The sequence below is a fragment of the Bufo gargarizans genome, chromosome 2 (assembly GCF_014858855.1).
Source record: "Bufo gargarizans isolate SCDJY-AF-19 chromosome 2, ASM1485885v1, whole genome shotgun sequence".
In the NCBI taxonomy this organism is placed as follows: Eukaryota; Metazoa; Chordata; class Amphibia; order Anura; family Bufonidae; genus Bufo; species Bufo gargarizans.
Genome location: NC_058081.1, coordinates 195677674 through 195807034, shown reverse-complemented (window position 1 = coordinate 195807034; position 129361 = coordinate 195677674). Strand labels below are relative to the sequence as shown.

The window sequence follows — 129361 nt, the reverse complement described above, 5'->3', positions numbered from 1 at the left end:
ACTGCAGCATAATTGGTGCGTGGCTCCTTTAAGAGTCGCTGAAGCTGCTCAATTTCGGGAAGTATGGTGCTCTGGCAGACAGATTATAACCTTTAACAGTCTTTAGGAAGGTTATTTTCACAGTAGTCAGATCAACAGTTGATGTTTTTTCCAACATCCAAGGCAGAAAAGACTGTATTTTCCCTTTTTCAAGATGGCCGCCGCTGCACTTCCTGTATGGGCAAATGCAGCGTTTTCTTTGTCCTCCTGGGAACTTGTATTCAGCACTTTAGTTCCTGCTGCTATAAAACTGGTTTCTCTGTGGAGGGGGCTGTTTGGTTCCCTCCCCATTGCTGGGTGGATGTATCTAAGATGGACGATTAACCCCTGCTCTGCCACTGTCCTGCAGCTGATGCAGACCCACACTCTTCAGCAGTAAGTACATGCAATAAAAGTCTCTTTTTCTGGGGGTTTGATGATTACTATAGCCTGTAGTGTATAGGCACAAAGGTAAATCCTGTTCACTGATGCCACTTTATGCAGTGGCCAGGAACAGGTGGATAATATTCTGTATTTGTCATGATGCCAATTGCAGCGTGTGCAGGGTACTATCCCAGGGCCCTTTCAAGATGTTATAACGCACGTCCCAGATTAGGAATGCCAGAGTGGTGTAATGGCCTATAATGTCTCTGTAGGACAGTGATAATTGTGTCACGGTGTCTCCTACCTGGGTACGGCTAGACTCCTGGCTCCTGGCTCACTTGCAATAAATTTTAGTGCAGTGATAGTAGGAGTAATAGAGGAATTTTGCAGAGTAAATTATGTCCAGACCTTTAGATGAAGTTCAAACGTTTCTTTACTTGAAATAACTTGCATCCAAGCTTCATTAGGTAAGTTCCTGGTTTTTAGCAGTATGTTTTTACTGGCTTATTCCGTTTTTAACAGTTCTAGTGATTATCTGGTCACCTGCTATTGACTTAACCTTTTCTTTCCTTCCTCCTTTTCTTTATAGACTCCCTGTTGATTAAAGTATAACTGTCATCTTTTTTTTTTTTTTTTTTTTTTTTTTTGAGTATTGGATTGTGGTGATTAATATCTCCTTGGTGGCCCTATTTAAACTTTTCACTGTGTACTCAATTACCCCTTAATTCCACAGTTTAGTTCCCTCTACTGTCTATTTTTACCTGTGCTTAAAATAGGGTTGCTATGCAGGGTCCATCTATCTGTTGAAGGACGGAGGACACAGAAGCATGCAGCGTGCAAGGTCAGATTACTGACAGCCAGGGACTGTAAGTAAATGATTAAAGCCAGGTCCTCCCCAGCAACTGATAACAGTGCCTGGGCTGTGTGCACTTCTCCCTGTCCCTGCACTTGGCAGACGCTCCCTCTCTCAGCAGAGCTGGACAATGCAGAGTTGAAGCAGCGCAGACCAGAGAAGGGAGATCTGCCATCTGCTCAGTGTATAAATGAAAGCAACATGTGGTAAGAGGACCCCTTTGTGCTGCAGGAGATTAACCCTTTAGGGGGAGGGCTCTGGTTACTGACACTTTTGGGGGGCTATTGTTACTGGCTAGTGAGGGCAGGCGGGATTAGCCTCAGGGGGAGGGCAGTGGCGGCCATCTTAACTGAATAGTGAAATTGCAGTTTTATGCAGACTGGTTGCTAAGGGCTGAATCTTATTAAATATGGGGCAAGTCAGTCTAATAGTAACTGATTCTGGAATATCGTGTTATTAGTAACTACATATATGAAAATTGAAATTAGGGTCTAAGTGTGACAGGTAGTCTTCTTGATAGGAATTATATACAGCTGCGGTCCTCCAATGTGCTTTCTGATGCATCCTGGGACGTATTGATTTACATATGTCTTTGACATATTTTATTGGGACTAATAGGCGTATGAATTATATTGTTTATTTATTTATATGTATTTTTTTGAATATATTTTATATGTATTATGAACATATCTTATATTGTGTGTGTGTCTATAGCATTTATTTACTTATGTACACTCCTTTTCTTGCACCGGAGCACCTATGAGCACTTGCACTTTTAACTCACTTAATGGTTTTATTTATTTATTTTCGCTCTTTCACCATTCTTCACATTGCAATCCCTCACTTTCTTTTTCTATTTTCACTTTTATACAGTACAGACCAAAAGTTTGGACACACCTTCTCATTCAAAGAGTTTACTTTATTTTCATGACTATGAAAATTGTAGATTCACACTGAAGGCATCAAAACTATGAATTAACACATGTGGAATTATATACATAACAAAAAAGTGTGAAACAACTGAAAATATGTCATATTCTAGGTTCTTCAAAGTAGCCACCTTTTGCTTTGATTACTGCTTTGCACACTCTTGGCATTCTCTTGATGAGCTTCAAGAGGTAGTCATCTGAAATGGTTTTCACTTCACAGGTGTGCCCTGTCAGGTTTAATAAGTGGGATTTCTTGCCTTATAAATGGGGTTGGGACCATCAGTTGCGTTGTGGAGAAGTCAGGTGGATACACAGCCGATAGTCCTACTGAATAGACTGTTAGAATTTGTATTATGGCAAGAAAAAAGCAGCTAAGTAAAGAAAAACTAGTGGCCATCATTACTTTAAGAAATGAAGGTCAGTCAGTCCGAAAAATTGGGAAAACTTTGAAAGTGTCCCCAAGTGCAGTCACAAAAACCATCAAGCGCTACAAAGAAACTGGCTCACATGCGGACCGCCCCAGGAAAGGAAGACCAAGAGTCACCTCTGCTGCGGAGGATAAGTTCATCCGAGTCACCAGCCTCAGAAATCTCAGGTTAACAGCAGCTCAGATTAGAGACCAGGTCAATGCCACACAGATTTCTAGCAGCAGACACATCTCTAGAACAACTGTTAAGAGGAGACTGTGTGAATCAGGCCTTCATGGTAGAATATCTGCTAGGAAACCACTGCTAAGGACAGGCAACAAGCAGAAGAGACTTGTTTGGGCTAAAGAACACAAGGAATGGACATTAGACCAGTGGAAATCTGTGCTTTGGTCTGATGAGTCCAAATTTGAGATCTTTGGTTCCAACCACCGTGTCTTTGTACGACGCAGAAAAGGTGAACGGATGGACTCTACATGCCTGGTTCCCACCGTGAAGCATGGAGGAGGAGGTGTGATGGTGTGGGGGTGCTTTGCTGGTGACACTGTTAGGGATTTATTCAAAATTAAAGGCATACTGAACCAGCATGGCTACCACAGCATCTTGCAGCAGCATGCTATTCCATTCGGTTTGTGTTTAGCTGGACCATCATTTATTTTTCAACAAGACAATGAACCCAAACACACCTCCAGGCTGTGTAAGGTCTATTTGACAATGAAGGAGAGTGATGGGGTGCTGCGCCAGATGACCTGGCCTCCACAGTCACCAGACCTGAACCCAATCGAGATGGTTTGGGGTGAGCTGGACCGCAGAGTGAAGGCAAAAGGGCCAACAAGTGCTAAGCATCTCTGGGAACTCCTTCAAGACTGTTGGAAGACCATTTCAGGTAACTACCTCTTGAAGCTCATCAAGAGAATGCCAAGAGTGTGCAAAGCAGTAATCAAAGCAAAGGGTGTCTTCTTTGAAGAACCTAGAATATGACATATTTTCAGTTGTTTCACACTTTTTTGTTATGTATATAATTCCACATGTGTTAATTCATAGTTTTGATGCCTTCAGTGTGAATCTACAATTTGCATAGTCATGAAAATAAAGAAAACTCTTTGAATGAGAAGGTGTGTCCAAACTTTTGGTCTGTACTGTATATGTAACTTGTATTATTGCTTACTAATTCGTGATATGATGTATAGCTATGTAATGCACCGCACGGTTTATATCAAAATACTTTTTATTATGTCTTACTTGCTTATTAGGCCCCATTTCAGTTGTTTATATTGTCCCCTTAATGTGAAATCTTGGATCGCTTTCCGATCATGTGATTGGTGATGTCTGGAGGTGGCCCGATTGCAAATGTTTATTGCTGCTTGATCATGTGATCTATTCAACTTGTGCCTGCTACTTAATGTTATGCTTGGCTTGAGTTTGTACAATCTACTTGGCCTTGCGATGTATCACGTGTTCAGGTACTTCTATCATGTGCCCATTTCATGTGGGGCGTGCTCACTGTTGACGGGTTTCTCGCATCATGTGACGCGCTATCACGAGATGGTTGGCGCAGTCCTGATCACGTCATCATGTATGTCGGCTGCCCCTGATGAAAGAGGTGGGAGTGTCCCACAGGTGTAATGGGGCATAACTAATCTGGCATCGGCTCTGGGATAGGCTGTTTTAAGGAGTTTGGGAGTATATAGGGCTGGTTCAATAGTAAGGTGTATTGTGCCCTTTGAAAAAGCGCAACTGCGAAACGGACGTTGGGCCGCTCCTCCAGCCAGGTTTGTTGTGATACATGTTTATGTTGCTCACTGTTGTCTATGCTTTTGCTAGTATTATATTTGATATTGCTATCTCCAGTTAGGTGGCCCTCACCCTGCTAGATGATTCATTTTCATTCATATGCCACTTTTGTGGCGAACTGATATTCATGTGTGTAGGGCCATATGTGTTATACTTTTTGCTCTGGTGTTTTTCATACATAACAGTGGTATCTGCAATTATACTGATAACTATATCATCCTTGGGTCTGGGGGCTTTTATTCCCACTTTCCTGCATTCCTCGATTTTTATCATGTATGTCATTTTATTTGTTATAATAAAGATGGATTGATTTGTTATTTGCGTGTTGGTTTAATGTATATAGGAGTTGATAGTTGTACATCACGCAGTATGTACCAGCAATTGTTGGTATTAGCATTATACAGCTATGGTCTCTTGGTCCCAGCAGGTTTTGGCAATGATACAAACATAGTCTTTGCCAAGGAAGGAATGGTTTATACTAAAACTGCATAGCATGGCATCAGATAGAACAGGGAGCAGGGAGGGACAGATGGCATCAGAGCCAGACTACAGGGTGATAGCAGGGACAAACTTACGAATAAAATCCATAAATTGTGGGACATGACAGGATCTGATAGACTGGTCCTTCAATGCTGCTATGCTGGCCATCCATCTCTGCTACACTGGTCCTTCAGTCCTATTATACCAGTCATCCTGCTAAGTTAAATCTGTGAGTGCTGTGTTATAGAGGTAGAGCACCGCACACCGTTATTGCCAGTGCCAGCAAGGACTGGTAAGTCGTAGCCAAATAATAGAGAATTGCGGCACATAGCTTCTTTTGTCTGCAGTTTATGACATTGATTAGTGTTACATCACATGGGATTTATGATCCAGTTACATTTCAGAAGAAAAGTAGTCACATTCACTAGATTTAGTGACTGGTGACTACTTTTCTTCTGAAATGTAACTGGATCATAAATCCCATGTGATGTAACACTAATCAATGTCATAAACTGCAGACAAAAGAAGCTGTGTGCCGCAATTCCCTATTATATATCTGTGAGTGCAGTTCTGCAATATTCATGTCTACCTACCAAAAGAGGTTGGTTGGCACTGCTCTGCACTATAACACTTCAATCTGGCACTCTTAAATGGAAAATCCTGATCTTTTAGACAATTGGTAGTGCTCTACAATAGCAAACTGTAGTCCATTGAGCATACAAAGAAAGTAAAATGTGGCACTAACCATTAAAGACGCTGTGCATGAATGGGGGGACTTTAGGTAACCCCCTCCCCACTTGACCGGACCTGTAAAGGGAAGATTACTTACCTGCTGCCAGGTGCTGGCTCCCTACTCCTTCTCCTCCATGCTTTGTCCCTCACTGTAAACATCCGGTTTGACATTGCAGCAGCCAAACGCTGGCCGCAGTGGTGATTGGGTCCTCTTACGTCATGACAAATGGTCACAAGAAGCAAGGCGATCTGGTCTCTGCTGCTGCAATGTCATAACAGATGTTTACAATAAGGCAGCCCAGTGAAGCATTGAGGCCTGTAGAAGGAGCGGGGAGCCAGTGCCAACAAGAAGGTATGTAAGCTTTCCTTTACAGGTCCAGCCAAGTGGGTGGGTGGGGGTTCGGGTTGCCAGAACCTACTCCCTTTCTTGCACAACCCCTTTAAAATCAATGTCCTTTATTCAAACTTCAGAAAATCTAGAGATATTACAGCAAAGACGATACAGGCTTCTTCTGGGCCTCCATGTCTACTATTAATTTCTTTCATCAGCTCGTCTATATGGGGATCTATCTCCCTGCTCTGCTTCTGTCCATGCTGATACAAGATCCCCTCTACAAGATAAGCACCTGAGGAGATCTACATCACCAGTTGAGGACATAACTGTGGCTTTGCAATGAGATTACAGTTCCAAAATGATCCCCTGTATCATAATCCAGGAGAACATTTACAGTTTGCAGGTTCATACAGTAATTCAAGATAAGCAATAGTATGTATTGAAAACGTTTCTCAGCTTTCTCTGTGGAATTGTTTCTATGTAAACACTTTAAATTTGTCTCAGAGGAAAGTGCTCCTTGGGTCAGGTTCACAAGTGGAGTATTTATTGCAGATTTGTGGTGCAGAATCTGTAAAAAATAAAATCTGTAAAGCAGATTTTTAGACTGTTGGCAGTCATACTTCTGATTTTAAAACCTGTATTCCCTGTCCGTCATGGATTTTTGCAGCAGGTTTCACTGAAATGTTAATAGTGAAATTGTCATTTCTGCAGGTATCTAAAATTTGGCTTTGGCTTCAGTGTTTCACTTGACTTTTTATTGATTTATTGTATTTAGAAGAGAAACTGTCAGACTATAACAGTCAATAATCTGATCTCAAACCCCAAATGTCCAGACACTGGTAAGGTTTTGAGAAGCAAGACCTCCACTAAAGGTACCTGTTCACATGTCTATGTCATGTCAGAAAGGGGGATTCCTACAGTAAGGTGCCCATGACTGAGGCCACAACTATTGTCATGGCACGCTATACCAGGCACTACCTTTCACTCGCTCCTTGGCTAGGTCTATGCTTGCTTCCCCGTGGGTTGATACAGACCGCTATCCCTAGACTACCCAAGACTATACAATTACAGTAGTCAATTCTATTTTATTTTGCAGCTGAGCTAATACACTGCTTTACACACAGTACATTGCAATACTAAATATAGCCGGGTTCCATCAACAGGACATCACAGCAGCTATTAAACGTTAACGGTTTAATATGTTTTAACGGTAGCGTATACAAGTTGCAGAAAGGAACAATACAAAGGGGAATAAAGAAAAGGGGATTACATAAATACTAATTCCATAAAAGATGTGGTTCAGGTATTCCTGCCAGCGGAGCTTGGCTTTCAGTGCTTGTCCTTTATCTAGGGAGCTGTGATTCAACTTCTGATATTGTAGCAGGGCCCCACTCACAGACTCTCCCCCACACATATTCAGGTGTTTTTTTAAAACCTTCTCTGGGCAAACAAACCCCATATTTTGTTTGCCTAATCGGATGGTTAAAGGTGTTATCCAATTTCTGATATTGATGACCTATCCTCAGGAGAGATCATCAATATCAGATCAGTGGGGTCCAACTGTAACTGGCCAGCTAAGACCTGTCCTAGGTTGCTAATACAGCTTATATGTGTATACAGCTAGACCTGCCAATAACCTTAATACAGTTCCTATGTTAAAGACAAAAGCAGAGTTATTTACTGTGACTTCATGTTTTTGGATCTATAGTAAAGTGAGGAACCGCACTCAATCAAAGTGTCCCTGGTGCCAATCAAGGGCTGTTAAACCACCATCCAAATACTAAAGTATTGAGGCACTCAGGTTCAGGTTTTGCAATTAAAGCATAGCTTTATTTCACATAATCTGCATCATCCATTAGGCCAGTGGTATATAATCAATAACAGAATATTTCTGACAGGACGTTTCGGTCACGATAGACCTTCATCAGCAGTCACATTATCTGAAATAGTATAAAACATTTGTTTTGAGTGGGTCGTCGTCAGATGGCAGAACATGAAGGTAAGTATCAAAATAATTGTATAACAATAGAAAATCTACACGCAAAAGAGCATAATTCAATTGTATAAGTATAGCAGCAAAGTCAAATAGTGTCCAGAGTCTGGTAAATTCATATACGTAAATTCATATATGTAAAAATCACGGGATCCGTAAAACTTGATTGTATACGCATCATGGCAAAAAACATGATTATTCAGAAAACATGATTATTCAAATATAAGAGCACTGCATACAGTGAGGAACTGGGGTTAGCAAGGAGTATAGATCGCTGCGTGTGGAGCGCATGTGTGCGTTCCATAGATTGTCACATGGGCGGAAGAGGCTCCTGCTTGCGTTCCACTGGGCTTGCGTTCCACTTGTATATTATATTATCTATATAAGCCGGAGGCATGTAATATTGTATAAAATGGAAACCTATGGGGGTATGAATGATCTATTGGAAGGGGAGAATACAGTATAATATGGGAACATTTATAATGTATAATGAAAATTACAATAGGTCAATGATAAAAGGAGAAGGTTATTTGTAAAGGGGAATAAAAAAATATGGTGCTAGTCGGAGGGGGGGTGGGTTGGCCTGGTGGTTATGAAGCATAATTGTTGGAAGGGTCTGTAGGATATATATGAGGGATTGGTATCCTAAGGTGGAATAAAAGATATACTATAGTATATACAGTACAGACCAAAAGTTTGGACACACATTCTCATTCAAAGAGTTTTCTTTATTTTCATGACTATGAAAATTGTAGATTCACATTGAAGGCATCAAAACTATGAATTAACACATGTGGAATTATATACATAACAAAAAAGTGTGAAACAACTGAAAATATGTCATATTCTAGGTTCTTCAAAGTAGCCACCTTTTGCTTTGATTACTGCTTTGCACACTCTTGGCATTCTCTTGATGAGCTTCAAGAGGTAGTCACCTGAAATGGTTTTCACTTCACAGGTGTGCCCTGTCAGGTTTAATAAGTGGGATTTCTTGCCTTATAAATGGGGTTGGGACCATCAGTTGCGTTGTGGAGAAGTCAGGTGGATACACAACCGATAGTCCTACTGAATAGACTGTTAGAATTTGTATTATGGCAAGAAAAAAGCAGCTAAGTAAAGAAAAATGAGTGGCCATCATTACTTTAAGAAATGAAGGTCAGTCAGTCCGAAAAATTGGGAAAACTTTGAAAGTGTCGTCAAGTGCAGTCACAAAAACCATCAAGCGCTACAAAGAAACTGGCTCACATGCGGACCGCCCCAGGAAAGGAAGACCAAGAGTCACCTCTGCTGCGGAGGATAAGTTCATCCGAGTCACCAGCCTCAGAAATCGCAGGTTAACAGCAGCTCAGATTAGAGACCAGGTCAATGCCACACAGAGTTCTAGCAGCAGACACATCTCTAGAACAACTGTTAAGAGGAGACTGTGTGAATCAGGCCTTCATGGTAGAATATCTGCTAGGAAACCACTGCTAAGGACAGGCAACAAACATAAGAGACTTGTTTGGGCTAAAGAACACAAGGAATGGACATTAGACCAGTGGAAATCTGTACTTTGGTCTGATGAGTCCAAATTTGAGATATTTGGTTCCAACCACCGTGTCTTTGTGCGACGCAGAAAAGGTGAACGGATGGACTCTACATGCCTGGTTCCCACTGTGAAGCATGGAGGAGGAGGTGTGATGGTGTGGGGGTGCTTTGCTGGTGACACTGTTGTTTTTTTTTTTCAAAATTGAAGGCATACTGAACCAGCATGGCTACCACAGCATCTTGCAGCGGCATGCTATTCCATCCAGTTTGCGTTTAGTTGGACCATCATTTATTTTTCAACAGGACAATGACCCCAAACACACCTACAGACTGTGTAAGGGCTATTTGACCATGAAGGAGAGTGATGGGGTGCTGCGCCAGATGACCTGGCCTCCACAGTCACCGGACCTGAACCCAATCGAGATGGTTTGGGGTGAGCTGGACCGCAGAGTGAAGGCAAAAGGGCCAACAAGTGCTAAGCATCTCTGGGAACTCCTTCAAGACTGTTGGAAGACCATTTCAGGTGACTACCTCTTGAAGCTCATCAAGAGAATACCAAGAGTGTGCAAAGCAGTAATCAAAGCAAAAGGTGTCTTCTTTGAAGAACCTAGAATAGGACATATTTTCTGTTGTTTCACACTTTTTTGTTATGTATATCATTCCACATGTGTTAATTCATAGTTTTGATGCCTTCAGTGTGAATCTACAATTTTCATAGTCATGAAAATAAAGAAAACTCTTTGAATGAGAAGGTGTGTCCAAACTTTTGGTCTGTACTGTACATATATATATATATATATACACACTCACCTAAAGAATTATTAGGAACACCTGTTCTATTTCTCATTAATGCGATTATCTAGTCAACCAATCACATGGCAGTTGCTTCAATGCATGTAGGGTTGTGGTCCTGGTCAAGACAATCTCCTGAACTCCAAACTAAATGTCCTGTCAGAATGGGAAAGAAAGGTGATTTAAGCAATTTTGAGCGTGGCATGGTTGTTGATGCCAGACGGGCCGGTCTGAGTATTTCACAATCTGCTCAGTTACTGGGATTTTCACGCACAGCCATTTCTAGGGTTTACAAAGAATGGTGTGAAAAGGGAAAAACATCCAGTATGCGGCAGTCCTGTGGGCGAAAATGCCTTGTTGATGCTAGAGGTCAGAGGAAAATGGGCCGACTGATTCAAGCTGATAGAAGAGCAACGTTGACTGAAATAACCATTAGTTACAACCGAGGTATGCAGCAAAGCATTTGTGCCGCACAACCTTGAGGCGGATGGGCTACAACAGCAGAAGACCCCACCGGGTACCACTCATCTCCACTACAAATGGGAAAAAGAAGCTACAATTTGCACGAGCTCACCAAAATTGGACTGTTGAAGACTGGAAAAATGTTGCCTGGTCTGATGAGTCTCGATTTCTGTTGAGACATTCAAATGGTAGAGTCTGAATTTGGCGTAAACAGAATGAGAACATGTATCCATCATGCCTTGTTACCACTGTGCAGGCTGGTGGTGGTGGTGTAATGGTGTGGGGGATGTTTTCTGGGCACACTTTAGGCCCCTTAGTGCCAATTGTCCATCGTTTAAATGCCACGGGCTACCTGAGCATTGTTTCTGACCATGTCCATCCCTTCATGACCACCATGTACCCATCCTCAGATGGCTACTTCCAGCAGTATAATGCACCATGTCACAAAGCTCAAATCATTTCAAATTGGTTTCTTGAACATGACAATGAGTTCACTGTACTAAAATGGCCCCCACAGTCACCAGATGTCAACCCAATAGAGCATCTTTGGGATGTGGTGGAACAGGGAGCTTCGTGCCCTGGATGTGCATCCCTCAAATCTCCATCAACTGCAAGATGCTATTCTATCAATATGGGCCAACATTTCTAAAGAATGCTATCAGCACCTTGTTGAATCACTGCCACGTAGAATTAGGGCAGTTCTGAAGGGGTCCAACACCGTATTAGTATGGTGTTCCTAATAATTCTTTAGGTGAGTGTGTGTGTATATATATATATATATATATATATATATGTACACACTGTACAGACCAAAAGTTTGGACACACCTTCTCATTCAAAGAGTTTTCTTTATTTTCATAACTATGAAGGCATCAAAACTATGAATTAACACATGTGGAATTCTATACATAACAAAAAAGTGTGAAACAACTGAAAATATGCCATATTCTAGGTTCTTCAAATTAGCCACCTTTTGCTTTGATTACTGCTTTGCACACTCTTGGCATTCTCTTGATGAGCTTTAAGAGGTAGTCACCTGAAATGGTCTTCCAACAGTCTTGAAGGAGTTTCCAGAGATGCTTAGCACTTGTTGGCCCTTTTGCCTTCACTCTGCGGTCCAGCTCTCCCCAAACCATCTCGATTGGGTTCAGGTCCGGTGACTGTGGAGGCCAGGTCATCTGGCACAGCACCCCATCACTCTCCTTCCTGGTCAAATAGCCCTTACTTTCAAAGTTTTCCCAATTTTTCAGACTGACTGACCTTCATTTCTTAAAGTAATGATGGCCACTCGTTTTTCTTTACTTAGCTGCTTTTTTCTTGCCATAATACAAATTCTAACAGTCTATTCAGTAGGACTATAAGCTGTGTATCCACCTGACTTCTCCTTAATGCAACTGATGGTCCCAACCCCATTTATAAGGCAAGAAATCCCACTTATTAAACCTTACAGGGCACACCTGTGAAGTGAAAACCATTTCAGGTGGCTACCTCTTGAAGCTCATCAAGAGAATGCCAAGAGTGTGCAAAGCAGTAATCAAAGCAAAAGGTGGCTACTTTGAAGAACCTAGAATATGACATATTTTCAGTTGTTTCACACTTTTTTGTTATGTATATAGTTCCACATGTGTTAATTCATAGTTTTGATACCTTCAGTGTGAATCTACAATTTTCTTATTCATGAAAATAAAGAAAACTCTTTGAATGAGAAGGTGTGTCCAAACTTTTGGTCTATACTGTATATATATATATATATATATATATATATTTGTGTTTTATATGTGTATTGGAGGAAAACATATTGGAAAGATAAATACTCATATTGGATACATGTCTACAAGTATAAAGGAGTATATGCCTAATCATGAGGAGGGAGGGGAAAAGGGGAGGGAGGGGGAGGGGGAGGGGGGAGGGGGAAAGGGGGAGAAAGGGGGGAAGGGGGCGTTAGGGAAGGGAAAACAGAGGCCAATACATCACCCTCACCCGCTGTGGATAATTCAGTGGGTCTGTGGAAAAAAGAAAGGTACAAATTTCAATATACACCAACAGTATCACAAGTTCATAAAAAAGTCACATTCACAATTCAAGCCATGTGATGTTAGTGTCCCTAATTTATGGATCCAGAGGGCCTCCCTCTGTTTCAGGAGGAGCGTCTGGTTGCCCCCTCTCCTTGGTTGATCGATTTGTTCCAAAATTTGAAATCAAAGCTGGGAAATTTGATGTTTTTTCTCTGAAAAATGTTGAGGTATAGGTAAGAAAGTGTGGCCTAATCTAATTGTCTATTTGCGCTTACTTATCCGATCCCTAATGTGTTGTGTTGTCTTGCCGACGTATCCGAGGCCACAAGGACATTTTATCAAGTAGACGACAAAGCTCGAATAACCTGGGAGTACTATAAAGAGGAAATCAATGTGTAGTGCCACTTAAACTATTCCTCCTGTTACATTTTATGTGAAATAAAGCTATACTTTAATTGCAAAACCTTAACCTGAGTGCCTCAATACTTTATCATTTTCATGTTTTTGGATGTCATATAACAGTTATATATTGTGTTCACAGAAGCAGAAAAGATAACATCCCTTTAAGATTCATTATATAATGTAAGATAAGCTCAGTGACACAGCAGACACAACAGAAAGCATAGAGTTAAACTGTTGTTACTGAGCAGAAGTCTTGACCAAGCACAGCCAGCCTCACACACAGCCTGCGTAAGAAATTCTCCTAGCAGGAGCTGCTAGAATCATTATACACCAGAGGAGAGGAGCTGAACAGACATTCACTCCACTTAGGGCCCTTTCACACTTGCGTTGGCCGGATCCGGCATAGAGTTCCGTCGTCGGGGCTCTATGCCAAAACAATCCTGATCAGGATTATCCTAATGCATTCTGAATAGAGAGAAATCCGTTCAGGATGCATCAGGATGTCTTCCGTTCCGGAACGGAACGTTTTTTGGCCGGAGAAAATACCGCAGCATGCAGTACTTTTTGCTCCGGCCAAAAATCCTGAACACTTGCCGCAAAGCCGGATCCGGAATGAATGCCCATTGAAAGGCATTGATCCGGATCCGGCCTTAAGCTAAACGTCGTTTTGGCGCATTGCCGGATACGACGTTTAGCTTTTTCTCAATGGTTACCATGGCTGCCGGGACGCTAAAGTCCTGGCAGCCATGGTAAAGTGTAGCGGGGAGCGGGGGAGCAGCATACTTACCGTCCGTGCGGCTCCCAGGGCGCTCCAGAGTGACGTCAGGGCGCCCCAGGCGCATGGATGACGTGATCGCATGTACACGTCATCCATGCGCCTGGGGCTCTCTGACGTCACTCTGGAGCGCCCCGGGAGCCGCACGGACTGTAAGTATGCCGCTCCCCTGCTCCCCGCTCCTACTATGGCAACCAGGACTTTAATAGCGTCCTGGCTGCCATAGTAACACTGAAAGCATTTTGAAGACGGATCCGTCTTCAAATGCTTTCAGCTCACTTGCGTTTTTCCGGATCTGGCGTGTACCTCCGGCAAGTGGAGTACACTCCGGATCCGGACAACGCAAGTGTGAAAGGGCCCTAAGAGCTGTATTTTATGGACGCAAGAGGCCAAAATAGATATTTAGAACAGTTATATAATGTTCCTATTGCTAATGTAGTGATTACAACTGTATACCGAACTAGTTATGTGTTTACTTACAGTTCCACCAAATTACAAATTGCAACCATACAATCTGCAAATAGTTACTACTAATTGCATACTACAAACTGCAAACCAACTTGAGAAAGTAGAACTATTAGTTAGACCTCAGATATACCTCTCAGAGAGATCATAAAGTGCTTAAATAACTCAAAGTGAGAGTACAGATACTGAAGAGAGAAATATATCCACCATCTTATGATGAATGACAACATTGAACAGTTGAACCACCATCAGTTTTTTTTTTTACTGATGACCTATCCTCTGAATAGGTAATTAGTATCTGAACAGTTGGGGTCCAAGTCCTGTGACTACCCCCCCGATCAGGTGTTTGAAAAGGCAACAAACTTGCAGTAGCATTGCGGCCTTCTCTCTGCTTATCACCAATCAGATACCGATGACCTAGTCAGAGGAAAGATCAACAGTACAAAACACTTGGAAAAACTCACATATTTGGAGGTTTCATGGACACATCAGCCATTTTGTGCAATGTTTTGTAACATCCCGAAATATGTTACTAAAACTCTATTTCCCTGCTACAATATGTCAGGTGTATAGTTATTGTCATCTTGTGTAATCTAACATTGCATTTCCCCTGTATATGTATTTTCCAGGCCTGTTTGATATATTATGCTGTAATTTCCATGTGCAAGAGCAGGTGGCAGCAATGTATTCAGCAGACCTTAGCCAGTTTAGTATATCTAGGCTGGAATAGTTCATTCCAGTCTAGTCTCCCCTGTGTGAGCAGAAATGGACTGTTCCCATGTCCTGTCTCATGAGGAGGAAAAGGAAGTTAAGTTAGTGTACCAGCCACCCCTGCCAGGGGCAGGCTGCGTTAGTAGGAGATCCCAGTTACAGGGATCCCAACCTAGGATTATTCCTCGTAGGTTACAGGGATCCCAACCTGGGTTATTCCTCGTAGACACATCAATGCGTCATCTCACGAGATGCGAGATGACGCGCATAGCTGGCCCGCACATGCGCAGTGCGGGTCGGAAAAAGTCGCAGAAGGATTTGGTCACCAGCCTGCCAGCCAATGATCAGCGCTGGCAGGTTGGTGACTTTTAAAAAATTGAATCACAAGCCATTTAACACAGTATATTTATAAATATAATGTGTTAAATGGCTTCTGTGCGTCTCTGCTGGTCCTTTTTTCGTTGGTTGGTCCCAGCAGAGAGCACAGATCACAGTGAGTACACCAAGCACAACACATTTAGCCCCAGATCACCCCCCCATCACCCCAATTAACCCCTTGATGACCCCTGTCAATCACTAGTGAAAGGGGAAAAAATGATCAATGTAAACTGTCACTTTTTTCCCCCCACCAGTATTGACTGTTAGGTTTAGGTTAATTTAGGCCCCTTTGGTAGGTAGTTAGCTTCAGTTAGCGCCCAGCCCACCGCACCGCAGTCACTGATTCGCTGATTAGCGTATCACAGCGAATTGCCAATCAGCATTGGTACTTTATAGTATCTGTAAGTGATCAGAACTGATCAGATCACAGAATAGTATTAGTGTCACCTTAGCTCGCCCTCCACCCAAAACGCAGTGTTTGCCCGATCAGGCCTGATCGGTCGCCCACACGTGCGTTCACCCACGCCCGCCTCAGTGACAAAAAATATATATATTTTTTTTATCACTGCACAATCACTACACAAGCGCTGCAGCGATAAAAAAATCAGTTTTGATATTTTTTATCAATCGCAGTGGCTTCCTGTACTTCGCTAGCCTCCCATTTGTAAGACAGGCTTGCTTTTTTTCTTGGGTAGTCTCAGGGAATACCTCCTAAATTTAGTTGACCAAATGGCAAGGAAGGGGTATTCTTCTGAAAAGGCCTACAGGCTTCTGACCCAGTCGGATGAGAATACAAAACCTGTAGAAAGCAGTGGCAGTCTGACCCAAAGTTCGGACGATGAGGTTGAGGTCCCTGATACCACCAGGCGTACCCGGTCCCGTGTTGCTAGACCACAGGTTGCGCAGAATCCGCTTCAAGGGCAGCTGGCGCTGTCGGATTTTGTGGTGAGGCATACACCAGCAGCGCAGCCCATCCTGGACCTAGTACCAGCACTGCCGTAGAACATGGTGAAGTGGCGAGCACCAGAAGGGCAGTTGAAACTGGTACGGTGGCACGTGCAGTAGTTCCCCCGCCGCAGCCACCACACAGACAGGCCCGTAGAGCCCTTAGAGTCCCTGAGGTGCTGGCAAACCCTGATTGGCAGCCCCCATCTTCAGCCGCACCAGTAGTTCCCCCTTTCACCGCCCAATCTGAAGTTCAGGTTGAGACAGCTCAGATCGGATCGGCAGTGGGGTTTTTTGAGCTGTTCTTCACTGCGGAGCTCTTTGACTTAGTCATGGCAGAAACAAACCGGTATGCCACTCAATTTATAGCTGCCAACCCGGGAAGCTTTTATGCCCAGTCTTTCCGGTGGAAACCCGTCCAAGTTTCTGAACTTAAGACTTTTCTGGGCCTTCTCCTCAACATGGGCCTGACAAAAAAGCATGACTTGCGGTCATATTGGTCCACGAACCCAATTCATCACATGCCCATGTTCTCTGCTGCCATGTCCAGGACACGATTTGAGACCATCCTGCGTTTCCTGCACTTTAGTGATAACAGCACCTCTCGTCCCAGAGGCCATCCAGCTTTTGACCGACTCCACAAAATTCGTCCCCTCATAGACACTTTAACACCAAATTTGCAGATTTGTATACCCCTGAGCAAAACATCTGCATAGACGAGTCCCTGATACATTTTACCAGGCGCCTTGGCTTCAAACAATACATCCTAAGCAAGTGCGCCCGGTATGGGGTCAAATTGTATAAGCTCTGTGAAAGGGCCACAGGCTATATGCACAAATTTCGTGTCTATGAGGGTAAAGATCAGACCCTGGAGCCGGTCGGTTGCCCTGACTACCTGGGGAGCAGTGGGAAGACAGTCTGGGACTTGGTGTCACCCTTATTTGGCAAGGGGTACCACCTTTATGTGGACAATTTCTACACAAGTGTGCCCCTCTTCAGGCAATTGTTTCTAGAACAGATTGGCTGCTGTGGCACCGCGCGACCTAGTCGCCGGGGTTTCCCCCAATGGCTCGTTACCACCCTTCTTGCAAGGGGGGAGAGGGCTGCCTTGTGTAACAAAGAACTGCTCGCACTGAAATGGAGAGACAAGCGTGACGTTTACATGCTCTCCTCCATTCACGCAGACATAACAATCCAAATTGAACGGGCAACCAGTGTCATTGAAAAGCCCCTCTTGGTCCACGACTATAATTTGCTCATGGGAGGGGGGGACTTCAATGACCACATGTTGGCTCCTTATTTACTCTCCCGCAGGACCAGATGCTGGTATAAGAAGGTGTCTGTATGCCTAATTTAATTGGTTATGTACAATAGTTTTGTTCTCTACAGTAAGGCTGGGAGAACAGGATCCTTCCTCAAATTTCAGGAAGAGATCATCGAGAACCTCCTGTATCCAGGAGGTTCCGTGGCCCAAACCTACAGTGTAGTGAGTCATCTACACAAGCGACATTTCCCCAATGTCGTTGCTGGTACCTCAAACCAAGCGTCACCCCGAAAAAGATGTTGTGTCTGTAGCAGGAGTGGAATAAGGTGTGACACCCGCTATTTCTGTCCTGACTGCCCTGACCACCCTGCCCTATGCTTAGGGGAGTGTTTCCGGAAGTACCACACACAGGTACACTTAGTATAGGGATTGCGTGACACAGGACAGGCACACAGGGGTCTTAGGGCCCTTTCACACAGAGCTGCTGCAAACCTCTTCTTTCACCTGGGACAAAGTGCATAATGTACTTCACCACATCGCTGGGTGATTTGCGCTTTGCACATTGTCCCATGGGGAAGGAGAGGTTTGTCCTATAAAGGTAAAAAAAAAAAAATCACAGGTAAGCAAAAAAGTTAATGTTCCAAAAGTTCAATAAAGTTAATAAAAGTTAATGTTCTGTTTCAAATGTTATTTAAAGTTAATGTTAATAAATTTATTGCGTTGCGGCCTGTTTTTTGTTGTTGTTTTTTTACCTTCTAGGTGGACCAACCGATCAACCAGCTGCAGCACTGATGTGCCTTCTGACAGAAGCATTGCGCTGCTGTCAGATTACACAAAAGTCGGTGTATGCGGCGCTGCAAGACGAGATTTCTCCTCTGCAGTAAAAAAGATACGTTTGCCAAGGCTGAGGGGTGGTGTTCATATGCTTTGGCAAACACTTTGTATATAAAAAAAAATAAGAAAATTCCGGCAATGATTTATTCACCCACATCGATTGATGTGAATGGAGAAATCGGGTTTGCCAGGGCATACGGGCTGAGTGGGTTTGGATGTTGGGCGGAGCTCACATACCCATGCTGGGTGAGAGAAATCTCTCTCTAAAATGACAACTTTGTATAAAAAAAATGGGAAAAGTTGTCTTTTACAGAGATATTTATCTCACCCAGCATGGGTATATGTAAAAATACACCCCAAAACACATTGCCCTACTTCTTCTGAGTACGGCGATACCACATGTGTGACACTTTTTTGCAGCCTAGGTGCGCAAAGGGGCCCAAATTCCAATGAGTACTTTTAGGATTTTACAGGGCATTTTTACGCATTTGGATTCCAAACTACTTCTCACGCTTTAGGTCCTCTAAAATGCCAGGGCAGTATAAATACCCCACAAGTGACCCCATTTTGGAAAGAAGACACCCCAAGGTATTTCGTGAGGGGCATAGTGAGTTCATGTAAAATTTTATTTTTTGTCACAAGTTAGTGGAATATAAGACTTTGTAAGGGAATAATATATATCATTTTCCGCTAACTTGTGCCAAAAAAATGCCCTGTGAAATCTTAAAGATACTCATTGGAATTTGGGCCCCTTTGTGCACCTAGGCTGCAAAAAAGTGTCACACATGTGATATCGCCGTACTCAGGAGAAGTAGGGCAATGTGTTTGGGGTGTATTTTTACATGTACCCATGCTGGGTGAGAGAAATATCTCTGTAAAATGACAACTTTGTATAAAAAAATGGGAAAAGTTGTCTTTTACAGAGATATTTATCTCACACACAGTATGGGTATATGTAAAAATGCACCCCAAAACACATTGCCCTACTTCTTCTGAGTACGGCGATACCACATGCGTGACACATGTGGGCCCAAATTCCAATGTGTACTTTTAGGATTTCGCAGGGCATTTTTACGCATTTGGATTCTAAACTACTTCTCACGCTTTAGGGCCCCTAAAATGCAAGGGCAGTATAAATACGCCACATGTGACCCCATTTTGGAAAGAAAACACCCCAAGGTATTCCGTGAGGGGTATGGTGAGTTCATGTAAAATTTTATTTTTTGTCACAAGTTACTGGAATATGAGACTTTGTAAGAAAAAAAATAATAATAATAATTTTCCTCTAACTTGTGACAAAAAATAAAAACTTCCATGAACTCACTATGCCCATCAGCGAATACCTTAGGGTGTCTACTTTCCAAAATGGGGCCATTTGTGGGGTGTTTCTACTGTCTGGGCATTGAAGAACCTCAGGAAACATGACAGGTGCTCAGAAAGTCAAAGTGCGTAAATAAATTTTTTTGCACCATAGTTTGTAAACGCTATAACTTTTACCCAAACCAATAAATATACACTTATTGCATTTTTTTTAAAATCAAATACATGTAGAACAATACATTTAGAGAAACATTTATATAGAAATGTAGTTTTATTTGAAAAATTTTACAACAGAAAGTGAAAAATGACATTTTTTTGCAAAAATTTCGGTCAATTTCGATTAATATAAAAAAAAGTTAAAATGTCAGCAGCAATGAAATACCACCAAATGAAAGCTCTATTAGTGAGAAGAAAAGGAGGTAAAATTAATTTGGGTGGTAAGTTGTATGGCTGAGCAATAAACCGTGAAATTAGTGTAGTGCTGTATTGTAAAAAGTGGTCTGGTCATTAAGGGGGTTTAAGCTAGGGGAGCTGAGGTGGTTAAACCATGATAACGTACATAAAATATATACATATATATATATATATATATATATATATGTGTATATGGGTGGTTCACCTGCTTGAGATTGAGATTTTTTTCCAGTCTCTGTAAGCGGGCCGGAGGTCGGGGTGTCCCTTGAGAAGGGTCCAGCACCAAATCCTGGTTGGCCATGTACTGCTTGACCAGGCTGACCAACTAGTCGAGGTTGCCCGGGTTCCCTTGACTCACCCAACGCTGGATGGCCACTGGCAGAGTACGCACAAACCGTTCCACCAGCACCTGCTCTATTATCTGGGCCCAAAGTCTCAGGCTGGAGCCACTTCTTCACGAGGTGCAACAGATCATAAGCCTGTGTGGGCCGACATTATACAAACACCCACTGGTACACTCGCTGGGCCCCCATGCGGGCCAGGTCCTCACCTTTAGGCTTCCCATAGTTCTGGGCGTTCTCACGGATAAGGTCAAAGTAGGCCTTCTGTGCATCCCCCACTAGGAACGAAGCCACCACTTCAGCCAGTGGTCGGACTGCAGATTCTCCTGCTCTGCTGTTCTTTCAAAAATTGTGAGGAAATCCTCCACGTTGTCTTCCGGAGTCATTTTCCTCAATGCTGACCGGACTTTATCCTGGGCCATGGGCTGGAGCTGGGTCACCGCAGGTGGTGTCTCTCTCAGGACCGCAATCTGCTGGAGTAACAGCCTGTTGGTCTGTTGCTGTTGGGCATTGGAGAGGACCAGCTGCTTTAGTAGCTCCTCCAGGTCACTGTTTAAGGGGCTGGCACTGTGGAGGTCACTGTTAAACAGGCGGGCACTGTGGAGGTCACTGTTAAAGAGGCGTGCACTGTGGAGGTCACTGTTAAAGGGGAGGGCACCGTGGAGGTCACTGTTAAAGGGGCAGACACTGTGGAGGTCACTGTTAAAGGGGCGGACACTGTGGAGGTCACTGTTAAAAGGATGGGCTGCTGTGAAGGTCCCATTTTAAAGTGGAGGGGCACTGTAGGGGGTCAGTGTTAAGGGGTGGGGAACTGTGGAGTTCACTGTTATGTGGGATACTGTAGATATTTTTTAACGACACACAGAAACATTAAATGAAATTGATGAAATATACCCGTTCAAAGCCGGGTCCTTCTGCTAATATATATATATACTGTATATACTCATATCGTAAGCTTTCCTATCAACCAATTCCCAACATGGCATCTGGCCTATGCCCATATGATACAAAGAGGTAATTGTAGCAAAACACATATTACCCAGATGATGTCCTCATAGAGGCTAACCTCTTTGTTATATGCCTAGATGGTTTCTAGCTTCCGGGCCCCTCCTAGCCCCACCTAAGACCTCATGCACACGACCGTTGTGTGTTTTGCGGTCCGCAAACCGCGGATCCGCAAAACACTGATGCTGTCCTGTATGCGTTCTGCAATTTGCAGAACGGCACGGACAGCCCTTAATATAACTGCCTATTGGACATGTTATATTTTTTTGGCGGAGCACAGAACGGAGCATCTTTTGCGGCCCCATTGAAGTGAATGGGTCCACACCCAAGCCGCCAAAACTGGAGCTTGGATGCAGACCAAGACAACGGACGTGTGCATGAGGCCTAAAGGTCTTCAGTGTGCAGTGCGCATATTTGGGTCCTTCATACCTGGTACCACTAACCAGCTAAATTACAAGTAATTCAAGGGAATGAACCACTAAAATAAACCTTGCCACACAATTGTGTCTCAAAGTTAGCCAACCAATAGCTGATATAGTCAGACAAAAATGCCTATCCCTGCACCAGGTTTATTTTTTATTTATTTATTTTCTTATATTTTTTTCTCCTTTTATTGCAAGATCTACATAATACACATCAAAGCAATGTACAAAAAAAGAAAAAGAACTAGATCGCACATCCACATGCTATGCTTTGATCTCATACCATGCTACTTAGCAGAAGTCAGCGCTACTTGGAGTATGTGTACCGCCTCCTATGCTACATGCTGACTGATGTTTTAGTGTACATTTTGATCAAAAGAGATAAGCCCACTCACCACGTAAAGGTTGACTCTATGAGTGGGTCCTACTCTAAATTTGGCACTGAGTGGCGACCACTGACACTGCAGCGCCAACCTGGCAGGCGGTGGGACCCAGCAGCAAAACAGCACCCCTGCTCCTTGACAATGCCAAACCTAGCACTGGGCCCCCCCAACCTATTCTTGTCTGCAAAACGGACAAGAATAGGACATGTTAATTTTTTATATTTTTTTGTGAGAGGGAGCAAAACGGATAAGAATTGTCTATTTTCTATTATTTAAATTTTTTGTCAGGCCGTAGAACGGACATAAAGATGCGGACAGCACATATTGTGCTGTCCGCATCTTTTGTAGCCTCATTGAAATTATTAGGTCTGCATCTGATCCGCAAAAAATGTGGCTTGGATGCGGACCAAAAATACAGTCGTATGCATGAGGCCTTAAATACATATACAAACAAATAGGTGGAGATTTGTTAAAACTGGTGTAAAGGAAAACTGGCTTAGTTACCCATAGCAACCAATAAAATAACACAGAACAGCCAGCTTCTTTAGAAATTACCTTTTGTGGCTTACCCTCCTTAGAGAAGATGTCAATGATTGTCTTCTGGACAACTGTCAAGTCAGCAGTCTTCTCCATGATTGTGCAGCCTACTGAACCAGACTGAGAGCCATTTAAAGCCTTAGGAAACCTTTGCATGTTTTTTTTTTTTTTTTTGTTGATTAGCTGATTAGAGTGCGACATCTACAATATTGAACTTTTTCACAATATTCTAATTTTCTGAGATACAGATTTTTGTGTTTTCATTGGCTCTAAGCCATAATCAACATTAATTTGATTAATTTGAGTTGAATTACTGAAATAAATGAACTTTTCCATGATATACTAGATGTACCTCTATAGCTATTAAGTATCCGTTTGGAGAACCCCTTCTTTCCAGATACAGTCGTCCCTCAAGTTACAATATTAATTGGTTGTGGGAAGACCATTGAGTCTTTAGTCCTTAACTCTATGGAAAATTAGTAATTGGTTCCAAAGCTCCAGAAAGTCACCCAAGATAACAGAAAATGAAGACTTAAGAAAAATAAGCGGATAACTTAAGACGGATAAACAAGTCGTTACATATAAAGCTACTTTCACTCTGGCGTTTTGGCTTTCCGTTTGTCAGATCCCTTCAGGGCTCTCACAAGCGGTCCAAAACGGATCAGTTCTGCCCTAATGCATTCTGAATTGAAAAGGATCCGCTCCGAATGCATCAGTTTGTCTCAGATTAGTCACCATTCCTCTCTGGAGGCAGAGACCAAAACGCCTCCTTCAGCGTTTTGCTGTCTGCCTGACGAGCCAAACACAATGTAAGTCAATGGGGATGGATCCGTTTTCTCTGACACAATCTGGCACAATAGAAAACGGATCCATCCCCCATTGACTTTCAATGTTGTTCAAGACGAATCCGTCATGGCTTTAGAAGACATAATACAACCGGATCCGTTCATTACAGATGCATGAGGCTATATTATTGCAATGGAAGTGTTTTTGCAGATCCATGACGGATCCACGAAAAACGCTAGTGTGAAAATAGCCTAACAGGCAAGAATAGAAGCTGGAAGCTGAAAATCACTTGCTATGATGAGGACCGAGGCTTCTTCAGGGTCCCATTATAGCACACAGTGTACCAGAAAAATGTCATGGATGTCACTATCACCTGACATCCAAAGGATCAACTCATCCTGGTACAGACAGAGGACAGAACAGGACATGTAGTACCGCACTGTACTGTACTGTGAAGAGGAGCTACTAGACAGCCGATATATGTGTATTACCAGAGAAATGGCCATTTTGATTGATTGAATTTGAGTCTGAGGCATCGTATGTTGAATTATAGTTTCAGCTTATGCTGGCCCAAGAAAAACCATTATAAGTTGAAAATATTGTATCCCGAGGCCATTGTATCTTAAGGGACCACTGTATAAAAGTAACAGATGACAAGCTGTTCCTGCAAGCACAGTAAGATTATGCTTGTGACTGACAGCTCTCCTATACTGATAGCTCTAACCATTTATCCCCTTCAACCCTGAGATCAACTCTGAAGTACATATATAAATGACATCCCAAAGTTGTTTTACTACAATACGTTTCCATGGAAAAGACTTTCTAATCTCCCCTAGTTTTATTCAATTCCATGCTTGGCACTAGATATACTGTGTAATATGGCCATGTGAACAAGCCTTAAATGGTCACGAACCTTTCAACAAACTTTGCTTAAATCAATAGTATAGTTTAATATACGACACCTTGTAATATATCTTATGAAAGAAAATGCCTCATTGTCCCACTAGCAGCTCACTCCTCCTTCCCCTCCCCTGTCTATAGACTTCTTATGGCCAGCATGATACTTTAGTGATCTGACAGTTCATCTCGGTCTCTCAAGATAGATTAAGCAGACAATATTAGTTTAGAGGGGGAAGAAAAAGAACCTCATAAGTGTAGAAAGAGGCATTTTTATGATAACATATATTACAAAGTATCTTATATTAAGCTGTGCTAATGATTTATACTGAAAGCTTTATGTTGAATGGTTAGTGACCATTTCAATACAGTTTGCAATAGCCCATATGACATTAAAGGGGTTTTCCAGGCTACAGATATTGATGACCTATTCTCAGGGTAGACGTTATTTACTTGCATGCGGTGCAGTGTAATTACAGTTTCGTTTTCCAATCACAATAAACAGCACTGGAGCTGATTGGAGAGGTGTTGGAATTTTCTGTCCAGAGAAAAGGACATCAATATCTGTACCACGGACACCCCCTTTAACCCCTTAAGGACCCTGCCATATTTCACCTTAAGTACCCGGCCATTTTTTGCAAATCTGACATGTGTCACTTTATGTGGTGATAACTTTAAAACGCTTTTACTTAGCCAGGCCATTCTGAGATTGTTTTCTCGTCACGTATTGTAATTCATGACAGTGGTAAAATTAAGTCAAAAATATTAATTTTTATTTACCAATTTACAAAAAAAATTGAAAAATTAGCAAATTTCCAAATTTTAATTTCTTTACTTTTAGAATAGATAGGAATACCTCCAAAAATAGATATTACTTTACATTACCCATATGTCTACTTCATGTTTGGATCATTTTGTGAATGTCATTTTATTTTTTGGGGACGTTAGAAGGCTTAAAAGTTTAGAAGCAAATCTTGAACTTTTTCAGAAAATTCAGTTCAGGTCTGAAGTCACTTTGTGAGGCCTACATAATAGAAAGCACCCAAAAATGACCCCATTTTGCAAACTACACCCTCAAGATATTCAAAACTGATTTTACAAACTTTGCTAAGCTTTCAGGTGTTCCACAAGAATTAATGGAAAATAGAGATAACATTTCAAAATTTCACTTTTTTGGCAGAATTTCCATTTTAATCAATTTTTTTTCAGTTGCAAAGCAAGGGTTAACAGCCAAACAAAACTCAATATTTATGGCCCTGTGGTTTACAGAAACACCCCATATGTGGTCGTAAACTGCTGTACGGGCACAAGGCATTGCGCAGAAGGAAAGGAATGCCATATGGTTTTTAGAAAGCAGATTTCACTGGGATAATTTTAAGCTGCCATGTCACATTTGAAGAACCCCTGATGCACCCCTAGAGTAGAAACTCCAAAAAAGTGACCCCATTTTCGAAACTACACCGCTCAAGGTATATAAAACCGATTTTTCAAACTTTGTTAACCCTTTAGGTGTTCCACAAAAATTTATGGAAAATATAGATGAAATTTCAGAATTTCACTTTTTTGGCAGATTTTCCATTTTAATCAATTTTTTCCAGTTACAAAGCAAGGGTTAACAGCCAAATAAAACTCAATATTTATGGCCCTGACTCTGTGGTTTACAGAAACACCCCATATGTGGTCCTAAACTGCTGTACGGGCACACGGCAGGGCATAGAAGGAAAGGAATGTCATACGGTTTTTGGAAGGCAGATTTTGCTGGAAACTACAGGATAAGTTGGCAGTTTTGTTGGTACTATTTTAGGGTACATGCTTTTTGGTTGCTCTATATTAAATTTTTTGTGAGGCACGGTAACAAGAAATAGCTGTTTTGGCACCGTTTTTTTGTTTTTTATTTACAACATTCATCTGACAGGTTAGATCATGTGGTATTTTCATAGAGCAGGTTGTCATGGATGCGACGCGACAATACCAAATATGGGATTTTTTAGTGTCTCCACATTCTGAAAGCCGTAGTTTTATTAATTTTTTGGGCGACTGTCTTGTATAAAGGCTCATTTGTTTCGGGATGAGATGACGGTTTGATTGGTACTATTATAGGGGGCATATGACTTTTTGATCGCTTGCTATTACACTTTTTTTTGTGATGTAAGGTGACCCCAAAAAAATAATTTTTTATTTTTTACGGTATTAGGTGTTAGGTCTTGTGATATTTTTATAGAGCAGGTTATTACGGACGAGGTGATATCTAATATGTTAACTTTTTATTTATTTATGTAAGTTTTACACAATGATTTAATTTTTTAAACCAAAAAAATCATGTTTTAGTGTCTCCAAAGTCTGAGAGCCATAGTTTTTTCAGTTTTTGGGCGATTATCTTAGGTAGGGTACCATTTTTGCGGGATGAGATGACGGCTTGATTGGCACTATTTTAGGCTGCGTATGACTTTTCTGATCGCTTGCTATTACACTTTTTGTGATGGAAGGTGAAAAAATATGGCTTCTTTACACAGTTTTTATAAAATTTTTATGGTAGTCACCTGAGGGGTTAGATCATGTGATATTTTTAGAGAGCAGGTTATTAGGGACGTGGCGATACCTAGTATGTCTACTTTTTTATTTACGTAAGTTTTACAGCATTTTTAAAACAAAACAGTTTTAGTGTCTCCATATTCTGAGCCATAGTTTTTTTTTATTTTTTGGGCGATTGTCTTAGGTAGAGGCTTATTTTTTGCGGGATGAGGTGACGATTAGATTGGTACTATGTTGGCGGGCATACGCTTTTTTGATCGCTTGGTGTTGTACTTTTAGTGATGTAAGTTGACAAAAAAATTGTTTATTTAGCACAGTTTTTTATTTTTACGGTGTTCCTCCGAGGGGTTAGGTCATGTGATATGTTTATAGAGCCGGTCGATACTGATGCGGCGATACCTAATATGTCTACTTCTGTATTGGAATGCATTGGCTGTATGAGTAATACAGTGTGTATTACTCATACAGCTTTCTGCCTGTGAGATCCAGGGAGCTGGATCTCACAGGCTCTCCAACGGAAGGCAGCCCCTATGCCTAAGGAAGGCATCAGGCTGCCTTCAATGCCATCGGGTCCCTGTCACAGCAGTACGCAAGCCCGATGGCAGTGCCGATCCCCGCCTGACATCGCACGTGCTGCGATCAGCGTTGACCGCGGCATATGAGGGATTAATGCGCTGGCATCGGTGATTTCACTGATGCCGGCACATGCAGCAGGGGTCCGGCTATCAGTGATTGCCAGACCCCTGCCGCTGATCGGTCGGGCGCAGCTCCTGCACCCACCCGATCCCCATGAAGTAGATGTACGTCATGGGTCTTTAAGTCCCGCAAAGAAATGACATACGTGTTAATAAAGCTAATGTGTGTCGCTTTGCCCATGTTTCCCTTCTCTATTATTGGATAGGTCAACTTGTGAAAGTACCAGTGCTGATAATATTTATAAGTAGTGATGAGCAGAGTTCAAAGTTTGGTTCGGGTACTTGAACTTGACCCTGAACCCCATAGAAGTCAATGGGGACCCGAACTTTGGGGCTGAAAAATGGCTGTAAATAAAATCATAGAATTGGCTAGAGGACTGCAAAAGAAACCAAATGGGGGTAAGAGCAGGACAATTGCCCTGCAAACCAATGTGGATAGGGAAATTGCTTAAAATAACCTAGCATAGAAAAAAGAGCCAGCCAGGAGAAGGAGCAGGAGCAGCCTCAGATCTTTCATGTTTTTTCAGGTGTCTACTCCACTGCAGCTCATGCTTTGTATTTTGATGCCTTATCATGCAGGTGGTTCTCAGGTTTTGAATATTTTTGCCTTATATTCAGGCTCGGACTGTACAGCGTGCAAACCACCTGTGTCTTGTCATCAGCACATTGCCTGAACAACTGCCACGCCAGGAAACTCCTCTGAGCTGGCTTTGGTGTGCTCTGTTCCTTAGCGCGGTGGGCAGTAGCAGGTGTACTGGCTAGGGGCCGGCCACTGTGCTTTTGCACCCTGCTCTGTCTTTTGCTCTGCAGCTGGCACTGTGTGACCACCACCTCTTCTTCCGAACTGCACACATCACTCGGATGACCTTGATTCCATGTGGGGTCTAGGACCTCATCATCAAAGCAGTTGCACCTGTGTTTTGTCATAATCATCATCATCATCAGAGACATACTGCGCTGGTACTCCCAAGTCCTTATCCGCAAACATAAGTGGTTGGGCATCAGTGCACTCAATCTCTTCCACTTCTGGGGCAGGGCTAGGTGGATGTCCCACGGAACCATCACCAGCAGAGTCATCAAAAAGCATAAGTGACTGCTGCATGAGTTGGGGCTTAGACAATTTGGCTGATTTTCAAGGCGGTGAGGTAGAAGACAGATGCCCATGGGCCGCAGGTGCCAACTTTGCGCATTCAGTAGGAGACCGGGTGGAAGACAATGTGAAGGAACTGGAGGCACTGTTAGCAATCCAATCTACTAATGCCTGTGCTTGTTCTGGCCTCACCATTCATGGAATGGTATTTCGGCCTACAAAATGACACAAAGCCACCTGTTGCCTGCATGCACCAGATGAAGGTGTTTCATTTGGGCGCATAGCTGGCCCAGATCGGCAACGTCCTCTCCCTACAGCAGGAGCTCCATAACCACCAACACCAGTAGCACCACGGCCAAGTCCCTTAGTTGATGCTCCTCTCATTTTTTATGGTCACCCACCAAATTGGCTGACAGACGAACAATTGTATTTCTGTGTCACGGGTGCAAATGAAGTGTTTTGCACCCCAAGAAATGGGTTTATGTCACCAAGAAAATTAACAAAAAGATTAACTATTGTATTTCCATGTTGTAGATGCAAAGGAGGTGTATCTCACCCCCAAAAAATGGGTTTAAGTCACCCACAGAATTAACAGACAGATTAAGTATTGTATTTCCGTGTCACGGATGCAAAGGAGGTGTATCACGCCCCAAAAATGGAGTTATGTCACACACAGAATTAACAGACATTAACTATTGTATATCTGTGTCACAGATGCAAAGGAGATGTATCTTGCCCCCAAAAATTGGTTTATATCACACACAGAATTAACAGACATATTATGTATGGTATGTCTGTGTCATGGGGCAAAGGAGAGGTATTACACCAATAAAAATGGCTATAGGTTACCCACAGAATTAACAGACAGATTAAGTATTGTATTTCTGTGTCACAGGTACAAAGGAGGTGCATTGCACCCACCAAAAAATAGCTATAGGTCACCCACAGAATTAACATCCAGATTAAAAGTCTAACACTGTCCCTCACTGCAGCTGCTTCCTATCCCTACACTAGTTAGAGCAGAATGGCGGCGTCACACATGATCCGGCATTTATACATGGCTTTCAAGTGCCCACAGCTTAAAAGCTTGTTGATTGGCAGTGCTGCAGCCTTTCAACAAGCTTTATTCTGCATCAGAACACCGAACCTGAACAGACTTCCGCGGCAAAGGCTGTGTTCAGGTTCGGGTGCCCGAACCCGTGATGTTTAGTATGAACCCAAACTTTACAGATCAGGTTCACTCATCCCTACTTACAGGCTCTGACTGGCCTACAGGTGTACAGGGAAATCCCCCGGTGGGCCCCTGAGCAAGGTGGGCCCCTAGTCTCCCACCCCCTGCACAGGTGGCACATAGCACAGTAGACTTACTGCACTATATACATATATTCAATGTACAGTACCTCAACAAGCCTATGTTTATTTAGAAAACTTGTTGAATTATTTATTATATTCGAATGTATCTGTACGGTGGGCCCGCAAAATACATTTTACTGGTGGGCCCTAGGTACCCCAGTCCGACACTGCCATTATAATAGATAATTGCTATTCGTGCAATTCTATGTTATACAAGCATATGTTTGCTAAGTAGATCTATATTTTGTTCTTTACTTTTTCTTCTAACAAAATCTTCATGAAGCAGTTTGCATTTTTGCAGTGTACTAATGTATCTCTGTAAAAAGTGGTTTCCTGGTGGTAGGGTTCTATCAGTTTTACATTCCAAGTTCCTCATATATAATTCATTGGCTAAAAGGCTCTTATGCAAATCAATTGCCTAGAAGTAGCATGGTAAAGGCAGCTGCACATCATATATTAGTTAACTGCAGATTATGGGCATTTATTAGAGGTTTACAATGACAGTAACACTCAGAAGCACTCATAAGAGTACAGCTTTCTCTCAAGTTACTGCCCTCCGTAAAGTGTCACAGCTGACTCTACCCACTTTACATAGGATCAACAGCTGCCACCCACCACACACCACACACCACACACACAAACCTTCCAATGTCTTTGTTATTAACTCCTTTAGGCGATTTTCCAAAATTAAATTCCACCAATTTAATGTTTTTCTTAGTTTTCTTTTTCATGGCGCTTACTATACAGTTCTGCCAGCTTTATGTTTTGGGTGTTTTTTACGGTGCTTACTATGTGGTAAAACTGACTTGTGCGATTTATTCTCTGGGTCAGTACTATTACAGTGATACCATATTTGTATGGTTTTTCTTGTTCTTTAAGACCGAAAAAATATATAATTTTTTTATTACCATCTCCGTATTCTGACCCCCATAACTTTTTTGAGCTATGTCTACGAAACTGCGTGCGGGCTAATTTTTGGCGGGACAATCTGTAGTTTTTATTGATACAATTTTCGAGTGTGTATGACTTTTTGATCACTATTTATTGCGTTTTTGGGGAAGGTGAAGTGATGAATCGGCCATTTTGTGTAAAAGAGCAGGCACCCGTTAGTGGGGGCACTAATAGAGTATTCTACAGTGTGTGGGAGAAAGAGAGGCACAACTACAAAGAAAGGTGTGAGGGGAGAGTGGTATTCCAGGGTCAAACAATATCTCTTGCTCTGTGCACCTGCTCTTTCAAGTTGCAGGAGTTGAAAAACTGTGCTGAAAAGTCTACAGAAAAGTGTGGAGTTTGATGGGATGGATTTGGAGTATGTCCATTACTTCAGGATACTTAGGAAATGTGTCACCAAAATTTTTATCTACTAGTTAAAAGCAGATAGTAACATATCTCCTTCTTTTTATATGTTTTTATTTTCTGATTACAATTTTTTTTATTCTATTTTCTGAACATTATTATGGCGGCTGCCATCTTGCCTGAGCTGTTCTTAACAGCACTTAGACAGCATTACAGAATTAAGAAAATTGTTTTACAGCAGCTCCATGGTCCATAGACACAATGGTCAGGAGGGGATCTCATTGAATTCTATGGCAGTGGCAAGGGCGTAACGATTGCGGTCGCAGATGGTGCAACCGCGACCAGGACCGGCAATGGGGGAAGGCCCGCAAGTGCTTTTAGCCAGCGAAGTTCCCCTCCGCTTTGCTTTGCCTGTTTAAAAAGTAAGTGACTAGTGTGGCTACGCTGCGTACATCCCCCCCATACATGCACCCTTTCTGCTCAATGTCGACGAAACCCGGCGTTAGAGGTTACGGGTCTCGCGGGAAGACGTGATGATGCTGCCAGTGAGACAGGACGACCGAATGCGGAACAGAGCAGAGCATAGGTAAGTATTTATTTAGTTTTTTTAGGTATTGTTGGGATTCGCTCTGGTAGTTAGGACTAGCGGATGCAGTAGTGGGGAGGCAAAGTACACAGTTCTTGAATCAAACAGCGGTGTTTATTCACACATTGGTGTATAACAAATGCAGATAAGCTGTATCACAAGACGCAGGAGCCTAAGTGTTTGTTCACACACAATGAAAGTCCATAAACAATAAAAGTCACCTTTTCTCCTGGGTGTTAATTCAGCATCGTTCAGCATCATTAAGTCCGTAGACGGCCTGTTCGCCTTTGAGTCCTCCAGCCCAGCTCAAACCTCAAATCCCAGAACAGCCTTCAGTTCATAGCACACAGACTCCTGAGCTCCACTGTCAGCGGGAGGTAAATCCACACACCAGGCAATGCTGGCTGGTTTTTATGCTTGGCAAAACCCGACCTGGAACATGGGGGGGTAGTCACCCACCCAGCACTTTGAATACTCCCAGTAAGAGCTGTCCCGGATCAGCTATAACAGCCAAGTTAAATCTTTAGGTGTCAATTAGCAATAGCTGCTGCTGACACATAAAATACTGGCTCTTACTTCACCAAGGCCAAGCACCTCAGTGACACATACCTTCCATCCACGATGATTCCAGGTACCTTCTTACAGTATGCACACACTGTGTGTTATCCTGCTGCTACCCCTAATACTGTGCCTGCTGTGCTCCTGAATGTCTCCAAATACTAGACTGTATTACAGTACCATACAGATAGTCCCCCCCATAGTAATAGTGCTCTCCATAGTCCCACCAATAAAAATTCCCTTCTAGAGTGCTCTCATTAGTAATAGAGCCCCCTACAGTGCCCCCAACAGTGATAATGCTCCCCCAAAATGCCTCCATTAGTAGAACAACCCTCCAGTATTAATAATGTCCCCACACAGCCCCCAGTAGAAGTAAGCCCCCTTTATTGCACCCCCAGTGGTAATAAGGCCCCCTATAGTGCCCTCAGTAGAAATAAGACCGATCTATAAGGCACTCCTAGAGAGCCTTGTAATAAGGCCCCCTATAATGTCCCCTGTAGTTATAATAACCCCTACAGTGCCCCAGTATTTATAATGCTCTCTGTAGTAGCCCCAGTAATTATGCCCCCCCCGTAGTGTCCCCAGTATTTATATTGCCCCCTACTGTTATAATTCTCGCACTGAAGTGCCCCCAGTATTTATAGTACCCCCTGCTGTGCTTTCTGAAGTTATAATGCTCCCAGTAGTGCCCTCAGAATTTATAATGTCCCAGCCCTTCCAACATACAGGCCCATGTAAATAGCATCATTTCCCTCCCTCCACCATACAGTCCTATGTAAATAACATCACACCGTCTCTCCAACATACAGTCCCATGTAAATAACTTCACACCATCTCTCCTGCCCCCTCCAACATATAGTCCCATATACAAAACATCACCCCCTCCTTTCAGCCTCATCCAACATGCAATCTTATGTCTAATATCACTCCCTCCCTGAGCTGCCTCCACCATACAGTCCTATGTTAGGCTATATGCACAAGAATGTAAAAATAAAATAAAATAAATAAAATAGACTGTTAAAAATTGACTCACTGTCAGTTTTATATGGCCATTTTTTTTAACCCTTTGGGCATCCATTTTCTCACCATCTGGCTGTTTTTAATCTGTTTTCAACAGCTGTTAAAAACGGATGAATTTCATTAGCTTATCCCAACTCCCATAATAGCCCCCATTTTAACTAATGTTCCCATAGTGGACCAAGGCATAAATAATGCTCTTCATAGTGGCCCCCAGCATTAATAATGTCTCCCATAGTGGCCCCCAGCATTAATAATGTTCCACATAGTGGCCCCTAACATTAATAGTGTCCACCAGCATTAATAATATCCCCCATAGAGGCCCCATCAGAAACAGTGTCCCTCATAGTGGCCCCCAGCATTAATAATGTCCCCCATAGTGGCCCCCAGCATTAATAATGTCCCCCTTAGAGGCACCCAGCATTAATAATGTCCCCCTCAGAGGCCCCCAATGTTAATAGTGTCCCCATAGTGGCCGCCAGCATTAATAATGTCCCCCATAGTAGCCCCCAGAAGTAATAATGTCCCCCATAGTGTCCCCCAGCAATAATAATTTCCCTCATAATTGCCCCCAACATTAATAGTGTCCCTCATGGTGGCCCCCAGCATTAATAACATCCCCCATAGGGTCCCCAGCATTAATAATGTCCCCTATAGTGTCCTCCAGCATTAATAATGTCCCCTATAGTGGCCCCCAGCATGAATACTGTCCCCCATAGTGGCCCCCAGCATTAAAAATGTCCCCCTAGTAGCCCCCAGAATCAATTATGTCCCCCATAGTGGCCCCCAGCATCAATAATGTCCCTCATAGTGGCCCCCAGCATTAATAATGTCCCCTATAGTGGCCTCCAGCATTAATAATGGCCCTCATAGTGGCCCCAGAATAATCATGTCCCCTATAGTGGCCCCAGCATAAATACTGTCCCCCATAGTGGCCCCCAGAATCAATTTCCCCCATAGTGCCCCCCCCAGCATTAATAATGTCCCTCATTGTGGCCCCTAGCAGTAATAATGTCACCCATAGTGGCACCCAGCATCAATAATGTCCCCCATTGGGGCCCCCAGCATCAATAATGTCCCCCAGCATTAATAATGTCCCCATAGTGGCCCCCAGCATTTATATTGTCCCCCATAGTGGCCCCCAGCATTAATAATGTCCCCCAGCATTTTGTTTTGACTGGGAACAAAAAAAAAACATACCTTATCCATTAAATACACGGGGACACTCGCTCTTCACTGAAGGCAGCAGGACCTGACGCTCCCACCATGATCATGTAATGTCATCACGCTGAGAGCACAGGTCCTGCTGCATCCGATGAGGAGTGAGTGTTCCTTAGATGAGGTATTTTTTAAATTATTTTAACCCCTGAAATGCAATTTTTCCGCCAGTGTACATTTTTCATTGGCCGTACACAGGTGCTCTCCTGTCTAATCGGTCCCATTGATTTCATGGCCAACAATAGGACATGTCCTGTGTTCTGACAGCTGCTATTCACTGGCCGTTAAAAAAAACTGTCATGTGACGAGTCCCCTAATTGGTTGTAAAAATGGCCATGTGATGGCTGCTACTTAAACAACTGTCACATGGTCATTTTTCACGTTAGTGCGCATGTAGCCTAACCTTGCTTCAGCCCCTCCAACATGCAGTCCCATGTAAATAACATCACTCCCTTCAGCCCTAACATACAGTCCCAGGAAAATAACATAATTCCCTCAACCAAGCAGGAAAAGGGTGTAAGACGGAATAACTACAACTCTCAGCATTAGGGCTTGTTCACACAAACGTGCCGTGTTTTGCGGTCTGCAAATTGCAGATCCGCAAAACACGGATGCTGCCCGTGCGCCTTCTGCAATTTGTGAAATGGAAGAGAGGGCCCTTTATAGAAATGCCCATTTTTGTCTGCAAAACGGACAAGAATATGACATGACTTATAATTTTTGGGGGGCTACACAATGGAGCCCCATTGAAGTGAATGGGCCCGCACCGGAGCCTAAAAAAATGCAGCTCGGATGCAGAACGAAACCACAGTCGTGTAAATAAGCCCTTACTCTGGATCTCACTCTGAGAATCAACACCTTCACTTACCTCTCCTCATGTCACAGACATCATCACAGATTCTTCACCACTTCTTCTGCTCTTCATAGCTGATCTCCTTCCTCTCCTGCGCTGATCACATGACGGTGACATCATTGCAGGTCCTTCTCTACCACTGAGCTCTGCCTCTAGCACTGATCATACGACTATGATGTCATCACAGGTCCTTAAGCTCCTGAAGTGCGTCCTGATCCGTAGTCACTGCTGTTGTTTCAGTGGCTGTGAACCAGCTGAGCAGGGGGCCCTTTTACAGATGGGGACTTGGGCAATCCTACTGCAGTTATCCAACTGTACTGGTGTAGAACACTGTGCCTTGCAGTAACATGCATAGGGAGTCTGCTGTGGTAGTGAAACAATACTGTGAGTCAGTATGACACACAGATGACAGGCGTCACTGTTAGAATCACTGCAGACTTCACTTATTTGGGCAGTTACGGGGTCAAAACTGACCAAATAAGTCAGGTATGAACTCAGCCTTACAGGTTGATGTTAGCATCAAGAAGAAGCGCACTTCTTTTACACCATTCCACATAGATGTCTACAGAACCTGTTCTATTAAACGCTTATACAAGTAGAGACCCCCAACAGAGTGGAGAGGTTGTCAGCAGTAAGTTTGTGTTGACGTCACTGATTATTTTGCCCTTCCTCTGATCCGTCAGAACAATAACCCCCAAAAAACTGATCCTGTCTATGGAGCATCCGCCTTCACTCGGTCAGCATTTGGTCAGTATTGCTAATGCTCAAAAAAAAAACAGGAGTGGATCCAAAATAGAGATGACAAGTGAATGGAATATTCTTCTGTGTTTTAAATAATGGGAGAAAAGAAGAAATGAATCGCACATCCACTGCTAATGCTATGATCTCATCCATGCATTCCTGCAGGAGACAGCACTGAATAGCGCATGTGTACTACCTCCATGCTACATGCTAAATGTGTTTTGTACCCACTCCTGCTTTTGGCTACCAACTCATAAGCCAATTCTGATGAGACCATAGAGGCCTTACAGCTGCTACACCGACAGGATCCGTTGTGCGTCTCATTTTCCTTCCTTCTGACAAATTAGAGGAAGGGTCAAATAAATAGTGATGTCATCCAGGCCGAAAAGGCAAAATAGTGGCCCAGTGATGGAGTGGGGAGGGTGGGAGAACAGCTTGAGAAGTCCACAGAGTGGCCCAATGACATAGTGGTGAGGTGGAAGCAGCATGAGGAGACCACAGAGTGTCCCAGTGACATAGTGGTGAGGTGGCAGCAGCATGAGGAGGCCACAGAGTGGCACAATGACAGAGTGTGGAAGTGGCAGCAGCAGAATGAGGAGGCCACAGAGTGGTCCAGTGACATAGTGTTGAGGTAGCAGCAGTATGAAGGGGCCACAGAGTGGCGCAATGACAGAGTGTGGAGGTGGCAGCAGCAGCATCAGGAGACCACAGAGTGGCAAGGTGACATAGTGTGGAGGAGGCAGCAGCATCAGGAGACCACAGAGTGACCCGGTGACAGAGTGGGGAGGTGGGTGGCACTAACAGTATCACCTGATGATGGTGGGTGTAAGAAGTAGAACTTGGCATCAGATGTGTGGCATCAGGCGGGTGGCAGCATCAGAATATTAGCTGAGGCAGGTAGCCAGAAGAAACCGGTCTCTTTTGTCAAGGTTTGGGTGAGGCAGCATGGATTATCTAATCTGATGCATCAGGTATTGGTGGGTGGAAATCCTGGTTGATCCACGCCTGATTCATCTTGACAAAGGTCAGTCTCTCCACATTTTGGGTGGACAGGTGAGTTCTCCTTGGGGTAACTATGGCCCTGCCGCACTAAACACCCACTCTGATGCCACACTACTGGCAGGGAAGGACAGCTTTTCCAGGGCAAACTTGGCCAGTTGCGGCCACAAATCCAGATTGGCTGCCCAGTAGTCCAGCGGATCTTCGATGACAGGTGGCAGGGTGCACTCCAAGTATGCCACCACCTGCTGGTTCAGGTTCTGCTCTATGTCTAGCTGCTGGTGAGTAGTTTCTTCATTATGCAGGTGAAGAAAGCTGCTCATCAGTGACTCTAGACTCAGGCTGCTGCTGCTGATGGAGCTAGTACTGCTCCTGCCACCCCCCATCCCCCCAGCAGCCATGGCAGTGGAACATGAGTGCAACATAAGTCCCAGTCAGACCTGCGAGAGGATGGACGATGGCGCAGATAGGCAGCGGCCAACTGACTACATAGGATGTCTCTATAGTAGTTCAGTTTTCCTCCCTCTCAGCGGGTGTAAAAAAGAGCCCGATTTTGGACCGGTAGCGAGGGTCTAACATGGTGGAGAGCCAGAAGTCATCCCTCTGCCAAATAGTGACAATTCGGTTGTCACTATGCAAGAAAGTGAGCATGCATCGGTCCATTTGCGCAAGTGACTCGGAGGGACTCCCTGCCTTCATCTCTACTGCATACTGCCACGGTGTGCCTGGGTCATCTGCCTTGTATTCCTCATCTCCCTCTTGCTCCTCCGGCTGCTCTTGCTCCTCCTCTCCTGTCACCTGTGTTGAAAAACCACCCATTTCGCTAGACATTGCTTGTGCTCCAATGTCCTCCTCCTCCTTCAGTTCAGCCCCCACAGGGCTCATGTGGCCGTGAGATGTAGACGCTACATCTCCAGTCCCCTGACCAGCCAGATTTACCAGCCTCTTTTCCAGGATAATAACCAGGGTTCATCCCATAGTCCTGGAGACTGACAAATAAAGTGGCCTCCTCAAAGGGCACGAGCAAACGGCAGGTGTCACGCATGAGCTGCCACTGGCTGACATCAAAGTTACACAGGGGAGTACCCCTGTCCTCTTGGATCATCAAGAAATCGTTTATGGCCTTTCACTGTTCGTATAGTCGATCCAACATTTGGATGGTAGAATTCCAACGGGTGGAAACGTTGCATATCAGCCTATGTTGGGGGACGCTTTTCTGCCACTGCAGCTCAAGGAGGGTGTGCTTGGCAGTGTACGAGTGGCTGAAGTGCATGCAAAGTTTCCTTGCCATTTTTAGGATGTCTTGCAGATGGGTGGAAGACTTCAGGAACCGCTTTACAACCAGACTCAACACGTGTGCCATGCAGGGCATGGAGTGAATGTTCAGCTCCTCTCCTCTGGTGTAATGATTCTAGCAGCTGCTGCTAGGGGGATTTCCCACCCAGGCTGTGTGTGAGGCTGGCTGTGATTGGTAAAAACTCCTGCTGTGTGTGAGGCTGGCTGTGATTGATCAAGACTCCTGCCCAGCAACAACAGTTTAACGCTATGATTTCTGTTGTTTCTGCTGTGTCATTGAGCTTACCTCACATCCATATAAATGTATATATATATATGTGCATAGTATCTTTTCTGCTTCTATGAACACAGTATATAACATTTATATGACATCCAAACAAGAAGTCGCTGTAAATAACTCTGCCCTTGTCTTTAACACACAAACATAGGAATTGTATTAAGGTTATTCGCAGGTCTAGCTGTATAAACATATAAGCTATATTAGCAACCTAAGACAGGTCTTAGCTGGTCAGCTACAGTTGCTGCTCTCCGGAAGGGATGCAACCCAATGGGAAATAAGTCCAGAGAGTCAGGGTCTGCAGTAAACCAGGGTACTTCTTTACTGAAGGAATTCAGGTACAAAACAATACAAGTGAGGCATTGGGCTGGCTTCTCCAGTCTCCTCCCAGGCAGAAGATAGGTTTGATGCTGAGGAAAGGCCTGAGCTAGCTGTCCCTCTTGACCTAACCTCCTACATTGTATTGCTGCTGTGCTTGGCATCACGCTCAGCCCTATTGGATACATCAAGTATCCAATGCAGGAGTGGCACAAGGGGTAGCATGATAGGCAGTCACCCACCTAAAGTACACTAAGCTCTTACTAAAGAAGGCCGCATAGTGGCTCAGTGGTTAGCACTGGTACCTAATGATAAAAAGGTTCAAATCCAACCAAGGGCAACCAACATTTGTTTGCATGTTTTCACCATGTTTGCATGGGTTTTCTCCTTCACTCCAAAACATAGGGGGTCATTTATCAAACTAAAATACAACTAAATTAGGCGTATTCCAGGCACAGATTGCATTGCAATGGTTAGTTGTGCCGCAATCTGCGACTTCTCCCCACTCACGCCATATCTAAAAAGTGGGCGTGGCATGGGAGGGGAAGGAGACGGTCCAGCAGGCTTGTCTCATTTGCCATTTGTTTTAGGCGTAGAAAAAGGTCTAAATGTAAGACAGCAAGGAAGCTGTCCTACATTTAGAACTGGCGCTGGATACATCGAAGTTATGGAGAGGCCTTCACCTCTTTATAACTACGGTGGATCCACCACCAGTTATGAGGCTTTATTAAGATCGGCGTCTAAAACACCGATCTTAATAAATGTGCCCCATAGTGTTCTGGAGACAGTGATGACTATGTCTGTAAAGTGCTGCAGAATACATCGATGCTATATAAATATTTGTTCTGCATTGTGTTTATAATGATTGGCAACTTGGATTTTAAAAATGTTTTTTGCATCCTAAATAGTTTTTGGGGATTCTATTCCCAATTGCTTTATGCCTTCCACTTTTGCAACTGTTTATAATGATTACATTGCTTCCGTTAATATAGGGTATACCTGCTGTACCTCACTTTACTAAGATATGCTTGGACGATAGTGAATATAGATGAAAGTGGTAAAGCACATTTTGTGAATCTTGTCCCTCCTCTGCCCTTATATACATAGCGCTCACTATTTCTTTCAATATACTGTACAATTCAAGAGCACTTTTAATCATTTGTAATGGAAGATCTGGCAGCTCACATGTAATGAATTCTCAGTAACAAATATAATTTGTATATAGATGGAATGAGAATCTCATTTCAATCTTTTTCCATTAGCTTAATTAACCCGATGAACTAAGTCACTTAATTGAAGAATGATAGTCTCTCCGAGCTGTATTACTGTGTAGCATGACCAGCTGAAGGAGAAGAAAGGGTTAGAAGATGTGTCAGCCATGTACTCACAGATATCTCTCATTCCTCCGCTTCTTGTGCTATAAACACTAGTTATATGTTACAAACAAATCCATTTAAAGGCAAGGGAAAGTGTAATGACATCATGGTGAAACAACAAGGCACTCATGCCGAGGGTAATCTTCTATGTCTTAGCCCAGAACATTTTTATGTTTTTACATCTTAAATGGACTAAATAAAGATAATTACGGCAACAATCTTGCCTGAAATGAATGAACATTGTGGCTGCATGTTAAGGTCCCTATGACAGCCACAACACCAAAACACAGCTTAGGCTCCTTTCACGGATCCGTTCAGATATTACACCCGTCTGCATCTGTTCAGAACAGATCCGTTTGTATTATCTTTACCATAGCCAAGACGGATCCGTCATGAACACCACTGAAAGTCAGTGGAGGACGGATCCATTTTCTATTCTGCCAGATTGTGTCTGTCCCCATTGACTTACATTGTGTGCCAGGACGGATCCGTTTGGCTCAGTTTCATCAGACGGACACCATAACGGAATGAAGACTGAACTGATGCATTCTGAGCAGATCCTTTTCCATGATCCGTTTTGGACCACTTGTGAGAGCCCTGGACGGGTCTGACAAACGGAAACCAAAACGCAGGTGTGAACTAAAGCCTGAAGCTTGGGAGAAGGGAATAGGAGGGGGAAAGAGGGAATAAGCTGCTGTCAGATACCTCCTACAGTATAGAAAAAAAAATGATGTGGCATGATTAATTTCAACTGTTCATCTATTGGAGTAGTAATGGGAGATCCCCATATCCAGTTGGTAATTTGCCAATCCAATCAAAGTTGGTATGTAATGTGTATAGGTAAAACCAAGGGAGTTTGGAACTGAAGCTCTAGAAAGGACACACAGTAGTGCGTTATGCTCCTCTGGTCAAGTTCACAAAGCATGTCTTCATGAAACCTTTACTGTTTTAGTATTTTACAATTTCCCTGCTTTGCAATAGTAAGCCATCATGAACACAGGAAGCCGGCTAATGATGCTTTAGTAGCGAGCCCATGAGGAGCCAGATCGGAGGATGGGAGTAGTAGTGGCTCTGGCTGTGACAGTCGATTACAGTGGCTGTCCTCACACCATTACTTCCTATGGTAGTGGATTGAAAAGATTTAGCACCTTTTCTACTCTCGGGGCACACCCTGATTCTGGGGCTCCTGTCTGATGGTAGCTGGGGTGCCCTTCATGTTAGGTGTTTGGATGGGAGCAAGGCAGGGCGTGTAAGGTGCAATGGCCAGCATATGGTGTAGGAGTTGTAAAACCAGGCCTGTAGTAGAATAACAACTATCTCTCTTTATTCAAGTGCAAAATGGGAATTGTAATACATCCAACTATAGCAGACACAGTTCTAACTGTATGCAGTGTAATTCTCTCCCAGATAGCAATGTAAGGATTTAGGCAATGATGGAACTTATTGCCCCCTTTGTACACTATCTTGCTAAAGTCTCTCTCATCTATGGGGGCAACAGAACCTTGGCAATAATGGCTCTAATGTCCACTGCAGGATACAGGATTTTGGAGACATGTCTGGCCAGGACATGTCCAAGTTTGAAGGGTGTCTTAACGGTGTCCCTCACAACAGCAAAGTCTGAATGGCTAAAGTAGCAGGTTTCCTTGCTGACTCCTATGCTTGACCATTCAGATTGTAAGTACTCCTTTACCTTCCTCTCTTTCTATTCTTCTCTTTCTCTCTTCCTGTGGGTCTTGCAGAAATCTGTTTCCATCTCTGAAGCCTTCTTGGGCCTGAGAAGAGGGAGCATAGGTCACTGCATCCTTCTTTTCTGAACTCTCCCTAGAACTCTCTCAAACTTGGGGTGGAGCCAGCCACCACCTAGCTTTCTACAAGGGAGGAGCCAGGGTTGCTAACCTTGGATGTGCCATCCAAGCTAGGCTGGTTGCAATACATAACATTACATAACAAAACATTTTCAGATAGCCCCTGCTGCAATTTGTATATAATTTTTTTTTTAAACTTTCACCATGTATGAATAACATCTAAGGCACAGTTCACACAGCAAAACATTATTTATTTTTTGGCCAAAAGTCAGCCCAAAACCTAAAGGGAGACGATGTCAAATTGAAGGATTAATACCTATCTAGTCTTAAAGGACTTGTGCAGTACCGCAGAAGGACTACTGCAAAGGGTTAATTACTGCTTTAAGAATTATTGCAATGCTATTGATTTAAATGTTGTAATTTATTATGCATATGCACTTAATAGCACTGTATGGACAACCTAACGGTTAACAGATTCGCAAATTGTGTTAGAATGCCAGGGTGATAGACTTGTTCTGCCCTCTGGTTACTAAGTCTAGTTTAGCAAAGAAAGGGACAAGACCTGCATGTGCTAGCTCCTAAGAACAAGGTGCAGGTTCAGAGAACATTCATCTCTGAGACTTAGCTGCCAAGAAAGCAACTCTACTACCAGAGTACGCTGGAGATGTAGGTATAAGAAGGTTTAGAACCTTATTTAGCCTGTGCATCGGATACAGACAGCAAGCTATTATGCTTTTTTATGATAGAAAGACTTTGCGGAAGGGAATATTGTAAAACCATCCTACCACACTTTGAGATTGACTGGCCAACTGTATCTAAAACTGCATGCCTCTGTCCGTGAACTGCCTGTGGTTCTGTTGAGAGACCGAAAAGTGTATTTTGAGAAGGAGGGAGTATGACATCTACCATCATTTGTTGCTGTCCATACAGTGCTATTGGGAGAAGATTGCACTGTAATATACTTCTTTTACTGTTGTATAAACTACTCCCATCTTCACCTTAGTAAAGAAAGACTTTATTTACTACAACCTGGTTATTGACTCCATTGACACCATACATCAGCCAGTCCTTGGCATCTACCCTCCTGCTTTGCACCCTGCCAGGCCATCAACCATCAAGGGCACCCCAACTGCCACTACGCAGGAGCCCTAATACCAGGGAGTGTCCTGAGGGAGGAAAGGGTGCAACGTCCAGTCACTGTATGGCTCTAGAGATCTGTGTGATCTGTGAGTACTACTACCACCCTTAGAGCCACTACTGATACTACTACTACCATCCTTGCCTCCCCTTCGGGTCGCTGCAGTTGTGCAGGATAAGAAAACCATGACTGCTTTCTTCCATAAATTTTAGACCTATTTGTGGCAGTCTTGCTGGACATGTCAATGGTAAAGGTGGCAGTAGCTTTTGGTGGTATAAGTAGCAGAAGTTTACTGGTCAGGTGTACGAATGCTTGTCCCCAATAACTGGCCCACTTAAAGTTGCCATCTACAAATTTTAGACAGGCCAGCTGCATTTCACTTGCAAGCAGTCCTCTAACTGTGGAAAGAAGTATGTATGTGTCCTGGAATGCTGTGTACACAGTGTACCCAAATTTTTAATCTATCACACATCTATCTATCAATTTATCCATCCATCTATCTAACTAACTAATCTATCTATCAGGCATCTATCTATCTATTAGTGATGTCCGGATCATGAACGAATCGTTCTTTTGAACCGATTCAGTTCACTGATCCGGAAGAGTCGGTTCCTCTGACTGAGCCGATCCGATATGAAACGGCTCAGTCAGATCAGCATAGAGGCAGCAGTAGCAGTGTAATAGCCCCGCCCTCCAACCAATCAGAGGCAGCCAGTGGACGCTAGCCCCGCCCTCCAACCAATCAGAGGCCGCAGCACTGACTCCCAGCACAGTGGGAGTCGCAGGGACTCAGAGAATCGGCTGAGTCTATTAGTTAAAAGAATCGAATGAGTCAGAGACTCATTTGATTCTTTTGAGTTAAAAGAACTGTGAGTCACCGAGTCCCTGCCAGGATCCCTGCTCTGCGGCTCCCTGTAAGTAAGTCCGTCCGGGGGAAGGGGGGGCATTGATCTAGCATGTAGCACATGTAGCATAGCTGTGTGTGTACAGGGTGCATGCAGCAGTGTAGCATCATGCTACACTGCTGCATGCACCCTGTACACACACAGCTCTGCTACATGCTGTAGCAGAGCAGGAAGTCTGGTAGGGACTCGGTGACACGATTCTATTAACTAAAACTCTCAGACAATTATCTGAGTCCCTGCAACAACTATAAGCACTACATCACAGTCTGCTCACTGCAGCAGAGCTGTGTTTGCCAGGAGCCTCCTGACCTTCGGTTCACTTGAGAGCCGACTCAGCAAGTGAACCGAAGATTCGATGAGCTGAGCATGCGCATTGATCTTCAGTTCACTTGCTTCTGCCGGCTCATGAAGTGAACCGAAGATCCGATTCATGAATCGGTTCATTTGAATGAGCTGATTCAAATGAACCGATTCAGCTCAAAGATCCGAACTTCCCATCACTACTATCTATCTATCTATTTTTTCTAGGACCTTTGATGATGTCACTGAAACGCCCCATTTTCCGCCCATAACCCCAGCCCACTTCCGCCCCCAACCCCGCCCCATTGTGATGTCATTGAAGGTCCCGCAAAGGCAGCAGTCCAGAGTATCATTACAGGTCCTTCAACCACTAAAAGCATGGAGAGGAATTGCAGGATGATAGCTGACTATCTAGACAGCTATCTAGCTAGTCATCTATGATCTTTGAGATTTTGGGCATGTTCGGGCAGGTCCTAAGACGTTATTTAAGAGTTCATGTCACCGAAGGTCCCGTTCTAATTACATTTCTATGTAACCCAAATCTATTATTCAATGGATAATTATTTTTTCTATTATATATCAATCTAACTATCTATCACAGATATTCAACATATCTATCTTTCTAGTTTCTAATACGGCAGCTGTCGAACAGTTGTACAAACACTTACCAAATTTTAGAAGCCTACTCCGTTTGCACAAATGTTACTAGGCGTCAGACCTGCGATGTTTTTAAATTTGCTTTTAATTATATACGATCTTGTTTAATAAAATCGAAGGCATGCATGATTTAAGCAAAATGTTTGATCACCGCAACTAACGCAGATACGTAGCACTTATAAATATTAACAATAGCTAATTACGGCACCCAACTTTCCTGGGGGCCGATAACATCTTGTAGACATATCCGTCCTTAGCGGCTCCATACAGATTTGTATTTTGCTCTTTTCACGGGAGCAGCAACAGAAACAACAGAACTGTTGTCAGCCGCAGTACCTAACTTTCCTGGGGTCCGAATCAGAAGCCCTATTTTTGACCGCAGCGTCCATTTTCTGAAATACGCAGCCCATTTTGCGAAGCGCGTCAGGGCATGTCCGAGAATGTTGAAGACGTGTTCTGACATGTCCTAAGACGTTATTTAAGGGTTGCGAAATCATTTTGTTTCATTAGGGAAATAACTAAAATCAAGGTCTACGTGATTTAAGCAAAATGTTTTTATTTACGACGCATCACAGTACATTTTTCAATAACTCAGTAGGGTAGACACGTTTGTGCGTAATTACAGCAACGCATACATAATTGTTTCATGCACTTTGTTACAAAGGAGAGTACAACACGTTCATTTTTTTCTAAAATCAATCGGAAATATTTTTAATTCATTTTTCTATCTATCTATCTGTCTGTCTGTCTATCTATCTATCTATCTATCTATCTATCTATCTACCTAACTGTCTATCTTTCCAGCTATCCATCTATCTATCTTTCTATCCATCTATCCGACTATCTATAACATAGCTATCTATCAATCATCTATCTATTTATCTATCTATCTATCTATCTATCTATCTATCTATCTATCTATCTTTCTATTTATATTTCTATCCACCTATCTTTCTATCCATCTATATATCTATCTAGGTAATAATAAAAATGAAAATTCCACGGCACTTCAAAAGATAAATATCGTGTTTATTACACCAGACGCGACATTTCGGTTCTCTCTATAGAAACTTTTTCAAGCAGTGACAATACATATGGTGCAAATTGCAAGTATAAATACCATCAACATTAATAATTGAATAAGTGAAATAATTAACCATCATAGTGCAAATATATCCAAAATATTTCATAAAAAATCATTGAATCCACAATCAAATACGTGAATCATGTGCAGGATAAAAATATCATGTAAATACACATGAAAAGTGCCTATAATCAGAAATAAACTGCAGTGCATCATAACAGATATATTACATACAGATGTGCCAAATCATGTGTGCTGATTAAAAACATAATTGATGGGTGGGAGGAAATAGGAACTGTACCTGCACCAGCATGGAATCGCACATGTGGCTTGGCGTCTCAATAAAGAGATCGCGCATGTCAGGAAGTATCCACAGAGAATGGAAAGCAATCATGTGATCAAAAAAAGTCACGCGATCACCACTCCATAGAAACACCACAAACAAAGAAGGCTGGTAAGGCTACTTTCAAACTAGCGGCATGACGGATCCGACAGACTGTTCACCCTGTCGGATCCGTCCTGCCGCTATTTCCCCGTGCCGCCGGACCGCCGCTTCATCCCCATTGACTATAATGGAGACGTGGCGGAGCTACGGAGCAGCACGGCAGTGCACGGCGAAAGGCTGCCGGACTAAAAGTCCTGCATGTCCGACTTTTTAGTCTGGCGGCCTCTGACCGCGAACTGCCGTGCTGCGCTATTATAGTCAATGGGGACGGAGCGGCGGTCTGGCAGCGCGGCGAACAGCCTGTCGGATCCGTCCTGCCGCTAGTGTGAAAGTAGCCTTAGCAGAGTAAGTGATCATGTGTTCAAAAAAGATCACATGACCGCCGTCTACATGGGAACACCACAAACAGAGCAGTGTCTAGAGCTCTGTGCACATCGCTGCATACTGAAACTGAAGTGTCTGTAAAAATGTCATTGTATGTAGTCCCTGATAATGTTTTTATTTGTTTTACACAACTTTGTTGCAGAAGGTTTGGTTAACGTTGTAAATTTTACTTTGAATGTTTATTAAAATGTATTTATATATAATGTCTGATAATGTTCTTATTTGTTTTACATATCTGAAATATTGAGAAAAACAGTACTACACGACAAAAGCTATCGGTTCTTATGGAGACGTTGAACCTTATTCCTAAAAGTAAGAAAATTTGGAATAAGAAAAGACCATGTAAAATTGGTGCTGCTCGTATATTAGGCTGACTATACATTGTGGATTTCTACATTTGACAGGTGTTTGTACAAAATGATCGCCAGATGGCTTATTAGAAGATAGATGAATCTTTTAAAGATTCTAAGAAGTTCATGCGTTTTTTATACGCTTTTATTCTTCATAGACTTTTATTAGCTTGATGATGATTTAATAGCTTCGGGAAAGCTGGATACTTCAAATAAACCTGCTAGATAATAGATAGATAAATTGTTAGATAGATGGATAGATAGATAGAAAGAAAGTGGAAAGATAGACAGTTAGATAGAAACATATATAGATAGTTAGCTATATAGATAGATTGATAGAAAGATAGATAGCAAGATAAATAGATAGATAAATAGATAAATTGTTAGATCGATAGATAGATAGATAGATAGATAGAAAGATATATATGTGTTAGATTGATATGTAGATAGCTTGGATAGCTGGAAAGATAGATAGCTAGATAGATATAGTTAGATAGATAGGTAGATATATGAATAGATGGAAAGATAGATAGCTGGATAGAAAGATAGATAGATAGAAAGATAGATGGATAGCTGGAAAGATAGACAGTTAGATTAATATGTAGATAGCTTGGATAGCTGGAAAGATAGATAGATACAGTTGCAAGAAAAAGTATGTGAACCCTATGGAATGATATGGATTTCTGCACAAATTGGTCATAAAATGTGATCTGATCTTCATCTAAGTCACAACAATAGACAATCACAGTCTGCTTAAACTAATAACACAAAGAATTAAATGTTACCACGTTTTTATTGAACACACCATGTAAACATTCACAGTGCAGGTGGAAAAAGTATGTGAACCCCTAGACTAATGACATCTCCAAGAGCTAATTGGAGTGAGTTGTCAGCCAACTGGAGTCCAATCAATGAGATGAGATTGGAGGTATTTGTTACAGCTGCCCTGCCCTATAAAAAACACACACCAGTTCTGGGTTTGCTTTTCACAAGAAGCATTGCCTGATGTGAATGATGCCTCGCACAAAAGAGCTCTCAGAAGACCTTCGATTAAGAATTGTTGACTTGCATAAAGCTGGAAAGGGTTATAAAAGTATCTCCAAAAGCCTTGCTGTTCATCAGTCCACGGTAAGACAAATTGTCTATAAATGGAGAAAGTTCAGCACTGCTGCTACTCTCCCTAGGAGTGGCCGTCGTGTAAAGATGACTGCAAGAGCACAACGCAGACTGCTCAATGAGGTGAAGAAGAATCCTAGAGTATGAATAAATGTGAGACTGGCACTCACTATGTGGGTCACATCCACAGCATTTAATCTGAATAGGATAAAATTTGAACAGCAAATATAATCACACTGTAAAAGATATATCACACTCTAAAATATCACACTATTAATACATCACAGATTACAAATTATAATAACATATAAAATGTCCCATAAAAGTGTATATAAAAAAGGGAAATCCACTGGTAATAGGGTAAAATCTTCTATATGAAACAACGCCTCAAAGGATAAGAGTCCTTTCAGCTGGGTATGGTTGTATTACCCAAATCCTGCTTTTGTGACCTATGTTGTCAATACGTGCCGTATTGGCCTTTGGACAGTGTTCCTTTAGATTTTAAATGTACTCTGCATTCAGGCGGTAAAAACTCCCAAAAGTCCGTCTGATTGACGTATAGCGTCCACATTAAATCGCAATCTGGTCCATGTGGAGCAGAGCGCCTGTCTCAACGCTTATAGTGGTACTGGCAGCAATATCACCTGGTGGTCGGTGCTGGGGGAAAATATTGCTTACCGGTAATGTATTAATTCCCCGCAGTTCCGTTATCCAGCTTTCCTCTTACCACCGCAAGGCTGTCGCTGCTTCCCGGCGTCCTCGCTCTCTGGTATGTGTCACGTGATCTCTCCAGAGATGTCGCGAGATTTGATGTCTTTCTTCCGGTGTTCAAGTGAGATAGTACTCACAGTAGCAGAAAATGGAGCGCTCCAAGTTTGCAGATGATTTTTGTCCTAATCGTATCCGGATCCTTTATCACAGCAGGGGTATAACGCCAGATGCGTTTAGGGGACTTCGCTCCCCTTCCTCAGTGGCTATATCCCTGCTACAACGTCACGTCCTTTTATACCGCCACAGGTCCTCCTCAAAACCTGGACTGGAATGTGTATTTTATCATTGCGCTATTAATGCATTTTGCATGTGGTTTTTGAGCAACACATGCGTTTTTTATATATGTTCTTCATATTAATGCAATTAATACATCTAATGGAGGAAAAGTTGCTACCAGGTTGCCAAATATATAAAAAATGTAAAAATATATATGAAACCCCCAATAAAACTCAATTACATACAACATAAAAAGGGTAAGTATATTGCAGTCTTGTCTGCGATCTATATTGATGGAAAACATATTCAATGAGGTAAAGAAGAATGTTAGAGTGTCAGCTAAAGACTTACAAAAGACTCTGGCATATGCTAACATCCCTGTTAGCGAATCTACGATACGTAAAACACTAAACAAGAATGGATTTCATGGGAGGATACCACAGAGGAAGCCACTGCTGTCCAAAAAAGCCCATTGCTGCACGTTTACAGATTGCACAAGAGCACCTGGATGTTCCACAGCAGTACTGGCAAAATATTCTGTGGACAGATGAAACCAAAGTTGAGTTGTTTGGAAGAAACACACAACACTATGTGTGGAGAAAGAGGCACAGCACACCAACATCAAAACCTCATCCCAACTGTGAATATACTTTTTCCACCTGCACTGTGAATGTTTACATGGTGTGTTCAATAAAAACATGGTAACATTTAATTCTTTGTGTGTTATTAGTTTAAGCAGACTGTGATTGTCTATTGTTGTGACTTAGAGGAAGATCAGATCACATTTTTATGACCAATTTGTGCAGAAATCCATATCATTCCAAAGGGTTCACATACTTTTTCTTGCAACTGTAGATAGATAGATAGATGGATAGAAAGATAGGTAGATATATGAATAGATGGAAAGATAGATAGCTGGATAGTTAAAAAAGATAAATAGCTGGATAGAAAGATAGATAGATAGATTGTTAGATAGATAAAATATTTATCCATTGAACGATAGATTTGGGTTAGATAAATAATTAATTAGAACAGGACCTGGTGACATCATCCAAGGTCCTATAGATAGATAGACGGATCAAATAACTATTGCCAATATTTATAATAGCTTTATAAGAGGTTGATATAAGCTTAAAGGGGTTGTTTGGGTCCAGAGCTGAACCCAGACATACCCCCATTTTCACCCAGGCAACCCCCCTGAGCATCAAAGCAGTTCATGCTCCGATGCTCTCCTTTTCCCTGCGCTAAATTGCACAGCTTCAGGAGTTTTGGTGACGAACCGGGCTCTGCATGGGGCTGCCAGGAAGCCCGGTACTGATGGGCGGGCTTTAGCGCTGCCCTAGCCAGTAAAACAGCTAGGGCAGTGCTAAAGCACGCCCATCAGAGCCCGGCAGTGTGTTATTGTAAACAAAAGAGCCCTTGTCCTGCACGATCTAGCGTAGGGCAAGGGAGCGCATCGGAGCATGAGATGCTCCGATGCTAACATCAGGGGGGCTGCCTGGGTGAAAATATGGGTACGTCCGGGTTCATCTCTGAACACGGACAACCCCTTTAATACAAGCTTAATATAATTTTATTTTTAAACATATTAAAACTTTATTAAACTACTAACACCTTATCGGATCTAAAAGGAGATTTTAATGGGCGGTATTTTAGGAGTGGTTTGGGTGGGATTGTGGGCGGCATTATGGATAGAGTGGGTGGGGTTATGACCAGAAAAGGGGCGTGGTTACCTGTCACTTTGAGTTTGATGAGAATACCCGTCTCTTACTGCTAACATTCTTTTCAAAGGATTGCCGTTGAAAAATTTGATTGTTTTGTGTTATCTAACCTAACATTTTAATGTGGGGCAACACATTTAAGCTGTCCATACACATAAAATTATATCTGTCATTTTGGGGGTTTCAGATGACAGTCTTATGTGTATGTGAGCCTTCTGAGATTTTTAGGGAAAGAAAGATCAGCATATTGGACTTCAACAGTACCTGATCCTTTGTTTTTATGGAAGATGAACCACTGACAGAGGGAAACGTCTGACAGCTCCTCAGTCCCTTCTGACCATTACAATGAACATGCACTAAGCGTGCACTTTTATGGTCATATTGGATAAAATAACTGTTGACACTTGACATAACAAACTTTTTCCTGACAGCTATCTCATCTGTAAGGCCAGTTTTAGCCTGTACTCATTTGATTGATAAAGCCAGTGTTTTGTTAAGGTCCTGTTACACAGAACAATATTAAGGCAGATAGCCAGGAAGGAATCTTTCCTTCCTGACAATCTGCCGATCGCTGGTAGACCAATCTCCTCCAGAGTATGGGGAGGAGCAATCGCAAATGCCATCACTTCCCCATACTGACCGGGTTTTTGCCGGCAGAAGATCGTGTTTATGATCATGTTTGCGCACAGACAATCGGATAACCTAATAAATACACATTTAGCTAATTCATCGGGTAATTGACCGTACATTTATACTGCCCAATCGAGAGTTCATAGTAACGCTCGTTGGCGATGACCAGGTGGTGTAAATGTACCGCCAAATACCTGATCACTGATAGGACCACCTCTCTGACTTCAAAGCCCAGAATGAAAAGGAATTTAAATTAATAAAATACAAATTTTATTGAATCTTTTCCCATATTCAATCTGCTCAACACCTCCTGCTCTATAATATGCTGCCTGCAGCTCAAACACCAAGTTCAATGTGACAGGTTGCCTTTTAAAAAATAAAACAAGCAATATTCACCACATCAAGCCATAAACTGATGTTGTTTTGATGATTCTGGCTCCCCAGCTGGTTTCTTTTGCCCACCACAACTACTGTCCGAGACATGTCAATAGGAACCAGTAGAATAACCATTCCATTAAGTATTTGGGAGCAGTGATGAGCGGAAGGGGCAATATTCGAATTTGCGATATTTCATGAATATTTAGGTGAATATTCGTCATATATTCGCAAATTCGTGATCTTCAGTCATTATTTTCTTGATTGCGAAAATTTGCTACAAAAATACGAAAATTTGCGATCAACACTACTCCTAAAGTCAAAGATATTGCAGCCTTCTCATTGGCCCACAAGCAAGAAGCAGTGAGGGTTCATTGGTACTGATGAAATAATATCTAGAATATTCACGATAAGGGTCCATTTACACGTCCGTTGTTTCTTTCCTGATCTGTTCCGTTTTTTGCAGAACAGATCTGGACCAGTTCTGTACCCATTCATTTTCAATGGGTCCTGAAAAAAATCAGACAGCACAATGTCCGATTTTTTTCAGGACCCATTGAAAATGAATGGGTACAGAACTGGTCCAGATCTGTTCCGCAAAAAACGGAACAGATCAGGAAAGAAACAATGGACGTGTGAATGGACCCTTACGAAGATATAACACTATATTCTAGATATTCGCGAATTCTCGAAGTGCCAATATTCGCAATAAAAATTTGAGATTAGAATATTCGCAATCAACATTATTTGGGAGATCCAGAGCATGCTACTTATGGACTGGACTGCACACAAAGGTCTTGGTGGGAGGGGATGAGGGTGTTGGGGGGTGTTTTTTTGTAGTGTAAGTTTTGTGTCTTTTTTCCCCCTCCTTTTCGTTTTATTTTGTATGATCAAAACCTTAATAAAAAATATCTGACTCAAAAAAGTATTTGGGAGTTCAGAATTCATCCACCTAGTCCTCCCTATATTCCTGTGATTTTCCTTGCTTTTTTTTTCTTCTCCTCAAATAATAACACTTGTATCTCTCTTTGCTATTGCTATTGTGCTGCTTTGCAACTCTCCCTACTCCTATCCCCTTATCCAAATCAAAGCTCTTGCAATGTGCCAAATTTAATTTAGTTTGACAGGATAAACTGCAATCTATACTGTGCTCCATCATGCTTTCCGCAGTAAATACAGGCAGTCTCTCAGTCCCTAATATCATACATTACTATTGGGCATCTCATTTACGTGCTATTCCGTTTTGGGCTTCTATGCAGTGTGGGGATTCGTTCTGGTAGTTGGGATAAGCGGGTGCAATACAGAGGCAAAGTACAAGTTCGTAATTCAAATATCCGTCTTTATTCACTCATAAAGTCAACCAAAAAACACTCTTTGCAGGGTTGGTGTTTGTTTACACCGAATAGAAAGTTAGTGCATAACAAAAAACGTTACCTTGTCAGCGGTTCTGCCTCCAGCAGTCTAAATGCAGGCTTTAGGTGGCCTGCTCTCGCAACACATGGGTCTCAGCTTTTCAGCCCAGCACAGGGCTCAGATTACAACACACAGGGCGTTCTCTGCTGCTGAGCCCAGCTGCCTTTTTAAGGATAGCCAGGTGCTGTCAAAACCCGGCCTGGAACGTGGGGAGTAGTCACCCACCCAGCACTTTGACTACTCCCAATAAGAGCCGTCCCGGATCAGCTATTTACAACCATACTAAATAGCAAAAGTGTCAATCAGCATTAGTTGCCGCTGACACATGAAAATACCGGCTCTTACTTTACTGAGGCCAGGAACCTCGGTGACACATGCCTACCATCAATGATAACCCCTTGTACCTTCCTACAGTAGCCATACACTAAAAGGACTGAGATTGAGGTGTCAGTACCCTATCCCTCCAAATCTTGCTCTATTGGGTCCGATGAGTTTTACAAAACATATCTGGGACTCGTCTCATAAACGCTTGTCCCTGGCCTTCCATCCTTCTTTGAGGATTTCCTTTTTTCATACACTACTAACAAAAAGGTAGGGATACTTGGCTTATGGGTAAAATTTATGGAAAACTTAAAAGTTCACGCTACAGTGATATTATATCATGAAAGAAGGGCAATTAAGTAGATGCAATGGTCATCTCAAACAATTTATTGAAACAAAAGCCAACAACAGTAGTGGGTATATCCCCACAAAAATGTTGATGTCTCAAAAACTTGTCATGTGGCATTGAGTTTCTACACAGCGACTCAGCTGATCCCATATGTTTTCAATGGGATTCAGGCCTGGAGAAAGTGCAGGCCACTCCATTTGAGGTACCCCAGTCTCCAGCAGCCAGTCCCTACTGATGAGCTGGTGCATTGTCATCCATGAAGATTAAATTAGGCCTGTGTTGTTCATGCAGAGGCACAATGACTGGAATAATAATGTTATTCAAGTAGTATGTGCTTGTCACTGTACCATTCACAAAGTATAGGGCAGTTCTGTATTGACTAGACACACCAGCCCACACTGTAACACCACCACTACCAAGGGCTTGTCTGGCGACAACAGTGGCTGATGCATAGTGCTCTCCTTGATGTCTTCAACATCGTTGGTGGCCATAATTTCTGCTCAGCGTTAATCGACTTTCATCAGTGAACAGCACTGAGGCCTACTGGTCCCTTGTCCAGTGTAGATGCCTTCTGGCCCATGCCTGTGACTGGTGATGTGGCCAGGTAACCTTGCAGGTCATCTAGCATGCAGGCCACGCTGATTTAAATGGTTTTAAATGGTCTGACATGACACTTGGGTGCCTCTCACCTCCCTTAAATGTGCCTGGAGTTGTGTGGCATTCATCATCTGTTTCTGCAGGGTATTGTTCACAATTCACAATGAATCGGTCATCAATGTGTGATGTAGCCAAAGGACGTCCACATCTATGCCTTTCAGTGACTCTTCTAGTCTCTCTGAATATATGTTGTAACCTGCTGATGACATTCTGTGACACTCTAAGCTCAGTGGCCACTTCTGCCTGAAAACATCCTGCTTGAAGCCTCGCAATGGCAGGGTACTGTTGATCAATTGTTGGGGTCTCATGATGTCAAAATGTGACACAGCATGATGAGGAGGACTGTTTAAATACCAATTCTAATTGAACCAGGAAATGTATTGGGTGATTCATGGATCATACACCAGTTGTAGATTTTGCCGTTAAGCTCCTTGTTAGAGAAGTTGTGCAAAAAGTACTGAATCATTAAACAGCTGGACATTTGCATTGAAAAGTCACAAGGACACATTAAGTTCAACTGTAAAGGTTAGAGTTCATTTTAGGTTCATCCTGAAATTTCACCCACAAGCCAAATATCCCAAACTTTTTGTAATCCGTCTATAACAGTGATGGCGAACTGTTTACAGACCAAATGCTCAAACTGGAGCCCAAAACCTACTTATTTATCACAAAGTGCCAACACGGCAATTTTACCTAAATTCTACAGTCCAATATAGTATATCTTCCATGTACTTTATCATTTAGCTATAATAGCCTACATTCAATGCACTGCCTGTGCTGTTCATAATGCGACCTGCACCGATGAATGGCAGGAAAAGTCTATGGCAGGGTGCGGGTGCCCACAAAGAGGGCTCTGAGTTCTGCTTCTGGTACCCGTGCCATAGGTTTGCCACCACTGGTCTATAACATTCCATATGGTGCGGGCTTGGTCGTTGTGGGTCTCTTTCTCCTTACTGATAGTGTGGATAAAAATACGGTCCCTCGAACAGCTGAATAGTACCTTTACTTTGGCAGATGTTGAAAGACTTCACTATCACCAAATATGATATTTGTGATATCCTCTTTTTGGGCTCCTCATGTACACTGACAAGCAAAAGGGTAACGTTTTGCACTTTTGACTTTCAGGCTTCATATCTCACCATCCACTACAGCTTCGAATGTGAAACTACCATCATTTTATAGACAATCATCTTGGCTATCTCATAAATAAATTGGACTTGAAACTATTTAGCATATAATTAATTATGTAGATTCTTGTCATGTAACTGCATTGTTACTGTTTTGCTCCTGGTGGTGGAAAAATATTTTTCTTCTTGTATACTACGAATTACAACCTGTTCTGTGAGGCTGATGGGGATCTGATCTGAGGCTGATGGGGGTCTGATGAAGGCTGGGGGTGAGGGTCTCATCTGAGGCAGATGGAGGTTGAGGAGTCTGATCTGAGGCTGATAAGGGTCTGATCTCAGACTGATGGAGGCTGTGAGGGAGGCTGATCTGAGGCTGATGGAGGTTGGGGGGGGGGGGGGGGTCTGATCTGAGGCTGGGGGGGCCTGATCTGAGGTCTAATGGAGCTTGGGTGTCTAATTTTTGGGGATCTAATCTGAGGTCTGATAAAGAATAGGGATTTGATTGGGGGTCTGATAATAATTGAAGGGGCTGATTTGAGGTGTAAAATATTTTTTTCTTATTTTCCACCTCTAAATCTTAGGTGCATCTTATAGTCCAGTGTATTTTTAGTCCGAAAAATATGGTATACAAGGAAGGCTGTCAATAGAAGATAAGATCACCCACTGGATTCCCACTTGTACAAAGAGCAGATATAGTTCAGTGATAAATTCCAATTTATGAATCTTTTTCCACAAAACTTTATAGCAATCTACACAACTTCTTCTGCTCTAAAACATGCAGCCTGCAGATTGCACTGCATTTTCATGGTGACAGGTTTCTTTTAAAACCAATAGGAAAATATAAAATGCAGACAGTGCAAACAATGCATTTGTAGTGTCAGTGGTACCTTACCGTATGTTTTTTTCATTTTAGCTAGTTTCTTTAGTCTGGCGTAAAAAGCTGTTCTTTGTAAATGACCCTCCATGAGTCTGATCAAAAGCTGAATCATCTGCTTTATCTATACTGGAGTTATAGAAAAGAGAGATTTGCATATTTTTCATTTTTGGTCAGAGACTGTACCAGTTGGTACACGGAGAGAGTAAAAGAGAATGCATTTATTTTGTAAAATAAGAGCCTTTTTATTTCATGATTAATTGGATTCTTGTGTGTTCTTCTCCTCTCACCAGGTGGCAGTATGTATTCAACCTCTGCCATTAGCTATGAACAGACAGGGTTGAATAGAATTAAGTGAACAGCAGGGGGAGCAAAAAATGAGAGTTTATTTGAGTTTATCAGTAAGAATTGTTCATTGGAGCAAAGGGAGCAGCTAGAAGCTGGAGAGTGCAGTGATTAGACCTATGAAGATATCAGCTGGCTGCGGCTGACCTTAACATTTCATTGTAGCACTGAGTGCAAATCTCCAAATCATTAGAGCCAAGTGAATTATTTGGTACGCAGCAACCAAGATAAGAGAGAGAAGAAAAATTAATTTACCTGCTTTGGGCAATGTTCAGCAGGTGTAGCAAAGCAGGTTGAATCTCAACACAGAAATACTCTTTGTATTCAGACAAAGCTGGTTAGGAGCTGCAGCACAGATGAAAGCCTGTGCCTTCTTTTAAGGGCTCATGCACACGACCATATGCCCTCTGAGACATACGGTCTGTGAGCGGGCCATATGTCCCCGAGCGGCATACATCGTGCGGCCGGGAGCGCACAGCATCATAGGTTACTATGATGCTACGCGCATCAGGCCGCCCACGGGGCTATGTCAGTTATAGTGACTAATTGCATTCCTCATGTAATAACTAGAGATGGCCTTGCGGTTTGCCTGGCGGTCGTGTCACAAACATATGGCGATGTCCGCCGGCGCAATATTCTTTTGCATTGCGACAAATTTTGACCGATGACACATCCATCAGGTGGGACAGGACAGCCAATTGAGACATTTCAGCACATGGACACACCCCCACCCAATAACAGAACCCAATCTGGCAGCCATTTTACATTCTGTGTTTTGCCAGTGTAAGGAGAGGTTGCTTTGTGGAGCAGGGATAGGCTGTTAGGGACACCCAACGCTAGCTAATAGTGCCACAAAAGTCCTTTTAAGGACTGGGATAGGTGTGCTATCGATAGTTGTGATATACTGAGGGGTGTGATATACTTAAAATATACTTTCTAAAATAGAAAGTATATTATAGTACATTTGTATAGTGCAGCAGTTGTGTGCGGTTTTGCTGCAATACCACAGCTATATAGAGGGACAAATGCTATTGGAACAACTATTTGCAATGGGTGTGATATACCTGTTGCCCCCCCAAAAACTGATTGAGAGGTGTGATATACCTGCTTCCACAAAATACTGATTGAGGGCTGCAATATACCTGCTTTCACAAAATACTGATTAAGGGGTTTGATATACCTGTATAGCTGCTTCCACCAAATATTGATTGAGGCCTGCAATATACCTGCTTCCAGAAAATACTAATTAAGGGGTTTGATATACCTAATTCCACAAAATACTGATTGAGGGCTGCAAGATAACAGCTTCCACAAAATACTGATTAAGGGGATTGATATACTTGCTTCCACAAAATACTGATTGAGGCCATTCCACAGGGGTGGTAGGGGTCGGGCAGGTGCGCCAGGCCCGGCAGTCTGACGACAGTACCCAGATCAGCACAAAGGAGGGAGGTCCCGCAGTTGCTGCCTACTCTGAGATCTCAAATGTCAGTGGTGGTGAAAGTGACGATGATGACGTGTCGATGGACGTCACGTGGGTGCTTACAAAAGAGGAAGAGGAGGGAAGTTCATAGGGAGAGACAGAGCAGCTGAGAGGGAGGAGAAGGAGGAGAAGCAGGCAGAGCTCACAGGGCACAGGAGGCAAAAAGCAGACTGCAAATGTATCTGGAGCGAGCCATCCACCATGCACGGTCACTTCTGGTGCTCCCAGGACGCCGGCACATGTTAACGTGTCAGCTGCTGACAATAGTGTTGCCATTTGCAGCCTGTGCTGTCAGCGCATAGGTCGCAGTAAGCCCAACACTCACCTAGGGACGACTGCCTTAAGAAGGCACCTGGCCTCCCATCACAGAGTCCAGTGGGAGCAACGCTGTCAGAACCCCAGAATCTATTTGACGTCCCAGGTGAGACGTTGCCATGCTGTGCTGCGGCTGTTGTGCCTGGAAGCCAAGAGCCACACCGGTCCTGCACTGCTTTCAGCTCTGCTGTTACAGGCCGACAGTTGGTAAAGTGGTGTGCGACAACGGTGCCAATCGGCTGAGCGCGCTGAAACAGTGCAAAATGACACACGTGCCGTGCATAACACACGTCCTGAACTTAGTCGTGCAGTGATTCATTGCCAAATACCACGGGGTTCAGAACGTCTTGCGGCGGGCCAGAAAAATCTCTGACCATTTTTGAAGATCTTACACGCCCATGGCTCGACTTGCAGTCGCAGCCAGGGTGCCATCAGTGACATCGTACCTTACGCCTTTTTTCTGGAGCGTGCATTGCATTGTGTCATTGATCAAGCTGTCGAGGAGCAGGAGCTGGAAGATTAGGAAGTTGTAATGCTGAATGAATTCCCAGGGGGGGGGGCTACTCCATCTGAGACAAGTCAACAGGAGTCTGAAGAGGAGTAAGATGAGGATAGTTGCTGGGGGGAGGAGGAGCAAGAAAAGGAGGCTTTGAGGGGGACTTTAAACTTTTTGGAGATCCCTGGTGTTTTCCATGGCTGGGGGGAGGAGACTGAGGATGACATTCTCCTGGGCGATGAGCAGGAGCCAGGGTGCTCCACCTCTTCCAATTTAGTGCAAATGGGGGCCTTCATGCTCCAGTGTTTTAAGAGGGACCCCCGTATAAAAAGCATAAAGGGCAAGGACCAGAACTGGGTGGCAACATACTTAGACCCCAGGTACAAACACAAAATGCCGGACATGTTACCAGCATCACAGAGGGCTGGCAGAATGCAGCATTTCCAGGCCTTGCTGCAAGAGATGCTGCATTTTGTTGTTGCAGGTGCTGGCAGAGGAATTTCCACCCACAGCGAAACAGGTGCGGATACCAATCCTACCACGCTGGCAAGAAGAGGGCGGTGTGAAGATGTGTTGGTCACTTCGGATATGAGATTCTTGCAGCCAACCCATCGACAGCCGTCATCTAGATCAAGCCTCAGGGAACGCCTAGACTGACAGGTGTCCGACTACATCAGGTTAACGGCCGATGTGGACGCTCTGAGAAGCGAGGAACCCCTGGACTACAAGGTGTGCAGGCTTGACCTGTGGCCAGAGCTGGCACAACTATCCATGGAACTCTTGGCTTGTCGCTCGTCGAGTGTCCTGTCTGAAAAGACGTTCAGCGCAGCTGTCACGGCTGAGGATGGGGAAAACCCTCAGCCGTGCGATGCCAGAAGGTGTTAGGCCGCTGGCCAGGACAACAGGAATAGGGAGCATGTCACCTCCTAAAGCGTCCCTAACCTGACCCTAACTCCTAGCTTCATGGGCCGACCCTGAAGGTAGGAGGGCCCATGCTCAGGAACCTCAGATCCCTAACTCACCCTCCGACCGGTCCCTGAACTAGGAGTCAAGGTAAGACGGCCTGTTCCTTCTGGACACGGAGGAACAGGGGTCTCACTGGCCAAGCTACAAGGAATGGGGAAACATACAACATACAGATATGACAGGCGAACTACTAGTTCCACACGTACCTGTCACAGCCACGCTGAATGGAACCCATGCATGCACTACTAATGTCCACAGAACAACTAGAGGACACAGCACACATAACACACAGGCAACCAGGACATCCATAGTTGCAAATAAACAGAGACAAAGGAAAACATCAACTGAACATCAAGACATAAACTTCACAGATAAACCTATGACCACAAGGGTGGCCCCCACTGGCAGATGATATACACAGGAGGCTGCTCCAGCTAAGCATGGCTGAAGCAACCCCCTGACACATGCCAAACACTGAGGCTTTATAGGCCTAAGAGGCCACGCCCACACAGACACACCCAGTGTCTCACACACACAGAAAGGGAGTTAACCCTTCCAACATCAGGGAAGGGAAAACACCACTTAAAGGGGAAGTGTCCAAACCAAGATCACACTGTGGCTGTTGCCGCAGGCAACGACATGGGTGGCAACCATGTCCTGGGAGTCAGCCCGAAGGCCGGGACACTGCCACCACATGTACACATCCAACCAAACGTTGCCACGGGCAGCCACAGTGAAGTGAAGAGTCCTAGTGCACACACACCACAAAATGCAGTGCACACCAGACAAACAAACACAACACCCAACATGAAGGTTGTTAGGTGCAACCGCATGCCATGCAGCAAGCTGCCCAGCACCGCTCAGGCTGCTCTGCTGAAACCAACACATACAACTAGTTGCCCGCGGCAACCACAAGTGAGGCCACAGACCAGCGGCCCTCACCTGTGATTGAACACCAAAACCAAACCGCAGGCAACCGAATGCGGTTGAGGAGTCACGACCATAACCGTGGCCGTGACAGCAGCAGGGGGGATCGTGACCGATAAGCGCACTCGCCTTGCTCACGACAGTGTGGACTACCTTACATTTCTAAAAATGAATGAGGCATGGATCTCTGAGGAATTCAACACGTGTAATTGAATTTCCTCCAGCCCACACATATCTGACACCACCCACAACAAAGAATGGTCCTTGTCTTATGTATATACAGCGACATAAAAGACCTTTTCTGTCAGGTAAATGCCTCATTTTTGGGGCCTGTACTGGCCGATAGAAAAATTTGTATCTAGTGACCGCCTAATGTACCTCCATCATCACAAGTTCTTTTCAGTCACGTGAATGCCTAATTTTTGGGCCTTGTACTGGCCTACAATAAAATTTTATCCGGTGAATGCCTAATGTACCTCCAGCCATATAATCACAAGTTCATTTCTGTCATGTGATTGTTGAATTTTTGGGGCCTGTACTGGCCTACAGTAAAATTTTTAGCCAGTGACCGCCTAATGTACTTCCAGCCACATAATCACAAGTTCTTTTCTGACATGTGAAGGCCTAATTTTTGGGGCCTGTACTGGCCTACACTAAAAGTTTTTTCCAGTGACCACCTAATGTATCTCCAGCCACATAATCACAAGTTATTTTCTGTCAGGTAAATGTCTAATTTTTGGGGCCTGTACTCCAATTGCCTACAGTAAAATTTGTATCCAGTGACCGCCTAATGTACCTCCAGCCACATCATCACAAGTGCTTTTCTGTCAGGTAAATGCCCCAGCAGGGCACATTTTTGTGAGTTTCCTTTTAAGAAGCATAAAAATGGTCCCTGATTAAAATACATATTTTTTGTGTTTTTTTTGGCAATGATCCTCCTCTGGTATGTAACTGTCCATGTTGTGGGACTATTTTTGCACTTCTAGTAATTGGTGGCTGCAAATATGACCTGAAGTTTTTTTTAGGTTCGCCTGCTATTAAAGTCAAAGGGGCCTGCCGCGAATGCGCGGTTTATGAACATTTGATCGCGTTCGCGAACCGTCCCGGACGGTGTTCGTCCATCAATAGTAATAACCATTCTGGAGCATCTATTCTTATGACTCTGTTGTGCCATTCCTGTATTATTCCTTCTAGAAGTTTACAAATAAATTGTCAGCAGTCTGCAGTAAAGGTTCTGCCGGGTGTTATCTGTAGCTGGTGTGTGTCACTCTGTCCAATCAGTGCTGCTAGTGTCAGACTGTACAGGGACACCAACTGGTAACACCCATCTATACCTTTAGTTCAAGCTTCTGGCAATTTCTTTTATAGTGATGAGCGGCAGGGGCAATATTCGAATTTGCGATATTTCGCAAATATTTGGGCAAATATTCGCCATATATTTGCGAATTCGCGAATTCGTGATCTCCAGGCATTATTTTCTTGATTGCGAAAATCCGCATAAAATTCGCATAAACTGGTATTTTTGGAAAAAAACTAATAGTCGCAATTACGAATATATTTTGCGATATACTAAATATTCGCGAATTCTCGAAGTGCCGATATTCGCGATTAAAATTCGCAATTCGAATATTCGTGATCAACACTATTAATTTATAACTTCTGCTACAAATAATAGAGGAATGGCACATTATAAGAATAGATGCTCTGGAAGTGTTATTATATGGGGAATACAAGTAGCTACTAAAACTGAAATGTCAGGAGAGGTGACAGGTTCTGTTTAAATGACTGAAGTTCAAGTTTTACTGAATCTTTTCCCATAAAACTATAGATCAGTCTGCTCAGTTCCTCCTGCTCTATAACATGCCACATATAACTTACATTGCATTTTCATGGTGACAAGTTCCCTTTAAAGAACCTCTCATAAATTCCAATGCAATGTGAATGGGACTAAGGGACTGTTGTAGATAGCACAAGCGCCATACTCGGCGGTCCTGTAGAAGTGAGTGGAGGTCACACATGTGCACATTTGCCCCTATAGCTACTATGCAAAACCATCAACTCCCTACTTTATTGCACTTTAACCACTTAAGGACCACAGGTTTATACCCCCCTAGTGACCAGGCCCTTTTTTTTACAAATCGGCACTTCACAACTTTAACTGTTTATTACTCGGTCATGCAACTTACCACCCAAATGAATTTTACCTCATTTTCTTCTCACTAATAGAGCTTTCATTTGGTGGTATTTCATTGCTGCTGACATTTTTACTTTTTTTGTTATTAATCGAAATTGACCAAAATCTTTTGCAAAAAAATGCAATTTTTCACTTTCGGTTGTAAAATTTTTCAAATAAAACTACATTTCTATATAATTTTTTCTCTAAATTTATTGTTCTACATGTCTTTGATAAAAAAAAATGCAATAAGTGTATATTTATTGGTTTGCGCAAAGGTTATAGCGTTTACAAACTATGGTACAAAAATGTGAATTTCCTCATTTTGAAGCAGCTCTGACTTTCTGAGCACGTCATGTTTCTTGAGGTGCTAGAATGCCAGGATAGTATAAATACCCCACAAGTGACCCCATTTTGGAAAGAAGAAACCCCAAGGTATTCCGTGAGGGGCATGGCGAGCTCCTAGAATTTTTTTTTTTTTGGCACAAGTGTAAAAAAAGAATTATTTTTTTTTTTTTCTCACAAAGTCTCCCTTTCCGCTAACTTGGGACAAAAATTTCAATCTTTCATGGACTCAATATGCCCCTCAGCGAATACCTTGGGGTGTCTTCTTTCCAAAATAAGGTCATTTGTGGGGTTTTTGTACTGCCCTGGGTCTGCACAATCATTACATGTATGGCCAGCATTAGGAGTTTCTGCTATTCTCCTTATATTGAGCATACGGGTAATGAGATTTTTTTTTTTTTTCCGTTCAGCCTCTGGGCTGAAAGAAAAAATGAACGGCACAGATTTCTTCATTCGCATCGATCAATGTGGATGAAAAATTCTCCGCCCAACATCCAAACCCACTCAGCTCGTATGCCCTGGCAAACCCGATTTCTCCATTCACATCAATCGATGTGGATGAATAAATCATTGCCGGAATTTGTTTTCATTTTTTTTTAAAATGTTTGCCAAAGCATATGAACACCGCCCCTCAGCTCATAAGCCTCGGCAAACGTATCTTTTTTACTGCAGAGGAGAAATCTCGTCTTGCAGCGCCGCATACACCGACTTTTGTGTAATCTGACAGCAGCGCAATGCTTCTGTCAGAATGCACATCAGTGCTGGTGCTGCTTGATCGCTTGGCCCACCTAGAAGGTAAAAAAAAAAAAGAAAACAGGCCGCAACGCAATAAATTTATTAATATTAACTTTATATAACATTTGAACAGAACATTCACTTTTATAAACTTTTGAAACAGAAGATTAACTTTTTTGCTTACCTATTTTTTTTTTACCTTTAGAGGACAAACCTCTCCTTCCCCATGGGACAATGTGCAAAGAGCAAATCGCCCAGAGATGTGGCGAACTACATCATGCACTTTGTCCCAGGTGAAAGGAGAGGTTTGTGGCAGCTCTGAGTGAAAGGGCCCTAAGACCCTTGTGTGCCTGTCCTGTGTCACGCAATCCCTATACTAATAGTGTACCTGTGTGTGGAACTTGCGGAAACACTCCCCTATTCATAAGGCAGGTTGGTCAGGACAGTCAGGACAAAAAAGGTGGTGTCACGCCTTATTCCACCCCTGCTACAGACACAACATCTTTTTCTTGGGGAACGTTGAGTTGGGGTACGAGGATAGACAGACGGGAAGTGTCTGCCATGTAGCCGGCTCACTACATCAGTTACTTGGGGCACGGACCTTCCTGGATACAGGATTTCCGAAACGATCTCTTCCTGGAATTTTAGGAAGGATCCTGTTCTCCCAGCCTTACTGTAGAAAACAAAACTATTATATACAGCCATTTGAATTAAATATACAGACACCTTCTTATACCAGCGTCTGGTGCGTCGGGAAACTAAATAGGGAGCCAACATCTGGTCATTGAAGTCCACCCCTCCCATGTGAAGGTTATAGTCGTGGACAGAGAGGGGTTTCACAATGACTCCAGTTGCCCTTTCAATTTGGACAGTCGTGTCTGCGTGAATGGTGGACAGAAGGTAAACGTCCCTCTTGTCCCTCCACTTCACCGCAAGCAGTTCTTGGTCACACAAGGCAGCGCTCTCCCCCCGTGCAAGTCGGGTACTAATGAGCCGTTGGGGGAAGCCCCGGCGACTAGGTCGCGCGGTGCCACAGCATTGAATTCCGACTAGATGTAAGTGCCGAAAGAGGGCCACGCTTGAGTAAAAATTGTCTACTTATAAGTGGTACCCCTTGTGGAGTAAGGGTGACACCAAGTCCCAGACAATTTTGCCACTGCTCCCCAGGTAGTCAGGATATCCGACCGGCTCCAGTTTTGAGTCTTTTCCCTCATAGACCCTAAAACGATATGTATAGCCTGTGGCCCTTTCACAGAGCTTATGCAGTTTGACACCATACCGGGCGCGCTTGCTGGGGATGTACTGTTTTATGCCAAGGCGCCTGGTAAAATGTACTAGGTATTAGGGGTATACGCACCTGCAAATCTGGATGAAAAATGGTCTATGAGGGGCCGAATTTTGGCCGGTCATAAGCAGGTGGGCCTCTTGGATGAAAGGTATTATTGTCAGCGAAATTCATAAAGCACATGATGACCACAAAACGTGCCCTGGACATTGCAGCAGAGAACATGGGCATGTAATGTATTGGGTCTTTAGACCAATAGGACCGCAATACATTTTTTTTTGTTAGACCCATGCTGAGAATAACGCCCCAGAAAATTTTAAACTAGTAAGGCTGGGCATAGAAGCTTTCCGGATTGGCGGTAATAAACTGTAGTGGTTGGTTTCTGCACAACAAGGTCATAGAGATCCGCGGTGAAGAACAGCTCAAAAAACTGAAGGGCCGATCCTAAATGAGCCGTCTCCACGCGAACTCCAGACTGGGCGGTGAAAGGGGGCAATACGGGTGCGGCGGAAGCAGGGGAGTGCCAATTAGCATTTGCCAGCACCTCTAGGAGACTAAGGGTTCTACGGGCCTGTGAACGCGGTGGCTGCAACGGGGGAGTTATTGCACGTGCCACCGTACCAGCTTGAACTGCCCTTCTGGTGCTCGCCACTTCACCAGGGAATACGGCAGTGCTGGTAGAAGGTCCAGGATGTGCTGCGCTGCTGGTGTATGCCGCACCATAAACAAGATCAGCGCTAGCACCACTCTGCTGCAAATGAGGCTCATCATGCGGGGTATGCAGAACCCTGACATGGGATCGGGTACGCCTGACCGTAGCAGAGACCTCAACCTCGTCATCTTCGCTAGCGTTAGACTGCCACTGCTGTCTACAGGTTCATATTCTGAACCACTGGATTCAGCGGGTGAGGCGTCCCCATCGCTTTTATCCATCACGGCCAGAATCCTGTAGGCCTCTTCAGCGGAATACCCCTTGTTTGACATTTTGGGTTCACTAAATTTAGGGGGTATTCCTCTGAGACTACCCCGGAAAAAGAGCAAACCTGCCTAGTAAAAAGGAGTGCTTGCGAAGTAAAGCTGCGATCGCTAATAAAGATCCAAAAAGCTCAAAAGTGATCTATATAGCGGCGCAGAGATTTTACGGTGTTTTTGCAGTGATCAGAATAAAAAAATTCTGTCACTGCGGTGGGGCGGACTGAACAAGTATACGCACAAGATCAGGCCTGATCGGGTGAACACTGCGTTTTTTGTAGAGCCTAAGGTGACCCTAATGTACTTATATAGATCTGAATGCGATCAGTCTTGATCACTTACAGATACTATATACTGTATTTTTTGCCCCATAAGACGCACTTTTTCTCCCCCCAAAATGGGGGGGGGGGAATGCCCCTGCATCTTATGGGGCGAATGCTGCCAGTTTTACATCGCAAGCTGCGATGTACAAGCGAGTGGGGACTCGGGGAGGAACTGGGAGGAGGAGCTGGGGGCCGGCAATAGCTGCGGGGCGGTGCAGTCACTGTACTATAGCCCCGCCCCGCCGCTCCGGTATACTAAAATAAAATGTCTTATTCAATTAATAGTTATTAAATATGCCCCTTCATTCCTAATAGTACCTTAAATCTTAACCGCTTCAGTACAATGCAGGCCGGGCGGGCGGCAGCTTAACTCCCTGATGTCACGTGCCTGCGCCGCCTACTTTATGAATGAAGCAGGCGGCGCAGGCAAGTGACGTCAGTGAGTGACGCGCCGGCCGCCCGTCCTGCCTGCCTCCATTGTACTGAAGCGGTTAGGATGTAAGGTACTATTAGGAGTTGGGGGTCATGTTTAATAACTATTAATTGAATAAGACATCTTATATTGGCATACTGGAGCGGCGGGGGAGGGGATCTGTGGTTGACATTTTTATGGGGGACATCTGTGGATGGCACAGTTATGGGCTGGGGGGGGGTCTGTGGATGGCACATATATAGCAGTGCCACCCACAGATCCCCCCTCTAACAGTGCCATCCACAGATCCCCCCCTGTAACAGTGCCAGCCACAGATCCCCCTGTAACAGTGCAAGCCACAGATTCCCCCATAACAGTGTCCATCACAGATCCCCCATATAACAGTGTCCATCACAGATCCCCCATAACAGTGTCCATCACAGATCCCCCCATAACAGTGTCCGTCATCCACAGATCCCCCCATAACAGTGTCCGCCATCCACAGATCCCCCCATAGCAGTGTCAGTCATCCACAGATCCCCCCATAGCAGTGTCAGTCATCCACAGATCCCCCCATAGCAGTGTCAGTCATCCACAGATCCCCCCATAGCAGTGTCAGTCATCCACAGATCCCCCCATAACAGTGTCCTGTCATCCACAGATCCCCAGTAATAGTGCCATCCACAGACCACCATTAGTTCCAAACCCACCAAACACACAGCACACCTTTTGGTTAAAAATATATTTTTTCTTATTTTCCTCCCCAAAAACCTAGGTGCGTCTTATGGGCCGGTCCGTCTTATAGGGCGAAAAATATGGTAGTACTAGTGCTGATGACGCTAATCAGCGACTAATCAGTGACTGCAGTGCGGTGGGCTGGGCGCTAACTACCTAGCAAATAGCTAACTACCTGGCGGTGATGAGGGACCCTTACAGGGGGGTGGACAAGGGGGTGATCAGGGAGTCTAATATGGGTGATCAGGTGCTAAATAAGGGGTTAATAAATGACAGGGCAATGTGTAATGTGGTGATTTGGTGCTACTTACAGAGCTGCCTGTGTCCTCTGGTGGTCGATCCAAGCAAAAGGGACCACCAGAGGAGCAGGTAGCAGATATATCAGACGCTATTTTCAAAATAGCGTCTGACATACCTCTTTGATTGGTCATTTCAAAAATCCACAGCCTGCCAGCCAATGATCGCGTCCGGCAGGCTGCAGATGAACTTGTGAACTGCGCGATCCTGTGAACGTGCGCTCCTGTGAGTGGCGTTAGTGTGACCTGGCAGTGCCGCCGCAATCACGCCTTTCGGCGTTAGCGAGACGGGAGGTGGTGAAAGGGTTAATATGCACCATGATTTATGCCAGTGTTTACACTTATCCTCTTTTATATTGTTCAACTACATTTTATATGTCTATTGTAATATACCCTGTTCATTTGTCGCTGTGGAAAACGATAATACACAACTAGCTAATACTGAGAGACTTTGGTACTTTCTACATATGGACTGAGAAGCTAGTCATTTTAATATTCAGTTTACTATACTACAGTTACTATAAGAGAGTATGCAGTGCTATGTTTTAAAGGTAGAAAACAGACACAATGACCTTGTAACTGTCTAATTAACCCATTTCCGCCCAGAGCTGTACATGCGCCCACTCGATCAACGGCAGATGGCTGGCGTCTCTGTGATTTCCATGTTGCTTCAGTTTTTTGGCAGACCTATTATATTGGAGGACAAGAATAGGACATGTTCTATCTTTTTTGTGGGACTTACGCGGTGTGCTGTCCGCATTTATTGCTAAAAACGTGGATCAGATGCAGATCAAAAATAAGGTTGTGTGAATGGGGCCTAAACCAGATATTAGTTAAGTTATCAGTAGGCTCCAGATCACCATGCAACCAATGAACTGCTGAGGGAAAAGTTGAGTAAAAACTATTTCCTTTTCGATATCACGAGATATTTTTATAAATCTAGAATTGCTACTTATTTATTGTGTCTAAATTCCTCCTCACAGTGCATTGGGTCACCGTGAAGCCTGTATTCATTGTGCGTATTGTACTAATTAATGATCGGGGACCATTTAACGGATTCTCCTTCCTTTATTTCATTGTCAATAGACTTCTGCTTTGTTTCTTCGTTTCCGACAGTTCTCGTTTTCTATGTTTATTGTTTCCCCGATGTAAATGGCTCCAGAGTATGGTAGTGCTATATAACTAGAGACGGTAATTAGTAGGAATACTATACATTTCTATGGCTGTTTTAGTTGACCTTACAGCAGTATTTGATTCTATCTTCTACAAACTCATTTTGCTTAGTGGAATAAATTATGACTAGTTTGTTAGACTGTCATTATGGATGACAATGTCAGTCATTAAAATAGCAAAGCAAAGAGTCTGAGCAGTTGGAAAGCGCCCTTATAGCAGGTAAAGACGACCAGGGGGGCTCACATGCCCACATTTGCATATAGCGCCGGTAGTCCTTCAGCCACCTGATTGGAAGATTGGAGGCCATTTAATGGATGCAGGTGCGCTCACTAGCTTTTCTTAGCAGAGCATGTTATAGATGCTTATAAAGCTATTTCTGGTGACAAATGCTCTTTGTATCTAGAACCCAATGATGAGGTGTCCCAGGTGGTGCATTACTGGTATCTCATCCGTTCTTTTACTGTAAATCACAGCAAGAAGAGATTCACTTTTCCTGAAGGTCTGGTTTCCCTCCCAGTAAATCATTAGACACCTGACAACATAAGGATTATACTTTAATTCTTCTTTAATACTTTGAAGATTTGTGTATAACGTAAGAAGAATGATATCTTGAGTGACATAAAGTAAGAACACGATGAAAGAATGGAAGAACTAGGGCTCAGAAAGCCTTGATCTTAAATACCCTATTAATTGATGCAACAGCCAGTCGAAATGTCTTCTATGGGAAGATTTTAGGCTAAAGAACCCGGAGCATTGATTTTATAATATGTATCTCCGTTTCAGGTTTTCATCCCTTACTGTTTACATTAGTAAGTGAAAACTCTGCACCAAAATGTTACTGACGAAATGTATTTGGTGAACGTTAAAAAGCTCATAGAGTGGACCAGTCTCAGGTAGTTGTCTTTTTTAAGTTAAGAATTGCTCTCTATTGTATTTTGTAGACATATATTTTAGACATGGTTGTCCCCTGAGGACTACACCTTTCCATGTGCAGTACTAAAGCATATGGATGCCTGAGAGGACAGTGGCTAACAAATAGTTCTCACGTGGTCTGTACGTGTATTCATTTGAATGGCTGGCATGTCATACTACGTTTCCTAAGCAGCAGCCACTTTAGTTAGCAAAATGGGTTGTCTTGATGAGGCAAACCCTTTAACCTATAATTGTCTTTTCCCAAAATCCTTAGTTATGTCGTTTATATAGAGCTTCAGCTACCAGATTTACCAGATTGAGAAAAAGGACCTTTTTAACAAAAGAGAGAAGGGACATGTATAGAATAAGACATCCAAACTAAGTTTATACTGTCTTCCAGAAACACCACTTGTCCATAGACAGTGTCTGGAGTTGCAGGCTAGTCCCAGTGAAGTGAATGGAGCTGAGCTCATGCTGTTTCTCAAGCACATTAAATAGTATAACATAAGTAAATACATGCTCTAACCTAAGGGCTCATGCATACCAACAGTTTTTTTGTGGCCCGTGTGCGGAACCATTCGTTTCAATGTGAATTCAGTGTGCATTCCGTTTCCGTATGTCCGCATGGCCCTTCTGCAAAAATGTTAGAACATGCCCAATTTGTGGACAAGGATAGGCATTGTAACAATGGATCTTCAAAAAAAACAAAGCAATCCGGATGTCACACGGATGTCATGTGCATTTTTTGCGGATCCGTGTTATGCGGATGACAAAAAAATACATACAGTCGTGTGCATGAGCCCTTAAGCTGATGATTTTTTTTTTTACAATCTCATAGATATATCCAAACTTCCCCTCTCTCATGCAACCATTACAGCGCCTCTAGACATGGAGGGACTGACCAGTCACTGTATCGGGAGAATTCTCACTGGCAGGTGGGTCCAGGCTCAGGCAGTAGAGGACTGAAGGTGGCTGTAATTCAGCCTCCAGCCCCCTACATTTCTGCACACATCTGTGTGTGGGGATAATATTATACACTGCTGCCGCAAATCACTCAAAAATGTGAGAAAACTGCAATGCAGAACAATCCACATAGACACAGATGTCTTCAGGAACCTCCTGTCCGTAGTCTTTATCCTACTGTGGCACAACTAAAATTATTAGAAGAACAGGGATATTGCCCTACTTTCAATTGCTGGTGAACAGACCAGGAAAAAAGGGGAAAAATCTAGTAGACCCCTATATATAACAATTCACACTTCAACGCCTGTCTCTCAAAACCAACAACTTGGTCCAAATCACAGACACTTTTATAGCCCAGAGTCAAATAAATGGATACTGAGAGCTGTTACCTACTGCATGCCACTTCCTACCCCCTAGGGATGCCCTTTGTCTTTACGCCTTCCCTCTCCCCCAAAAATAGCATCCCCACCTTGTCTCAACCCCAGTCACTGAGGTGGAGTCCTCTTCATTGCTCTGACCCTTGTCCAACCATGTGTTCACATGAGATCAACTTGCTTGCACCAGATTTTTTTATGCATTGTATAATAGGAAATTCAGACTTTATAGAATTTCAAGTTATATTGCCTAGATCCAGTCAAAACAATGTTATCTCCTAGTATTGTCCTTTCTGAAAGCCGTAAATTGTTATACGCAACTATGTAGAATAAGCAGTGTGTGTGTGGGGTCATAAGGCGCTGGAGCAGTGGTGCTGGAGCTGCGGGGGATTTAACAGGTAATTCTTCTTTTATTCTTTTTTATTCAGTTCAGTTGATCCCAAACAACCCCTTTAAAGCGAGTTTAACAGTATTTTTTTTTTTAGCAAATAGAGTGAAACGCAAATTATATACTGTAATCCTATAAAATATTACACAAAATATCTATTTAAACTCTTTCAAACACTTTCAAGAACCAAAGCTTGCTAAGTAATTATTGACCTTGCAGAACCACAGAATGCTGTAGGTATATGTCAGTTTGATTGAAGGACAATTGAATACAGAAGCCAGCTGAGTCTATTTGTGGTTATCAGGAGGTAATCGGGTCGTTTGTCGTCAACAGCTATGACAACCAAAGTCTGATCAAGACTATGGCAGTTGTTAGGATCCTTATTCGATAACAATTGGATGCTTTCATTTCAGACTTTATACTAACGTCACTAACCTAACTGTCCACTGTCAGCTACAATGTCCACTGTCAGCCACAAATATGAAAATTACACACTATGGACTTGTTTTTAAATGATTTTTTTTTTGTATTTCTTTGTGCTCTCTGTAGCTTCCTTGTCAGCTTTGCTGTATAGACTGCAACAGAAAGAGCAGAGTCATCTCATTATCATTAGAGGCCAGACAAGTTAATGACAGCTCTGCAGTCTTCTTGCATGCCTAGATAAGGCCGGACAACAACACCATATGCGCAGATAAAGCTCTATATGCATTTCTCTTATCAATCAATCACTATACTGCATCACTTCCTGGACACTGTAAAGTCCCCTTAACATGGGCCAATGATTGGGGCAACTAACAGGAAGGAGTGTTCCTAGGAACGCTCCTTCCTGATTGTTTCCCTGTCTGAAGGTGCTACCTATTACAGAACCTTTGCTTGTTCATAGAGTGAAAGCATTGCAGCAGTCATCTGAATCATCACGTGTATGTCAATGAGGTGATTGCTGAATGTAAATGCAGCTTTCACCTCCTTTAATGAGCAGGCAATTATCAGAAGTAAATGGTTCACTTCTGATAATTACCTGCTATGTCACTAATGTCAGCCTGTGTAAAGGCTCCTTAAAGAAGTTGTCCCACAAAAAATATTCTGTAGTCTTCAAACCAGCACCTGAATCTGAATACTTTTGCAATTTCATATAATTACAATTTAGCATAGCCATTGAATTGTTCAATAAAATATTTCTGTATATCTGTATTCTTTTTCTTATGTCTCTGTCCAGTTCAATAAGGTGGACGCACATGCTTAGTTTCATCCATAAACTGTCTCCTGAGTTGTGATAGGAAGACAGCTCCAGACGAAATGATCGCCCCCCCCCCCCCCTCCCGAGCTGCCAGATTGATATAAATCTAGCAGAGCAACTAGAGCAATGAAGGGAGAAAGCTCTGTGTCCATGTGAGGTACATATATAGCGCTTGCTTTGTTAGGAAAAAGATTGGCATGTATTGTATGTTGTCTAATTAAATTGTTTTACATTAAAGGGGTTGTCTCCCTTCAGCAAATAGCATTTTGTAGAGAAAGTTAATACAAGGCACCTACTAATGCATTATGATTCTACATATTGCTTCCTTTGCTGGTTGGATTAATTTTTCCATCACATTATACACTGCTCGTTACCATGGTTATTACCACCCTACAATGGCTGTGCATGCACATTAAAAGAAAAAGCACTAACCTATGTGTCCTTCCATGATCCCTGCCACCAGAGAGACCAACATTTTATCTTATAGTGTGTAAGCACGACCACCACTGATTGATTGAAGGGTGGTCGTAACCATGGAAACAAAAAGTGTACAATGTGATGGAAAAATTTTAATATGAGTAATAACAATACATTAGTAAGGGCCTTATATTAACTTTCTCTACATGATAAATGCCATTTCCTGAAGTGGGACAACCCCTTTGACCATGGGATACCCCTTTAAAGTGAACCTCTCACCACAAAATGCAGTGCAATCTGCAGGCAGCATATTATTTAGCAGAAGGAACTGAGCAGATTGATATAAATTACATGTTTTTCCACAAAAATATAAGTTTAAACCCTTTCCAACCTTCATCGGATATACAGTATATGTCAATCAGTGTATATATATATATATATATATATATATATAGATATACAATGGATATAAAAAGTCAACACACCCCTGTTAAAATGTCAGGCTTCTGTGATGTCAAAAAATGAGACAAAGATAAATAATTTCAGAACTTTTCCAACTTTAATGTGACCTATAAACTGTACAACTCAATTGAAAAACAAACTGAAATCTTTTAGGTAGAGTGAAGATAAAATATAAAAATAAAATAATATGGTTGCATAAGTGTGCACACCCTTAAACTAATACTTTGTTGAAGCACCTTTTGATTTTATTACAGCACTCAGTCTTTTTGGGTATGAGTCTATCAGCATGGCACATTTTGACTTGGCAAGATTTGTCCCACTCTTCTTTGCAAAAACACTCCAAATCTGTCAGATTGCGAGGGCATCTCCTGTGCACAGCTCTCTTCAGATCACCCCACAGATTTTCAATCGGATTCAGGTCTGGGCTCTGGCTGGGCCATTCCAAAACTTTATTCTTCTTCTGGTGAAGCCATTCCTTTGTTGATTTGGATGTATGCTTTGGGTCGTTGTCATGCTGAAAGATGAAGTTCCTCTTCATGTTCAGCTTTCTAGCAGAAGCCTGAAGGTTTGGTGCCAATATTGACTGGTATTTGGAACTGTTCATAATTCCCTCTAGCTTAACTAAGGCCCCAGTTGCAGCAGAAAAAAACCAGCCCCAAAGCATGATGCTGCCACCACCATGCTTCACTGTGGGTATGGTGTTCTTTTGGTGATGTGCAGTGTTTTGCGCCAAACATATCTTTTGGAATTATGGCCAAAAAGTTCAACCTTTTGGGAGACTTCAGATTTTGCAAAATGTAGCCTGGCTTGGATGTTTTTCTTCGTAAGAAAAGGCTTTCGTCTTGCCACTCTACCCCATAGCACAGACATATGAAGAATACGGGAGATTGTTGTCACATGTACCACACAGCCAGGACTTGCCAGATATTACTGCAGCTCCTTTAATGTTGCTGTAGGCCTCTTGGTAGCCTCCCAGACCAGTTTTCTTCTCGTCTTTTCATCAATTTTGGAGGGATGTCTAGTTCTTGGTAATGTTACTGTTGTGCCATATTTCCTCCACTTGATGATGACTGTCTTCACTGTGTTCCATGGTATATCTAATGCCTTGGAAATTCTTTTGTACCCTTCTCCTGACTGATACCTTTTAACAATGAGATCCCTCTGATGCTTTGGACGCTCTCTGTAGACATGATCAGGGGAAGAGTGCTGAGCCATTTGGCTCTTGTAGTTTCGTCAGGAGAGCCCAGTGGGAGCTAATATTTGGATTTGTCTGATGATTCCGGCCTTTTTTCATTATGGGACGTCCTTTTCTTTGATATGATTATTATTATTGAATTCAGGCTTGATTTTATCACACTTATATTTGTTATCTGGTCTCACCTGTTATCCCCTTTCTTTTTCGGGGCATGTATTACACTCTTTTGGAGGGAAGTAGCCTGTAAGCCTGTGTTTCTACATAGTATTTAAGGTCACTGCTACCTATTTTTTACATTGTTACCTCTGATTTATATGTTTTATATATTTTTCTTGATTTTGTGTAATAAAATTGATATATTTTTATATATTTTTTGATGGGTATGTTTTTTGTTCCTGTTTGGGGAACTATATATTGGCTATATATTGGCTGTAGGCTATATATTGGTGTTAGTTCAACAGCTTTACTTGAATGAACTTGGATTCAGACAATATTCAGTCTTTCTCTTGGTTCCAGCAGTTTGGGGGTAAACTGACAAGGAAACTTGAATATTCTGCTTTATCTCTCTGCTGTGCTAAACTCATGATTCAGTCTGATAGCTGCACTTGCTGACTGCTCTGGTACCTTTGGAGTGGGGTGCCTTTAACTGTTGACCCCCTCGTAATACTCTTAATCTCTTAATAGTCTCTTAATCTGTAAGGAGTCATGGTGTTCTAAGAGCTGCTTCCTGCTGTAGGAGGGGGACCTTCCCCTCACTGCTCAGTTTTTCATGTCTTCTCAGCTCCACTAATGAATCTAAACTCACTATAGCTTCCTGCAACCCATCCCTTGGTAGGAAGCAGAACTAGCCCACTTCTGCCCAAAATGGGGGGAAATGGAATTGTAAGTTCCATTCTATCTGAAGGTCTCCTTCTGCCAGATACACTGCCACCTTCTGGGGAACCAGGCACATTACATAAACATAACAGTTTCTGAGCAATATTATCAATGCACACTGTAAGAAGACCTGAAATAAATATACAGATGACATTAATGTTAGCCTATTTGAGAAAGTAGCAGGGTGTAGGAATGGTAGTTTCACTCTGGGGTACTACACACTGTACCGAGTTAATTTGCCCTCCAAAAGCCAAATGGCTACAGTAGTTTAGGACTAAATATTAGATGTTGCCGTATTCAGGAAAGCATGCAAAACAAATCTTTTTATCTTGTGACCCCTTGTGAAAATAAAAAATATGGGGCTCAAGCAACATTTTATTGAAAAAAATGTAATCTTCCATTTTCACACTCAAAAGACTTTGGGTCAAACCGTTCACTACACCCCTCAATAAGTGGTGTGTAGTTTCCAAATTGGTATTACTATTTCGGTATTTCCACTGTAGATGTGCCTCAGAATTTCTTCAAATGCGACATGGCATCACAAACCATTACAACAAAATCTGCCTTCCAAATGGCGCACCCCTGCGTGTGCCCATGCAGCAGTTTACGACCACATATGGGGTGTTTTCTATAGTCAGGAAAAAATGCATAACTAATCGTGAGGTACTTTTTCACATATCACCCCTTGTAAAAATGAAAAAGCAACATTTTATTAGAAACCATGACATTTTTCATTTTCACAGCCTGTGATATCAAATCGCTCAAAACACCACTAGATAAATTCCTCACTTTCGTGACTTTAGCACTTTCGTGACTTTAGGGGGCCCCACTTGCTCTATTTGGACCTTAGGGTCTCTTTAAATGCAGCATGGCAACTAAAACCCATCTGCCCTCCAAAAGCCACATCTAGTGAGGCATGTCCCTGTTGCAGCCTGCTATTGGCTGCTCCCCCCTGTTTCTGGGAGATGTAGTTACGGCCGTGCAGGGGTCTAGAGCGGTGTGGGTGTCGGGGAGCGGGTAAATATAACCTATACAAGGGGCCCAGGCATTGGGGGGATCTTTTAGCCCCCTTTCAGCCGAGCGAGTTTTCCATGCAGATGCAATGCGTGATGTGAACGCATAGCACCCACACTGAATCCTGACCCATTCATTTCAATGGGTCTGTGAACATGAACATTTTTTTCACGCATCAGTTCTGCGTTGCGTGAAAAACAAGCATGTTCTATATTCTGTGTTTTTCACGCAGCCCTGGCCCCATAGAAGTGAATGGGGCCTCAGTTTTTCCCTGATGGTTGCTAAGAGATGTTGTTTGTAAATCTTAAGTTTTTTTATCACGTGCGTGCAAAACGCATCAAAACACATTGCACCCACGTAGAAAAAACTGAACAAATGAACACAATCGCAGACAAAACTGACTGAACTTAATTACAAAATGGTGCGAGTTTCACTGAACGCACCCTGAATGTATCCAGAGCCAATCCGTATCATTCGTGTGAAAGATAGCCCCTTTAACAATTGCCTATTGATGATACATTATGTCAGTCGGCAATGTTTGAAAGAGCTCTCCGATCCCCAAACCATTTTTCACATAAATACCAGACTTGTGCTGAACCTTCCTAAAGGAAAATAAATTACTGAAGACAAACTTCTCCACCAGTCACTCAGGAGTCTTGCAGCTTTCATTTATTCTAGACTTGAATAACACTGTATTCACACTTGATTGATTTATCCAAAACCATTTTACTGATGATTGGGAAAGTGCTTAAAATTTAAAAAAAAGGCACTCACCTATTCTGTTCCAAAGGTGGGGCACCCACCCCCAGGGGACCAGAAGTGTGACATCTGTCACAGGTCTGTGGTCATATGCTCTGCTGCAACCTTTCACTGGCCTCAGCGGTGAAGTTTTCCAAACCAGCACGTGACTGCCGAGGCTTAAGATTCACGTGCTGCTTTTGGGACAGTGACGGACATGAAACAGAATAGGTGTCTTTTTTTTTTTTTTTTTTTTAAACACTGTCATCACTAAAAGAGTCCTTGGGGTTGGACAACCCCTTTAAGTAAGTATGGGGTTAAACGATCGTTTATACAATCATTCATCGCCATACAGATTTATACACAAAACGATGTGCGGCAGACAAACCATCATATTTAGTTCTGCATAAAAGATGCAATCACCCGACAAACAAGTGAGCATCGGCCTGTGTAAAAGGACCCTAGGCGGTAATATCTATGCCGTACAGATGGTCCATGGAATCTCCTGCAAATTAATTTTCAAACCCATGCAGTGGAGAACTTTGAAAGCAGCCTCCTTAAAGGGGTTCTATACCTTTTTCTCACTGATGATCTATCCTTTGGATAGGTCATCAGCATCTGATCGGCAGTGGTTCAACACCTGGGACCCTGCGGATAAGCTGTTTAAAAAGGCAGAGGTGCTTGCAGTCTCGCTGCAGCCTACTCTCTGCTTCCTTCACTGGCCTGGGCGCAGCTCAGCCCCATTCACTTCAGGACCGTTGCCTTCTAAAGCAGCTAGTCACTGGGGTCCTGGGTGTTTGACCCCTGCCAATCCGATGCTGATGACCTATCTAAAGGCTAGATCATCAGTAAGAATAAGCTATAGAACCCCTTTAATCTTAGACCTTAGATAAAGTACGTTTAGTATATTTGGTCTTGGATAAGATAAGAAAATGTGGCATCAATTCCATTGAGCAAATCAATGACATTGGAGTACAATGAAGTGCAACATGACCAGATAATGAGGCAGAGAGATCAATCTCTGCTAGCGACAACCGTCCACAATTATTCTTGGATTAAGCTCTATTTGTATGAGAACGGGATGCAGATAGCTAAGGCATTTGCATGATCTGTATTGGTAGGGGGACATTTTTATTGATTACCAGCCATAAATATTATAGAACAAGAAACGATTTTTAATGAGACGTTGCACGGCACGCTCACATGCAGGGGATTATTATGAGCGGCTATATGGAACAAGAGGAGGGGTTACAAAATGCAGAGGGATAGGAGGAGTTTAAAGGAGCATTTACAGACACAATCTGACAGGATTCTTCCTCCAGGTCCTGCGGTTCTTCAAAGCGTGTGATATGAGGGGCTTGGACAAAATTGGGCTAATGAGATTAGTAGCCGGGAGCAACGGGATGGCATTAATACGGAGGGGGTGTTAGACCAGCGTCTATAATCAGCAGGATGGGGGCAGGAGCCCTCGGGGGAAATCAAATTACTGCTTATCCCAACTCGTGTCAACATAGATAGCAAGAGCTTAATATGCTATTATAGAAGCACAGAGATGATGGTCTTACGAGGGAGACTTTGCAGAAATAGGGGTTACAGTTTGGAATATTATTCTTTAGAAAAATAGACAGCAATTTCTATTTCAGAATGTAGAGAACTCTGGAGGCTGAAGAGTTAAAAACGGAACGCTCTCCACTGTGTCATATTGGGTTTCTAGAAGATTTCTTCCCTCAAGTCTGCACAGTAGAGAATCAAAGTCTCAGACCTTCTCCCTCTCGCTGATGACCATGTCCAGAACTCCTGTGGTCACTCTCTTCTGGCCGCGCGGACAGTCTCTGGAAGGAAAGCTTCCTTCTGTGTTATCCTTAGCTAAGGCTTTCTCTCATTTTTGCTCCCTTACACCAGCAAATTGTTTAAGGGTCATTTATCAAGACAGTGGAATGGAGAATACGGTGACATCAATTACAATAATAACAATGCATGAGCAAAGGGCGACAATGTTGTAATGCTGAAACATGCAAAATAATCCGTACATGGAATACAGAACGTCCTGCATTTCATGGTCCAGTATTCTTTTAGGTCATGCATTTTTCTTAAATTTGATTTTAAATGTATAATTAGATCCTATGAATACTTTAAAGATCACTGCACAAATGTAAGACGTGCTGGTGGACAGAACATATGAAAATGTGTTTTCCTTTTGCTGGTATTTCTTGCCATTCTGATTCTTTTACTTTACATGTACCTCATTGTGAAGATATTACTACAGCTTGGTGCATTTTAGCTACAGCATACTGCCCTGTGTCTTTATGTCTTGCTTGGCATAGAGGGGCAGTCTTTAAAAAAAAAAGGGGGGGGGGGGGGGTTCCAGTTTGCATCAGCATCCTGTAAAATAATTATTTAGGAAGGTGGCTGTAATTTTGTGATTTCTTTCTTTCACCTTTATTGCTCCTATCTTCCGTTCTGGGCTGTGGTCACATGACCGTGTCAGTGATAGGGGAGTATCTATTTAACTAGCTGGGTGGGAGGAGCAATACACTAGGGGCGGTGCTGGAGCGGTGGCAGAGAATGAAGGGCATCATGGGTTTGATTGGATACAGCAACAGGAAGTGCTACATACAGGATGGAGGTGATTCGTGAAAATGTTAAAACGTTTTTTAAAAAAGTGCGGGGAAGATGTAAATGAGATAACCAACTTCATGAGCATCTGATAAAACCACAGTAATCCCGGAAACCCCTTTAATGAGGACCTGCCACCTCTCCTGATATGTCTATTTTAGTAACTACTTGTATTTAAATAAAATGATTCAACAGAATTGATTTGTCCAATCGGCAGGTCTTCTTCATTTGCATAAGCCCTGCTGATTGGACAGATCGATTCTAACAGCCCCGCTGATTGGACAAATGGCTTCTGTAGAATCAGTCCGCTCATCTATAGAATGTATTCCCCATGAAATAATAATTATGGAGCATCTTTTCTTATGTTGTACCACTATTATTTCTACTAAAATGTTTACAAACAAATTGCCTGCAATAAATGTTCATCTGGCGTTACCAGTTTGGGGTGTATCACTGACAGCATTGAATAGTGTAAGACTGTGCAGGGACACACCCTCCGACTGGTAACACCCAGATTAACATTTACTGCAGAATGCTGGTAATTAATTCATAAACTTCTAGCAGGAATAATGAAGGAAAGGCACATCATAAAGTTATATGAAGAGATGCTCCAGAATAGTTGGTACATGGCGAATGCAAGTACGTAGTTACTACAACAGACATGTCAGGAGAGCGAACCTTTCACACTGGAAGTACAGTCTGACCTACATACAGTATATATTGCAGCTAGATAAAACAATAGTCCTTAAAAGGACTTTTGGGTCTCTAACACCTTTCAAGACTATACCCTGCCTAAAAAAAATAACAGTTCCTGTCCCTATAATATCTGTCCCTTCTGCTGCAGCTCTCCCTGACTAAGACTGAGCCAAACCACGTGTCATCTGGTGCTATATAGCACCCAATGACGCGTTCCGGCCAGCCAATCACTGTAATGCCAGTAACCAACTGTCATGGTCTTACCTTCTTGCTGTTCTCCTTCGTTTGACATGTGCTGGCGGCCATCTTGGTTTCTGGGTTTCTTGTAGCCTCCCACCCTGCGGCTTCTCCTTCCCACTGGGAGGAGCTGGATGCCTAGCTCATATATATAGGAGGTCTGTGGCTTCAGTTCCTTGCTTGGTCCTCCTGTGTTCACATGCTTCTAAGACTGCTGCTGCTTCTGGTTCCTGATCCTGGCCTCGTCTGACTACCCCGCTGGTTCCTGATCCTGGCTTCGTCTGACTACCCTTCTGGTTCCTGACCTCTGGCTACGCAAGACCCTGCTTCGGTTTAGCCATCCGTTTGGACTTTTGCTTACAGCTTGGTTTTCAATAAAGCCTTCTTATTTCCACTTATCTCTTGTTGTACGTCTGGTTCATGGTTCCATGACATTAGGACCAAGCCATGAGTTCTGACGGTACAGGGCCATCCTCGCTACCTACGCTGATTGCCAGACTTGATCAGCATGATCACCTGTTGGGTCGGTTCGCTGTGGCGTTGCAAACCCTGCTTGAACGCACGGCTCATTTCGCTTCCGTTGCCGATGGGTCGGTTGTCGCTCCTGGGCCCGCTCCTACTGCCGCTCCGGTTGTTGCGCCAGAGTCTACCCCGACACCTGTTGCTGCGCCTGCGGTGTCTCGGGGTATGACCGGTTCTGCCCCCCTTCCACAGCGCTTTGGGGGAGAGCCAACTCAGTGCCAAGGTTTCCTTAACCAGGTGGGCATTTATTTCGAGTTGCTGCCACATGCCTTTCCTACTGAGAGATCAAAGGTGGGCTTCTTGATCTCGCTGCTCTCGGACAAGGCCTTGGCCTGGGCCAGCCCTTTATGGGAGAACAACAATCCGGTGGTTGCCGAGTTTTCCGGTTTTGTTGCTTCTCTTCGGAAGGTATTCGATGTGCCGGCTCGTGCTGCCTCTGCTGCGAAGCTCCTTATGTCCATCAGACAGGGTTCACGATCCGTAGCTGAATACGCCATTGAGTTTCGTACCCTGGCAGCAGAGGTGGGCTGGAATAATGAGGCTCTGGTCGCTGCTTTCTCTCATGGTCTCTCGGATGCCTTGAAGGATGAGGTTGCAGCTAAGGACCTACCAGTGGAGCTCGAGTCTCTTATTTCTTTCCTGATTTTGATTGACACCAGACTCAGGGAGAGACCTTCCTTTAAGGAGAGCCTGCGGAGGCCTTCTAACAGATTGGCGCCTATGTTTGCTGTCCCACCCGTGCCTCCCTCTCCTCCCACGCCTCCTGGGGATGACTTGTCTGGGGGTGAACCCATGCAGCTGGGGTTTGCTCGCCTGTCCGAGGGGGAGAGGGTACTCCGGAGACGCGAGGGCCGATGCATGTACTGTGGTCTCGGTGGGCAATTTCGGTTGGCATGTCCGAACCGTCCGGGAAACGCTCGCACCTGAGATCCTGTCGGGGGCAGATCTTGGGTGGAGTCTCCTCGTCCCCGGTTTCCCGTGTTGACAAACCACTGATCACTGTTGTCCTCTCCTGGGTCGGGGGCTCGGTGACGACCCAGGCGTTGGTGGACTCTGGTGCTGGTGGTTTGTTCATTGATAGTGTGTTCGCTGCCGCCAATTCCATTCCTCTGCAGCCTCGAGGTTCCCCACTGGCTCTTGAGGCGATAGACGGCAGACCCCTTCTGCCGCCACACGTGACTCATGAGACCCTTCCAGTGGGGATAGCCATTGGTGCCGTTCACAGAGAGTCGGTCTGTCTCCAGGTGATTTCGTCTCCACACTACTCGGTGGTCTTGGGGTACCCATGGCTCCAGAAGCATAATCCGACTTTCGATTGGAGATCGGCCGAGATCCTCTCGTGGTCACCGCAGTGTGGGGCTAGTTGCATCCATGGGCCTGTCAAGTTGCTGTGTACTTCCTCAGACTCTCTGTTGCCTCCTGAATACGAAGAGTACCGGGATGTATTCGATAAGGTGCGCGCGGTTGCCCTACCTCCGCACCGCCCATACGATTGTGCCATAGAGTTACAATCTGGTGCCGTTCCTCCTCGTGGCAAAGTCTATCCACTGTCGGTAGCGGAGAATGAGGCCATGGAGGAGTACGTGAGGGAGGCGCTTTCACGCGGACACATTCGCAAATCCTCGTCCCCGGCAGGGGCTGGATTTTTCTTTGTGAAAAAGAAGGGCGGTGAGTTGAGGCCTTGCATCGATTACAGGAGTCTCAATCGCATCACGATCAAGAACGCTTACCCGATACCCTTGATTTCCGAGCTGTTCGATCGCCTCAAAGGGGCCACGGTCTTTACCAAACTCAACCTGAGGGCGGCATATAACCTGGTAAGGATCAAGGCGGGCGATGAGTGGAAGACCGCGTTTAACACCAGGACCGGTCATTATGAATCCTTGGTTATGCCCTTTGGGTTGTGCAATGCGCCCGCAGTCTTCCAGGAATTCAACGATGTTTTCCGTGACCTGTTGCAGCAGTGTGTGGTGGTCTATTTGGATGACATCTTGGTATATTCTGAATCCATGGAGGCCCACATTATGGATGTCAGACGAGTGTTGCAACGGTTACGAGAGAACAGGCTGTTCGGTAAGCTTGAGAAATGCGAATTTCACCGATCCCAGGTAACCTTTTTAGGTTACATCATTTCCGCTGAGGGGTTCTCCATGGATCCTGAGAAGGTTTCGGCTGTCTTACAGTGGCCCCAGCCCAGTGGTCTCCGTGCCCTGCAGCGCTTTTTGGGCTTCGCCAATTATTATCGGAAGTTCATCAGGGACTTTTCTATGCTAGCCAAGCCTCTCACGGACCTGACCAGGAAGGGCAGTAATTTCCAGGTCTGGCCGCTCGAGGCCATCCGAGCTTTTGAGGCTCTAAAGTCCACCTTTGTGTCGGCTCCGATTCTGTCGCATCCCAACCCTGGGTTGCCCTTTGTCCTCGAGGTGGACGCGTCTGAGACGGGAGTAGGCGCCCTCCTGTCTCAGCGTAGAACACCAGAGGGTCCTCTGCTTCCTTGTGGGTTTTACTCCCGGAAACTGTCTTCCGCGGAGTGCAACTATCAGATTGGTGACAGGGAGTTATTGGCCATCGTGCAGGCCCTTAAAGAATGGAGGCACTTGCTCGAGGGTTCGGTGGTTCCGGTTCTCATCCTGACGGACCACAAGAATCTGACCTACCTTTCTGAGGCCAAGAGATTGACACCACGTCAGGCCAGATGGGCTCTGTTCTTGTCACGTTTTAATTACGTGGTCTCCTATCTACCCGGTTCCAAGAACATCAGAGCGGATGCCTTATCACGGCAGTACTCCGAGCTGTCCGGGGAGGAGTCGATTCCGACTTCGGTCATACCTCCGAATCAGATCCTGGCCGCTATTCGCACCAGCCTGACCTCTCCCCTGGGTGAGCAGATTTTGGCGGCTCAATCTGGTGCTCCCTCTGGGAGACCCAACGGCAGATGTTTTGTGCCTGAGGAGTTGCGCACTCGGTTGTTGCGAACCTACCATAACTCCAAGGCCGCGGGGCATTCTGGAAAGAATCAGCTGTCCTGGGCTGTTTCACGTCTGTTCTGGTGGCCTTCTCTACGTTCCGACATCGCCGCATATGTAGCGGCATGCTCCGTTTGTGCCCAGAGTAAGTCCCCTCGGCACCTTCCGTTGGGCCTTTTGCAACCCATAGCCACCGGGGAGCGCCCATGGTCACACCTGGGGATGGATTTCATTGTGGACCTCCCTGCATCCCGAGGCCATACGGTCATTCTCATGATTGTGGATCGGTTTTCCAAAATGTGCCACTGTGTTCCTCTCAAGAAGTTACCCTCTGCACAAGAGTTGGCCACGATTTTCGCCAGGGAGGTCTTCCGGTTGCACGGTTTGCCCAAGGAGATTGTGTCGGATCGGGGGAGTCAGTTTGTGTCCAGGTTATGGCGCGCCTTTTGCTCCCAGTTGGGGATTCATCTCTCTTTCTCCTCGGCCTACCACCCTCAGTCCAATGGGGCCGCAGAACGATCCAATCAGGCCTTGGAGCAATTCCTTCGTTGCTATGTCTCCGATCACCAAGACAATTGGGTTGACCTCCTGCCTTGGGCTGAGTTTGCCAGGAACACGGCGGTGAACTCTTCCTCTGGGACGTCTCCCTTCATGGCCAATTATGGGTTCCAACCTGCCGTGTTACCGGAGGTATTCTCTCCCCAGGATATTCCGGCTGTGGAGGATCACCTTTCCGTCCTACGTGCTTCTTGGGTACAGATTCAGAGGTCCCTTGAGGTCTCTGCGCAGCGCCAGAGACTCCAGGCTGATCGCAGACGAGCGCCCGCTCCTTCCTACCAGGTCGGAGACCGTGTATGGTTGTCCACCCGCAACCTCAACCTTCGAGTGCCCACTCCCAAGCTGGCGCCTCGCTTTGTTGGTCCCTTCCGAGTGCTTCGCAGGGTAAACCCGGTAGCCTATGCCCTTGCGCTTCCTCCTGGCATGCGGATCTCCAACGTGTTTCATGTCTCCCTGTTGAAGCCATTGGTGTGTAATCGTTTCACTTCCTCGGTTCCTCTGCCCCGTCCGGTCCAAGTGGGCAATCGTGAGGAATATGAGGTGAGCAATATCCTGGACTCACGCCTGGTCCGCGGTCGGTTGCAGTTTTTGGTCCATTGGCGTGGTTATGGTCCAGAGGAGCGTTCCTGGGTTCCCTCCGCAGATGTCCATGCTCCTGCTTTGCTCCGAGCCTTCCACGCTTGCTTCCCTCAGAAACCGTTCCTTACTCCGCGGAGGAGGGGCCCTTGAGGGGGAGGTACTGTCATGGTCTTACCTTCTTGCTGTTCTCCTTCGTTTGACATGTGCTGGCGGCCATCTTGGTTTCTGGGTTTCTTGTAGCCTCCCACCCTGCGGCTTCTCCTTCCCACTGGGAGGAGCTGGATGCCTAGCTCATATATATAGGAGGTCTGTGGCTTCAGTTCCTTGCTTGGTCCTCCTGTGTTCACATGCTTCTAAGACTGCTGCTGCTTCTGGTTCCTGATCCTGGCCTCGTCTGACTACCCCGCTGGTTCCTGATCCTGGCTTCGTCTGACTACCCTTCTGGTTCCTGACCTCTGGCTACGCAAGACCCTGCTTCGGTTTAGCCATCCGTTTGGACTTTTGCTTACAGCTTGGTTTTCAATAAAGCCTTCTTATTTCCACTTATCTCTTGTTGTACGTCTGGTTCATGGTTCCATGACACCAACATGGCTACAGCATTACAGTGAGTGCCAGTACCTCCCCGCACGTTTTTGGCTGCGTAGCGAACTGATGCTCGAGTCATAATGGTGTTCGGATGAGCATGCTCGCCCAACACTAGTGTTTACAATTGGAGGTGTGGCTGCCTCAAAGTCTGAATGCACTGCTATTATTCCACCAATCCGACAGGCTGCTTTCAGTTACGTGATACATATATCTGAGTTTGCTCTTCCTCTCCAGTAGCAACACATTATATGTGTACCAATGACACCCCAAGAATCAGTAGCTCATAAAACCACCTTTAGCAACAATAACTTGAAGTAATCATTTTTCGTATGACTTTATTAGTTTCACACATCGTTCTGGAGGAAATTTGGCCCACTCTTCCTTACAACATTGCTTCAATTCATTGATGTTTGTAGACATTTGTTTATGCACAGTTATCTTGAGGTCCTGCCACAGCATTTCAACTGGGTTAACGTCTGGACTTTGACTGGGTCATTGTGACCTCTTGATTTTTTTTCCCCAGACATTCTGTTGTAGATTTGCTGGTGTGCTTGTGATCATTGTCATGTTGCATGAACCCGTTTCGACCAAGCATTAGCTGTTGGATAGATGGCCTCATATTTAACTCTAGATTGCAAAGGAGTTCATGGTCAACTTCAAGATGCACAGGTTCTGTGGTTGCAAACCAAGTCCAAATCATCAGCCCTCATCAGCTGGGTGTGCTGGGGCAGCTATCATATATAGCAGAGCTGGGTGTGCTGGGGCAGCTATCATATATAGAGATATAGCAGGCTGGGTGTGCTGGGGCAGCTGTTATGTGTATAGATGTAGCAGTGCTGAGTGTGCTGGGGCAGCTGTCATATAGAGATATAGCAAAGCTGAGTGTGCTGGGGCAGCTGTCATGTGTATGGATGTACACTGGCTAAATCTGAGTACTGATTAGGGAGGTCAGACCAGTCGTGGAACTGCGCTCCGGATTACCAAGAGTAAAGGCATGATTCAGGAGGTGGGTAATCTAAAATATAACGTTTAATGATAATGCAGATAAAACACAAAAAAAATCCTAGATAACGTGTGTAATAACAAACCTTGGGATAGAGGGTGTAAAAAAAAAAAAAAAAAACCTCTAAATTATACCTAAGTATCTATCCCAAATGAAGATACATAAATACACTGAAAAAGTGCACAGTGGCACCAGTAACCAATATGTCCTACCGGTACCACGAGACAGGATACGGATCCTTCACCACCGACTAAACTCCGATCGAGGCTTCTCCATACATGTAGAAAAATGAAGAAGTGATGTCAGGCAGTGATAGACAATTGTGCGGGGTCCCTGTACAGGCCCTATGACTGACTGACAAAAATGACCCTAATACTAGATGTAGGTAGCAGCCTAACCACAGGGACTGAACCCGTCCGGAACCTGTCCCTTAAAATCTATATGCTATATGTCCCTAAATAATCTAGAAAACACTCCCTACACTGGCTATCAAAGCTATAACAGAGTCTACAGTAGAAGTCTTATATTTTTTCAGTCAGTGGCTATGCAGCTCTTATAGCTGTGTGGTTAAGTGTTTTTTTTAATTTAAATACCCGACTGTTAATGCCACATGGGGGAGCGGGAGGCACTTGATACTGGCACATGGGGGGTGGGAAGGAGAGAGGCACTTGATACTGGCACATTGGGGGGAGATGGCACTATGATACTGGCACATGGGGAGGTGGGTGGGAAGGAGAGAGGCACTTGATACTGGCACATGGGGGGGCATCTATGGGGACACTTACTGGCACATTATTGGGGGGCATTATGGGGGTCCCTTTTTACTGGCACATTATTGGGGGGCACTATGGGGGCATCTACTGAGGCTACAAAGAAGGGGTATTTTATATGGGGGGATTTGTGTGGTACTAGTATTATCAGGGGTTTATCTGTTTCTGCAGTATTGTATTGGGGAGCACAGCTGCACAGTATTGTGGTAGGATGATTTGTCCAAAAGATGCGAGAATGATGGAAAAGTAGTAAACTAAGATTTTACTGCAGAGACGAAAAATGGCTGAAAACTGGAGGTCTGATCTGAAGGTCTGAAAGGAGAAGATGAGGAAAGAGAACATCTACGTCAAAGAGACGTCACTGGCTGTAAGAGGTATGTGCGCTGTATTACCCTGTATTTCCATTTTCTTCTAATCCAAATCTAAATACTTTGTTCAAAAAGTAAGGACTTTTTATTTTTTCCTATTAAAAGAATATTGAGTTTGGATCACTTTGTTTCTTACACCGTTCACACAATTCTTATGTACAGGATTCGTAGGATTCGAGATTTCGAAAGATTCGAGAGATTCGAGAATCTTTTCGGATTCGGATTCTAAAGAAATTGGATTCGTCCCACCTCTAGTTTAGCTCTTTAGGCTTTTTAAATGTTTTGTGGTATGTGTGTGTAGTGTATATATTGTGTATTTATGTAAGTGTACCATGTATTTGGTGTATTTATGTGTATGTGTGTTGCTTATATATGGTGTATGTATATGTAAACATGTGTCGTGATGCTGCATATCCGCCGTTGAGTAGGAAACCTGTTATTAAAAATTTTAATCCCACCCCTGGCACCATGTGTATGCTTGCTCCCCTCCCTGTTGTCTCGGTTCTGGTGGGGTTAATGGTATTGTCTGGGTGTTTCTGCAAGATGTCAAATGACCTTGTTAGGCTACTTTCACACTTGCGTTCAGAGCGGATCCGTCTGAGAAGGATCCGCTCATAAAATGCAGACGGTGGATCCGTTCAGAACGGATCCCTCTGCATTATATTGTAAAAAAAATTCTAAGTGTGAAAGTAGCCTGAACGGATCCGTCCAGACTTACATTGAAAGTCAATGGGGGACGGATCCGTTTGAAGATTGAGCCATATTGTGTCATCTTCAAACGGATCCGTCCCCATTGACTTACATTGTAAGTCTGGACGGATCCGCTTGACTCCGCACGGCCTGGCGGACACCCGAACGCTGCAAGTAGCGTTCAGGTGTCCGCCTGCTGAGCGGAGCGGAGGCTGAACGCTGCCAGACTGATGCATTCTGAGCGGATCCGCGTCCACTCAGAATGCATTAGGGCTGGACGGATGCGTTCGGGACTGCTTGTGAGCCCCTTCAAACGGAGCTCACAAGCAGACACCCGAACGCTAGTGTGAAAGTAGCCTTATCCTGCTCTTTAGATATCTGTGAGCTGCGGTTCAATCTGTCTCCAGCTTTACTGGGTGCAGAAGCTATGTACCTGACCTGGGGATATTTTCTTCTGCCCTGTCTGTGTGGTCACCTGGTAAAATATCAAGGTCACTTGGTCTGGTTCCGTGTTTTGGGGTGCAGTTGTCTGATTGGCCATGGACTAACTCTGCATGGGGAATAGGCATCTGCTAGTCTGTTTCTATGTCTTGTGTGTAGCTCTGTCTGTTGGCCCATGGACTTACTCCACATGGGGAACAGGCATTTGCAAGTCCGAGTCTATGCTTTCAGTGAGAGGGCTTCTGGGTTCTCCAGAGGTAGGATATTTAGTCTGTTTGCAGTTCTGTCTGTGACTACCATGTGTCGTTCCGCATGGGTCCAGGCATCTGCGTGTGTTCTGGTTCCCGTTGATCTTGTCTGAACTGTGTCCTGTGAGGTTATGTTTGGGTTCCAGTTCGTGTGCCTGGGTTCCATTCTTCATGTTTGTGTAGACAGCTGGTGCTTGCACCATTAGTCTCTGCAGATAAGTGGCCAAGGACCGTCCTGGAGGTGCGACCAGTGAGTTTTCGGCTAAATTCATCCCCTCCATAAGTGGTTCTGTGAAGAATGGGGCTCACTGAGTCTTTGACCTCTGGGTTTGGCCCCAAGTCAAACCGGTGCACTTGGTCCAGTGGTATTACCTGCCACTGGTCCCTTACCTGCTCGTCTAGTTTGACTGTCATATCCTGATTCTGTTAATAAAGTATTTGTTTTTGGTCCTTGCTTTGTCTGCTTATCTTGGCGTGTTATGCCTCAGAGATATTCTAGGGGTTAGTAGGACCCTTGTAATAACATGACAGATGCTTGTGCTGATATGTTGTGTTTGTTTTTTGCAACACATGACACTGTGCATTATGGCCAAACCAGATGGGAGTAGTAGCATGCACAGTTCTGACACTCCCTGGGCTGTGCAGAGTTGGGGAAGGGCAAACTGTGACAGACTGAACCGTCACTGTGGCTGCTGGAGAGGCCTGAGGGCTAGCCTCCTTCCTATGGACTATGGACCCAGAACTATGAAGATCCCCCCCCTCAGTCTCTTGGGGGTTACAAGGAACTACTGTATTAACCCTGATTTATGTGTGGAGTATTATAGGCCATGTTATGTTTTATTAGTTCAGTAGAGGAATCTACCTACCACCGACCACACCCCCTTCACCCGGCTCATTATTCTACAAAGGGAAAAGTGTGTAGCTTCTGCCTGTGAGTGATTACGTTATCCCATTGTGTTGGTTAATTGTATCACAGGTGGGTGTTTTCTGCCTGTGAGTGATAAGTTATCCCATTGTGTTGATTAATTGTATTACATGTGTGTGTTTTCTGCCTGTAACTGCACGTGATTGGTTGATGTAAGAAACTGTCTCAGTCTTCCACAAGGTCACCCATGGGAATGTTTCTTGCTAGAAGACCTGCATAAAAGGCTGACATGTTGCCCCATTAAAGTTTCCTGTTCTATCCTTCATGAAGTCTGGGCTCATGTTTGGGGGATTGGAGAACTACAATCTGGGAATTGCTATAATCATTATACTCTCCAGAGTATAATCCCTAGCTCTTGTAAGAGCTGTTCCGGCATCACTCTCTGAAGGAAGAGAAGTGCACCCACTGGAACCTGGAAGCCTTGTTGTAGGTCCAGGGTGATAGAAGATGGCGAGATCCCAACCAAGCTGTGGCGGTTTGTGGGGTCGGCAGTGCTTACGGTGTCAAGTAGAGTGCTTGGAGTCCTCGGGAAGCACTAGAAGCATCCATCAACGGAGGTACCCAGTCGGGGTGCCAGGAGATCCGTTACACAAACCTTTTACTCCCTTTGGGGCACACTCTAGTTTTGGGGCTTTTCGACCTGATGACCGTTGAAATGCCCTTAGTGCAGTATAGCAATGCAAGAAATAATCAAGCCAAGTTATGAGCAAACAGTTTTTTTTACTGAAGTCTCAAGTTAGAATGCATTTAACACAGTTCTTAGCATGCATGGACAGTCAGTTCTTACACAAATGCAATTTGTCACAGATGTTAGACACTGTAAAACTTTAAAGTGGCACTGTACTTTCAGTATACTTTTATACATCATAGGGCAGGGATGCCCCACCTGCGGCGCTCCAGCTGTTGCCAAACTACAATTCCCAGCATGCCTGGGCAGCCTACAGCTATTAGGGCATGCTGGGAGTTGTAGTTTTGCAACAGCTGGAGGGCCGCAGGTTGAGCATCCCTGTCATAGGGCATATCAAAAGTTTAGATCAGGGGATCTGAGCGATGAGACCCGCACCAATTTTTAGAACGAGGCGAGAGAAGAGCCCGATTAGCCCATTCTCTCTCCTTGCTGCAGGACAGGAAGTGATGCAGACTCAATAGAAAGTCTATGGGCCCGCCCTGCTCCAGTCTCATGAAGCGAGAAGAGAGAATGCGCTAAGCGAACGTTTCTCTCCCTGCATTCTAGAGATCATGGAGATCTCTATGAAGGCTATAGGTCCTAATTAGACAGCTATTCTCCACATAATTCTCCATACATCCCCTTGGCATCTGGCATACTGCTTTGCAGTAGCACTGTACCTATACTTTACTTTGCTGCCTAGTGCTTGACTGGGGCAAATTCCATCCATAGCATGATTCAGCTAAGAAAGGGATGCAAATGAGCTCTTAACAAGCTCTGCCTCTAATTTTACCAGATGTAAGGTAGTTATCCTATAAGTCAATGTTTGACCCTTTAAATAGGTCTTGAGACATGACTCGGATTTTAAATAAGCCAGTACCTCATCTATAGACAGCTGTTTCGGGGTGATTGCTCCTCATCAGTGCAGAGCAGAGATGATTCAGCTAGGCACACTCCTTTCATCAGACTAGGCAGAGCTAGACTGACATAAGTTAAACCAATTTCCTCCTCCCTTATGCAAAGAGTGTATAAAAATCTCTCTAGACAGTATCACTAATGGTAACCCAAAAAGCCCAAATATTTTCCACTTTTTCAAGTTGTTTCTTTCATTAAAAAGAATACTGTTCACTTTATTTAGCATATTAAGCCACAAATTAATATTTGGAATATCTTTTCAAAACCAAACACGTGTAAATATTTATCAGAGCAAAAACATTAACTTAGTAAGCAATGCACCCTTCATCTTACTACAATTAACCTCTTTTACCCTGGGACAGTTTTCGCCCTCCTGCCCAGGCCATTTTTTGCTAATTTGGCGTGTCACTTTATGTGGTAATAACTTTGGAACACTTTTACTTATCCAAGCCATTCTGAGACTGTTTTCTCGTGACATATTGTACTTTATTACAGTCATAAATTCGAGTCAATATATTTCACTTTTAATTATGAAAAATCCTAAATTTACCCAAAAAGTGGAAAAATTTGCAATTTTCAAAATTAAATTTCTCTGCTTTTAAAACAGAAAGTGATACCTCATAAAATATTTATTACTTAACATTCCCCATATTTCTACTTTATGTGGGCATCATTTTGTAAATATCATTTTATTTTTTTAGGACGTTAGAAGGCTTAGAATTTTAGAAGCAATTCTTAAAAAAGAAAATTTCCAAAACCCACTTTTTAAGGACCAGTTCAGTTCTGAAGTTACTTTGTGGGTCCTTACATAATAGAAACAACCCATAAATGACCCCATTTTAGAAACTACATCCCTCAAGTTTTTTAAAACTAATCTTATAAACTTTGTTAACCCTTTGGGTCTTTGTTTGTTTCAGTTTTATATAATAAAGCATTTTCTTTTTTTATTCTGTTTTTGTGTCTCCATTTTCCGAACGCCATATTTCTTAAAATTTTCTGCCAATCGTCTTGTGCGGGGGCTCGTTTTTTTCAGGAAGAGCTGACATTTTTATTGGTACATAAGATTTTTTGATCATTCATTATTACATTTTATGGGGCAAGGTGACTAAAAAATTGGTTGTTTTGGCACAGTCTTTATTTATTTATTTTTCCAGCATTCACCTGTGGGGTTAGATCATGTAATATTTTTATAGAGCAGATTGTTACGGCTATGGCAATACCTAATATGCATACTTTTTCTTATTTATTTAAGTTTTAAATAAAAGCATTTTTGAAACAAAAAAATGATGTTTTAGTGTCTCTATAGTCTGAGAGCCATAGTTTTTGTTATTTTCTTGGCCGATTGTCTTAGGTAGGATCTCATTTTTTGCAGGATGAGGTGACGTTTGAGTGGTACTATTTTGGGGGGCATACACCTTTTTGATTGCTTGGTGTTGCACATTTTGTGATGTAAGGTGACAAAAAAATGGCTTTTTGGCTTTTTTTTTTTACAGTGATCACCTGAGGGGTTATTAGGTGTGATATTTTTATAGAGCTGGTTGTTATGGATGCAGTGATACCTAATATGTCTACTTTTTAGAATCAATAAGTTTTTATTGAGGTATTTCAAACAATCACAGTTAAATCTCACTCGCAGGTGAGTAAGCTCAAGTGAAAGACATAGGTGAACAACAAGTCTCCCAGACAAAGGGAGATAACACATAGAGCATCACATATGATACAGCAAATCAATAAGTAATACAGAAAAACCAACAGTTCCACAGAATGTACCAATGGGGGAAGGGATGGGGAACATATTGCATAGAATTCTATCCTGTCAAGTATTGGAGGTTAGGAGGGGGACATATATTGCAATGCCCTCCATACTCGCCATGTCCTCTCATACTTCGCGAAGTTGCAAGTACCATTCGAAGTTGCGAAGGCCATGATTTGTTCGAAGAGGCAGGTTTTGTTAACCCTTTGGATTACTTTGAGTAACGTAGGGGAATGTATAGACTTCCAAATATATCTACTTTTTATTTATTTTACTTTAACACAATAATAGCATTTTTTAAACAAAAATTCTGAGAGCTATAGTTTTTTTTATTTTTGGGCACTTGTCTTATGTAGGGTGTCATTTTTGCGATGAGGTGACGTTTGATTGGTACTATTTTGAGGGACATACACCTTTTTGATCGCTTGGTGTTGCACTTTTTGTGATGTAATGTGACAAAAATGGCTTTTATACAGTTTTTGTTTATTTTTTTTAAGGTGTTTATCTGACAGAGTATATTATGTGATATATTTACAGAGCCAGTCGTTACGGACGCGTCGATACCTAATATGTGTGTTTTGTTTTAGTTTTTTTTCTATTTTTTATTAAAAAATCAGGGGAAATGGGCGTTTTTGTTTTAGTATTTTACTTGAAACTTTATTTTTTAGTATTAAAAAGACTTTTTTTTTTACTTTCTTTACTTTATTTCTGTCCCACTCTGGGACTTCAACTTTTGGGGGTCTGATCCCCTCTGCAATGCATTACATTGGCATAGAAGGGGTTAATCCTCCGGCATCGGCTTTTACAATGATGCAGGCGGATACAGCAGGGCCTGGCTATCAGTGACTGCCGGGCCCCTGCAGTGATCTGGCGTGCTCTACTCCGGTGCCCGCTAAATCACCATGACATAACAGTATGTCAAATTGCGGCAAGTCACCTGCCGCTATGACGTACTAATACATCATGTGTCTGGAAGGAGTTGACTTTTGAGAGATCATTGTACATTAAATGGGAGTTGTATTTTCAGTTTGTCTTTTTTAACATCAAATATCAAATCCCAGAATTGTCTTATCTTTGGACATAGCCAGAGTGAATGTAAGAATTCAGCCAATTGACAATTACATTGTGGGCAAGTAGAGGTGTCCTTAATTCCAGTGTTGTGGGATGTGCTGACTGACCCCCTTTTTCTTTGCAGTTTGTACTGGAGGTGTAGCTGACACCTCAGTCGTGCACTCCTGACCAACTCATCTGCCCCTTAGGCTGATTTTAATTAGTGTGAGTACATAGCTTAGCCTGCTCTCCCTCATTCACTGGAAGCCATTTGGCACCAGGAGAGGTATAGTGTGGACTCTCATTGTATTCTTTGGTGGCCATTTGGCACCAGGAGTGCTGTGGAGTGAGCTCGGCATGCATGTTGGTACCTGCATTTCTTGGATATAATGGAGGCCATTTTGGCACCAAAGATGACAGAAATTAAATCAGGCCCAGCATTCATGTGGAACATACACTCCCTGAATTGTATGGTAGCCGTCATGGCACATAACAGGTAGAATTTAGTGTTAGGAACCCGTCTTACAGAGAACGCCTTGACGTGCGGCAGACGGGCTCAAATAATTTTGTTCAAAATGATTTGCCAAGCATCTCTGATTTATAAGTATAGCACTAGCAATTATATTACATTGAACCAAAACAGTGATAAAAATTGTGTGACACATTCAATAAGTTCTCGTGAATACTTTCCCAATTCTCCTGTGAAATGGCCGGAATCTCCAAACTCTATGGCCTCCAACTAGGGGAAGTGAGAGCTTTTTTAAAGACTCTAAAATCATTAAAGGGGTTCTGCAGGTTGTTTAAAATGATGTTTAAAATCCTCTGGATAGATCATCAGCATCTGATCAGCGGGGGTCTGACACCCGGGACCCCCGCCGATCAGCTGTTTGAGAAGGTAGCGGCACGCCAGTGCCGCAGCCTTCTTACTGTTTACTGCTGGCCCAGTGACGTGACAACTATCCAGAGGATAGATCATCAGTTTAAACAAACTGCATAGCCTCTTTAACCTATATATTTGTGAAACCGTGACCTTATGTCTCTGATTCTTAATAAGATATTCCACAAGAGCGCCCATTTTGGTACTTAGCAGGGATTTATTCCTTGTCAGAGTAAATGCAGAATGCAACTGGTAATATCTAAAAAGACCTTGATACCCGAAATTCCCTATTGTTAAATATCTGTATGTGACCAATTCCTTATCGATAACTAACGGTGTGGCATACATTATATTCTTTTTAAACCATTGATTCTTTAATAGACATTTAAAAAAATATATAATCTAAAAAGGATTGTCTTACCAGATCCTTAAGCATAGGACTGTGTTCCCAATCAGAACCACATCTGTAATTGTGCAGCTAAAATGTATCCCTTGAAGTGGGGAGGGAATAACTCTCCTCCCTCAAGGAGTTTGCACAAATACTCCATTTGTATCCTGATGTGTTTTCTTCCCCAAATTAAATCATTAATATTTTTCTAAATTATTTTGAAAAACTTATCCTCAATCCAAACAGGGGCAATTCTTAAAACATTAAAAAATTGCAATAAAAGTACCATTTTGACCAGCGATATTCTATCAGCTGTAGATAACAGTAATCTGAGCTATATAATAATTTTAGACCTTAATTGTGAAATTAATGGCATTAAATTGAGTGTTATATAATTATCAATATTTGATGATATCCTAATTGCAAGATATTTGAATGATTCTGGTGGGCCCAAGACCCTCAATCCATTGTTTCTTGTTACATTAAAGACGTTTTCTGGGATTTTATCCTCAGGATAGGTCATCATTATCTGATCGGTGGGGGACAGATACCAAAGGCCACTGCCAATCCGCTCTTTGAGAAGCCAATCACGCTCATCCCAATTGAACTGAATGGGGCTGAGTGTGATACCAAGCACAGCTGCTATACAATTTATGGCGCTGTGTTTGGTAAGCATGTTTGACAGTGCCTTCTCAAACAGCTGATCAGTGGGGGTACCACGTTTCTGACCCGAACTGATCAGATACTGATGACCTATCCTGAGAATAGGTCATCAGTTTTAAAATCCCAGAAAACCCCTTTAACGTGTATTGGGCGCTTGGTCAGAACAAGCTACAGTTTTTTACCCCCATAACACCATGTGTGTTTAGACACCATCTCCCCCAATAAAGGACAATTTTTGGAAGCTTTAGAGTCTAAAAAAGCATAGCACATGTGACGACACAGGGTGGGGAGAAAGAGCTTTAATTTGTAATCAAAATTAAAAAAAAGATAACTAAAATATATAAAATATCATAGGAGATCTCAAAGTGTCATAAACTAATTTTCAGGCCAGTTAGAGCATATTTGATTCATGTAGAGTTGATTCGGGCATGGATCAAATTTTTTGAACAATTTGACAAAATGGACCCAAATTGAATTTCCATAAATTTGTTAATCTCTAAGTGTGTGTGTAGGGACTCTTAAGGGGCATTATTATGTATGGTGGCATTTAAAAGGGCATCATTTAGGGTGGGGTGCCACTTACAAGGATAACATATTGTGTGGCTGGCACTTAGATGGCATTACTCTGTATTATGGGTCCTGGGAGGGGCCTTACTTTGTGTGGGGACACTTACGAAAGTATAATGCTGTGTGTGGGCACTATAAGAGACAGGGCATCATCCTGCTCTGAGGGGGCACATAGAGGAAATCCTACTGCTTAGGGGGTACCAAGGGGAATCATACTTTGTGGGGCATCAGGGGAGCATCAGATGTCAGGGACTCTAAAAGAGCATCATACTGTGTGAAGGCACAAGGGATTACCCTGCTGTCAGGGTGGGCATTTAGGATCCTGTATGACACTGTGTGGGGGTACAAAGAAGGGACCACTGGTGTTTTCCCTCCCTACATTTTTTCCACTTGGACTCAAATCCAGGTATGTAGACTTTTACAAAAAGTTCTTAAGCACTGATAAACTTTTGTAGAGCAGGGTGCAAACATGCACTGTGTTCTATGTACTTTATTTGATTTGAGTATGAATATTTATACACAGCAAACCAATTTCCCATTATCAGAATATGTTGGTGCTTTAGAGTGCATTGTTTGTGTATATAGATATAATGAACATTTATTTCTGAAATGGTTTAGTTTAGTACATGAAAATGTAAAGTCAATTATACTAAATACAGTCGGGGTACTGCTGCAGATCTTAGGCTGCTCAGTTGATAAAAGAAATCTATTTAATACATTCATTTAAATGACACTCAGACATCTAGAAAGATGTACTGCACTAGATTCTGGTTTAATTTTCTATGTCCTGTGGCTTATATCATCAGATAGGCTCATCATCTGCACTGAGCAGACATTGTCTACTGCAACTGTCCTATAATGAGGCACAACTAAGTGTTTGCTTCAGGCTGCAAATTCAGTCAAACTCAGTGACTTGGGATGTAGCACAGACTGTCGGTAATATAGTGAGAAGGACAATAACAGAAATTATTGTATAATGAGTAAACAGTGCTATAATATATACCAATGAAAAGAAATACAGTACAGCCGTTCTCTTGAATAAGATAGTATTGCACCACAAGCTTTCCATAGGTGACCTGAGTTTTCCTACAATATATATCCATATAGTGTGCTGCTGTGGAGCCTTTCCTATAATCACAAATGTTCATTATTGCTCAAGGCCCCTGACTGTAATTGCTACTGCAATACACCATATAGTATATCTGCAAATTGTTTCTAATGCTACTGTAATGTGTTCTATGTACACACTGTACACCAGCAGATGGCAATTGGAAATAGGACTAAACAGGGGTGTAGCTATAGGGTGTGCAGAGGTAGCAGTCGCCACTGGGCCCAGGAGCCTGAGGGGGCTCAAAGTCCCTTGTGCCACATAAGAAGTCACTGGTATTATAGAAAGTGCATGCAGGTCAAGTTACACCTCTGGCTGGAGGCAAGATCAAGAATTTGGTGGGGCGGGGGAAGGTTGGGGAAGGCTGCCATTTAAATTTTTGCCTCAGGCAACACAAAGGCTATGTGCTTCCCAGCCACTGGCCACAAAGCACTGAGGTAAGGGGGGCCCAAGCTGAATTCTTGCACCAGGGCCCATGAGCCTCTAGCTACGCCCCTGGGACTAATCATCCCATTTCTCCACCTCTTGGTAGGAGTGTGCTGAGGGAGAGATAGCAAGGCTAAGGAGACAGGTAGCACATCTATCAACTCCTGCTCCACAGGATAAATTGCATGATAATTGTATAGTACGGACATGGCAATACCAAATATGTTGAGGGGTATTAACTAGATTTTTATTTATTTAATAAAACTTTAACTTTGCACCAGTCCTACAAGTGGACTTGGAATCTGTTGGTCGCTTTCCGTGATACGCTGGTACTGCTTATGCAGTAGAGGGTATTATTCTGTCAGTGCTGTTCAGCCTGCTAGCAATACACTGCAGGCAGGCCTGAGGCCTTCATTAGGCCCCAGGTGGCCATCCGAAGACATTGGCACCCTGCACATTGGCATCACTTAGAGGCTGTGGTCGCTATAGACTGTGGCATCTAAGAGAATAAATGGCCCAGATCAACGATTCTGGCAGTCCGGACATTTAGAGCAGGAGCCCCCATTTTCCACTGTATAAGAGACTCGTCCAGCGCTTGTTCTAGGCTACTGTAAAACATAGAAACATAGAATGTGTCGGCAGATAAGAACCATTTGGCCCATCTAGTCTGCACAATATACTGAATACTATGAATAGCCCCTGGCCCTATCTTATATGAAGGATGGCCTTATGCCTATCCCATGCATGCTTAAACTCCTTCACTGTATTTGCAGCTACCACTTCTGCAGGAAGGCTATTCCATGCATCCACTACTCTCTCAGTAAAGTAATACTTCCTGATATTACTTTTAAACCTTTGTCCCTCTAATTTAAAACTATGTCCTCTTGTAGCAGTTTTTCTTCTTTTAAATATTCTCTCCTCTTTTATCTTGTTGATTTCCTTTATGTATTTAAAAGTTTCTATCATATCCCCTCTGTCTCGTCTTTCTTCCAAGCTATACATGTTAAGGTCCTTTAATCTTTCCTGGTAAGTTTTATCCTGCAATCCATGTACTAGTTTAATAGCTCTTCTCTGAACTCTCTCAAAAGTATCAATATCCTTCTGGAGATATGGTCTCCAGTACTGCGCACAATACTCCAAATGAGGTCTCACTAGTGCTCTGTAGAGCGGCATGAGCACCTCCCTCTTTCTACTGGTAATTCCTCTCCCTATACACGCCAGCATTCTGCTAGCATTTCCTGCTGCTCTATGACATTGTCTGCCTACCTTTAAGTCTTCTGAAATAATGACCCCTTATTCCCTTTCCTCAGATACTGAGGTTAGGACTGTATCACTGATTTTATATTCTGCTCTCGGGTTTTTACGCCCCAGGTGCATTATCTTGCACTTATCAACATTACATTTTAGTTGCCAGATTTTTGACCATTCCTCTAGTTTTCCTAAATCCTTTTCCATTTGATGTATCCCTCCAGGAACATCAACCCTGTTACAAATCTTTGTGTCATCAGCAAAAAGACACACCTTACCATTGAGGCCTTCTGCAATTTCGCTAATAAAAATATTAAACAATATGGGTCCCAGAACAGATCCCTGAGGTACCCCTCTGGTAACAAGACCATGGTCTGAATATACTCCATTGACTACAACCCCCTGTTGTCTGTCCCTCAGCCACTGCATAATCAATTCAACAATATGGGAGTCCACGCACAAAGACTGCAATTTATTGATAAGCCTTCTATGTGGGACATTATCAAAAGCCTTACTAAAGTCCAGATAAGCGATGTCTACTGCACCTCCGCCATGTATTATTTTAGTCACCCAATCAAAAAAAAATAATAAGATTAGTTTGACATGATCTCCCTGAAGTAAACCCATGCTGTTTTTCATCTTTCAATCCATGGGATTTTAGATGTTCCACAATCCTCTCCTTAAGTATGGTTTCCATTAATTTCCCCACTACTATTGATGTCAGGCTTACTGGCCTATAGTTGCCCGATTCCTCCCTACTACCTTTCTTGTGAATGGGCACAATGGCTTAGAATGAAGCTTATTAATGACTGCCATAAAAGCATGTCATTAAGGGTTTAAAAATATAGCTAAAAAAAGCTATATTTTTGGTGGAAGACGCTCTCTCGGCTGTCTTCTGAATTGTGAAGTGGTGGCTGCTAGTTTGAGTGATTAGTCGGAAGGGAATTGCAAAAGTTTCATTTCTCTAGAATCCCAATTAATTTTTTGGGGCAATTTGTAATTGAATTTTTTTCTATGTTAATAATTACAACCTCATCAAAATCCTATATATATATATATATATATATATATATTATATATATATTCTTTCTTCACTGAAGATACTAAGGTGTATGCACCTATTCTACAGACCTGAACTGCTCACAATAATAATTTATGGGTCATGCTTGTACACTGTCTAATATATAATTATCTAGCGTCCCACATCAGTGTGTAAATGGGACACTTTAAACATCTGCTTATTTATAGATTTATCTAATGTATGGTTTTTCACATTATCAGTCTGGCATTGTCATTCCAACCATTCGCCCCTAGGTGGTGCTGGCACCACACTATATATAGCTTTGGGTGTGTCTAGCTTAGAGCAGAATGTTATGTGAAAGAGGAGAAGCAAGTTTATGGAGGAGAGAAAGAGGGCTAAATCAACATGTAGCTGTTTTCCTTTCCTCTGGGCCCTGATCAAGCCCGGAGAAGACAAACACAGCAACCAAGCACCAGACAGTGAGTCTATGTCTAAATATGAAGTAAGCCTAGTAAGGGTTACAGCTGAATCTAGCTTATGGACCTCATCAGCACAAGTGCCTGAGAGCAACTTTCCAAGTGCCGTGACACGTATGGATAATTAGTGCGCAGAATTGTCCTTATTCACAAGAAGCCTTCAGGGATATAGTGGAAACATAAAAACCTGATTACTTCAGGAGAAGATCCTGCAAATAATGTAGCAGAAGATTGATGCCTGCCACGAGGGAGAATTATTGGATAGCTCAAAGTAAACCGAAACCAACATATTTAGTACCAGAGTGCTACAGATTAAGCTTAGAAATTGCCTGTAAAGTGTCAACCCTAAAGAGAAAACTCCTCAACTGACAATTGCCTAAACCTGATAAGTGGAATACAATTGTACTTATTTCTGAGTCCTCCCTTAGGCCATATGAATGCACTTTATTAATGGACTGTAACATCTGCCTTGAGACTGTTGATTTAAGTAAAGGTTGGAATTGTTTTACAATAACTGACTCTTCATTACTACTACTACACTCAACATTTGCACCTTACGGTGCTGGCGTCACGAACACAGTGGCCCAGCCACCAAAGCACCTTAAACACCTATACCATCAAGGGCACCTTAACTTCCATTTGGCTGGTGTTCCCTGCAATAGAGAGTGCCCCAGAGGATTTAGTGCTGTCTTCCCATCCACTGCACTGCCGGCCCAGGGAGGCTCGGCTAACCACGAGTACATGAACTACTACCCCCATCGACCCACCGTGAGCCTCATGTGTTTCCCCTGCGGTCCGGCTCGTTGCAATTATACATGTACAGTATATCTAGAGAGCTACAAAATTAACAATTGTTTATGTGAATTTAATAGGACGTTAGAGTGAAGACCATAAGACGAATAGCCCAACAAGTGTTTTAGTTAATGTTGCAGGTAGTATATATTTTAGGCCAAGCTCGTTATGGCAATATGCATTACTAATGAGTGCATATTACAAACATCAGGCACCTTCCCATGTAGTACTAAATTGCCTGGGGGCTGCAAAAAATTGGAAAGAAAGATAGTGATGAGAGGTTTGTTTTTTCATTTTACCTTTACACTAATATACTATAGCTGTAAGAAGCCTTGTTTTGTTTGGGGGGGGAGCACAGGATTTTTAATATTTTACTATTTTTTGCGGGCAGTGTTTGCTAATTATGATATAATAGTTGTGTTAAATTTACCCTACAGGTTGTTACAGCTACGGGGACACCAAATATTTCTAGGTTATTTTTATCCTTGTATCACAAACTTGACGTATAGGATTCCTTTCCATCAGTTTAAAGTAAATTCTGGCTAGTTGGAGATAGATAATGGATTGAAATAGCAGTGCCAAATCCCAATCTAAGAGAATAGTTAAACTAGCCAAGGTCATAAGCTTAGGATCAAAGACAGTGAACAGGCATGGGTCAGGGTCACAGGCAGTAGCTCAGAAACAAAGTCAAAATCTCTGGTAGAGTGCGGAAGTCAGGATGGGACTTAATGCTCTATTAGATTAGATGCTGGCCATCAAAAGGGTCTCTAGCACATAGTAGCATGTGTAGTAGCATGTTCCTAGAGGGAGATCCATCATGTAGCCACTAGACATGGCATGTAGTATCATAGACCAGTCACTTTAGGGAGTTTTGACTTTGGAAACAGCCATAAAAATTATGTATGACAGTGGAAAACAGTCTACCCAAAGGCTGGAACCTTCCAGCACAAAAAGTAGGTGCTTGGGGCCACCTGTTTATCAAAAGCCCATTTTTATCAATGTATTTGTACTGTACCTTTTATCTGGCATATTTTACTCAAAAAATGTGTCTTATCTCCTGTGGAGTACATTTATCAACCAATTGCATCATGCCATCAGACTGTAAAAGTGGAGTGAAAAGTGGGCCTGTCTAACTGCTTGTACAGTATCTAGACAACTTTTCAAACTGTCACCAGAAATTTTGTGCAGCGCCACATATCTCTTCCATCCAGTGACGTGTTCTCTGATGTAGACATTCCCTTTCTTTTCCATTCAGACCAGACTGCCTTGATTATTTATTTCAGCCATCTCTTGTCTCTGCAGAGTTTGACAAACAGACATCTTAGTTTCCTACTTTTCCATACTCCTCCCCACCTTCTGAACACCCCATCCTGCCATCTCTAATACTGTGCCCACTGTGCTTCCCAATACTATACTGTAGAAACAGATAACCCCCCGAAAGTACTATTACCACACAGATAGTTCCCCTTCAATAAATATTGGCACATAGTGCCCTAAAAAATAACTGTGCCTAGCAAATAGTGTCCCTGAAACATATAGTGCCATAAACATAGTGTCCTCCAAAAATAACTGTGCTAAACTAATAATGTGCCACGGTGCCTACCAATGTAACAGTCCTCCCAAAAGTCCCACCAATAGTAATATTTATCTGCCAAAGTGCACTATGTGGTAACAGTGCACCCAATTAGAGATGAGCTACTTTTTGAAAAGTCAGATTTGGCTGATTCGCCGAATAAAAAAAAATGTAAGTAGCAGGTGCAGTGACAGTGACAGGGAGCTGCGATAGCCGTACTCAGGAGAAGTTGGGGAATGTGTTTTGGGGTGTCATTTTACATATACCCATGCTGGGTGAGATAAATATCTTGGCAAAAGACATTTCCCATTTTTTTATACAAAGTTGGCATTTGACCAAGATATTTATCTCACCCAGCATGGGTATATGTAAAATGACACCCCAAAACACATTCCCCAACTTTTCCCGAGTACGGCGATACCAGATGTGTGACACTTTTCTGCAGCCTAGGTGGGCAAAGGGGCACACATTCCAAAGAGCACCTTTCGGATTTCACCGGTCATTTTTTACAGATTTTGATTGCAAACTACTTCTCACGCATATGGGCCCCTAAAATGCCAGGGCAGTATAACTACCCCACAAGTGACCCCATTTTGGAAAGAAGACACCTCAGGGTATTCCGTGAGGGGCATGGCGAGTTCCTAGAATTTTTTATTTTTTGTCACAAGTTAGTGGAATATGAGACTTTGTAAGAAAAAAATAAAATAAAAAATAAATCATCATTTTCCGCTAACTTGTGACAAAAAATAAAAAGTTCTATGAACTCACTATGCCCATCAGTGAATACCTTAGTGTGTCTACTTTCCGAAATGGGGTCATTTGTGGGGTGTTTGTACTGTCTGGGCATTGTAGAACCTCAGGAAACATGACAGGTGCTCAGAAAGTCAGAGCTGTTTCAAAAAGCGGAAATTCACATTTTTGTACCATAGTTTGTAAACGCTATAACTTTTACCCAAACCATTTTTTTTTTTACCCAAACATTTTTTTTTTATCAAAGACATGTAGAACAATAAATTTAGCGAAAAATTTATATATGGATGTCGGTTTTTTTTGCAAAATTTTACAACTTAAAGTGAACAATGTAATTTTTTTGCAAAAAAATCGTTAAATTTCGATTAATAACTAAAAAGGTAAAAATATCAGCAGCAATGAAATACCACCAAATGAAAGCTCTATTAGTGAGAAGAAAAGGAGGTAAAATTCATTTGGGTGGTAAGTTGCATGACCGAGCAATAAACGGTGAAAGTAGTGTAGTGCAGAAGTGTAAAAAGTGGCCTGGTCATTAAGGGGGTTTTAGCTAGCGGGGTTGAAGTGGTTAAACTATTTTGCACCAAACATTTTCAGAGGCCAGACAACCCCTTTAAAGCTATCCCTGGCTTGTATGGCCATAATGGAAGCGCTCATTAGTATTCGCCCCATAAGACGCAGGGGCATTTTCCCCCCACTTTTGCATCTTATTGGGTGAAAAATACGGTATCCTGAGGCCATTGATATCCAGGGACCTCTTGTATGTAATATTTGCTGCCATGAAGCCTTTTTTTTACCTAGTTTTCCATCATCTTAGAAACACCCGTGCAATTAAATCTATAGGTGTCAAGTGCATTCCTGAAGCTGACCCCATATACAACATATTCAATAAAGGGGAGGTAGGTACAAGCACGTCTGGCATGCAAAACGCAATCTAAATTTTTGGGTGGAATAACATGAAGCTGTGAAGCTGTGTACAAGGACAATGGAAGGCAGGCTTCCTTTTTATATACATGTTTGCAGCTTTTCAGAAACCATTTAGATTAAAATGTAATGATCAAGTTTTCATGCAATGTTTGTCCTTGCTCATTTCATCTCTATTCTTAACTTAAAAGGGTAACATAAAACTCGGCTCGGGAAGCCTAGATATATGCAGGCTCATGGCTCCACAAAATTGCTTTAGTTGGTATAGAGAAATGCATATATTAACAAAGTTTGCTGTAATAGTCCAGTAGTCCAGATGTTGAAAATATACCACTAAAATATATCACATACAAGCAAGTGATTTCTCAATGCGTCACAGCAGCTACAGCCTAATCAGCCAGGACCAGCGGCCGTTGTTACTGAAATCAATATACTTTAAAGAATTGAAACCATGATTTGCAAGAAAGCTAAAGATTTTAAAGGTATACAACCATTTAATTTGCTACCATTGTACAATGATGTACATCTTGTTTTATACAATGTCCCGCTATTGAGAGCATTGACTTGCTCCTCGCCTTCTATTACAATTTAACTCAGCCTGCATTGATTGTTCCCATTGATATATCTCTACACTGTTAATTGATAAGCTTGTTCCTAATAATTTAAATTAAAAAAATAAATTAAAAATAAATAAATAGTCTCTATAGGAAAATAATATAAAATAGACTAGAAAATTACACAGGATCCAGTACATGAAACATACTTATTATTTTATGTAATCATAGCAAGTTGTGTGATGAAAGGTTATGCGGCTTTCTAATATGTTTTTTATTTTTGTGTTCCTCGCCTTTTCTTGATAACAAATTCTTATATGTGTCCAGCAGCTAAAAGCTAGTATAATACTTCTCACAGCTGAATACTACAAGGAATTGCTTAGACAAAATAGAATAGTAGCAAACCCTTAGCTGTGGGATGTGTTAGGTCTGTATGTTTTTTTTTTTTCAGTACCTGAATGTAAAAAATATGTTCCAATTCACTTAAAAAAAGTCATTAAATGGGTTGTCCCATGACAATAATCCTGTGGATAGGGAGTTGTCTGATTGGCAGGGGTCCAACTACTGCTGGAGCCCCACCAGTCACGAGAACAGGGGCACTGTGTTCTACCATTTGAATGGAGAGGCAGTCACGCATGTGTGCTGCCTCCCCATTAAACTTAGTGGAACAGTAGGAGATAGCTTGCTAAGCACCAGGGGTGGACTGGGAAGTTAAAGTGGCCCTGTTTTTTAGTCGGGTCCCAATTGATGGAAGGCAGGGCCAACACAAGTAGGCGGGCCAGCAATACCATAGTGTGGCACATTATACCACCCCAACAGAGCCAATTACCACAGTCCATCACAAAATACACCCGCAAAAACTTCCACTGGCAGGCTGTGAGGAGGACTCAGGCGCCCCCCTGGGCATCGGCCCACCGGGAAATTCCCTGTAAGGTCTATGGCCAATCCGCCCCGGCTAAGCACTGTACTCATGAGTGACTGCCGCTCCATTGAAAGAGAACACAGAGCTCCCATTCTCACGTGGACCCGAGGACTTGGACCTCTACTGATCAGACACTTATCCCCTATGCTGTGAATAGAAGCTAAATGTTTGATGTGAAATGACCGCGTTAATAGTAAAAAATAGGAATAGCTGCATAAATTTTTATTTGCAATTACTTAGCCTTTTTACTTAAAACCTGAAAACCCTGTTAGATAACATATGTATGACTATTTTAAAATGTACACAGGTCAGGTCTCACCAAACATAAGCCCCTATGCATGTAGCAGATTTTTTCCTATATAGTCACATATTTAACAATAGCTTGCATTAGAGAAAATCAAAAAAAAAAATACTGAAATACTGTGCAGTGTACATTTCTTTTTTATATGTTTTTTGTATACAGTTTACAGTTATACAGTTTTTTAAATACAGATGTTTCCTGTCTAAGCATATCACAAAAGTGCACCCTTTTGACATCGATTTGGCAACTAAAAACCTGTGGACACATGACAGACGTGATGTATATTGAGCCTATAGAAGCTTCAGACTGAAGTTTCATGGGCCCACTTGAGGTAATTATTCAGAGGTCCCACTCTCTGTATATAATATGGACACCTACTTTTAAAGGGGATGGCCACTGTCTGGCTACTTTTGACCAATGTGTATCTAAGGTGACTATATGGCACTTAGTAATATAGCCTTTGTTGATATTCTGTGCCGTTTGCTATATTTCTCAAGCCATGTCCCCTTGTTTGTCATGTCTTTTGTGTTCTCCACACAGTCTTGTCCATAAAATAACTGCTTATGGAGGATCATGTGACCAAGCAAATCACATCCATATGATGTTCTCTCAATTCAAACACACTGTACGTACCTGCACTAAACTCCCAACAGTCAAGTATGGCATGAGTGTATTTGAACTGAGAAGACATCACAAGGAGGTGATTTGCTTGGTCATATTACCCTCCACCAGATGTGATTTTAAGGACAAGACCGTCGTGTGGACAGCACAAAAGACTTAGTAAATAAGGGGGCATAGCTTATGAAATATAGAATATCGTCCAGAATATTAAATTAAATTTAAATATATTAGTACGTGCCCTATAGTCATCTTATAGACACAACAGTAATAAGAAAGTGGTCAACCCCTTTAAATAATTACCATTGCACTTGAAGGATTAGTCAATAAGAATTAATAGGAGATTTGGGTATTGCTTCCAGGGTCAGCCCCAAATTATCTTCTGTTAGACCTTAGGGGTACTTTTTTTTTTATTAAGGGTCCAATATTGTGTCAGAGCTTGAGTCCACTGGAGGATCCTCTGGTGGTCAAGTCCAATGCTGGCCTATAGCCACTTTCAGAGGGCTTCCACACAGGATTTTTAAATACCGTGACATTTTTACTTGTGTTGTTTCAGACATTTTTGTCCTATAGAGAAGTCTATGAAAAAAAATGCATGACAAAATGCTACACCCAGAGCATCCTACAATTTGAAAAAACTTCAAGGGCAAAGAAAAAACAAACACTACTACAAAAACACTGTAGAGAATTTAATAAATTTGTATTGACCAACATGTAACACCCTTGCAATTCTATAACATGCGCACATTTTAGTATTCCATCCACAACAGACAGACTTCCTGGATATCCACTGAACTAAACTGAATTCACCATAGGGTACTAGGTATTCCAGTCATAATATGGGCGCCTTCACCATATATTAATTTATTTTGTCCTGGACAATCCTGATTTTGATAATAACTATGAAATATGTTTTTCTTATTTCTTGTTTCATCTCCATACAACCAACTTCCAGCTTGAACCTAAATCTCTTAGATATGCCTTACAAATGATCAAATCAACTCAACTTCCATTTTAATTTGTCTCTTTTGAATTACAGGAAACTAAGGTAAGGTAATTTCATCTTGCTTTCCTTGTTGGTTGATTCCTGTTTTAGAAATCAAATTTTCCGCTTGTGAATTGATGTCTAACACTAAATCCATCAGTCTATGGTACTCTAATAGATAAATGCATTTTCAGCCGAGGATCCATCATGCTGTTCTCATGAACTGATGTCTGGTTCGCCATAAATCTTCCATTCTGCTTTCTTTGCATTGATACCTGGCTTGAAGTAAGACCTTCTTCAGCAGATTCATGCTTGTCACAGTGCGAATCCATTTCTGGAAGTAATGCCTGTGCTGTACTTCAGACCTGCCTTTGTAGGATGCACTGTAGGCTTAAAGCTTGGTGGGCTTCCGCATGAGTTTGTTTAGTGGCCTGCAAAGGATATCGCTAATGAATGTTTATTGACCTTTTCAGATACACACACATTGCCAAATCTATCATTCTTTATGGACTGATTAATGCCAGGCCGGGAGAAGATGCTTGTAGAATATATAACACTCTGTGTATCTAATTCAGCATCTGTCCTTCTAAATGGGTCTAGATATGAGTAAGACCAGATTTCTGTGCACATCATTGTGTTTTTAGATTAAATATCAATGAAAAAACCCAATTTGCACATTAAATGTATTTTTACCTTCCTCTAAATAAACAGGGCACATAGATACATTTACATAATGATGGGACCAGAAATCATGGTAATAGCTGAAAGATGAACAGCCATCTCCAATCTCTAAGATTGTCTTGAATTCTAGAATGATGTTTGACTTCCTAATAAAGGCATAACTTGGAAATACATAATTTTGTCTCCCTGGATTGATGTTTGACTTACAAGAACTAATCAAGTCCCTTCCTTTAAATGATAAGTTCCCTTCATTAAAATTCCCATTCTGATTATATGAATTTATGTGAAGGAAGAAAATATCTATATATTTGGTTTACCGTTTTGACATTTGACTTTCAGAAAATACATAAATCTTTTTTCTGGAGGAGTGATAGCGGTTACAGATACGAGACTATCAATAAATCAATCTTTCTGCACTCATCTATTAATTGCTAACTAGCAGTAAATCCATAATTTTGCTTACCGGTATTGATGCCTGGCTAGCAATAAACGTATCTTCCTACTCCCATGGATTGGTGCCTGGCTAGCAATAAATTAAAGGGGTTCTACATCAGAAAGACTTAGCTAACATGTGCAGGCCTGTCTGTCAATCCACGCTCAGATTTTTATAGAAGGAAATCATTCTTCAAGCTAGTCTTTGTGTAAGATAAACATGTAAGCAAAAAGGTCGCCGGCAAATATCAACTACAGGATTTATGTCGCTGGCTTAAAAGGGTTGTCTCACTTCAGTAAGTTGCATTTATCATGTAGAGGAAATTAATATAAGCCACCTAATAATGTATTGTTATTATCCATATTGCTTTCTTTGCTGGCTGGATTTATTTTTCCATCATATTATACACTGCTCGTTTCCATGGTTACAGACGGCCCTGCAATCCATCAGTGGTGGTCGTGCTCGCACACTATAGAAAAAAGCGTCAGCCTCTCTGGTGGCTGGGACCATGGGAGCGCACATAGGCTAGTGCTTTTTCCTATATTGTGCAAGCACGACCACCACTGATGGATTGCAGGGTGGTCTGTAACGATGGAAACGAGCTGTGTATAATGTGATAGAAAAATGAATCCAGCCAGCAAAGGAAGCAATATGTGTAATAACAATACATTAGTAAGTGGCTTGTAGTAACTTTCTCTACATGATAAATGGCACTTTCTGAAGTGAGAGAACTCCTTTAACACCAGTTAAAGTAAATGAAACCAATGCCCCTTATTTTTGGTAAATTTATTCAGAATTATCACAGGTTTGCATTACTTGGATTTCCTACTTACCGGTACCTAATATATGCAATAAGAGAGAAGTCTTCTTTTCCCTTTAAAGGGGTTATCTGGGGATTTTGAAAATGAAAATACTTAAATATTACTTTATTATACATATATATTTCCAAATACCTTTTATTAGTTATAAAAGCTCATTTTGTCTTGGGAGCAATCATTAGGAGAAATAAAATATCCGCCATCCTATTACCACATACAAAACCTGTCCTACTCAAACAGCAGGACAATTTACTTCAGAGCACTGAGGTAAAGAGCTGCCTCATCCTCCTCTCTGCTCTACTTGTCAGGAATTATGATCCTGAATACATTTAATAATAATGCAGTGGCTGGGTTTGGGGTGGCCCCAATGCTACGCTGGGTCCCCCGGACACCCTCGAGCCTGTGTTTTTCCCTCCTAACCTGGTGGTAAAAAAGTCTGTGTTTTCCCTCCAAAACATGGTGGTAAACAAGTCTGTTTTTTTTTTTTGCTCCAAAACATGGTTTTCTTTAACCCTTAGGATACCAGCGCCGTACATGTACGGCGCAGAAATGCAGGACAGAAATCCCAGCGCAGTACAAGTCTGGCTGATCTGGCTGGTGCAGGAGCTGCGTCCGCCCGATCAGAGGCAGGGGTCTGGCTGTCACTGATAGCTGTACCCCTCCGGTATGCTCCGGCATTGGTAAAAACACCAATTCCGGCGCTTTAACCCTTGTGGTATCCTCATGGGTGCCGGTGTCCATGGGGTCCCCGCCCTGCTTTGACGGGGACCCCATGACAGGGAAGGCAGCTCTGCCTTCCGGGAAAGCCTGTTAGATCCAGCCCCCTGGATCTCACAGGCAAGCAGGCTGTAAGCGTATTACAGTGGTAATACACTTACAGCCAATGCATTACAATACAGAAGTATTGTAGTGCATTGCAAAGGGGATCAGACCCCTAAAAGTTAAAGTCCTAGAGTGGGACAAAAAAAAAAGTAAAAAAAGTAAAAAAAACTTTTCCCAAAATAAAGTAATAAAAAAAATAAAAAATAGGGATAAAATAGCCATATTAGGTAATGCCATGTCTGTATCGACCGGCTCTATAAAAATATCACATGACCTAACCCATCAGGTGAACAACGTCCCCCCCAAAAAAATTTTGTCACCTTACATCACTACAAGTGTAACACCAAGCGATCAAAAAGGCGTATGCCCCCCAAATTAGTTCCAATCTAACTGTCACCTCATCCCACAAAAAATTAGCCCCTACCTAAGACAATCGCCCAAAAAATAAAAAAAACTATGGCTCTCAGACTATGGAGCCACTAAAACATTATTTGTTTTGTTTCAGAAATGCTTTTATTGTGTTAAATGTGAAAAATAAAAAAAAGTTGGCATATTAGGTATCACCACATCCGTAACAACCTGCTCTATAATAATACCACATGCCAATTAAAAATTTAAACAGTGTTAAAAAATAAATTTTTTGTCACCTTACATCACAAAAAGTGTAATACCAAGTGATTAAAAAGTCATATGCACCCCAAAATAGTGCCAATCAAACCATCATCTCATCCCGCAAAAATGATACTCTACCTAAGACAATCTCCCAAAAACTGAAAAAACTATGACTCTCAGACTATGGAGACACTAAAACATGATTTTTTTTTGTTTCAAAAATGATATCATTGTGTAAAACTTACAAAAATAAAAGTAGACATATTAGGTATCGCCAGGTCCGTAAGAACCTGCTCTATAAAATATCACATGACCCAACCCTTCATATTAACACCGTCAAAAAAAAAAAAAAAGGTGTTGCAAAAGCAATTACACCTTACATCACAAAAAGTGCAATAGCAAGTGATCAAAAAGTCATATGCATCCTAAAATAGTACCAAGCAAATCATCATCTCATCCCGCAAAAAATGAGCCCCTACATAAGACAGTCGCCAAAAAGAAATATATATATATGGCTTTCAGAATATGGAGACACTAAAAAAATCATATTTGGTAATGTCGCATCCCTAACAACCTGCTCTATAAAAATAGCACATGATCTAACCTGTCAGATGAACACTATGAATAAAAATGGTGCCAAAACAGCTATTTTTTGTTACCTTGCCTCACAAAAAGTGTAATATAGAGCAACTAAAAATCACAACTACCCTAAAATAGTACCAACAAAACTGCCACCTTATCCCGTAGTTTCCAAAATGGGGTCTTTTTTTGGAGTTTCTAATTTAGGGGTGCATCAGAGGGTCTTCAAATGTGACATGGCAGCTTAAAATTATCCCAGTAAAATCTGCTTTCCAAAAACCATATGGTGTTCCTTTCCTTCTGCACAATGTTGTCTGCCTGTACAGCAGTTTACGACAACATATGGGTTGTTTCTGTAAACTACAGAATCAGGGCAATAAATATTAAGTTTTGCTTGCCTGTTAACCCTTGCTTTGTTAGTGGGAAAAAAATTGATTAAAATGAAAAATCAGCAAAAGTGAAATTCTGAAATTTCATCTCCATTTTCCATAACTTTTTGTGGAACACCTAAAGGGTTATCAAAGTTTGTCAAATCAGTTTTGAATACCTTGAGGGGGTGTGGTTTCTAAAATGGGGTCATTTTTGGGTGGTTTTCTATTATGTAAGCCTCACAAAGTGACTTCAGATCTGAACTTGTCCTTAAAAAGTGGGTTTTGAAATTTTCAAAAAAAAATTCAAGATTTGCTTCTAAACTTCTAAGCCTTCCAACATGCCCAAAAAATAAAATGGCATTCACAAAATTATCCAAACATGAAGTAAATATATGGGAAATGTAAAGTAGTAACTATTTTTCGAGTTATTACTATATACTATAAAAATAGAGAAATTGAAATTGGCTAATTTTCTAATTTTTACAAATTTTTGGTAAATTTTGTATTTTTATAAATAAAAATTACATTTTTTGACTCAATTTTACCACTGTCGTGAAGAACAATATGTGACGAGAAAACAATCTCAGAATGGCCTGGATAAGTAAAAGTGTTTTGAAGTTATTACCACACAAAGTGACACATGTCAGATTTGCAAAAATCGGCCTGGGATTTAAGGTGAAAAGTGGCTCGGTAGTGAAGGCGTTAAAATCTATGGCATCTGTGGAAAATTACCAGCTTCTCAATCAAAGCCATAACAGTCTCTCAATATTCATTAACCCTTTTCACAGAGCCATGCAAATGCAGGTATAATGAACAGGATATATATCACAACATATATATAAAATGCAGTTGCACAGTATTAAACAGTGCAAGTTAACCCTTATAGGTGAAATAAAGTAAAAAGTTTTAACTTTGCATAGGGGAAATAGGCAAATGTCCAAAAATGTCCAAATGTCAAAGTATTCCCTGCTTTAGGGCACTACAATAACTTTAGCTGAATCTGTAGGAATGGAGTTCATAAGGAGACATGAAATACAGAGAGGACGGACAGGACAGGCTGTGTAATGTGGTGCTGGGGTAATGGAGACGGCACACAAGTGCTGCTGCTCATTATCCACATCCCCACCTCCTCTCTGGTCTTCATGTCCCCTCATGAACTCCATTGCTACAGAGATTGAGCTGAAGATCATATTAAACTGTATTCAGGATCATAGAGGAGGCTGAGGCAACTCTTTACCTCAGTGCTGTGGAGTAGCTTGTCCTGCTGTGTGATTAGGACAGGTTTTGTCTGTACTAACATGATGGCAGCTATTTTATTTCCCCTGATTGCTACCTAGACAAAACAAGCCATTATTACATAGTAACATAGTACATAAGGCCGAAAAAAGACATTTGTCCATCCAGTTCGGCCTGTCATCCTGCAAGTTGATCACAGTCCTGGGGATAAATAGCTGATGGGATAGATCTCTGCACTGACCCCTGATATATTTATACATATTAATTAGATCTCCCCTCAGTCGTCTTTTTTCTAAAGTGAATAACCCTAATTTTGATAATCTTTCAGGGTACTGTAGTTGCCCCATTCCAGTTATTACTTTAGTTGCCCTCCTCTGGACCTTCTCCAGCTCTGCTATGTCTGCCTTGTTTACAGGAGCCCAGAACTGTACACAGTACTCCATGTGTGGTCTGACTTATGATTTGTAAAGTGGTAAGACTATGTTCTTATCACGGGCATCTATACCCCTTTTGATGCAACCCATTATCTTATTGGCCTTGGCAGCAGCTGCCTGACACTGGTTTTTGCAGCTTAGTTTGCTGTTTATTAAAATTCCTAGATCCTTTTCCATGTCAGTGTTACCGAGTGTTTTACCATTTAGTATGTACTAGTATTAACTAATGGAAGGTATTTGGGAATATATTTGTCACGGCACGGTCTAGGAGACGGGCATGTCCGGAGCACGCCCGCATCATCAGCGAGATAATACTATGCACGTCCCCCACGCATCTATGCACATTCATGCAAATGGTTTTAGGGCTGACGCTGGCCACGTCACATGACCCCTCTGGCTCCCTATTTAAACAGGCAATCTGCTGGCCACAGAATGCCTGTTATTAAGGTTCCACCTGTGTCTCCTTGGATTCCTGGTGTGCTTACCTCCTGTTTATCCGACGTCTCCCTGTCTGTTCCTGCTCTGCTGTACTGCTTTCCTGGTTCCTGATCCCAGCCTGCTCCAGACGATCCCTGGTTACTCCATTGGTACTTCTAGCTGCTCCTGGTAAACGACCTTGGTTTTCTCCTGACCATTCTCTGCTTGTTCCTTTGTACTGCGCTGCCTTCTTAGTTTTGACTCGGTCCATAGTCATTCTGTTTGTTGTCTGTTTGTCCTCCCTGCACTTACACCAAGTTAGGGACTGCTGTCCAGTTGTCCCTTGTCATCAGGACTTGCAAGGCAAGTAGGCAGGGTCAGGGGTGAGGGTGGAGCGCAGTGGTCACTCCCTCCCCCCGTCTGTGTGTGTGTGTGTTCATGATCGTTACAATATTTATAATAAAATAATATTTAAGTATTTTTATTTCCTTAATTCCCAGAGAACCCCTTTAAGTTTAAGAGACTGGCAGAACACAATTACATTATAAATGTGAAAAAAAGGTTTCGGAATATCTTACTTCTGCGCTGAGATATGATCGCTTGACATTACAAGGCCAAAGGTGTACTACCAATTGATTCTGAAGACATTGTGTTCACTTCTGATTTCTATGAGATGCTGTGCTGTCATGGAAACTTTATGTGAATGAAAGCGTTATTACTCTTTAAACCAGATCACATCCAAATTTACATATACAAAAACACATATAGCCGTCACTATAAAAGATAGCTAGATATTGACTGGAATCAATCCCTCTAAGTCTTTCTAGTTAGTGAACAGTACAGTTATGTACTTCAGCATACTAAAAAGAAGTAGTAGATCCAAAGCACTACCACTAGTGTTGGTCGAGCACCAAAGTGCTCGTGTGCAACACTTCCCGATGCTCTGGCGCTCTATTTTCCATGCTATTAGAATAGAAATACCCTGCACAATAGTAGAGCCGCCTAATGGTCCTCCCCTTCTCTTTTTTGTGCTGTGTGGGGAACGCCTCCTACAGTGTTACGAGATTCACAGACAATATAGTTAGATTACCACCTCTCATGCCATGCTCCTGATGAAGTGTTCCAAAAAGGAAGGGGCACAGAAACGTGTTGAGCAGGCTGCAAGAATTGAGTTTAGGCAGTCACAAGTTGGTGGTTAACTGTCCTGCTATGCTCCAACTGTATGGGAATGAGGAGTCTGATTAAACAGAGGCCTTCTACTCAGTAACTAGTGCTCCCACAGAATGATCCAGATGGGTGATTAATGGGGCATTGGTATGTGGAGTGATAACAGAGACTTGCTGAGTGAGACGTACACGACCAGCTGCTCTATGACCCTATTTCACATTGGGTCAGGTTTTGCATTATAAACGTGAGGCTGGTTATGTACATACTTGCAGTTAGGTACGACACTGAACGATTAATCTCTATACGTTGTGTCGGTACCCTATTAACGTAATTGTGGACACAAATAGCTGATAATATTTGCTCTATTCCGCTACTGAAACAGTTCCACAATCTGCCTGTCTCTACATGAGAATCAAAAGAGAGGTTCTCCCATTTTTAACTGGTAATTTTGAATAAAGTAATTTTTTTTATTTTAACCGTCCTTCAGGCAGTTAGATATTCTAATAAATAGTATGGTAAACCTGAACATACTTCCCCATGAATTGTTTACTGTTCTGAGTGCAACCTGTCTTGTTAAACCACTGTATGGTCTTGGCCACCATGCTTCCTATAGCCTAGACCATCTTTATGTAGAGCAACAATTCTTTTTTTTTCAGATCCTCAGAGAGTTCTTTGCCATGAGGTGCCATGTTGAACTTCCAGTGACCAGTATGAGAGTGTTAGAGCGATAACACCAAATTTACCATTCCTGCTCCGCATGAGACCTTGTAACACTAATGAGTCACATGACACCAGGGAGGGAAAATTTCTAATTGGGCACAGTTTTCACATTTTCACTTAGGGTGTACTCACTTTTGTTGCCACCGGTTTAGACATTAATGGCTGTGTGTTGAGTTATTTTGAGGGCACACCAAATTTACGCTGTCACACAAGCTGTATACCAACTACTTTAAGATATAATAAAATATTTACAAAAATGTAAGGGTTCGACTCACTTTTGTGAGATACTGTAGATATCAGGTCAGGGATTAGATTGAGGATACTGTGTAGCTTTGAGTTAACAGCCATAGGGCAAAGCCAAATGGTCCAACCGGCAGCACATGGCAAGCCATGCCCAACTGCGGCCATTTGGCCTCACCATTATAGTTATGCCTGTGATCAGAAACCACATTTTGTAAGCACTCATTCCAGTCAGCGAACTATATAGTGTAGAGTATAGTTATGCATTGAGCGGAGTTAGAGGCATGGCTTAGTATACATAAATTTGCCACAGCGTACTACACCGCCGACATTGTTCATTTTTATAGTATAATAAAGTTGGGTAGTAGGTGGGGTAGCGCCATGATGAATCTTTGCCCTGGGTGCTGGAAAGCCTAGCTACACCACTGATGTGTCCCCAAGTGGCTTGTGAACACTAAGGCCAGCAGTGCACGTGGATACTTCCAGTTCACTGGAACAGGAGCTTCAGTGATGGATCGGAGCAACATTTATAGGTTAGTCCCTTTTTTGCTTTATGTTAAACACTTTTCTGCCCTTGGTAAAATTTATTTTGGGGGTCGGTCAACCTCTTTACAGTAAATGTATTCTTTAAGCAAGACTTTTTTTTTATCTTATTGCAGTATATCTTAAAAAAATTATGAAATATTCATAAAATATAGATAAATTTGACTGATACCTAGCAGCAATACCAGTTTAATCCTCTCATTCTATGAAAAGACACAGTGTACACTGCTGCGTTAAATGACCATTGTCTCGCCATTATGCCCAGGGCTAACTCTTTGTCTGAACGCAAAAGAAAAGTGCTCAGTTGTTGCAGCTAACATAAGAGTACATTTATGGAGTGAAAAACAGCCCTACAGCATTATGAGGCTTAGAAACATCATACCGGTAAATATAATTTCTCAAAAAATAATTAACAGACTATGAGGGTGCCACTCGATGAAGATTATTTGAGAGAATTGTCTTGTAAGCTTTACTTTCAATTATACAGACCTCCTTGTGTATTTCCTATACTCATGTATAAAGCAGATGAAATTACAACACCACTTTTACTGCCACAAGGACCATAAGAGCATCTGTTACAGTTTCATCCCTTAGGGCTTACATACACAAGTGCCTTTTTTATTAATTTACTATGTGTCTATTGATGCACGTTAAATGCATAATACGTGCAAACTAGAACAACAGAATTTGTCTGCTGGTATTGTGTCTATTTATGAGGTGTTCCTACTCCTTGCAGTGCGCCTAAACCCACAACATTCTGGACTAAAAGATCATAGATAGATACAGTGCCTTGCAAAAGTATTCACCCCCCTTGACTATTTTTATATTTTGATACATTACAGCCTTAAATTCAATGTTTCGTTAATCTTAATTTTATGTGATGGATCAGAACACAATAGTCTAAGGCTGAGTTCACACGAGCGTGACAGATTAGGTCCGGATGCGTTCAGGGTGCGTTCAGTTAAACTCGCACCATTTTGCAAGCAAGTTCAGTCAGTTTTGGCTGCAATTGCGTTTAGTTGTTCAGTTTTTTCCGCGCGGGTGCAATGCGTTTTGATGCGTTTTTCACGCGCGTGATAAAAAACTGAAGGTTTACAAACAACATCTCCTAGCAACCATCAGTGAAAAACGCATTGCATCCGCACTTGCTTGCAGATGCAATGCGTTAATAACGCAGCCCCATTCACTTCTATGGAAGTGAAAAACGCAGAATATAGAACATGCTGCGATTTTAAAGCATTGCAGAAGTGATGCATGAAAAAAAACGCTCATGTGCACAGCCCCATTGAAATGAATGGGTCAGGATTCAGTGCAGGTGCAATGCGTTCACCTACTGCATTGCACCCGCGCGGAAATCTCGCCCGTGTGAACGCAGCCTAAGTTGGTGAGGTGAAATGAGAAAAATATATAAACAAAACTATTGTTTAGAAATAGAAAACAGAAAATTGTCATGTGCGTATGTATTCACCCCCTTTGTTAGGAAGCCCATAAAAAGCTCTGGTGCAAACAATTACCTTCAGAAGTCACATAATTGAAAAGTGAAAAGTGAAAAGATGTCTACCTGTGTGCAATCTAAGTGTCACGTGATCTGTCATTACATATACACACCTTTTTTGAAAGGCCCCAGAGCATGCAACACCTAAGCAAGAGGCATCACTAACGAAACACTGCCATGAAGACCAAGGAACTTTCCAAACAAGTAAGGGACAATGTTGTTGAGAAGTACAAGTCAAGGTTAGGTTATAAAAAAAATCCAAATCCTTGATGATCCCCAGGAGCACCATCAAATCTATCATAATCAAATGGGAAGAACATGGCACAAACCTGCCAAGAGACGGCCGCCAACCAAAACTCACGGACCGAGCAAGGAGGACATTAATCAGAGGAGCAGCATAGAGACCTAAGGTAACCCTGGAGGAGTTGCAGAGTTCCACAGCAGAGACTGGAGTATCTGTACATAGGACAACAATAAGCCGTACGCTCCATAGAGTTGGGCTTTATGGCAGAGTGGCCAGAAGAAAGCTATTATTTTCAGCTAAAAACAAAAAGGCACGTTGTGAGTTTGCGGAAAAAGGCATGTGGGATACTCTCAAATTGTATGGAGGAAGGTGCTCTGGTCTGATGAGACTAAAATTTAACTTTTTGGCCATCAAAGGAAACGCTATGTCTGGCAAACCCAACACATCACATCACCCAAAGAACACCATCCCCACAGTGAAACATGGTGATGGCAGCATTATGCTGTGGGGATGTTTTTCAGCAGCCGGGTTTGGGAAACTGGTCAGAGTTGAGGCAAAGATGGATGGTGCTAAATACAAGGATATTCTTGAGCAAAACCTGTGCCACTCTGTGCGTGATTTGATGCTAGGACGGAGGTTCACCTTCCAGCAGGACAATGACCCCCAAACACACTTCTAAAGCAACACTTGAGTGGTTTAAGGGGAAAAATGTAAATGTGTTTGAATGGCCTAGTCAAAGCCCAGATCTCAATCCAATAGAAAATCTGTGGTCAGACTTAAAGATTGATGTTCACAAGTGCAAACCATCCAACTTGAAGGAGCTGGGGCAGTTTTGCAAGGAGGAATGGGCAAAAATCCCTGTGGTAAGATGTGGCAAGCTCATAGAGACTTATCCAAAGTGACTTGAAGCTGTGATTGCCACAAAAGGTGGCTCTGCTAAGTATTGACTTTAGGGGGGTTGTTACGACCAGAGGATGTGGATCCTCTGTGTCAGCTGATAGAGGACTGGAATTAGTCCAATATTGCTGACTGCTGACTCTCAGAGACAGGACCCTGGTGTCTGCACCTGTTACCTTGAATGCAGCTACCTGCAGTAGTGGAAACAGAGTCCAACAAAGGCAGAATAAAGGAACATATGGTCTTTACTGGCAGACAGTATTCAAAAGTCACTTGACAGATACAGGCAACACAAAGTTCAGAGCAATATAGCATGCAGATATAAGCAGTCTCATAGGCAGCACAGGGTCTGGATCCAGGCAGACTTTACAGGAGGAGATGGGCAGATGCGTAATCAGGCAGTGCAGATATAAGCAGTCTCATAGGCAGCGCAGGGACTGGATCCAGGCAGACTTACAGGAGGAGATGGACAGATGCGTTGTCAGGCAGTGCAGAGGTCTATAATCCAGGAGGTCCAATAAACAGGCAGCAGGCAGATGCTTAGTCAAATGAAGCGGAGGTCAGAATCCAGGAAATCCAATAAACAGACACAGTGGAGTGCTTCAGCGTGAGTCAAGAGGTACAACAACCACGCTTGGGCACTTCATGATGAGTGAAGCTGCCTTAAATACAAATAGTCCCGCCTCCGGGTGGGGATGGTAATCAGGAACCAGCTGCCTACTCCTATAAGAAAGGGAGAGGTGCGCGCGCGCGCGTGCTATAGCTCATCAGATGACGCCTGGCAAAGAGGACGGATGCGACAGTATGCTGGCGGGCACCTGTGTCTCCTACAAGGTAAGCCAGTACTCGGACCCATAGTGCTGCAATGTGTAGACAGCGATCTGCCACCCTGCAGTGGAGATGCAGATCCCATACTGACAGTACCCCCTCTCTTACGCCCCCTCCTCCACACGGCTGACCTGGAGAGAAATTTCTTCAGCAACAGAGGGGCATGAATATTCTCTGCAGATTCCCATGACCTTTCTTCAGGCCCGTAGCCCTTCCAGTCCACCAAATAGAAGGTCTTACCTCTGATAATCCTCCTGTCTAGAATGTCCTTAACTTCAAACTCATCATCCATAGTGACAGGAGGAGGGTTCTGTGAAGTGCCTTTGCAAAACCTGTTAAAGACAGCTGGCTTAAGTAATGAAACATGAAATGAGTTGGGAATCCGCAAGGTAGCAGGTAGTTTGAGCTTGTAGGCAACAGGATTAATTTTCTTGATCACAGAAAAAGGTCCCAAGAATCGCAGAGCCAGTTTGTAAGAGGGAAGTCTGAGACGGATATTCCTAGAAGAAAGCCATACCTTGTCTCCAATGGCAAACTGAGGAGGAGGTCTGCGCCTCTTATCCGCAGACCTTTTCATCTGGTCCGCTGTTCTCCGAAGCGATACTTTAGTGTCAGACCAGACCCGAGACAGCTGCTCTGCACAGGAATCTGCCGCAGGAACTCCAGAAGAAGGCCGCACGGGAAGAGGAACACTTGGATGTCGTCCATAGACCACAAAAAATGGAGATTTACCTGTGGCTTGGTTGACTCTATTGTTATGAGCAAATTCCGCCCAGGGAAGATGCTTCACCCAGTCATCCTGATGGGCATTGGTGAAATGTCGCAGGAAGCTGACCAATATTTGGTTCATGCGTTCCACCTGGCCGTTAGACTGTGGATGATAGGCAGAAGAGAAGTCCAAAGAGACATTCAGAGACTTACATAAAGATCTCCAGAACCGGGAGGTGAATTGTACTCCTCTATCCGAGACGATATGGAGGGGAAATCCATGAAGGCGGAAGATATGTAAAATGAATAGCTCAGCAAGACGAGGAGCAGATGGCAGACCTGGAAGCGGAATAAAGTGCGACATCTTAGAAAAACGGTCAATGACAACCCAAATGACTGTACAGCCCTCAGAGACAGGTAAATCGGTTATGAAGTCCATACCAATATGCTGCCAGGGGACCTCAGGCACCGGAAGAGGCAATAATAAACCTGCAGGTTTCAGTCTGGGAGACTTATTCTGGGCACACGAGGTACAGGAAGCCACAAAGTCTACAATATCCGCGGTTATGGATGGCCACCAGTAATGTCTGGAGATGAGATTCAAGGTCCCCCGTTGACCTGGATGGCCGGCAATCTTGGATGCATGCCCCCACCGTAAAACCTTCCTTCGTTTAGATTCCGGAACAAAGATCTTACCTGGGGGAACCTTGGACAGGTTAACTGGAGCCACTGGGACTACTTTAGTTGGTTCAATGATAAACTGGGGTTCGTCTTCTGAATCTGTGGTTTCAAAGGACCTGGAGAGAGCGTCCGCTTTGATATTTTTGTCAGCGGACCGAAAATGCAATTGAAAATTAAATCGGGCAAAGAAGAGAGACCAACGGGCCTGACGAGGATTAAGTCGTTGAGCTGTCTGCAAATAGGTGAGGTTCTTATGATCGGTGTAAATTATGACTGGTAGGCTAGAACCTTCCAGTAAGATATCTCCATTCCTCTAGAGCCAACTTAATTGCTAGGAGTTCCCTGTCCCCAATAGAATAGTTTTTTTCGGCAGCGGAAAATAACTTAAAAAAAAAACCACAAGGAGACATACGACCTGAGGCATTCTTCTGTGACAGGACGGCCCCGGCTCCCACAGAGGATGCGTCCACCTCCAAGAAGAACTGTTTGTTGGGTTCTGGGCGTCTAAGGACTGGAGCTGAAGAAAAGGCTTGCTTGAGGGAGGAAAATGCTGTTTCTGCTTCAGGGGACCATAGTTTGGGATTGGCACCCTTCTTGGTCAGGCCAGAAATAGGAGCTGTTAGGGTAGAAAAATTACGGATGAATTGACGATAATAATTGGCAAAACCCAGGAACCTTTGTATTGCCTTCAGGCCGGAGGGACGGGGCCAGTCGAGCACTGCTGCCACCTTTCCAGGATCCATTTTGAGACCATGATCCGAGATGATGTACCCCAGGAAGGGCAGGGACGACTTTTCAAAGACACACTTTTCCAATTTAGCATACAGACGATTCTCTCGTAAGCGTTGTAAGACCATCTGCACATGCCTGCGATGAGTTCTGATGTCTCAGGAAAAAATAAGAATATCATCCAAATAGACAACAACACAAGAATAGAGCAGATCTTGAAAAATCTCATTGACAAACTCCTGGAAGACAGCAGGGGCATTACTGAGCCCGAAGGGCATCTCGAGGTATTCATAGTGGCCATCCCTGGTATTAAAAGCTGTCTTCCATTCGTCACTCTCACGAATCCGTATTAAATTATATGCCCCCCGCAAGTCCAGCTTAGAGAAGATCCGAGCCCCACGGAGTCTATTAAATAATTCAGAAATTAACGGTAAAGGGTATTTATTCTTGATGGTGATCTTATTCAGACCACGGTAGTCTATACAGGGGCGAAGAGACCCATCTTTCTTTTTCACAAAAAAGAATCCTGCCCCTGCAGGTGAGGAAGACTTCCTGATGAAACCCCTCTCAAGGTTCTCCTTAATGTAATCTGCTGTTGCCTGCGATTCAGCAGGAGACAGAGGATAAACACGACCCCGAGGAGGAGAAGTCCCAGATAGTAAATCAATTGGGCAGTCATAGGGGCGATGGGGAGGTAGTGCCTCAGCCTCTCTTTTATCGAACACATCCGCAAAGGAATGATAGACCACTGGCAAGGCCTCCAGGTTTTTAGGGAGGGATATAGAGACCCTTCGTTGAATGGAACATAAGCACTTGCCTTGGCACAGCTGTCCCCATTGAAGAACCTCTCCAGAGCTCCACTCGATTACTGGATTGTGCATCCTAAGCCAGGGCAACCCCAGCAAAAGAGAATGGGACAGTTCAGGGAGCACATATAGAGAAATCTTTTCAACATGTAACCACCCTACCTGCAGTTCCAACGGCTCAGTGATGAACCGGACTGGATCCGTCAGTACTTGTCCACTGACGGCAGTCACCAGCAGGGGATTTTGAAGCAGGCGTACAGGAATGTGGTATTGACTCACCATAGCTTGGTGTATGAAGTTCCCCGCAGACCCGGAATCCAAGGAAGCAGGTATGGAGACCTTAATGCCCCCAAGAACCAGAGTCACAGGAATTTGGAGAGTGGAACAGTTTTCGCCTAGAGCCGCCTCTCCCAAAGACCCTAAGCATTGGAGTTTCCCGACTTCTGGGGACAGTTGCGGACACGGTGACCCGAACCACCACAGTAGAGGCAGAGTCCAGAAGACATGCGAAGACGACGTTCCTCATCCGAGAGCCGAGTGGAATTCACCTGCATGGGTTCAGGATCCGAAAAGGAGGTGCGTAATGGAGGTTGAGACATATTAGACTTAAACAGTTGTTGTGGAAGTCTTTTCTCTCGACGGGCCTCCCGAGCTCGCTCCGAAAACCGTATGTCGATTTTAATAGCCAGAGAGATCAGAGCCTCAAGGGAGGTAGGCACATCACGACCTGCAAGTTCATCCTTAATACGTCCAGACAACCCTTCCCAAAAGCCTGCCACCAAAGCATCCTCATTCCACGAAACTTCAGACGCTAAGGTGCGGAACTGAATCGCATATTGGCCCACCGACCAGCTTCCTTGACAGACGTGCAGCAGAGAGGAGGCCGCAGAAGAAGCTCGACCTGGCTCCTCAAACACCTTCTTAAAAGAGCCCATGAATAGTGCCACATTATTGGTGATAGGACCAGATCTCTCCCATATTGGATTCGCCCAGGCCAGAGCCTCACCCTCGAGATGAGAGATAATGAACGCCACTTTGGCGCGGTCTGATTGAAAGTGATGAGGAAGCAGTTCAAAGTGAATTGTACACTGGTTAAGAAACCCACGACAGGCTTTCGGGTTGCCGCTGTAACGGGGCGGAGCAGATAATCGTGGTCCAGAAACGCTTGGCAGTGCTGCAGCCGCAACAGGGACAGCAGGAGCAGTAGGAGCCTGTGGAGACTGTGCTGTAGCAAGGGAGTCCAGGCGAGCAGCTACATGCTGCAAGTAATTTATCACTTGTTTCTGGGTGGTACGCTGTTGTTCAAGTTCATGTAGTACTTCAGACATTCCTGGTTTAGAGCCAGCGGGATCCATGGCCCAAGCGTACTGTTACGACCAGAGGATGTGGATCCTCTGTGTCAGCTGATAGAGGACTGGAATTAGTCCAATATTGCTGACTGCTGACTCTCAGAGACAGGACCCTGGTGTCTGCACCTGTTACCTTGAATGCAGCTACCTGCAGTAGTGGGAACAGAGTCCAACAAAGGCAGAATAAAGGAACATATGGTCTTTACTGGCAGACAGTATTCAAAAGTCACTTGACAGATACAGGCAACACAAAGTTCAGAGCAATATAGCATGCAGATATAAGCAGTCTCATAGGCAGCGCAGGGACTGGATCCAGGCAGACTTTACATGGGCAGATGCGTAATCAGGCAGTGCAGATATAAGCAGTCTCATAGGCAGTGCAGGGACTGGATCCAGGCAGACTTACAGGAGGAGATGGACAGATGCGTTGTCAGGCAGTGCAGAGGTCTATAATCCAGGAGGTCCAATAAACAGGCAGCAGGCAGATGCGTAGTCAAATGAAGCGGAGGTCAGAATCCAGGAAATCCAATAAACAGACACAGTGGAGTGCTTCAGCGTGAGTCAAGAGGTACAACAACCACGCTTGGGCACTTCATGATGAGTGAAGCTGCCTTAAATACAAATAGTCCCGCCTCCGGGTGGGGATGGTAATCAGGAACCAGCTGCCTACTCCTATAAGAAAGGGAGAGGTGCACGCGCGCGTGCTATAGCTCATCAGATGACACCTGGCAAAGAGGACGGATGCGACGGTATGCTGGCGGGCACCTGCGTCTCCTACAAGGTAAGCCAGTACTGGGACCCATAGTGCTGCAATGTGTAGACAGCGATCTGCCACCCTGCAGTGGAGATGCAGATCCCATACTGACAGGGGTGAATAGTTATGCGCAATGACTTTTTCTGTTATTTAGTCCTATTTGTTGTTTGCTTCACAATAATAAATAAAAAAAATATCTTCAAAGTTGTGGGCATGTTCTGTAAATTAAATGATGCAAATCCTCAAACAATCCATGTTAATTCCAGGTTGTGAGGCACCAAAATACAAAAAAGTCAAGGGTGGTGAATAGATAGATAGATGCTACTATATAAAACTCCAAAACAAAGTGGATGAAAGGTCTGAAATCTGACAATGTACCATGCAGTGTCATCCTTAAGATCACCATTTTTAGGGGTGTCCACTTATCAGCAATCACCAGTTTCAAGTAAGTGACAACAGAGCTGGCATCGGTTAGAAGCCCACCAGGAACCTCACCACAGGTCTTCTACCACTATTACTACTGATAAATAGAGATGTCCCGAACATAACATTTTCTGTTCGCGAATGGCGAACGCGAATTTCCTCAAATGTTCGCGAACGTGCGAACCGGGCGAACCGCCATAGACTTCAATAGACAGGCGAATTTTAAAACCCACAGGGACTCTTTCTGGCCACAATAGTGATGGAAAAGTTGTTTCAAGGGGACTAACACCTGGACTGTGGCATGCCGGAGGGGGATCCATGGCAAAACTCCCATGGAAAATTACGTAGTTGACGCAGAGTGTGGTAAGTTGAATTCACAATGCGATTAATATAACCTGCATTAATCGCAATGCGATTACAACTTAGATCTGAGTTCCTAATGGTTGTATTGCTAGAATTGATGAATATAGCACTATATTCTCAATCTTCGTAATATTCTAGCAATACAACCATTAGGAACCCAGCTCTAAGTTGAATTCGCAATGCGATTAATATAACCTGCATTAATCGCAATGCAA

General features: G+C 43.0%; 1 long non-coding RNA gene across 1 annotated transcript; it reads right to left on the bottom strand.

Moving 5' to 3' along the window:
• Positions 1-7752: 7752 nt before the first annotated feature.
• Positions 7753-57576, bottom strand: LOC122928272. Its single transcript, XR_006387867.1, has 3 exons — positions 57479-57576; positions 12704-12726; positions 7753-7889 (listed from the first exon to the last, which is right to left on the bottom strand). It is a non-coding gene; the product is annotated as an uncharacterized LOC122928272 (long non-coding RNA).
• Between the last annotated feature and the right edge of the window lie 71785 nt (positions 57577-129361).